Source organism: Molossus molossus, unplaced genomic scaffold (genome assembly GCF_014108415.1).
Source record: "Molossus molossus isolate mMolMol1 unplaced genomic scaffold, mMolMol1.p scaffold_m16_p_6, whole genome shotgun sequence".
Lineage (NCBI taxonomy): Eukaryota > Metazoa > Chordata > Mammalia > Chiroptera > Molossidae > Molossus > Molossus molossus.
In genome coordinates this window covers 41,675,271-41,794,440 of record NW_023425399.1, presented here as the reverse complement: position 1 = coordinate 41,794,440, position 119,170 = coordinate 41,675,271, and the positions used below count along the sequence as shown (strand labels likewise).

The 119,170-nt window shown below is 42.0% G+C and overlaps 2 protein-coding genes and 2 non-coding genes across 5 annotated transcripts; 2 read left to right on the top strand and 2 right to left on the bottom strand.

The window, feature by feature from the left end:
- Window positions 1-22,813: 22,813 nt before the first annotated feature.
- Window positions 22,814-42,631, bottom strand: MGME1 (mitochondrial genome maintenance exonuclease 1). Of its 2 annotated transcripts, none has more exons than XM_036246017.1 (5): window positions 42,539-42,631; window positions 41,313-41,891; window positions 36,567-36,783; window positions 24,279-24,411; window positions 22,814-23,914 (listed from the first exon to the last, which is right to left on the bottom strand). In XM_036246017.1, exons 2-5 carry the CDS (start codon window positions 41,839-41,841, stop codon window positions 23,762-23,764), a joined length of 1,032 nt encoding a protein of 343 aa, XP_036101910.1. In that variant the 5' UTR covers window positions 41,842-41,891; window positions 42,539-42,631; the 3' UTR covers window positions 22,814-23,761. The 2 variants fall into 2 exon arrangements, with proteins under 2 accessions (XP_036101910.1, XP_036101911.1); XM_036246018.1 differs by lacking the exon at window positions 42,539-42,631 and adding an exon at window positions 42,459-42,482.
- LOC118619486 lies at window positions 37,558-37,721 on the bottom strand. The gene has a single exon (XR_004957254.1). It is a non-coding gene; the product is annotated as a U1 spliceosomal RNA (small nuclear RNA).
- A 93-nt stretch (window positions 42,632-42,724) lies between the features above and the next one.
- On the top strand, window positions 42,725-68,913 carry SNX5 (sorting nexin 5). The gene is made up of 14 exons (XM_036244427.1): window positions 42,725-42,840; window positions 43,200-43,282; window positions 53,329-53,433; window positions 54,977-55,087; window positions 55,830-55,951; window positions 57,705-57,828; window positions 58,415-58,510; window positions 59,849-59,954; window positions 60,040-60,115; window positions 61,657-61,696; window positions 61,789-61,875; window positions 63,952-64,111; window positions 67,134-67,219; window positions 68,722-68,913. The coding sequence occupies exons 1-14, from the start codon at window positions 42,729-42,731 to the stop codon at window positions 68,770-68,772; spliced, it is 1,359 nt and encodes a 452-aa protein (XP_036100320.1). The 5' UTR covers window positions 42,725-42,728; the 3' UTR covers window positions 68,773-68,913.
- Window positions 48,331-48,567, top strand: LOC118619484. The gene has a single exon (XR_004957253.1). It is a non-coding gene; the product is annotated as a small nucleolar RNA SNORD17 (small nucleolar RNA).
- Window positions 68,914-119,170: the final 50,257 nt, after the last annotated feature.

Sequence of the window (119,170 nt, the reverse complement as noted above, 5' to 3'; positions counted from 1 at the left end):
CAAGGGAGAATGTGCTAGCTGAGTCAGGTGGAGGCTGTATCACCTATGAAGAGCGTGCCTCCTGACACATCACTTGTGCCACACTTTATCTGTTGGAAGCAGGTTCCTAAGGCTGGTCCATATTGAAGGAGAGGGGAATAAGACTCCTTTTAATGGGAAGAGTGGTTCTAGAAGAGCTGTGGCACTATGCAACTTGCTATGGCCATTTTTAGAAAATAAAATCTTTCACATATGACAAGGAGAGCTGGGATGAGGATGGATATGTGAGGTCAGTGGAAATTGTTAGTATTTACATAGGGAGCCAGGGATGTGCGGCCTAAAGGAAGTACTGGAATAAGCTCTGTGGTTATCTGGGGAAGTGTCCTAGGCAGAGGGAACAGCAAAGGCAAAGACCAGGAAGTAAAGGTACATTTGCCTTGTATGAAGAGCAGGAAGACCAGTGTAGCTTTAACAGAGTGAGAAGAGAAGAAGAGAGAGAGTGTACATGAGGTCAGAGGTTGTGGGAGCAGGTCACTAGTGCAGGCTATTATAAAGACTTCAGCTTTGCTCAGCCAGTGTGGCTCGGTGGATTGAGCATCATCCCATGGACTGAGAGGTCCCAGTTCAATTCATGGTCAGGGCACATGCCTGGGTTGCAGACTCCATCCCTTTGGGGGGCGTGCAGGAAGCAGCCAATCAATGTATTTCTCTCACATCGATGTTTCTATCTCTCTCTCCCTTCCTCTCTAAAAAATCAATAAAAACATATAAAAAAAAGAGTTTGGCTTTTCTTCTGAATGAATTGGGAAACCAATGAGAGTTTTGAGCAGAGGAGTAACATGATATCTCATTTTAATGGGCTTGTTGCAGCTCCTATGAGAACAGATGTGGAGGTGAGAGACACAGGTAGAGTGGGGAGACCAGTTAGGAAGCCATTGCAAAAATAAAAGCAGGACACAATGAACGCTTGGGTAATAGCACAAGAGGTGGTGAGAATGGCCAGATGCTGGATATATTTTTAAAAACAGCTCTGCTTTTTTGTTGATGAACTGGAAGTGGGTTAGTGGACAGGCCAGACATCCTTATTTGTCTGGGACAGTTTCAGTTTATTTAATGAATGAGATGGTCGCCCTGGTTATGAGAAAAAGATTGGCATCAAGACTGGCACTATATAGGGGCCAGAAATGGCGATGGGAAAAAAATAAAATAAAATACAATAGAGAAAAAACAATGGCTTCAAAACTTTTGGCCTGAGTAACTAGAAGAGTCAATATGCCCAAGGAGCTGGGTTGGCGTAGGGGTGGGATCAGCAGTTCCAGTTTAGATCTTTTCAAGTGGCGTAAGAGAATTCTAAGTGACTGATAAGCACAAGGACAATTGACTGGGAGTGGGAGTTCCAGGGCAGGGTGAGAGGTGGACATGGGAAGTCCAGTGGTTGCTGGACCACAGAAAGCATGAAGCCATGAGGCTGGAGGCAATCACTGCAGCCATGAGAAGGGCCCTGAAGAGGGAGACATATGAACTGGAAGGAGCTGCCATAGGAAAGGAGGTGGAAACTAGTGCCCTTTGAAAGTTGTTTTCTGTCACTGGGCGCTTGCTTTTTTTTTTATTTTTATTTTTCGCTTGCTTTTTTTTTTAGAGAGAGAGAGGAAGGGAGAGTGAGAGAGAGATAGAAACGTTGATGAGAGAAAACATCGATTGACTACCTCCTGCATGCCCCACACTGGGGATTTGGTCCACACTCTGGGCATGTCCCAGGGATTGAACTAGTGACCTCTTATTGCATGGGTTGATGCTCAACCACTGAGCTACACTGGCTGGGCTGACTTTTGTTCACCCAATATGTTTTTATTGATTTTCTAGAGAGAGAGGAACGAAGAGAGATAGAAACATCGATATAAGAGAGACATCGATTGGCTGTCTCCTGCGTGCCCCTCGACCCCTGGGGATTGAGCATGCAATGTGGCATGTGCCATGACCAGGAATCAAAACAGGACCTCTCAGTCCATGGGAGAATGTTCAATCCACTGAGCCACACCAGCTGGGCATGGGTACCTGCTTTTTGCTTTGAATGGAAATCTTTCTTAGATATGTGTACTTCTTTATCTTAAGCAGAGGACAGTGAACCCCATGTGCTGTTAAAACTGACTTAGTCATCATGCCTGGCCGGTGTGGCTCAGTGGATTGAGCATCCTTCCATGAACTGAGAAGTCCCGGTTCAATTCCTGGTAGGGGGTGTGCAGGATACAGCCAATCAATGTTGCTCTATCATTGATATTTCTATCTCTCTCTCTCTCTCCTTTCTTCTCTCTCTAAAATAAATCAATAAAATACATTTTTTAAAAAGTGACTTAGTCATCATCTTAAATATTGCTGGTGGATATACCCATTTGTAGGCTTCTCCCAGAACTGGGCCCACAGGCCTGCTTTGTCCCTGTGCCCTGCAGTCCAGTCTGTTATTTACCTTCAGTTTGCATTTTGAGTTTTCAGTTACTTTCCTTATTTTATCACAGCTCTTCCTCCTCTAATCCAGGGCTTTCCAAGCTACAGTTGTTTGATAGCCAGCTTACTGAGCACACTAGAATTATAGGTGAAGTGATGGGCTGTCCTGTGACCATTAGTCACTATTTGGGCTGCTTTGAAGGCTTGTTTTCTTCATTTTCTCTGGATAATTGCTTACCAGAAGATAACTTTTGGGTAAGATAAGTGGAACAATAAAAATTATTTTGTTGCCAAATTAATCAGTTGTTCAGTGTTCACTAGGCATACCCTTCCCATGTGTCTCAAGCACTGTGTTAGACTGAACGGGGGCTACAGAGAGTGACTGATTAGTTCATTCCTACAACAAACATAAGTTGTGGGCCTACAGACAAAACTCCCTGCCAGTTTTGAATTTATCTTCTGGAGGGAGAAGGTAGGCAATAGATAAGAAAAACTAGTAAAATATGAGAATCTAGGTGGTGCTGAACTGTGGGAAATCATCAAACAGAGAAGGTGCACGGAGAGTTGGAAGGAGAGGAAGCTGCAGTTTAAACAGGGTGATCCTGGGAGGCCTTAATGAGAACATGAGGGGGAGTCTCCACAGCAAGCTCAGAATCTAGCAGCATCCAGGTCAGGTGGCTATTGGAATCCTGGCACATCCAGGGCTTTCCTTCACACTAAGAATAACTCCCAAACCCTTTCCATGGCCAGCAGCACTGAGGAGATGTGGCCCTGGCTGCCTCCTGACCTCATCACTCGCTGCTCAGATCCAGCTGCAGTGGACTCTGCTTTCCTCTCACATCCCAAGGACATTCCTATCTCAGGGCCTTTGCACCTTCTCTTATTGCTGCATGTCTTACTCCTTCACTTTATTCTGTTCTCTGCTCAAATATCACACAATCAATGAGGCCTTTTGTGGAGCTGTCCCCCAGTGAACCCTGCCTTGTAGGGCTCACCTCCTGTGCTGAATCTGTGTTGGCCCTGTGACTCACTTTAACCAACAGACTGTGTGAGCAGTGATGCTGGGCCAACTCCAGGCCTAACCCTAAGTGGCCTGGCAGTTTCTGCTTCTGAAGATGGGGAGTGCTGAGCTGCCATGTAAGAGGTTTGACTACCCTGCCAGAAAGCCATGTGAGAGGCCACGTGAACAGGTCACCTGGAGCGGGAAAGGTCCTGAGACTGGAGAGAGGAGCCCAGTTGTCCTGACATCCCAGGGGGGCCCAGCCTTCTCTCCCTACCTTCTAAGACACCGGACATGTGAACGAGTCATCCTAGACATCCCGGCCTAGCCAAGCTGCAGAACCCTGCAGCCCCAACAAACATTTGTGAAGAACAGGAGAACCACATAGATAAGCCCAGTCAGTACACAGCATTTGAGAGATAGTAAAATAATTGTTTTGACCACCTGGTTTTGAGGTGTTTTTCCATACAGCAATAGATAATTGGAACACTTAAACTGACCACCTCAGCTCAGATTATACCCTCTATTTCCTTTCCTCTGCTTTGTTTTTCCTCACATTACTTAAACTTTCCTGACATTTAACACACATCCGCTTACTGTCCGACTCTCCCACTGGACTGTAATCTTAGTGAGGTGAAGAATTTTATTTGTTCTGCTCACTACTTTATTCCTGGACCTTAGGACAGTGCCTGAGTCCTAATAGACACTCAATAGGTACTTGTCCAGTGAACAAATATATAAATATCTGCTATTCTAAGATCAAAATAACCTTGGTTTTAGAATGACCCTTTCCCTCAGAAAAAACATAGAATCCCCAGCTCTCCGGGACATGCACTGTTCTTTCTGCAAGGAACATCCTGGAACTGACCTTAGGTATCAAAATCCACACATTTTTATTAACTCCTGCTACATGGAAGTCTGATTAAAGAGCTAACAGATAAACATTTAAAAATAACTAGTAATTTTAAACAAATTCAATTCTGTGTTTGGAGAATCGCCTGTTTTCCCAAAGAGGAGGCAAGAAGTAGCTGATGCAAAGCCTGCTGGAAGAAGGGGTGAAGAGCACCAAGTACCAGAGAGGAGATGGATGAAGGGTACAGACACAGCTTCTAATGACTCCCAGGGCTTGCCCTGCACCTCTCCTAACTAATAATTCATTTAGAGAGGCCTCCTGGGCTCCAGAAGTCCTGCTATCTATGTAAAGGGGCAGATTTGTGTGGCCACCATCATGGTCCACACAGTTGCTATTTAGGTTCTCTCCTGTTTTATCAGCCTGACATTTTCTCAACCAATTCCAAGCCCAGTGCACCATTTTAGCTGACGTGGGCGAGTGTTTCATGGAGACAGCAGATGGATGGGATGATGAATAGCAGGATGGTGAAGACAGCTAGGAAGTGCTTTTTCCTGTGTCAGAAGTGTTGGCTATGCACGTGCTCCAACATAATCTGGACTCACTGGGGAAGCAGCAGCATGTACTAGGGGACAGCAGACAAGCTGGCTTACATTGCTTTCTTTGCTGCTAAGCATCCTCATCCATACATCCAATCAACCTTCTCATCAACTGTTCCAGAAGTAGACCCCGAGACAGTGGTTTATTGTTATGGGGAAGTTAAACAGGGAAGAGAAGAAAGCCAATATAGGGTGTGTTAATAAACAAGTTACTGCTGGGCTTCCCTCAGCTGGGGAGCTTTCGGCAACTATACAGAACATGCCCCAGAGTTGCCCCAAGGGGTGAGGAAGCTGGGCTATTCAGCCACCAACTCCTGCGTTTCACTAGCCAAGGGTTGCCTCCAAGGGAATTAACTCCATGGAACTTTGGTCTGCCCTGCAGCTAGGCAAAACAATCAGGCAGTTCTCAGGTTTTTATACGAAGCCATCTGTCTTAGCTAGGGGTACTATAACAAAGTACCATTGACTGGGTAGCTTATAAACAGTAGAAATTTCTTTCTCACAGGTTAGAAGTCTGAGATCAGAGAGCCAGCATGGTTGGGTTCTAGCAAGGGCACTCTTCCAGGTTGCAGGCTGCCAGTGATTTCTTGTGTCCTCCCTCACATGGTGAAAAGAGAGTAAGGAAGCTCTCTGGCTTCTTCAGGGCACTAATCCCATTCCAAGTGCTTCAACCTCATGATTTAATCACCTCTCAAAGGCCCCTCATCCAAATACCATCACATTGGGATTGGGGTTTCAGCCTATGAATTTGGGGGGATGCAAACTTTATTGCACCATTATGAGGAACAGCAAGTGCTGAGGGGATATGGACAGGGCAAGACAGTTTTGCTACATGAACCAGCATGGCCTTTGTGTCTCACAAGTCAGGCCCTGTGCTAGCACTGGGTGCAGAGGAAATATAAAACTGGATCCTTGCTCATTGTCTAGTGGGGAAGATGGATGTACAAGTAGATGTGACCACTAACACAGAAGCCCGTGTCAAATGCTGTGGGAGCTAGATCACCACTGAAGAGACCAGAGAAGCTCACAGAACAGGGAACACAAGCTGAGTCTTGAGAGCCAGATACGAGTTGAAGGTCACATATGTCATTACAGTTTAGTCTCATCCTGGCCGGGTAGCTCAGTTGGTTAGATGGTCTCGATACACCAAGGTTGAGAGTTTGTTCCCTGGTCAGGGCACATACAAGAATCAACCAGTGAATGCATAAATACGTGGAACAACAAATTGCTCGCTCTCTCTCTCTCAAATAAATACATAAAAAATATACATTAAAAAAAACAACACAGTTCAGAGTCTCTGTGCTCATGTGGTAGATGCTGTCTGTGATGTTGGACAGCTAGAATTCCTAACCACAATAGTGATTCCCAGGCGTTCAGAAAGAAAGCTACACCTGAAGGCGGCAGAGGCCTCTTAGTCAATTCCATGTGACATCTGAAAACAATTCTTAGCACAGAGACTGTACAAAAGCAGGCAGCAGACCAAATTGACTCCATAGGCCATAGTTCATTGATTCATGAACAACACTATTGCAATCGCTGACCAGATGGTCTCTGCCTCAACTCTTACCCTTGTTTTCTGCTCTCCAAACAAGACTGACCTTTTCCGAAGGGGATGGGATGACTTTATTCCCCTGTTTAGCCTCCCTTTCCATCTTCCTTAGAATAAATGCAATGTCCTTTTACAGCCTAATGAGTTTGGCATAACTTGGCTCCCCACCTGCCCCTAGTTTGTAATTCCTTCTCTTCCCTCACTGCTTCCTGACCAGCCCTGTCTTCTTACTGATGTCCCTCCTCTAGACTATAAACTCTCTTACTTCCAGGCTTTGAGAATACTCTTCCTGTGGCTCTTTACATTGACTACTTTTTATCTTTCAGGTTTAATCTTAGGTCGCCCCTCAGAGGAGCCCTCTCTGACCACCCAATCCAAAATTTCAATCTTGCTGGCTCAGTGACTCTGGTTCTTCATGCTTCTCAATCTGTAATTTTCTTACTACTCTTTTCAACTGTTAATTGCCTGCCTCTCCTCTAGACTATAAAATCCACGTTCTTCTTGATCCTCAGTGCCTTGCACAAGCTGGCACACAACAGACACTCAATGTGTGGGATGAAGGGATGAAATAACCTCTATCTCACAACCCTGTGCTTTTTGTACCACCCTGTTCATCTCTGTACTGCTGCACATGTCCCATTTTACAACCCTTGTTACCTCTGGCTCCTCTAATTCTGCATCTACTTTCAAATCACTGAGCTCACTGAACCCACAACTCATAGCAAAGGACTGCCCAGAACTAACCACAATGTCTCTGGTGGGCCAGTCTGATCCCCAGCTCTTTTTTCTGTTGTTCTGGGGCAGGGCACTTTCCCTTTGTTGTTTGTCCCCGTACTTATCTCTCTTAAAACTGTTCTGTGTGTCTTTTGTCTACTTCTTTCACTTTCCTGATTTTGAATTCAAGATGCATCCAGTTCTCTCAGCTTATCACCACCTGTCCCCTGTATCATGTTCTGTAGTTATTACCCAAGCCTTGTTGTTGTGTTTTTTAAAACCCACTCCTTATGTGTAACTGCTAATTGTAGGGCAGTTTGTTTAACAAGTAGTATATATGTAGTGAATGCTTCACATTTGTCCAGTGTTGTTGATGTGTCCCAATGACTGGAGAGATGGTATACACATCTGAAAAGTGACAGAAAAAGGTAGAGTACAAACAAGAATCGATATGGGTAGTAAACATAATGGCCTCTCGGGAGTATAGTGCTGGGTGGCATCATCACATTCTGATTGGAATCAGTTTCAAAGAGGAAGAAACAAGTATTTTCCCAGTGCCTACTTAGACAACACTGGGTCTCAGTACTATGCCTAAATTACCTATGAGGAAGTAGGTATGGGGAAGGGAAGAGACTCACCTAACATTGCAGGGCTGGGATTTGAACCCTTGTCTGCCTGATTTCTGACGTTCTTATTTTCTGTACTTACACCATCTCCTTTTCTGCAGAGTTAGAAAGACTTGTGCTGGACATCAGGTAGGACTGGGGTTCAGGTCCAAGCACTTAGAAAATTAAGATTTGGCTGAACAAAGGGATGAAGGGAAATTATTTTAGGCAAATGCATCATCACAAAGGAGCTTAGAAATGAGCATGAGCCTGGTGCTGTGGGACAGTTAGATTTGAGTGGATGTTTCTAATCACAGCTGACCTTTGCTTATTGTCTGGACCCTGTTTCATTTTTTTTTAACTTTTAATATCCCATTAATTTAGTGATTGTACTTATTTAAAGACATGTTATATAGCAGTTCAGCAACACTTTTTTACACCCTTGTCTCTCATGGAACACTTTTGTATAGATCTTTTAAAAGGTATCTATGTCTTTGATGATTAATATCTAACATTTTCATGCACCCTGAAATATTTTTAGACTATAACTTTAGAAGTCTTTGCAGGAGCTCTGGTCAGTTTGTCGGTGGCAGACTGAAAGGTCGAGGGTTTGATTCTTGGCCCCCATTCAGGGTAGTGTGGGAGGCAACTAATTGATGTGTCCTCCTCACATATATATCTCTCTCTCCCCCCGCCCTCCTCCCTTCCACTCTATCTAAAAATCAATGGAGAGCCCTGGCTGGTTTGGCTCAGCGGTTGGAGTGTCGGCCTGTGGTACAGAGAGACCCGGGTTTGGTTCCCACTAAGGGCATGTACCTCGGTTGCAGTTTGTCCTTGGCCCTGGTTGGGTCGTGCAGGTGGCAACCACTCGATGTGTCCCTTTCACGTTGATGTTTCTCTCTCTGTCTCGTCCTCTCTCTCCCTCCCACTCTACATGAACAAAAAATGGGAAGAAATGTCCTCAAGTGAGGATTAAAAAAATAATAATAATAAATAAAAATCAATGGAGAAATATCCTTGGGTGAGGATTAACCAAAAATAAATAAATAAACAAGTAAACAAACAAACAAACAAACAAATAAATAAAAGTCTTTGCAGCAGACTGTCCAAGTCCCTGATTTGGAAAGAAGGTAACTGACACTCTCAGCCGTGCCCTCTATGGTGGTTTGAGGGAGCAGCCCTGATGCATGCACTTTGACCATCTCTCCACTAGTGAGTTAGGACAGCTCATGAAAAGCCTGCCCTGCTTGGAGCCACAGTCTTCTGCCAATTTGTAAATAGCCTTGTTCCTAATATATCTCACTTCTCTTTTCTGAGCCAGTGACCCAGATTAATTTAGCTGTGGGAAGCCTCAGGGCTGTGCAGATAGGTCTTCATGTCAGCATACTAGAAAAAGTGAGGAGAAAATAATCGAGCTGCCTAAAAAATGGGGAGAAGATGATAGAAAACCTGTCACGCAGTTACTTTAATTCAAACCAGACCTGTGTTAGGAACTAAAATGCCCCAGTTCCCCAAGGTACACGTAGGTCCACCCATATTTGGCTTCGGCTCGCTAACTGCAGTTTACTTCTCCCACCACTAGGTGGCAATCCCGTTTTCAAGCAGATTTTATTCAAGCAATACTGCTGTTTAAAACAAAAAGGGAAAATGAACCCCATTATGTTGGCAAAAAAAAGTCTTATCATTCTTGTTAATAAATATGTGAGAAAGAGGAAAATTTTAAATATCACTGGTGGAAACATAAGTTAATTTGGAAGATGAATTTGGCAGTAACATTTAAGCTGTACACATCCTGGGGCAGGCAAAGATGTGTCCAGGTGTGTTCATTTGATAATGATGATGGCTGACATTTATTTTGTTCCCATGATATGCCCGGCACTGTCCTAAGTGCTTACATCACTGTATTACTCTACCATAATAATAGTAGATACTATTATTTCCCCCCAATTTACAAATGAGGAAATCAGGCACAGAAAGGTAAGGTAACTTGCCATAAAGTCACAGAGCTAGTAAGTGCTAGAGCCACAATTGACATCCTGCTTCCACCACATTGCACCTGCCTCCTGTGTTCCAGGATATATGCACACATGAGGGTGCTGTTCACTGCAGCACTGTGTGTAGTAACAAAACATTGTTAGTTAGCCTATCAGCCCATTGGTGAGACAATGAATCATGAGAAAATACAGGTCTGGAAGTGGTCACCTGAAGAGAGTTCAAAACCAAGTGGAGACAAAACAAGTGAAAACCGAAAACACACAAAAGACATCTATATATTTTTCATGGAGATCAGCACAGGTGGTAAAACTATGAAAGGACACACTGGAAAGACACCCTCCAAATTTATGATGATGTTTATCGTAAAGGAGAGAAATGGGATTAGGAAAATAAAAGCAAGAACTTTTTTCTTTTTTCTTTTTTTCTTTATTGATTTTAGAGAGAGAGGAAGGGAAAGGGATAGAAAGATAGAAACATCGATGAGAGAGAACATCGATGGGCTGCCTCCTGCATGTCCCCCACTGGGGATCTGGCCCACAACCTGGGCATGTGCTCTGACTAGGAATGGAACCAGCAACCTCTTGGTGAATGGGCCAATGCTCAACCGCTGAGCCACACTGGCTGGGCCAAAGGCAAGAACTTTTAAGTTTATCTGTGATGATCTATTAAACAATTCCCCCAACTCTTGATCATAAAGGAACCCTAACCCAGAACATCATTTTATGATTGGATTTACACATACATTACTCAAACCTGACCACTGTTATTGTCAAGGAAACATAACTTTTTACTCAGTCAGGGACATCTCCCCAAAGATATTCTCTCAAGTTCCCTTCTATAGTATAAATAACTTTAAAGGTTTATAGGTTCTGCTTCCAGCAACAGCACACCTTTTTGCTTAACCTGTAGGCCTCAGTGAGGCAAGGAGAGTCGATTCTGCCTTTTACTTAGTAATTGATTGGTTGAAAACAGTGTTTCTCTTTAGGGCACCAGCTCCAAACAACTGAGGTATTTATAAAAATAAAAGTTCCAACTATTTACTTGCTTTAGTGTGTGTATATATGTATGTGTGTGAGACAAAAAGTAGGGTAGTTTATAATCAAATGTTTAATTGCTCGGGTGGAAAGAGGCAGTGATTAAAACCAATTATCCCTCTCTAACTCCTTTTAAAGCTGGTAGGCAAATTGGTTACCTGGAAACACATTGACTTATGACTAAACCTTCTTCCTGTGTTTACCAGAGTCAACAAATATGGAACCATAGGTCATATGTTCACACGTTTCCCTAGAACTATAATGGATTTACAGAGAGACGTTAATGTTCTCAGATAAACAGGTGCTAATGGCTCTGAGCAAGAGGCCAAGTCTGAGGGGGGGGGGGATTTTTTGGGGAAAAAATGGCTTTTAGGATCCCCCATTAGGCTATCAGCTGACTTCTCAACAGAAACACTATAGGCCAGAAGAAAATGGCATGACATAACCAAGGTCATAAGAAACAAGGATCTGAATCCAAGACTATTCTATCTACTTGAATATGACTCATGAATCCATAAAAATCCTAGAAGAAAATGTAGGCAACAAAATTTCAGACATCATACACAGCAGAATTTTCATTGATACATCACCTAAGGCAAGAGAAACAAAGGAAAAAATTAACACATGGACTACATCAAGCAAAAAAGCTTCTACACAGCAAAAGAAACAGGCATCAAAATGGAAAGGGAACCCATTGTATGGGAGAGCATAACTGCCAACCATACATCAGATAAGGAGTTAATTTCCAAACTACATAAAGTGCTCATACAACGCAACAAAAGGAAGACAAAAAACCCAGTTAAAAAATGGGCTGAGGACCTAAAGAGATACCTCTCCAAACAGGACATACAAATGGCCAAGAGACATATAAAAAAAATGGTCAAAGTCACTAATCATCAAAGAGATGCAAATTAAAACAACAATGAGGTATCACCTCACACCTGCTGCCATCAACAAATCATCAAACAAGTACTGGTGAGGGTGTGGAGAAAAGGGGATTGTAGTACACTGCTAGTAGGAATGCAGACTGGTGCAGCCACTATGGAAAACAGTATGGTGTTACCTCAAAAAATTAAAAATTGAATTGTCATTTGACCCAGTGATCTAGGAATATATCTTAAGAAGCCTGAAACACCAATCAGAAAGAATATATGTACTCCTATGTTCATAGCAGCACTATTTACAATTGCTAAGATCTGAAAACAGCCCAAGTGTCCATCAATAGATGAGTGGATAAAAAAGCGGTGGTACATATACACAATGGAACACTATGCAGCTGTAAGAAAGAAAGATCTCTTATCCTTTGAGACAACATGGAAGGACCTCGAGAGTATTATGCTAAGTGAAATAAGCCAATCAGAGAAAGACAAATACCACATGATCTCACTTATTTGTGGAATATAATGAACAAGGTTGACTAAATAATGAAATAGACCCAGAGACATAGAAAGAAGTATGATTCAAACTGACAAACCTGAGTAGGGGCATGGGGGAGAATGGATGAGATGAACCAAAGAACTTATATGCATGTATGCATAACTAATGGACATAGACAACAATGTTAGAGGGGTGGGGATGGAGGACGGGATGGGGAGGAGGTGGTCTGGGGGAAAAAAGGAGGAACAACTGTAACAAAAATAAATTAATAAAAATTGGAGAATAGAAAAATTGGCTTTTAGTGCCAGCACAAAGCTTTTAGTCAGCTGCATTAAATGCATTAATAAGAATGTGTAGGATTGTAGAAAGGAACACAGCTTTGAATCTAATGGATTATTTCAAAGCTCAAGACAATAAGGCTAGAAAAGATGGCGGTGGGCAGGACCGGAGCGAGAGTGAGTGTATGAGAGAGTGAGGGAGTGTGAGAGAGAGTGTGAGTAAATGTGACTGGACGACCAACCTTGAGAATTGCTGATACATGGGGCAGAAGGTTCCTATGCTGTGGATGAAAACCAGCTGGCTACCATGGTAAACAGCTGGTCAGTGAACTTCTTCTCCCTGTGTGGCTGGGAGGCCCCACCATTTTGGAAGATCCCTGGTCTTCTCTGGGAGGAGGAAGCAGGGAGCAGTCACCAAAGCGCCTTGCACCATTGGACCCATGGACCCCACTGTGTCAACATGGGCCAGTGCACAGTAGGGAGCTATCGAGGTGCCTGCTGCAGTAGCCACAATTGGCCAGGAGCTGAGCACCATCCCCCACAGCAGCAGTGACTGGGTGGGAGTAGAGCCCCACCCCCAACAGCGGCTGAGGCTCGGGAGTGGACATCCATCCCCGGGTAGCCACAGCACAGATTGGCAGCTGAGACCCACCCCCAGTGGCATCAGCAGAGGCTGATCAGAAGTGGTGCCTCAGCCCAAGTAGCAGCAAGCCTCGGGCAGCCGAGACCTACCCCTGACAACTGTAGCAATAGATTTGGAGTGGAGTCCCTCCTCCTGGCAGCAGCAAAGTCCCAGGAGCAGAGCATCCTCAGCCCCCAACAGCAGCAGAAGATTAGGAGCTGAGAGCACGGCCTGGCAACAGCAGCAGCAGTAGCAATGCAAACCAGGAGCTGACACTCACCTCCAGCAGCGACTGATCAGGAGCTGAGCCCCATCAAACAGAAGCACACCCCAGCAGAACACCAGCAGGATCCACGCACCCCAGCAGTGCACCAGCTGGACCCATACACCACAGGCAGCAGCAGCACAGGTTGGCAGCTGAGACCTACGTATCCCCAGCAGCATTAGCAGAGGCTGATCAGAAGCAGTGCCCCAACCCAAGCAGCAGCAAGACTCGAGGAGCTGAGACCTGCACAACAGACCAATACCAACCACCAGTTATCAATCCTCCAGGAAGCACAGCAGGCAAGAGATGCCATGCACCAAAACAGTCTGGGAGACACAGCAGCTTTATTTGATACATACTGACCTGCCTACACATTCCAACATCCCTCACTGGGCCTAGAACTACCAGATTGCTAAAATGGTGAGACAAAGAAACAACACCCAAATGAAAGAAAAAGAGAAATCACCAGAAAAGGAACTACAGAAAATGGAAGAAAGCAATTGGTCAGATAAAGAATTCAAAGCAATGATTTTAAGGGTGCTCAAACAATTTAGTAAGAGCTACAAGCAACTTGAAAATTATGAAGGGCTCAGTGGGAACTATATTAGCTTAAAAAACGAGGTAGAAGCTATGCATAAAAATCAAGAGGAAATAAAGAATGGGATAGCTGTTATGAAAAATAGCTTAGAAGGATTCAATAGTAGATTAGAAGCGGAACACTGAATCAGCAACTTAGAAGACTAGGTAGAAAAAAAAACACCCAAATAGAGATAGCAAATGGGAAAAAAAGAAAATGAAAAGCAGGAGGAGAGTTTAAGGGAGCTTTGGGACAATACAAAATATAACAATATTCGCATTATAGAGGTACCGGAAGGCGAAGAATCAGAGAAAGGAATAGAGAACTTGTTTGAAGAAATAATGACAGAAAACTTCCCTAAACTGGTGAAGAAAAAAGTCACACAAGTCCAGGAAACACAGAGAGTCCCAAGCAAGATGAACCCCAGAAGACCGACAGCTAGACACATCATAATACAAATGGCAAACATTAAAGACAAAGAAGGAATCTTAAAGGAAGCAAGAGAGAGACAGAAAGTTACCTACAAGGGAGCTCCCATTAGACTATCAGTTTATTTCTCAATAGAAACACTGCAGGCCAGAAGGGAGTGGCATGAAGTATACAAAGTAATGAAAGGCAAGGATCTGAATCCAAGACTACTCTATTCAACAAGGCTATCATTAAAAATTGAAGGAGAAATAAAGACCTTCACAAACAAAAGAAAGCTAAAGGAATTTACCACCACCAAACCAGCACTGCAGGAAATGCTGAAGGGACTGTTGTAAGAAGAAACAGAGAGGGAGAGGGGAACACAGGCATAAAATAAATATGGCAACTAATAAGTATCTATCAATAATAACCTTAAACACAAATGGCTTAAATGCTCCAATCAAAAGACACAGGGAGCTGGTTGGAAAAGAAAACCTGACATTATATATATATATACTGTCTACAAGAGACCCACCTCACAACAAAAGACTCACACAAGAAAAAAGTGAAGGGTTGGAAAAAATTTTTCCAAGCAATTGGAAATGAAGAAAAAGCTGGTGTAGCAATACTTATATCTGATAAGATAGAGTTAAAAAAGAGGGCCATAATAAGAGACAAAGAAGGTCACTACATAATATTAAAAGGTTCAATCCAACAAGAGGATATAAAAACTCTGGTAACATATACCCACCAAATACAGGAGCACCAAAATATATTTTAAAACTTCTGGAGGACTTCAAGAAATACAAAACCTTACAGTGGCAATACAATCATAGTGGGTGACATTAACACCCCCCTGACACCACTGTATAGATCTTCTAGACAAAAAATAAACAAGGACAGAGTCTTTAAATGACAAACTAGATCAGTTTGTACTTAATTGATATTTACAGAACATTTCACCCCAAAGCTGCAGAATATACATTCTTCTCAAGTTCACACTGGACGTTCTCAAAGATAGACCACGTGTTAGGACACAAAGTAAGTCTCTACAAATTCAAGAAAACTGAATTTATGTCAAGCATCTTCTCAGATCACAATGGTATAAAACTAGAAATCAATTACAACAAAAACACCCCAAAACATTCAAACACATGGAGGCTAAACAGAATGTTATTAAGCAACAAATGGATTACCAAGGAGATCAAGGAAGACATTAAAAACTGCCTGGAAACCAATGAAAATGAACACACAACACAAAATCTATAGGATGCAGCAAAAGCAGTCATAAGAGGGAAATTCATAGCCCTATAGGCCTACCTCAAGAAACAAAAAAAAATTTCTAATTGACTTTCTAGCCCTACAACTCAAAAAAACTAGAAAGTAAACAAAAAGAAAAATCCAAAGCAAGCAGAAGGAAAAAAATAGTAAAGGTCAGAGCAGAAATAAACAACACAGAAATTAAAAAAAAAAATTCAAAATATCAATGAAACAAAGCTGGTTCTTTGAAAAGATAAACAAGATTGATGGACCCTTAGCCTGACCCACCAAGAAGCAAAAAGAGAGGACCCAAATAAACAAAATCAGAAACAAAAGAGGAGCAGTAACAACTGACACCACAGAAATACAAAAAAATCATCAATACATACTATGAACAATTATATGCCAAAAAATTGAACAATCTAGGCTAAATGGACAAATTTCTAGTAACACACAGTCCCAAAACTGAAGCAGGAAGGGAAAGAAACCTTGAACAGGCCAATAATAACTAATTGAAGATGTAATGAAGAAACTCGCAGCGAACAAAAGTCCAGGCCTGAACAGCTTCACAGGGGAGTTTTTCTGAACATTCAAAGATCTAATACCCATTCTCCTCAAACTATTCCAAAAATTTGAAGAAGACAGAAGACTTCCACACTCATTTAATGAGGCCAGCATAATCCTAATTCCAAAACCAGACAAAGACACTACAAAGAAAGAAAACTACAGGTCCATATTCCTGATGAACACAGATGCCAAAATCCTTAACAAAATGTTAGCAAATCAGATCCAACAATACATCAAAAAAATTATTCATTATGATCAAGTGGGATTCATTTCAGGGATGCAAGGATGGTTAAATATTCATAAATCAATAAATGTGATACACCACATAAACAAAATGAAAGGTAAAAACCACATGATCATATCATTAGATGTTGAAAAAGCATTTGACAAAATCCAACATCCATTTCTGATAAAAACACTGAGCAATGTGGGAATAGAGGGATCATATCTTGACATAATAAAGGCCATATATGAAAAAACTACCGCCAACATCATATTCAATAGGCAAAAACTAAAAGCATTTTCATTAAAAACAGGAACAACACAGGGATGCCCACTTTCACCAGTCTTATTTAACATAGTACTGGAAGTCTTAGCCACAGCAATTAGACATGAAGAAAAAAACAAAAGAGATCCAAATTAGAAAGAAGAAAATGAAACTGTTATTATTTGCAGATGACATTATATTGTACATAAAAAACCCTAAAGACTCCATCAAAAATCTACTAGACTTAATAAATGAATTCAGCAAAGTAGCAGGATACAAAATTAACGTCAAGAAATAGACAGCATTCTTAAACACCAACGATGAACTCACAGAAAGAGAAAATAAAAAAGCAATCCCAGTTACCCTTGTGGCAAAAAAATTAAGATACCCAGGAATAAACTTAACCAAAGAAGTAAAGGACCTATTTGCAGAAAACTACAGGACGAAAAAAAAAAATAGAGGAAGATATAAAAAAAGTGGAAGCATATAGTTTTTGGTATATGCTTGGATTGGAAGAATTAACATCATTAAAACGTGGTTAAACATCATAAAACGTTTGGAGAGACACCTCTCCAAACAGGACATACAAATGGCCAAGGGGTACATGAAAAAATGCTCAGCGTCACTAATCATCAGAGAGATGTAAATTAAAACAACGATGAGGTATCACCTCCCACCTGCCAGAGTGGCTGCCATCAGGAAATGATCAAACAAGTGCTGGCGAGGATGTTACCTCAAAAAGTTAAAAATTGAACTGCCATTTGACCCAGTGGTCCCACTTTTAGGAATATACCCTAAGAAGCCTGAAGCACCAATTAGAAAAAAATATAGGTACCCTTATGTTCATAGAAGCACTATTTACAATAGCTAAGATCTGGAAACAGCCCAAGTGCCCATCAGTTGATGAGTGGATTAAAAAAAGCTGTGGTACATATACACGATGGAATACTACACAGCTGTGAGAAAGAAAGATCTCTTATCCTTTGAGACGACATGGGGGGGGACATGGAGAGTATCATCCTAAGTGAAACAAGCCAATCAGAGAAAGACAAATACCACATGATCTCACTTATTTGTGGAATATAATGAACAAAACAAACTGATGAACAAAATAGACCCAGAGACATAAAAGTAGGATACAGACTGAGGGTGGAGCGGGGGAGGGAAGAGATAAACCACAGAACTTATATGCATTTATGTGTAACCAATGGACATAGACAACAATGCAGGGGACCAGGCAGGGGGAAGGATCAGGAGGAAGGTGTGAATGGGGGAAAAAGGAGAAACATCTGTAACAAAAATAAATAAAAATAATTTTTGAAAAAAAAGACTGTAAGGCTACATTGTGTACTTCTGAGGTAGCTCACTCAGAAAAGCAATTTATACTTTCTTTTAAAAATATTTTAATGCCCTGGCCGGTGTGGCTCAGTTGATTGGGTATCATCCCATGTACCGAGGTGTTGCCAGTTCAATTCCTGATCAAGGCAAATGCCTGGGTTGCCAGCTTGATCCCTAGTCAGGGCATGTGGGAGGCAGCTGATCAATGTTTCACTCTCACATGGATGTTTCTCTCTCTCTTTCTCTCTGAAGATCAATTACATTTTTTTTTTAAAGTATTACAGATGTTCCCCCTTTTTTCCCCATTGAGCCCCCTCCTTCCTTCCCCAGCCTAATGTACGTGTTGATTAGTTGTTCATATATGCATATAAGTTCTTTGGTTTATGTCTTCCCACCCCTCCCATCCCCCATTCCTCTGAGATTTGTTAGTCTGTTGCCTACTTCCATGACTCTGAATCTCTTTTTGTCGAAAGCTTATTTTGTTCATTATGGTCCACAAATGAGATCATGTGGTACTTATCTTTCTCTGATTGGCTTATTTAGCATAATACTCTCCAGGTCCCTCCATGTCGTCTCAAAGGGTAAGAGATCTTTCTTGCAGTTGCATAGTATTCCATTGTGTGTATGAACCACAACTTTTGTATCCACTCATCCACTGATGAGCACATGGGCTGTTTCCAGATCTCAACTATTGTAAATAGTGTTGCTATGAACATAGAAGTGCATATATTCGTCCTGACTGGTGTTTCAGGCTTCTTAGGATATATTCCTAGAAGTGGGATCACTGGGTCAAACGGCAGTTCCATTTTTAATATTTTGAGGAAACACTATATTGTTTTCCATAGTGGCTGCACCAGTCTGCATTCCCACCAGCAGTGTATTAGAGTCCCCTTTTCTCCACATCCCCACCAGTATTTGTTTGAGGATTTGTTGATGGCCACCCTTCTGGCAGGTGTGAGGTGGTGTCTCATAGTCATTTTAATTTGCATTTCTTGCCCATCCAGTGTGGTTCAGCGGTTGAACGTCGACCCATGCACCAAGAGGCCGCCAGTTCGATTTCCAGACAGGGCACATGTCTAGGTTGTGTGCCCAATCCCCAATGGGGGGTGTGCAGGAAGCAGCCAATCAATGTTTCCTCTCCTCAATGTTTCTATCTCCCTCTCCATTCCTCTCCAAAATCAATAAAGAATAATAATAATAATTTGCATCTCTGATGATTAGAGATGTTGAGTATTTTTTCATGTTTCCTGACCATTTGTATGTCCTGTTTGGGGAAGTGTCTATTCGAGTCCTTTGAAGATCAGTAAAAACTTAAAAAAATTTTTTTGATTACTTCCATTGGAGAATCTCTCCTTACCACAAATCTGGTTTCATTTCACAGTTTCTTAGGGGAACAGGTAGTATTCAAAAACTAGTAACATACATGTTAATTCCTCTTTTTTTCTTAATACATTTGTATTGCTTTTAGAGAGGAAGGGAGGAGAGGAACATCTAAGGGAAAAACATCAATTGACTGCCTCCTGCACACCCCTGGCTGGGGACTGAGCCCACAACCCATGCATGTGCCCTGACCAGGAATGGAACCAGCAACCTATTGTTCCATGGGTCAAAACTCAACCATTGAGCCAGACTGGCTGAGTGCCCCATACATGTTAATTCTTAAAAAGTTATGACATTTAGAAACTCAGCTTTGGCTTTCTCCTTCTACACCTTGAGTAGTGAAAATAACTTGTTTTTTCATCAACATTTCCTTCTCAAAGGATTAAGATTTTTTAAAATTGGTGAGATCTGAAGATTATCAGGATTGTACTGCAAAACTGGGGTGCCCTTGTGTGGTTCAGGGAAACCTACCAAGGGACTACACTGTTCTACCAACCATGTTTTCTTCATCAGACTCTAAGGGTCTTTATGAAACTCTTTATACCACCACTAACTTGGAAGACTCTTGATCCATAGTGACAGGTCCAAGGTGCATTTATGTTACACCAACTGAACTGTATTAAGATGAAGTCTCATTGGGTCTGGTCTCCTATATCCCACGGTGAGGCTTTCTAGAGCAGTGTGGAAAAATCCAGTGGTACAATTTTTAATTTTCTCACTTGACTCCAGATTATGGATATTACATGTTACAGGAATATATGCTGCTTAAAAAATGAAAATGTATATAGTCAATAAAAGGTCACCCACAATCATCCTCTTTCCTACCTAAAACTTGTTTTCATTGCCAGGTGACCATGATTCAGGACACCTCCTTGTATTCCTTTACATAAAACACATACCAAAGCTACTAGACCAGGGGTATAATTATGAATTTAAAAACAGTCTAAACAATTTCCAAGTTTGTGTAATTAGTCTATAAACACAGAAATTAAAACAAAATAAGCCCAGCTGGTATAGCTCAGTGCATTGTTGTCCCATGGACTAAGAGGTCCCGGTTTCATTGGCGGTCAGAACACAGACCTGAGTTTCCTTTTTCATTATTAATTAATTTTGTTTGTGTTTTTATCCTCACCGGAGGACATTTTTCCATTTTTTGTTCAGACAGAGTGGGAGGGAGAGAGAGGGAGAGAGAGAGAGAGAAACATCAACATGAAAGACACACATCGAGTGGCTGCCACCTGCACGACCAACGAGGGCCAGGGACAAACTGCAACCGAGGTACATGCCCTTAGCGGAAACTGAACCCAGGTCTCTCTGGACCGTAGGCCAACGCTCCAACCGCTGAGCCAAATAGGCCAGGGCTGTTTGTTTTATTATTTATTTTTGTTACAGATGTTTCTCCTCCCCCCGCCAACTAATTCCCCCCTCCCCCTCCCTCCCTGTCCCCAGCTTTGTTGTCCACGTCCATTGTTCTTGCATACATGCATATAAATTCTGTGGTTTATCTGTCCCCCATCACCCGCTCTTCTGGGGATTGTCAATCTGTACCCCCCTTCCACATCTCTGGGACTACCCCATTCCTCAGACTGTTATGTTAATTATATTCCACAAATAAGTGAGATCATATGATACTTGTCTTTCTCTGTTTGGCTTGTTTAGCTTCAAATAATACTTTCCAGGTCCCTCTATGTTGCCTCAAAGGATAAGAGATCTTTCTTTCTTACAGCTGCATAGTACTCCATCGTGTATATGTACCACTGCTTTTTTTATCCATTCGTCTACTGATGGACACTTGGGCTGTTTCCAGATCTTAGCTATTGTAAATAGTACTGCTATGAACATGGGGGTACATATATTCTTTCTGATTGGTGTTTCAGGCTTCTTAGGGTATATTCCTAGAAGTGGGATCACTGGGTCAAATGGCAGTTCAATTTTTAATTTTTTGAGTTAACACCATATTGTTTTCCATAGAGGCTGCACCAGTCTGCCTTCCCACCAGCAGTGTATTAGAGTCCCCTTTTCTCCACACCCTCGCCAACACTTGTTGTTTGATGATTTGTTGATGGCAGTCATTCTGACAGGTGTGAGGTGATACTTCATTGTTTTAATTTGCATCTCTCTGATGATTAGTAAGGTTGAGCATTTCTTCATATGTCTCTTAGCCATTTTTTTTTTTTAATCCTCACCCGAGGACATTTTTCCATTTTTCACTCAGATAAAGCGTGAAGGAGAGAGAGGAAGAGAGAGAAACATCGATGTGAAAGGGACACATCGAGTGGCCGCCACCCACACGACCCAACCAGGGCCGGGGACAAACTGCAGCCAAGGTACATGCCCTTAGCGGGAACCGAACCCGGGTCTCTGTGGACCGCAGGCTGACGCTTTAACCGCTGAGCCAAACCGGCCAGGGCGTCTCTTAGCCATTTTTAAGTCCTATTTGCATTGGTGTCTAATTTAGTTCCTCAGCCCATTTTTTAATTGGGTTCTATGTCTTCCTTTTGTTGAGTTGTATGAGTACTCTCTATATATTGGAAATTAACCCCTTATCTGATGATGTTCTCCCATACAGTGGGTTGCCTTTTCATTTTGATGATTGTATCTTTTGCTGTGCAGAAGCTTTTGAGTTTGATGTAGTCCCATGTGTTCATTTTCTCCTGTTTCTTTTGCCTTAGGTGATGTATCAGTGAAAATTGTGCTGCGTATGTCTGAAATTTTGTGGCCTACAGTTTCTTCTAAGACTTTTATGGATTCGTGAGTCACATTTAAGTCTTTTATCCATTGAGTTTATCTTGTGTATGGTGTGAGTTGATGGTCTAGTTTCATTTTTTTGCATGTAGCTGTCCAATTTTCCCAACACCATTTATTAAAGAGGCTGTCTTTACTCCACTGTATGCTCTTGCCACCACTGTCAAATATTAATTGAGTGTACTGCCTTGTATCCATTTCTGGGTTCTCTGTTCTCTGGTCTACATGCCTGTTCTTGTGCCAGTACCAGGCTGTTTTGATTACAGTGGCTTTGTAGTATAACCTGAAATCTGGTAATGTGATCCCTCCAACTCTGTTTTTCTTTTTCAAGACTGCTGTGGCGATTTGAGGTATGCATGGGTTTCTGGCTTGATCCCCACTATGCGGCTTGCAGGAGACAGCCAATCGTTTCTCTCTCAGATCAATGTTTCTCTCTCTCTCCCCCTTCTTCTTTCTCTCTCTTTTTTTTATCCTCACCCGAGGACATTTTTCCATTCTTTGTTCAGATAGAGTGGGAGAGAAAGAGAGAGAGAGAAACATTGACGTGAAAGGGACACATCGAATGGCTGCCTCCCACAAGACCCAACCAGGGCCAGGGACAAACTGCAATGGGGAACCAAACCCAGGTTTCTCTAGACCGCAGGCCAACACTCTAACCGCTTAGCCAAACCGGCCAGGGCTCTTCTTGCTCTAAAAAATCAATAAAAACATTAAAAACAAAAATCTCAATGCTTTACTCACATCTTGTATTTTATTTCTTATAATTAATGGCTAACGAAAGAATTGTAGCACCCTATGATTTGAAGACAATAACTTAAATGCTCACCCACTCCATAAAATAGAGACCCTTCCCCAGGGCTATAGTGGGAATTTATTTAAGTTTCCCAAACCAAGTGACAACTAATAATTTTTATTACTTATCAAACACCCCAAAATATATTGAATTATTGTTCCCCATAGCTGAAAAATTCCACAAACAATACATTTTCTCTATGGACATGATTCATACCAGAATACAGCTACTAAAATACCTACAATTACTTCTGGGAATTATCTGGTGATATGCCAAGGGGTATTGCCAATGATATGGTGAATATGCTCCATACTTCAGAGAGCAATATTCGAGGCTAAGGAATCACATAGTTATTTTTCAAAAATGTTAAATGGAAATTTTATTTCCCAAAGAAACATATGGAGAACCCCAATATATAAAACAAGATCTAGGAAACTGTATTGGCAATAATAGTTGGCTAATGCAAGTTCTGCCACAACAAACCCTGGGGCTCTGGGGCTCCTTCCCTCCTGGTGTGACCCTAGGGAAATGCTTGGCACACCAAGCCTCACTGCCCTCCAATTTCAGTTCAAAGACTGGGCAGCCTGCCCAGGACACAGAAAGGTCCCAGGGGGTCCAAGAGCCACCAACGCCGTGCCAATCTTACTTGCCTTTTTTCAAGTAGATCACAGAGGTAGCATAGTTGGTCTTTTGTGTGCTCAAGTCCAGTTCTTTATATCTAAACTTTTTGACTTTTCGGTTTTTTTGGTTGCAATTAATTTTAACAAATTAATTTTTATGCTTGTGTTAATGCAGCTCTCAGATCCTGTGGAACTTCCATTTTAAGTCTCAGTAAACAACAATATATTTTCCCAAACTGTGAGAAAGTGCTGAAAGTTCCCATACAGCGTCCCACACCTAATCTGGTTTCTGGTCCTTTTCCTTCTTTGTATATTCTTCTAGTCGAAGAAGCCACTTTTCCCAGTACTGGGAACACAGCTCTGGGTCCATGAAATGTGGGTGGGCAGGAGATCCATCTTTGTAGGCCACCACAATTAAACCACAGTGAACCTAGGAAGAAACAAGTAGGACCAGAGTTTAAGTTAACTTCCTTCTTACTCTAGGGCAAATTCAGAACAAAACAATCTACAGTAACATCTAACTCAATTTCTAATACAGGTTAATGAAAGACTACACCAGGATACACAAGAGCACAAAGATGACAGATAAGACACTGAAGAATAGACTGTCATTATTAAAGAACTATTAACAACAACAAAAACAACTAAGTCTCAGAAGAGGGAAAGTGGTTTTTAAAGTGGTAGACAAGGAACAGAGTAAATAGTGGGATATAAAAAGAATAAGAACCATAAAGAGTTAAGTAGCTATAAACAAGCATTGAGCTAAGCTTTAAGCAGAGGCTTAGCATCCTGACCTGAAAGCTATAGTTGCCATCATGGTTTATGGCACCCACGTATGCCACAACCTGCAGTGGGTTGTCAAATGTATTTCGGATAAAAGGTTTTGGTTTTTCTGATGTCTTCCAATCAATCACACACAGGCTGCCTCTAAAGAGAAACCAAAGGGAAGTCTTTGTAGGTAATAGTTCAAACTAATAAACTCTATTAAGTTAACCCTCTTACATATAATTTACTACTTGTCACCCAATGACTGTTGCTTCTATTCTCCACTTGCCAAAAAACGCAGCTCCTCTGAACTTTACCTCTTAGAATTAGAAAGATCTGATGTTCTCTCTGCTTTGAGCCCTTTATTCAGTAAATGAGCCTTTCAGAGATTTGATGGAAAATGTTTCCTAAATTGCACTGATGAAACCTACAGGTGCAGGGCCACATGGGAGTGCTGGGAAACTTTTCCACAGTTCAGGTTTCTATTCTCTCTTGAATTTCCTTGGAACCTCCAAAGCCTCCTTTTCTTTAACAGGTGACAGGGGAATTGAAACTACACCTATTATCTTAGTTGATTCTACTTCAAAGGTCTATCAGAATGAACCACAATGGACCAGTAGCAAAGTCCTGATCATAAGAGACTAAACATGGTGCCTCAGAAATTCTCTTGTTCAAAAACCAAGGCTGGGGTTCAGATCCATTAACACTTAAAAAAAAAAAAAAATTCTGCCACATTTTTCTTTTTTCTTTAATCTTCACCTGAGGATATTTTCCCATTTTCTGTTCAGATGGGGGGGGGGGGGGAGAGAGAGAAACATCGACGTAAAAGGGACACATCAAATGGCTGCCACCCGCACAACCAACCAGGGCCGGGGACAAACTGCAACCGAGGTACGTGCCCTTAGCGGAACTAAACCCAGGTCTCTCTGGACCGCAGGCCAACGTTCTAACCACTGAGCCAAACCGGCCAGCGTCTGCCACATTTTTCTTTATTTTTAAAGTTAAATAACCATGCCCTGGCTGGTTTGGTTCAGTGGTTGGAGCATTGGCCCACGGACCAGAGAGGCCCAGGTTTGGTTCCCACTAAGGGAATGTACCTCAGTTGCGGTTGGTCCCTGGCCCCAGTTGGGGTCATGTGGGTGGCAACCAGCCGATGTATCTCTCTCATGTCAATGTTTCTCTCTCTCTCTCTTTTCCTCCCTCTCTCCCTCACACTCTATCTGAAGATAAATGCAGAAAAATGTCCCCGGGTGAGGATTAAAAAAAAAAATTAAAGTTAAATAACCAGTGCATTCCTCTCCACTCCCCCCATTCTGGTGAGATTTTATATTTGCCAACTACAGTCAAAAGGGTCATAGGGTGGATGAGAGGACTATTAACTGGTATCTCTCAAAGGACTCTATCTGTTCAACACCTTTCATGACTTCAATTTCAAAATCAGCATTTTAGAGGGAGATTTTGTACAAAATATGTATGTTACCTACCTGTCACTATAAAGCTACAACTAATGCAAGATATTTATAAAATCAGTCTAGAGCCCAGCTGTTGTGGCTCAGTGGATTGAGCATCGTCCCATAGACTGAGAGGTCCCAGTTTGATTTCTAGTCAGGGCACATGCCCAGGTTGTAGGCTCGATCCCCAGTAGGGGGTATGCAGGAGGCAACAGATTGATGTTCCTTTCTGACATCGATGTTTCTATCTCTCTCTCCCTTCTTCTCTCTCTGTAAAAAATCAATAAAAACATATTTAAAAAGACAAATCAGTCTAGAGTAGCACTGTCTAAAATTAAAAATAAAATACAAGGTACATATTAATTTTAAATGTTCTAGCCACATCAAAGAAAGAAAAAAGAAATTGATGAAATTTCATTATGTAATCCAACATATTAAGAGATATTACCATTTCAACATATAAGCAATATAAAAAGTTACTAGTGGGATATTTTACATTCTTTTTATATTAAGACATTGAAATCTAGCTGCCATTCCCAGTTCTCTTCCTTGAACAAGTCAAAATATCCTAAAAATAAAGATTTCTGCCATGGACCACTATTTCTAGCAGGTACTATAACTTAGTAATGTGAGAAAAAATATTAATAGTATACACCAAAATTAAAATTGCAATAAGTCTACAAATAGCTCTTAAACAAATGAAAAGACACAAACTAAAATTGCAATGAAACAGTCTACAAATAGCTCTTAAACAAATGAAAAGACACTCAACTTAATTTCTGTGAAATGCAGACTGAAATGACAAGATATAACGTTATCAAAATTATGAATATTGTGTTGTTAAAGGTGTGCACAAATAAGCACACTCATATCTGTGGAAACTTAAAATGCATATACACTTTCACTATACTATATTTGAAAAAACCGTGATAAAGTGATGCCGCGGAAGTTGAAGCGCGAAGTGGCGAGGAATGACTATGTAGTATTTAAAAAAACCACGACAGAGTGTGTAATAACCTGCTCCTATCATTTTGTCCTGATTAAATAAACAAAAGGCTAACTATGATACTGTCAGAGGCAACCTGAGGAAGTACCAGCTGGCCTGATAATCCTCTAAATGAATGTGTTCTCTAAGGGAATTTGTTAGTTTTTAAAACTTAGATAATAGAATGAATAGCAGGATAGATGTGTGCTGACCCAGTTCCCTTTTGCCTGGGCTCCCTCCCACCTCCGTTCCCTCCTGCTTATCGCTAACTGCCTCCACTTCTGTACACGCACCTTGCTTGCTCTGCTAAACTCTTGAATGACCCCTGTCCTATATAAGCAACCCACCCCCTGAGCTTGGGGCTGCAGTTCTCCTCTGTGTAGGTTGGCTGCAGTCCCTGTGCAGGTAATAAAGCTCCTAATATTCAAAATTACTTTGTGTCCGAGTGAGGTTGATTCTCCTGGGTTACAACAGAGTGAAGCTTCGAAGAGTGAAATTGTGAAAGTGGCGAGGGACGAATGTTAACTAATATAGTCTACTGGAGGCTTGGGTGGTAAACTGTGGTTAACTTTGGTCAATTTCAGATCTTAGCAGGATAGTAGCTACCCACCCCTCACTCAGAGGGAGGCAGCTGTACACATGTTCCTGGAGCAGCTTATACACAGTTTGTGTAGTCAGAGTGGTCAAACAGGACCATGTTCTCCAAATGTCAGTAATCTGTGCTTACATCACTGATTGTTTCTAATCACACAGGTGCAAACAAAGAGGAAGTGGCTATTGTTGATGCACCTCCCTCCATTGCTACAAGCCCCTCCCCATGCAGCTGAAGTGACTTCCAGAGCATTTAAAGGGCGAGTATCTCCCTACCCGCTTCATTTTTCTTTTTCTTTTCCTTCTGGGAGCCAGACACTAAAGACTACAACATCCACACACAATTGCATATAGGAAGTAATTAGAAAGTGACTGCACATATCAATAGAGAAAGGCTCAGAAAAGACCTGAGAAGATCTTAAGTTTATACCTCAGGCTGATGCTTGGCAGAGATGGCCTACAACAAAAAGGCCCCAAACCCAGCAAACCCTGGGGTAGATAGAGGTGTTATTGGTGCCATAACCTGGTTATTCTTATTTGCCAGGAAGTTTGCAATTAATACTCCAGGTCTATTCCCCCAGTGGGGGAAGGGCCTGGACAAAGGCAGTCTAGCTGCATGCCCAGTAGGGTCTCAGTGACTAGGGAGGTGTCTACTTGTCTGTCACAACTGGGAACAAGTCAGTGGCCAAAAAGGCGTGGCCACTGCAGGTGAAACCTGAATATTTCGTCTCCTAGACAAAGGCAAGCTGCCTTTCTTCCCTCTCCCTCTCCCTTGCTGCCCATGCCATACTGCTTGCAGGGCTCCCACGTCCTGCATTTCCCCATGTGGCCCACAGCCATGTGGAACCCATACAATGGACTAATGGACTGAAACTGTACTAATACTAATCTGAACACAGCTATACCATGGAACGGAAACTCTGGACTTTGGCTTTATTTCTGGCCTTATTAAATCCACAATTGCCCCTCTTCTATGACTGGACATGGGACTTTATGACCCCAGAAGTGTAATTCCACACCAATAAAAACCATCCATTCTCCCATGAGGGCTTCTGAATATGCTTATTCCGACTGCATCCCAAGAGCCTCCTGCCTATGAGTGTTGGAGGGATCTGGCCCCTTTATCTCTGCAGTGACAGAGGGAGACTCAGATTTGCAGAGTTACCGCAATATTAGATTCAGAAACCCAGTTTTCAACAACAAAAAACCACAAGACATATAAATAAATAGAAAAGTATCACCCATTCAAAGAAAAAAATAAACAGAAACAGTTATTGAAAAAGATGTGATGGCAAACCAACCAAAGACTATTTTAAGAGTCTTAAAGATGCTCAAAGAACATCTCAATAAAAGTAAATACATGGGCAGTTATAAAACCTAGTATTATTGTAATAGTTTGTTACTCCATTTTTTGTTTGCTACGTGATGTAAGAGAGTAATATATTTTTTAAAAATTGATAGTCTAGAAGCTAGTATTATTGTAACTTTGGTTCGAAACTCCACATTTTGTTTTTTACATAATTTAAGAGACTAATGCATCTAAAGAAGTATTAGTTTATGTTTTGGGGCACACAATGTATAAATTCTGTGACACAACAACTGAAAGAGATGGGGACAGAGCTGTTAAAGGAGTAGGGTTTTTATATATTACTGAAATTAAGACAGTATACATTCAGACTAAGGTATTATAACTAGGATGTTAAATGTAATCTTCTTAGCCCTGGCCAGTTTGGCTCAGCAGAGCATCGGCCCATGGACCAGAGAGTCCCAGGTTCAGTTCCCGCTAAGGGCACGTACCTTGGTTACAGTTTGTCCACAGCCCCAGTTGGGGTCGTGTGGGTGGCAACCACTCGATGAGTCCCTCTCACATGGGTGTTTTCCTCTCTCTCTTCCTCCCGCTCTATCTGAAGATACATGCAAAAATGTCCTCGGGTGAGGATAAATAAATAAATACCTTTTTTTTTTAATCCTCACCCGAGGACATTTTTCCATTTTTTGTTCAGATAGAGTGGGAAGGAGAGAGAGAGAGAGAAACATTGACGTGAAAGGGACACATCAAGTGGCTGCCTCCCACACTACCCAACCAGGGCCGGGGACAAACTGCAACCGAGGTATGTTCCCTTAGCGGGAACCAAACCTGGGTCTCTCTGTACCACAGGCCGACGCTCTAATCGCTGAGCCAAACCGGTCAGGGCTAAATGTAATCTTCTTAATCACAAGAAAAACAACTACAAAATATAAACAAAAGAAAATGAGGAATTAAAACATTTTACTATAAAAACTGAACAAAAGACAGTACAATGCAGGAAATGAGAGATAAAAAAGGCAAAATGACAGAAGTCTCTCCTTATTAGCAATCACTTTAGATGTAAATAGATCAGACACTCCAATCAAAAGACAGAGATTGGCAGAATGAATAAAAACACGTGATCCAACTATATGCTGTCTACAAGAGACTCTTTGTATATCAAAAGATGTAAATACGTTGAAAGTGAAGGAGAGAAAAAAATATTCCTTGCAAATAGTAAGCAAAAGACAGCAAAGGTGCTTCTAATAGCAGACAAAATAGATTTTAAGTAAAAAAAGAAAAAAGGTGATAAGACAAAGAAAGACATTATATATCAATAGGTTTAATACAGCAAGAAGACATAACAATTATAAACATATATGCACCTAATAACAAATCAGCAAAATATATGAAGCCAAACACGACAAAACTGAAGGGAGAAATATAGTTCTACAGTAATAGTTTCATATCTCAATACCCTATTCTCAATAATCCACAGAACCAAACAGAAGACAAGTAACGAAAGAGAAGACTTCAAATAACATAATAAACCAACCAGATCTAAAGGGCATATAGAACACTCTATCCACCAACAGAATACAAATCTTCTCAAGTACATGTGGGACATTTTCCAGGACAAGCCATAAGTTAGCTTCAATTTATTTAAAAAGGTAGACACCATACAAAGTATCTACTCAGATCACAATGGGATGAAGTTAGAAATCAATAACATAAGTAAAAGTGGGAGACCACCAAACTGTGGAAATTAACACAGTCTTAATCGAAAATATCATAAGGGAAATTAGGAAATACTTAAAGCCAAATGAAAATGAAAACACAACATACCAAAACTTATGCGATACAGTAAAAAAATGTGAAGAGGAAAATTATAGCTATAAATGCTTACATTAAAAACAAAAAAGAATCAGTTCAACAACCTAACCTTACAATTTAAGGGACTAGTTTGCAGAAGGAAGAAAAGATCTGAGCAGAGATAAATAAAATTAGGGTACAGAAAAAGGATAGAGAAAAATCAATGAAACCAAAAGTTGGTTCTCTGAGATCAACAAAACGGAAACACCTTTTAACTAGATGGTCTTTGAAAAAAGGGAAAAGACTCAAATTACAAAAATCGGCAATGCAATTGGGGACATTACTAATGATTCTACAGAAATAAAAAGGATAAGAGGCCCTGGTCAGTGTGGCTCAGTTGGTTGAACGCTGCCCTGTGCACATAGGGGTGGCCAGTTCAATTCTCCATCAGGGCATATGCCCGAGTTTTGGGCTTGATCTCCAGTAGAAGGCATGCAGGAGTCAGTCAATTGATGTTGCACTCTCATATTGATGTTCCTCTCTCTCTCTCTTTCTTTCTCTCACTTCCTCTATGAAAAGCAACTAAAAATCTTAAAAAAAAAAAAAAGAATGAGAGTACACCAAAAAATTAGATAATCTAGATGAAATAAATTCCTGGAAATACAAAACCTACCAAGATTAAGTCATGAATAAATAAAATATATGAACAGATCTATAATTAGTAATAAGATTGAATCAGGAATCAAAAATCTCCCAGCAAATAAAAGCCCTGGACCTGAGAGCTTTACTGGTAAATTCTACCAAAGATTAAAGAACTAATACCAATCCTTCTAAAACTTAAAAAAAATTTTAAAGTAATAAACTCTTTGTAACTCATTTTCTGAATCCAACATTACCCTGTTACCAAAGCCAGACAAAAAAACTGTAAGAAAATTACTGACCAAAATCCCTATGAATGCTGATGCAAAAAATCCTTAAAACACTAACAAACCAAATTCAGCAGCATATTAAAGGGATTATACACCATGACCAAATGGGATTTATTCCTGGAATGCAAGGATATTTCAACATACAAAAATCAATCAATGTAATATACCATATTAACAAAATAAATAAAACTACAAAATTATCTCAATGGATGCAGAAAAAGCATTTGAAAAATTAAATACCTTTTCATAATAAAAATACTCAACAAACTAGGAATAGAAAGAAACTACCTTACCATCAAAGCCACATATAAAAAATCTATAGCAAACATACATAATGGATTACAGAAGTTTTGAAAATTTCTGCATCAAACACTATCAGCAGAGTGAAAGGGCAATGGGAGAAAATATTTCAAATCATGTATCAGATAAATAATTAATATTCTTGCCCTAGCCAGTATGGCTCAGTTGGTTGAGTATTGTCTCATGCACCAAAAAAGTGTTGGTTCAATACCTGGTTAGGGTACATACCCAGGTTGCAGGTTTGATCCCCAGTCAGGGTACATATGGGAGCAACCAATCGGTGTTTCTCTCTCACATCGATGTTGATGTTTCTCTTTCTTCCTCTCTCTCTCTCCCTCCCTCCCTCTCCCTTCCTTTTTCTAAGATCCATAAAAATATATTTTAGCAAAAAAAAGAATATCCAGAATATTAAAAAAAAACAAAAACAAGAAAGAAATAAAAAAAAAAAACAATAGGCAAAAAACTCAGACATTTCTCTAAATATAAATTAATGGCCAATCAGCACATGAAATAATGCTAGACATCACTAATCCTTAGGGAAATGCAAATCAAATCTACAATAAGATTCTACCTCACACACATTAGGATGGCTACTATTAAAAAAAAAAAACACAGGGATTTCCCGTCAAAATGGGTGTAGGTAAATATGGTACTTGCCTCCTCCCTCACAACCACATCAAAATTACAACTATACTACAGAACAACCATCATTCAGAACCACCTGAAATTGAGCTGAATGGAAACCCTACAACTACTAAATTAAAGGAACCACACTGACACTAGTAGGAGGGGTGGAAGTGCAGACTGGCAGGTCCCACACCCACATGTGGCGGATAAAAATCAGGAGGGCTACCTCAGCTGGGAAGGTCCTCCGTGAGGAGTGAAGAGTCCCTGTCCCACAACAGGCCCCCAGCTCAGGGTGCCAGTGCCAGGAATAAAGTCCCCATAACTTCTAGCTATAAAAACCAGAGGGGCCTGCCAGGTGTGACTCAGTGGTTGAGCGTTGATCCATGCACCAAGAGGTCGCCAGTTCAATTCCTGGTCAGGGTATATGCCCAGGTTGTGGGCCTGATCCCCAGTGGGGGGGGGGGGCATGCAGGAGGCAGCCAATGGACGTTCCCTCTCATCGATGTTTCTATCTCTCTCTTCCTCTCCCTTCCTCTCTCTCTAAAAAAAAATAATAATAATAAAAATAAAGAAAAAATATTTAAAACAACAACAAAAAAACAGAGGGAATTGAGGCTGAGGAGTCCCAGGCAGTTCCTCTTAAAAGGGCCCACATACGGACTTACTTGGAATGGCTCCCTACAGGTTCCAGCGTGGAGGAGGCAGCTTGAAAGGCACCAGAGACATACAAGGAAGAACTGAATTGTTTGGCATTGGGGTGAGAGCTGGAGAGGCAGCTTTCTCCCAGACAGATGTGCTGGTGGAGGCCACTGTTCCTTTGGTGAGCCCTTCCCCAACCAGGCAGGCAGATGGGTACCATCATATCTGGGACTCCAGCAACCTAGCTCACACTGTTTGCCCCCCCACCCCCGCCCCACCCATCTTTCAGGCCAACCCAAGCTGTTTCCAGTGGCTTTACCACAGGATTGACCTGTCTTGGCTCCTGCTACAGATTTTCCTAAATTCTCTCAAACAGGCAGCATCTGGCCTCAGTGAGCCCCACACCTCTTGGTAAGCAGCACCAGCCCGGCACTAGAAACAGCCAGCCTTGGTTCACAGCTTGGCCTTGCCTGGGTACCTCCAAGACCAGCATAAGAAGCAGCCATCTGTAGATAGCTTTGTAGCTTATGCCTGGTGGTCCCAGGTAGAACACAGGCAGTGGCTGACCCTGCCCTAGAGCCGGCCCACCCAGTAGACAGCTTCAGACCATGTCAAAGCACCACCACCCAACCAGCTCAAATGACACACTCAAAGAGTGGACTCAGTGGGAACCAGAGCCCTGCTGAAGTCAGTCTTGCTCTGTGTGGTGGATCCTGCACAGCTGATCCTCCAAGGTCAACAGAGGTCAGTGGGAACAGCCAGTCCTTGCAGCTGATCAGCCTGAGTAAATCCCTCCCATTGACATGCCAACAGCAATCAAGACTCAATTACAACAGAAAGGTGGACAGCCCACATGATGAGTGCAACTAGAGGGCCCAGCTGGGGTGACCAGGGAGGCTGTGCCACTGGACCCTACAGGACACCTACCACAACAGACCACCCTAGGAAGCCTAGGAGACATAGCAACTCTACCTAATACATAGAAACAAACACAAGGAGGCAGCCAAAATGAGGAGACAAAGAAACATGTACCAAATGAAAGAACAGAACAAACTCCAGGAAAAGAACTAAATGAAACAAAGATAAGCAATCTAACAGATGCAGAGTTCAAAACACTGGTAATAAGGATGCTCAAGGAACTTAGTGAGTACTTCAAAGAACTGAGCGAGGGCCTCAAGAGCATAAAAAAAAGACCAGTCAGAAATGAAGGATGCACTAACTGAAATAAAGAATAATTTACAGGGAATCAATAGTAGAGTAGGAGAAGCCAAGAAGCAAACCATCGGTTTGGAATACACCCAAACAGAGCAAAGAATAAAAAAAAAATGTTGATAGTGTAAGGAGCCTCTGGGACAGCTTCAAATGTACCAACATTTGCATCATGAGGGTGCCAGAAGGAGAAAAAAAGAGAGCAAGAAATTGAAAACCTATTTGAAAAAATAATGGCAGAAAACTTCCCTAACTTGGTGAATGGAACAGACATACATGCCCAGGAAGCACACAGAGTCTCAAACAAGATGAACCCAAAGAGGTCCACACCAAGACACATCATCGTCAATATGCCAAAGGTTAAAAACAAAGAGAGAACCTTAAAAGTAGCGAAAGAAACGCAGTTATCTACAAAGGAGTTCCCAATTAGTTGTTAGCCAATTTCTCAAAAGAAACCTTGCAGGGCAAAAGGAGTGGCAAGAAATATTCAAAGTGATGAAAAGCAATGACCTTTAACCAAGATTACTCTATCCTACAAAGCTATCATTTAAAATCGATGGACATATCAAGAGTTTCCCAGACAAGAAAAGGCTAAAGGAGTTCATCACCACCAAACCAGTATATGAAATGTTGAAGTGTCTTCTTGAAAGAGAACAAAAATATGAACAATAAAATGGCAATAAATACACATCTATCAACAATCAAATCTACAAACAAAATGAGCAAGCAGAACAGAAACAGATTCATAGATAAAGAGAATTTTTTGTTGCTTGCCAGACAGGCAAGGGGTTTGGGAATGGGCAAAAAAGGTGAAGGGATTAAAAAGTACAAATTGGTTGTTAGGCTAAGGAATCTCAGAGGAAAGGGGGGTGGGAGGGACAGAAAAAGATAAACCAAAGAACTGATATGCATATATGCATAACCAATGGACCAGACAATAGTGAGGGGAAGGTAGGAGAAAAGTGGGAGCGGGGAGGAGGGGGTCAATGGGGGAAAAAAAGGGGGACATATGTAATACTTTCAACAACAAAAAAAAGAACAGAAAATAAGTGTTAGAGAATATGGAAAATGTTGGTTGCCAGCATCTGGAAGTAGCAGGAAATGGGGAAGTTACTATTTAATGCATATAGAATTTCAGTTTTAACAGATGAAAACTGTACCAGAGATGTATGGTGGTGATGGTTGCACATTATAAATGTACTTAATGCCACTGAGCTATACATTTAAATATAAATGGTCAATTTTATGTATATTTTACATTAAAATATTTCTTTTTGAAAAGAGTAGGGTGGAAGACTTTAAAAAAAAAAATTAGTTTCAGGGACACATACTGCCCATCAAAAATTCTTTTTAAATTTCTAAAACCTTAGTTTAAAAAGTATTCAATGTTCATATTCTTAATGCTAATCTTCTTTATGTCAAGAGTCAAAAAAAACAAACATCTGTACTGTGGACATGTTTTGTAATCCCTAAGAAAAGTGTCTGGTGTCAGGAATTTCTTGTAGGCCTTGGGTAGAATTGATTGTATGGATCCACTGGTTAATCCTAAGGGCAGCCAAAAATAGCCTATTAAATTTCTAGGCACACATGGCTCTTCTCAGATATTAGGCAGCTATGGCACAAAACTGTATGGTGGCCTAAACACAGTTTCCAGAGTAATAAATATTGTTAATTTTTAACTAGAGTTCTAGGGGTTATACTCATAGATTTTTCTTCTCCCATTCTGTTGTACTGCTCACACATTTCTTTTGGAATAGGGGTATCCACAGGTCATACCTACCCTTGAAATCTGGAAGAAGTGGGAAACACATAAGAGGAACCACTTAAAAACCAAAGGAAACTGCCCGGCCAGTGTGGCTCAGTGGTTGAGAGTCGACCCATGCACCGAGAGGTCACTGGTTCAATTCCTGGTCAGGGCACATGCCCAGGTTGTGGGCCGATCCTCAGAAGGGGGCATGTTTCCATCTCTCTCTTCCTCTCCCTCTAAAATCAATAAAGAAAAAATTTAAAAAAAAAAAAACACAACAAAAACAAAGGAAGCTGTAGTAACCTCAGAGTTCCTGTCCATGTCAAAACTACCTGGAATCCAGGAAAAGAGTTGATTTTCAAGGCTAACAGATTATGATGCCATTTTTAGGGGAATAGGAAAGAAAATGCAGGAATTAAATTGGATCTTATGGCTGGTACCTGGCTTGAGAAGAGAGGAAGATGAACATGCTAGAACATAGGGCATTCTAGGGTTATTAAAAAGTTATGCCTTTTCTCCACCAAACATTTTAATTTTGGAATGCAGATTTACAAGGATTATGTAGCTCTTCCCCCATATCCATTCTTATCCAATTGGTTTATCTATCATATAGGTTTTATCTTTACAGAGGATGCACCTTGAAGCAGGGGTTAAGAGGACAAAGTAGTGTTTGACAGGTACCATCTGTCCCATCCTACAATAATTCACCACCACACTTTGATAACAATGTAATACTTACTGATACTCAGCCACACAGTCTAGCAGACCTATATACTTTAAGGTCTCATGCTGAACAGCGCTTTCAAGAGCTCGAACTCCACTGATATCTTTCAGAATATGCTGGATGCTTTCGATGTAGCCAGATTCAAGGAGATTTTCATCTCTCTTTAAGTTCCCCTGGGGTGAAAGTATGCTTTCCAAGGCTTCATGGAACTGTTTCCCTTGTAAAAATATGTCTGGGGAAAAAAAAAAAAAAATCAAGGGAAAAGGAAAAACAAAACAAAAAAAGACCAAAGTAGTACTAAAAAACTCTGAGTAATACAATTAAAAATTACAGAAGATTTACCTTTAAGTGACAACCCCTTAGACACCACATTTCAGCCCTCATGAACGCACTTTGACAACCAAAGGGACTGGAATAGTTTAGCCAATAAAATGGATTAAAATGAAGTACTTCTAATTAAATTAGGCCAAAACTAAAATTCAAGATCTGGGGGCTAAAGAAACACACCTGATTTATGGTACCGTGAATTTAAATATCCATTTTAGTAAGTTAATTTGTTGTGGTAAATTATTAGAAATTTAGGAACTACACTTTCGTTTACACTTCTTTTTACAACCAAAACTTAACTATGGACATAAAAACAACGGGGAAGTCTCACTAACAGGCTTAGTGACTGGCCAAGAAATGAAAAACAAGACACATATAAATTAAAAACAAGGAATTGTTGTGGGGATTTTATGGGACTTGGAAGGAGGGGAGGAAAATTTGTGACATTCTTCTCCTGCACTTTTTTTAGGGTTAGAACAGCCTAGGATAGTTCTTCTGTCCTGAATATTTTTCCTCAAACACTTTTAAAAGGAGCCTGAGAACATACATATTCAGCAAATGAGAAAAATATCACATATCAATTTACCTGACTCTCCATAAGGGAAAAAAGGGGTGGTGGTTTGCTAAACAGTGACCTTGGTGCTTTCAAGATACCGTTACTTATTCCTTTTATTTTAAACAGGAGAGAGCACAGAGGCAGTCCCCCACTACCACTTATCATGCAGTCAAGTATCCCACATTTGGAGAAATCACAGGGGTCAGCATATCTGAAGTGTAATGATTAAGCCTGGCCCTAAGAAAACCACCTTCATGATCATGGTAACTCCACTGACAGGTAAATATCAAAACAGTGTATTAAGTCTGGCCAGTGTGGCTCAGTTGATTGAGCATCATCCCATGCACCAAGAGGTCATAGGTTCAATCCGAGGTCAGGGTACATGCCCAGGTTTTAGGCTCAATCCCTCTCCTTTCTTCTCTTTCTAAAAAAAAAAAAATCAACAAAAACATATTTTTAAAACTACTGTATTAACTTTCAAATACAACAACCAGCAAGAAAAGGATCATTACTTGGCCAGAGCTGTTAATTTACCCAAAAGCCAAAAGCTGGACCTGGACCCAGTGGCCAGACACCAGAGTCTATATGTTCATTCTCTCTACCACACAGCAGAGCAAGGAAGGAAATTCAGGGATTATTAACTCGCTACCTCTTGCATGACCCCCACTAGGGATTTGGTACACAACCAGGGCATATGCCCAGACCAGGAATAGAACCAATGACCTCTTAGAGCATGGGTCGATGCTCAACCACTGAACCACACTGGCTGGGCCAGGGATCATCATTCAGATACACACAGAAATAGTGGGAAATATACATGCTTAGACAGAGACCCACAGAAAATGAGGAAAACTATCTCATCTAACAAGGTAATATCAAACTGTACACATGTCAGGTATTTTTTATAAAGATTTTGAGAGGTCAGTTCTGTCACTGGCAAAATGTGGAATCACTTCTGGGAAATTACTTAAAGGGTTAAATGAAATTCAACTGAGCAACAAAGTTATTCTACTCCAATTTTACTTAGCTCAGTTGGACTTAATGTCAGCACATGAAAGGCCTAGAAGAAATTTAAGACTGATGGAAAGAAAAACCTAGGAAAAAGAAGTGTAGTATTCATCTACAGGCTAGCTTAATGAAATGGAACACAAGCATATTGAAAATAGGAAAAAAAATGGCATCAACTGCCAAGCAAACAGACAACTCATTCCCCACTGCAGACCATCTCTAGCTAGGTTCTTCACATCTAAAAGGCAAGAATCTAGATTATAGGGTTCCTTAGATTATAAGGCTCAGAACATTAAAAACAATTCGTCAAAATAAATTAAAAAATTTAAAATATATTGATTTTTGAGAGAGGAAGGGAGACAGAGAAAAAAGTATACATTTCTGCTGTTCTACTTATTTATGCATTCTTTGGTTGACTATTATAGCTGCCTTGACTGGGAATCAAACCCACAACTTTGGCGTATCGGGATGATGCTCTAACCAACTGAACTACCCAGCCAGGGCAAAATAAATTTTAAAAGATTTCAGATTTATTGCAGATAGCATCAAGTCAGACTATTCACTCAGTAAGTTAGAGGAATGATAGTGAAATGTTTTCAAGTCCCAGTACATAAAGGGCATTAAAAAAAAATTCATGAGTCTCCAATATTCCGATTGATAGAACTGACAGGATGGATAATAATTTAGGATTAAAAAAATCAGTAGCAAAAAACTGAAAAAAATAAACTCCAGCTATTTCCACTATGATAGACACTTGTAAATTAATAGTAATGTCAGACTCTCTTATCTTCAGCAAACTTCAAAAGGTAAACTGAGCCCTGGCCGGTTTGGCTCAGCGGTTAGAGCGTCAGCCTGTGGTCCTGAGAGACCAGGGTTCGGTTCCCGCTAAGGGCATGTACCTCGGTTGCAGTTTGTCCCCGGCCCTGGTGGGTCGTGCGGGTGGCAGCCACCCGGTGTGTTCCTTTCACATCGATGTTTCTCTCTCTCTCTCTCTTCCTCTCTCTCCCTCCCACTCTACCTGAACGAAAAATGGAAAAATGTCCTCTCCTCGGGTGAGGATAAAAAAAAAAAAAAAGGTAAACTGATACTTGGGAAACCAACAAATAAAAAACTTAAGGCCCTGGCCGGTTTGGCTCAGCGGTTGGAGCGTCGGCCTACGGACCAGAGAGTCACTGGTTCGGTTCCCGCTAGGGGCACGTACCAAATAAAAAACTTAAGATGCCATTAAATTTTTTTTTTAATGTTCCTTCTTTAGAAAGCAGAGGCATACCTTGGAGATACTGAGGATCCAGTATTACACCACTATAATAAAGCAAGTATCTAAAGTGAGTTGTAACCTTTTTCCTTCAATTTGTAAAACAAAAAGTCAGCACCTGTGAAGCATAATCACAATAAAAAGAGATATGCCTGTAGTTTGGTGGTTGTAACTAATTAAATATCTTCAGAAGGCAATTAGCCCCTGCATAGATTCCTTGTCCCAAACAGCTGAGGAAATGTTATAAGGTGTTATGGCCCTGACCATTTTTGCCATATCCAGGTACCACCTATTATTTAATAATTTTCCTTAAAACACACATGACCACTTGTTTAACATGTATGCACACACATTTTTTTCCAACATGCTTCAAAACAAGTGCATTACTCTTAAAAATAAAAGTGCTTGTGTACCAGTAGGGGTACACATACTGCTCTCTGGGAAGCATAGGCTATGGAATGATCAATGTGAAACTTTAAGACAAGACAACTGGCCCTGACCAGTTTGGCTCAGCAGTTAGTGTCAGCCTGAGGACTGAAGAGTTGCAGGTTCAATTCCCAGTCAAGAGCACCTACCTGGGTTGCAGGTTCAATCCCTGGCCTGCGTTGGGGTTGGGATTTTGCAATCGATGTCTCCCTCTCTCTTTCCCTTCCACTTCATCTAAAAAAAAATCAATGGAAAAATATCCTTGGCCTGGTGTGGCTCAGTGGATTGAGCATCGTCCCATGGGGCTGAGAGGTCCTGGTTCAATTCCAGGTCAGGGCACATGCCCAGGTTTTCGGCTCCATCCCCAGTAGGGGTCGTGGAGGAGGCAGCCGGCAGCCGATTGATGTTTCTCTCTCTCTCCCTTCTTTTCTCTAAATAATTCCCTTCTTCTCTCTAAACAAGCAATAAAAAACATTAAAAAACAAAAAGAAAAATATCTTTGGATGAGGATTAAAAAACAAAAAAAAGACAACTGCACAGTTCTGATGAGGATCAGTTAATTCACCTGTGCAATGGTCTTTCTTTTTATCTTGCTTTTGAATGGAATCTGTTTCAAGGAAGCTATTCTCTTCACTTATCTAATAAGTTAGTAAATTAGGAGTTGAAGGCTAAAGTTCATTTATTCTCAGTTCCTAATCAAGAGCATCTGATTATCTCAATTTATCAAGGTCTAGATACACATTATGTGTTCTAACTTATTGTTTTAATTCCAATAGTCTGGTTTGTCAGTCTCTGTTGATAAGTAGAACAAGGGGGTATATACTAGATTCTGAACAGAATGCTTAGCAAACAACTAGAATCCCATTATTAGGTGATTGACTCTTTTCCATAATCAAAGAAAACAGGCAATTCTAATATTTAAGTTTGTAGCTAATAAAATAAATGTTTTATACATCATTTAGTCAAAATACTTGATCTCTGTGATTCAGTTTCATTTGTAAAATAGGAACAGCAGGATTGGTCATGAGGATTAAGGGAGTTAATAGACAAAGTGCTATCAAAACTAATTATTATCATTTGAAAGTAATTCTTCACTAGTTAAGGTTTAAAAAAACCTCAATAGAATGACACTAGTGCTCTATATTCAGGAAACATAGTAACAATATAGAATCAGGATTAAGAAAATTACTTGAAGTGTATTCTGCAAAGCCATCCTCTCCCAGTTCCAGAATCATCCGCTTTTTCCACCTCTCCAAATAGAAAATCTGTTCTGATGTCATGGTCTTCTGAAGGACCCGGGTCACACTTGGTCCCTTATTCCTTTGCAAAGGGATTTTCAAAGGAATTGGAGCATCACTTGTTGCATTAGGTTTTAAGCTTCTCTCTGCATTGAAGAGAGGAAACCAATTTCCTGGAATTCTTGCTTCCTCATCTTGTTTTGGGGGTTTACACTTACTCACAGGTCCATAGAGTAAAGTGTCTTCCTTGAACAATGATTCTGGAGTTTGAGCATGGCCTCTGAATGACAAGACAGACTGCACTAAATCAGAGTACTTTTCTTGGTTCACCTCTTCATAAGGGTTCATTTTTTTCTTCCGGCCACACAAATAAGAGGAAGTGGAGAAACCCACTCGTGGGGATGGTTCTACAGAAAACCCCTTTGAACTTCTAAGCTGCCTGCAGATAGTCTGAAATACCTTCATTTTTAGATTTTTCATTTCCCTCTAGTCTCCTTGCAATGCCGAGTGCTTTTTTGGGTTTTGCATTCCTATTAAAGAGAAAAGTGGTGTTAGGTACCAATTGTGTTAAATATTTTAACTATCAATGTGAAAGATGCATCAGTATGATATTGCACATTTAAAAACGTCTTCAATAAGCTTTTGCGACATGTTTGGACAAAGCTATTTCCAAAGAAAGGCTCTCATCAATACCAGAAGGATCCGTATTTAAAATGCGAAACGGCAGACGGCTTGGACAAGACCCCAATATCCGATTTGAACAAATGGGACTCCCAGGAAGGGAGGTGTGTGAGACAGAGAAAAACAACTCTATAGCCCATCCTATAACGGCTATAAGTCACAGTTAACAATTAAACACGGATCCCTAAATATAAGGTTCTTGGAAAGCTCTCATTTAACCTTCACACCCTCTAAGGTGGGTACTATTGCGACTCGTTTTACGGACGTGGCACTGGAGCTCCAGAAAGGCCACGTGAGGTCCGAGCCGGTAAGCGGCAGTCAGCAGGGCGCACCACCATGATCCCCGTAAGTCAGCCCCCAGCTCCGACGCCGTAAGTGTGGAACAATGGTGGCGACAGGAAAGCAGTGGCCCTTACGTTGGGAGTCCGGATTAGAGAAGAGATGGTTTAAATAGAAGCCTAGCCCAAGGCAGGATTAGGAACCACAGAAGCCATACCCTTCGCTTTAACTCGCAGTGGGCTAACAACCTCTCCGGATGCGTCTTTTACAACAGCCCAGCGATTCGATATCCAGCTTGGCCTCGCCCAAGGCACGGCGATCCCAGCAAGCACTGCGGCGCTCACGCCCCGCCCCTAGGTCCTGGTTCACCTCCATTGACGCTCATGAGAGTGTCACTCACGAGATCCATGGGCAGTCCCTCCCCTCTGGCAGAAGCGCGGGCGCCTCCAAATCGCGCCTTTTCCCTCTCACGAGATCTTGTTTGCGTCACAGATCGTCGCCATCTTGGACCCTGGCTGAGTAAATAAATTTCCCCGTACTAGAACGCTGTCTTTCTTGAGACGGGCCTTGCTGGGAGTGCTTGTGGCTCCGTTTTCCTGTCGCGGCCCAGTGGTCTGTGGCTTCCGCGTGGCCCGGAGCGAGGGTAGGCCCCGCGTAGGTTCTTTTCCAGGCTCCAAGATGGACGGCAGCGGGTACGGGGGAGGCAGCTCTGGGAGAGCACGTGGCGCGCCCCTAGCATTTCTTGGGGCTTCTGGGATGGTGGCGGAGTCCCGAGGCCGCCTGCCGCCGTGGGGCAGGGAGACTATCGGAGGCGGGGCCGCGGCCGCCCCTCAAGGCGCCCCGGCGGCGGCGGCCCAGCCTCTTCTTTCCTCGCACAGCCAGGCAGCCCGCGCTCGAGGCCCGCGTCGCCATGGCCGCGGTTCCCGAGTTGCTGCAGCAGCAGGAGGAGGACCGCAGCAAGGTGAGGCCTTATGCACTTTCAGGCTCCAGGCGGGAGGCCACGCTGGCCTCTCGGAATCTCACTTTTCTTTCCTCGTTCCAAGAGGACTTTGGAGATGCTTATGCATCCGTGTCTCGTAGCGAAGGTTTCCCCAGCGCGGGAAGCACCTGCCAGACCCCGAGCGCCCTTTGTTCTCCCCGAAGGCTGAGAATCAAAGACGCGGTACCGTTCGTAGGGGTACGCGGCCCGCTGTCAGTACCGAGCGGGCCCGCGGCGAGTTTCTCGAGACCCGAGAATGTGTTTTTCCGTAAAAAATGTTTAAAGCTTACTTTGGTTTCGTGAATGCTGTACGGGGAATGTGAAGTCCACTTAATGTGCAGAAAACGAGAGTTTGGTTTAGTTGCTTCCGAACTGTCTCCCCGGCCTTTGAGAAAACTCTTTTTAGCCCAAATACTGGGGAAATTTTATCAAGTCAGGAATTTGAAGCATATATCTTACAACTTGATCAGTGCAAAATGCATCACTGCGGGAATTCTGTCATTTTTCATAGGTGTTCAAATACTTATTGAACTCGGTTTTTACTTTTAAAATTTGGGCATTTATGTAAATTATACCCATGCCGCTTAAATCTTGAGGTCTAGAAGGTAACTAAAATTATTTTACCGTGACCAAATAAAGATTGAGGCAAACTTCCGCTCTTTTATTTTTCCTTTATATTTTAATTGTTTTTGCAATTCAAGTAACTTGGTATGAACCACTACGTTATGTGTAGAATCGTTAACAAAAGTTTTTCTTACAGGAAAATGAACACAAAAAAAGTAATCTAAAAACAAGGCGCTTTCAGACTTAACCTGGAAGACATCTTAAAATGTTACATCTCTTTTAGAAGTCTTTGGAGAGACTGTTTCTCATCTAGTAAATGCCAAATTGTTACAACAAGGATGTCATTGCTATATTATTGAAATGCAACTTGGATAAGGGTAGTAGGGTCTTGGATGGAGTATTTTTATTTGAAAGTTGTAACAAGAAGTACTTGTTCTTTTTACTAAAACTGAAAGTGAGAACTTGAGACTACGCTTCTTTCTAGAACGTTCCAAAATTTTCTCTCTAGAAGTTTAGATTCTGAATAGGAATTTGGGTAACGATTTGATTCACACACACACACACACACACACCTTTCTTGACCCAGAATGTTTTAGACAGCTGTTTAAAAGGACTTGACTGCTTCAATAGGTCTTCCTATTTGTTAGTACAGTATGTGGTAGAATTTAAAACAACTTGCCCATCATTCTAATCCTCCAGCAAAATTGGATTATGAAGGCTATTTCCCGCCCCGACCCCCGATTTTAGTGGCTACAGGAAAAGAATTATATATATATATATTTTCTGATTTTTTTAACTAAGAAATACGGAAATAATAAAGCTTTTTACAATATTACCCCAACACGTGGCTTCATTTTGCTTCCTGATTAATTCTCATCTTCTACTGATGGAAAGATTGTGTTTTGATCTTTAAATTTAGAAAAGTAGCATTTTACCAAGTGTTGCCCCTGCAAAAGTTAACTAAAGCATTAACGACCAGTGGGTTCCATCTAGTACTGTGCCACCACCCCTCCCCAATGGGCGTTCTCAGGTGTCTGGAGTTTTTAGTGGGTGGGGAAAAATAATTGAAGATCATGCAGAACCTTGCTCTCATAAAAAATAAATTACCCTGATCTCTGGTCATTTTGCACCTTTTAGATTCTCGGGCCTTCTGTTTGCCAAAACGCCATTTAAATAGCTGGGTGTCATGTTTAGGTTCCACTCACAGATTCAATGCGATCTTTTTGTGGTGATGACTCTCCTTCCCAATGTCTAGCAAGCCCACAGCAAATTGAGCCTGGATCCTGATTGCCTCCCAGGACTATTTTTTTACTTTATTTTTTTATTGATTGATTTTTAGAGAGGGAGAGAGATAGAAACATTGATGAGAGAGAACACTGATTAGCTGCCACCTGCACACACACACCCCTCTCCCCCCCCCCCCTCCATGGGGATTGGGCCTACAACCTGGGCCTGTGCCCTGACCAGGAATGAACCAGCAACCTCTTGGTGCATGGGTCCACGCACAACCACCGAGCCACACCAGCTGGGCTATTTATTTATTTATTTTTTGATGATTCTTAAATTGCTGATAGACTGAAGTTGAAAACGTGGGAAAAGCTTTGCAAGGACTAGATGGTAGTCCTTCCCAGCCTAGTGCTATTACAACTTGGTTCACTAGCTGGTTACATGGGCTTTGAGTGGATATTGTCTTCTCAGAGCCACGCATTAATTTTTATGCTGGTGCTCTGGTTTGCATTGTGTGTGTGTTTTCCTACAGTGAGCATGTATTACTCTTTTTCTCCTCATCTGAGGATATTTTTCCATTTTCAGATAGAGTGGGAGTGGGAGAGACACATCAATGTGAGACACATCAACTGGTTGCCTCCCACACGATCCTGTTGAACTGCATCTGAGGTCAGCTTAGGTGGAAGAATGTCCTAAAATTTATGTTAGTATAGAAACAGTCCTGAACTTTGACCAATACTGCAGCAATTCCAAATTTACTAATTTTTGTGGACAGGTGTTTTTTACATTTAGGGCTTGACTTCTTTTTTCCCCCCTAACTCTGGAAGTGTAGGATTTAATCAAAGCTACCCAAGCCTTAGTTTTGGATCAGTGACTTGTACACAGTCTTAAGATCTCCATGACCTGCTCACATGGTTTTGGCTGTGGAAGAAATGGCCAAAGGAGACTTACAGAATTTTCTAGATCCTGAGATCTAAATTCTCACTTGTATGATACCTGATAAGTGACTAACATCTAATGTAGACCCTTAGTTTAAACCAGGGTTTTTCAGCCTGGGCACTATTGACATTTTGGGCTTGATAATTTTTGTTGTGGGGAATTGTCCTGTGCATGGTAGAGTATTTAGTAGTATACCTGGCCTCTACTGGGTGACAGCATCTCCTTTCCCTCCAGTAATGACAGTCAAAAATACATGTAGACATTGGTAAATGTTCCTTGGTTGGGAATGACTGGTTTAAAACTTTCCTTTCTAAAATGGTATGATATGAGGGGGTTCAGGTTGTGTTACAAAGGCTGATCTTTAGTGTGCCGGTTTTTAAGTTTGTTTGTTTGTTTGTTTGTTTTTCTCAGATCTATGATTGATCAATTCTAAGAAAATACAACCATTGTTGACTGTCTTTGGGAGAATTAGCTCTCCTTATCCCAATATTGAGGAACCTTATCAAAAGATGGAAAAAGGTTTTCTTCAGTGGGTTCTGAGGCAATTTAGGATTACAGAGAGACAGCTGTGTGTTTACTATGTAGAAATTTAGTGTCCACTATGTTTTTTGTTTTATTTTAGAGCCCACTCTGGATAGTGGAAACCTGAGGCTGATGCTGCAGCACTCAAAACATTGTAAACTAGAATTGAAGTTCTCTGACAGATGTGCTACAGGGTAGAACTTTGTTTAAAACCGTGCTTTTTAAAACATTTTGCTCTCACCCTGGCCAGTGTGGTTCAGTTGGCTGGGTGGCATCCAGGGCACATTCCTGGATTTCAGGCTTGATCCCTGGTAGGGGGTGTGCAGGAGGCAGCCAATCTATATTTCTCTCTCACATCGATGTTTCTCTAAAAAAAATAATTCATAAAATATTCTTTTTTTAAAAAAGGACATTTTGCTCTCTTTATTCTCAGGGCCTGGTTGCTTGAGGAAATTAGGCAAGAATAGTTCTTGCCTAAAAGGTTAATACCTTTTAAATAAACATTGGTGAAAGGTTCATGCAGTGAAGTTAGTTGGTATTTAGGAAGACAACCTTTCCGTGAATCCAATTATTTTGAGGAAAGTTGCAGAGCCTTGTAAGTTCTGCAGTGAAGGAAGATGGCTGCAGGAAGACATCTTCTCTCATGAATGTGGCAAACTTTTTACAAGTATGAATGGAAAGTTTCTCTACATGATCTAGCTTTCTAAAAACTTCTTCACCTCCAGCACCTGTTTGATTTGATTGGACATTGAGTTACTCTTAAGATATAGCCCTCCTAAAAGAGGGACATGAATTGAAGTTCGTAAACTGTGTATAACCCAAAGGCAAACCCTAAATACAGAAGGAGGAATATGTAAGTTGCAGTAAGAAGTTCAGAGGAAGGACTGAACTTCTGTTCAGATATTGGGTCCTTAGCTTGATTCCCTTCCCTTTCACAAATTTGGTGTAACTTTTTCAGGCCCTGCTATGTGGTCTGGAGAGAAAAAGTAATTTTCTCAGAATAGCTGCTTACATTAACCTGTGGTATGCATTTTCTGCTTGAAGAATTTATACTTTACTATTTTTGAGGGTCTGCCCTTTTAGTCACTGTTGTGAGTACAAATGCAGAGGTCAGCTTTTGGGGCTTTCACTTTATCTTTTTAAAAGAGCAGTACAAAGCTGCTGGTGAGTGATGAAATGAGGTATTAGAATATTTACATGTAAATGATCTGGGAAATGTGTGTCCAAGCAGAAGAAATCTCACCAGGAAGCAGGCAGCCTTCTCTTCTCCATGCTGCTATTTCTGTCTCAAACTTATATGATGTAAGCTTAAGCTCAGATAGCACTCTCTGTTGCTGAATAATGTTTGTTGGTGATGAAGGTAAATTTTTCTATTAAACCGATTTCTACTCATCTTGGTTTGATCATAAAGGTCAGGCCGTGAATGTGTTTAAATACCCTCTTCAACATATGTAATATGTCAGGTTTATAGCAGAGGGTTGTTGACTTGATATACCAAAGAACTTCTGGGGAGGGAGTGAACCTTGATAGGATTGGGCAGTAGGTGAAGGAAGAGCTTTAGCTTTGAAAGGAAGAAGTTTTTCAAGAAGTATTTCGTTTGTTCAGCTGCTTCCTCTGTGGCAGTGCTGTGTTGATTCCCAGTAGAATTTCTGTGCTAGGAGATCCTTGGAGATAATATAGTTTGACCCTTTCATTTTGTGAATGCATTTGAAAATAATTCAACTTAATCTTTCTGGTTCCATGTTGGGATTTAACTAGTTCATGGGCTTTGCAGCTTTGTGAAATGATGATTGAGTTTATCCATTCGCTGAGTGTGCTGCACTGACCGTCTTCCAAGCCTTGGTTCCTGTTCTAGGAACTCAGGGCTAAGTAGCCTCCAAATGCCCTGCAGTCTGTGGTGTTCTACCATGGACAGCTTGTGTGTTGGTGGGCTACCCGTAAGAATGGTTGGTGTCAGCAGGGATGGGTCCCTCTTGGTCCCATCTCACCAAGATGAGTGGTGGAAATCTGATCACTTGCTGTGGCCCTTGTATCTGGTTTTTTAAGCTTATGACTAAATTCCATAATTTTTATCTATGTTAGTAGACTGAGATATTCTAGAAGACTTTGGTTCTGTTGTCCTTGAAGACTGATTGATAGTGGCAAACCTGAATTATAGGAAGGGAAGAACTAATTGGGGAGGGGTCAGGGGCATGAGATGAAAAACAAATAGGAGTAAAAGCAGAGCTCATTGCTCATAGTTAATTCAGTTGTTTTCATGCACCAGTGCCATAAGGAAAAGCTAGGATAGAATAGATAAACAGGTTTTGGTTATCTTCAGGGTGAAAGAAAACAGTAACAAATAATTTGCGTACCATTATTTCAACCATAATTAGGGGTTTGTATAAGGACATGTTATTAGAATTTCATATAGAACACTTCTTTCTTGCGAGCTGAAACAGTAACAAAGTAATATTTGTTTCATAAGTATGTATTACATGAGTCTTGTTTTCACAAATTAATGCAAATCTAGTGTGTATACCAAGCAGAACATTTTTGGGTTTATTTTCTCACTAGTGAGTATTGGACTAGGCAAGGCATGCATGTGCCTTTCTAGCTGCAATATGGTATTTCCTGCTTCCTTTGATCAAAGTGCAAATGAGATCCAGGAGGCAGGCTTCTTGCCTCTGTTTTGGCTTCATGCTGCTAACACACCATACATGGATGACTTGTTATATTGGCTTAATGCCTTATGCAGTGGGATGAAGGATAACAAAGCAAAATCTTTAGGAGAAACAGTTTGAAGGGAGGACACACTGATGTAACATGTAAGTTGCTTCTGCTTTGGAAACGGAAACAAGAAAAACACTTAACTATATACACGTGGTTTTTTTTCTACTTGTAGTTTCCTTGCAACATTCGAGTTAAGATGGAGATCAAGAGGCTGGCATATACAACTTCCTACAGTATATATAAAACTGGTTAAATTTTAAATGGCTATTCAACTAGCTCACATTCTAGCAGATCATAGTTACTGGGGTGATGGCTTCTTTCCATTGTATCTTGTTATTTTTGGCTGTATAGCATTAGTATAAACTGGAGTCTGGAGTCGTCATAACAACAATTATATCATCTATCTGTATCTTCTCTGTTCTGTGTGGGTTCTGAATTTCAGAATCTAGCCTTCCATGTTGTCTAGTCACATTGGTGCCTTTTGCCATTTGTGAGCCACTAACCTTTTGAAGAGGGACCTTTGCAGATGATGTTAAGTCTTGTACCAAAGTGAGTTGTAAATGAGATTTGGACCAAAAGTAGTCCTTAGCTCAGAAATCTGCAGAGTTGTGCTGCAGCCAGCATCGTGTCTCCCAGCTGAATGGGTGAGGGAATGCACAGGGATTATATATCATTTTTTTCTCTCTGTCAGGCTCTTACCAAGCATTTAGAGTTCTTAAAACAGTTTTAAATTTGCTTTATAAATGAAGCAATGCTTATGTACCCCCACCCCCTTTTTTCTTGGCACTAGATCATTGTAATCCTTACTGGAAGGATTAGTGTGGTAGGAAAGTACATTAGGGGATGAAATTCCTCTTAAATTTTTGAGGGTGTGATGGCAATGGTTTTTGTGGAAATCTATAAAAGAAAGTCAATTTTAAGACTTACATTCCATTGTTTAAGAATAGTTGTTTTAAATTTTATTCTGACAATGACCTAAGGGAACTGGGAAATTGAAAAATTAACCTTAGTTCTGAAGCCTTCCTTTCCTCACTGATATAACAGCCATTCTTGGCATTTTGACATACAGCTCAAGTCAGAGACTTGGTGTTGGCCATCAGTGCTAAGCAGTACTCTGGATGCTTATTTAGGGTAGGGGATAGAGATGGGTGAATCGGGGAAAATATATCGAGGGTTGCAATCCAATTCTTATACCCTACGTTCTGCTGATTTATTTAACAAGTACTGTGGCATGAATCTTTGGGGTATTGGTTTTGTTGACTAAGCAGGAGAAAGAATGCTGAGCTTTTAATCTCACTTTATGCTTCCGGAGTAAGGATTCTGTGCTGACTTAAAAGTTTTTTAAACATTTCACAACTTTTTAACTTTTGTTGGTTTATCTGTTTCATTTTCTGGAGGGTTGTATGCCACATTATAGGTTATATGTGTCATCATATTCATACCAAAAAACCACACCCATATTTCTATGGTGACAAGAAAGGAATATGGTTATGTAGTAAATAGTTCAAGCTATTACCTCTATATGGTTAGGGATTCAGTAAAAGAGGTGAAACCAGAAGATAAATGTTCAGTGGGACAAAAAGCAGCTGGTAAAGTTCATTTAACTTTGACTAGGATACTTAAATAAATCCTATTTACTAGATTACATTCTCCTTGAGTCCTTCAATCCATGATTCCAAAGCTAGTCCATGTGGAGTTCACAGGTTCATTAAGTTTGTTTGGCTTATAGTGAGCTAAAATGGGATTGTCAGCATGTTCAGAAATTGAAACCAGGATTTGTGACTTTAGGAAGTGGAATCTCAGGAAGCATGGCAGTTCCTTGTAGTTTGGGCAGTTGTTGCTAAACTCAGGGAAATGCACCTTAAACCTGCTCCATCTTTCTTCCAGTATCTGTTGCCCCTTTTATACCTGCCCACTTTGTTCCTATTCTGACTCTGAGATACAAACATAAGATAGGTGGGGTGTTCAGTATTCTCTGCAGTCAAATTTTAGTGTATATTTTGAGGTCTTTTGAACTTTGTATTTACCCAGTGGTAAGTTATCAGAAGGAAGGAAGCATTTATCAGAAATGTGTCAGCTAGAGTCAGTTATGACACAATGAAGTGTGTCTAACCTTGAGTCTTATCTTTGTAGAGATCTCATAAATGGACATAGGAAAATTAAGTCAAGTAAGCAGATATTTTATAGGAGTCATCAGGAATTCATTTGGGAGAAGTAATTTAGGTTGAGGTGTTAGGGACTTAAGTATATTGTGATCTTACTAATACCTGATGCTAAAATCAAATTCTGCTAACAGATCTTGAAGCATGTTTCTTAGAAGTCCATTGTTACAGGACTCACTCTGGTTTTTGCAATTTAAATTTTTTTCTTAGTGCTAAGGGGAAAGGAGGGATACTGAACAGTTTCTGAGATTCAGAGAAGTAATTATGCATTTTTAGTGACTATATTTACTCTTTCTGTACGTGATTGAACCAATTTTCTAATTTCAAGAGTTAAGTTTATCTGTTCTTGGTCTTGAACTTTTTATTTTGAAGAAAAGAATTCAAAATGAAATTTAGGGGGAAATACCTCTGTATTCCCTGTTCTTTCATCCTCTTGACTTCAGTCTTCATATTCTCCCTGTGTGCAATAATCTAAAGTGTTATGACAATTTTACTTTAGCACTAGTTCACAGTTGGAGGGGGGCATGAGATACTTCATGCCTCGTTTGTGTCAGGCCTTCAAATTGACTATCAGCTCGTTTGTTTTAAGGATTATGGAATTTTATCATACTATAAATTCAGAACAAAAGCCATTTTAACCACTTTTGTTAACAGTCTAGTTCTTCCAAAAATTCTTTTTAAACTGAAAAATGTGGAGTTGGGTGTTACTTTCCTCTGGATTTCCAACTCACAAGATCTGTTGCTTTTCCTTCCAGGGCAGTGCTTAACTTGTCTTTTACTTGGAACCACAGTGGGATTCTGCTAATTAGCACCTTTGTTAGTTTTATGATTCATTTCTTGTGTCTAGATTTCTACTCTTTGAAACATTCCCTGAATATAATAAATATGAGTAGGTCCACTCTTGAGCCGGATTTTTCTTATCTTTTGACCTAGGATCCCATACCACATGACTGCTCACTGTTTTCCTAGTCTCTTCTTTCAGATATATGAATGGTCTGGTTAATGCCTCTTGGGTGTTTGTAGTTTGGGCAGTATGTAAGAAGTTTAAGATTTCATCCTATGTAGTTCAAGCCTTCTTAATAAGTTTTTCCGTGTATTTGGTTAAAGTTTTTTGTGTTCTTTTCACACAGACATAAAATAAGTAATGCACATGATACTAAAATCATAGTGGCTTTGTTCAGATCACAGGAATGCTTTGTACCCATCCATATATTTAAGAGATTTCCCTACAGTTTCAAATAAACTTAGATTTATTTCAACTGACTTTTTTTTTTCTTTCTTTCTTTTTTTTTTTATCCTCATCCGAGGATATTTTTCCATTTTTTGTACAGATAGAGTGGGAGAGAGAGAGAGAAACATCAACGTGAAGGGACACATCGAGTGGCTGCCACCCGCACGACCAACCAGGGCCGGGGACAAACTGCAACCGAAGTACGTGCCCTTAGCGGGAACCGAACCCGGGTCTCTCCGGACCGCAGGCTGACGCTCTAACCGCTGAGCAAAACCGGCCAGGGCTCAACTGACTTTGTTTTAAACGATCTTGTGTAGACTGCTTTTTATTTTTTTATTTTTTTATCCTCACCCGAGGACATTTTTCCATTTTTTGTACAGATAGAGTGGGAGGGAGAGAGAGGAAGAGAGAGGGAAACATTGATGTGAAAGAGACACATCGAGTGGCTGCCACCCGCACGACCAACCAGGGCCGGGGACAAACTGCAACCGAGGTACGTGCCCTTAGCGGGAACCGAACCCGGGTCTCTCTGGACCGCAGGCGGACGCTCCAACCGCTGAGCCAAATTGGCCAGGGCTAGACTGCTTTTTAATTGCTAGCTCCCATTTTTTGGAAGGATACTTTTTAGGACTAAATGAATTTGAGACTAATAATAAAAAAATGTATTTCAGCTGAGATCTGTATCTGTGGACTTGAACATTGATCCCTCGCTTCAGATTGACATACCTGATGCACTCAGTGAGAGAGATAAGGTCAAGTTTACAGTACACACAAAGGTAAGTGACAGAATGCCTTCAATAATAAAAACAATGCTAGGTGTTACAGCCTTGTTATTTACCGTGGCTGTGAGAAGATACTTCCTGAACTGGAATGGTTGTCATTTGTTTGCAGGGTACCACTCCTGCTAAGTGAGCACCTCCGTTGTCTTGTAGTGAGCCTCTAAATAAGTGCTCTTGCTGCAGTGTTTTCTACTATAGTGGAACCCTGGGATTGCTGATGTTGCAAATCAGGCAAAGTGATGTAGGTGGAGCCATCTACCTATACTGCTGAAATCTTCCACCTTTGTTTTTAATTTGCATGCTAGGGGAATGTGTGCTTTCCCCAGGTTTACTAATTTTTTGGCCTTTGCCTCACTATTTCTTGTGATTCAGAAGATTTTTTCCTGCCTTCAGACTTTTAGTTTTCATTTTTTTTAATTGATTTGAGAGAGAGAGAGAGAGAGAGAGAGAGAGAAAGAATCATCAATTTGTTCCATTTATTTATGCATTCATTGGTTGCTGTTTATGTGTGTCCTGACCAGGGGTCAAACACACAACCTTGGCATATCGGGACAACACTCTAACCAACTGAGCTACCAGCTACCAGACTAGGGCCTATCCAATTTTTTTTTTAATCCTCACCCGAGATATGTTTTTTATTGATTTTGGTGGGGGAAGAGGGGCATTAACGTGTGAGAAAAACGTCCGTCGATTGCCTCGTGTACTCATCCTGAACAGGAATTGAACCCACCATCTTTTTGGTGTAAGGAGCAGCATTTCAACCAAGTCACCCTGCCAGGGCTGTCTCCAAAATTTTAATTTGACAAAAGCAATATGCCAATCTGGAAAATTGTAAAAAGATAGTTTAGGCCCAGCCAGTGTGCTCAGTGGATTGAGAGGTCTCAGTTTGATTCCCACCCAGTCAGGGTACATGACTGTGTTGCTGGCTCAGCCCCCAGTAGGGAGCGGGCAGGAGGCAGCCAATCGATGTTTCTATCTCCCTTCTTCTCTCTAAAAAAAAAAAAAAAAACAATAAAAAATATATGTTTTAAAAAGCTTAGTTTCTCAGAATCAGTTCTTTCAGGAATACTTTTTAACCTCCTTTCTCCTTTCATACTATGTAGTTGAAATGTATTGAATGCTTGTCTTATAACAACCTTATAGTGGTGCTTTATTTTCCTGCTTTACAGGGGAGAAAACAGGCACCCATTTAAGTAAAATGAATACATATCTTTAAGGTCCTTTCCCACATTTTTTTCTCTTAATACCATGGTGGCTTGATCAGTTACTCAAAAGGCAGTGTGAAGGTGAAGACAACATATTATATTTAACTGAATTGACCTTAAAGGTGGAAATTTGTGAAAATAATTTCTTAAAGAACATGTTGAATCTTGGCTATGAATTTCATAGTGGCAGGAGATTGTGTGTTGCTGCTTTTCATTCTTTACTAGATCTCAGTGTGGTGTATTATTATGCAGAATTTTCTCATAGTACAGCTCAAGAAACTCAAACCACTTTATCTAAAATGGTAGTAACCAGTTAACTTCTCTTTTATTTACAGACCACACTGCCCATGTTTCAGAGCCCAGAGTTTTCTGTTACAAGGCAACATGAAGACTTTGTTTGGCTACATGACACTCTTTCTGAAACTGCAGACTATGCTGGGCTTATTGTAAGTGCATTTTGCAAAATGAAGTAATTACTGAAGCAGGTTTCTTCTGTTTATTTTGTTTAAAGAGACTTTACCCGTTTTTTATAATGGATTATGAAAAATCTGATTTCATCTGCCAACTAGAATATGTGCTAATCATTGCTGATAAAGTCTAAAGTATATGAGAATAGTGTTATAGCTATGAATTAATTGAAACATAATGTCTTATATTCTCAAAAGTATTGTAGTCTGCTAAAGGAGTAAAGGAGGCAGTTGTGTTCAGCTCTTGAGAGTTAATGCATGGCTGAGGAAGAAACTTACTGGTTTTAAAGGAGAATTAAGGGTGGTTTGTCCTGTTAGGCAGACTGAAGAATTTGGGCAAATTAAGAAAATTAGTACATGTTTAAGAATGTACTCTTCACTCAGTATTAGTATCTTTTGATTATCCTTTGGAATTAAAAATTCCTTTTGAAGTCTACATCTTGATGATTCTTCATCAGCTTTATTTTAGTACTGATTATAATATATAAATTTTAAACTGACAGTGAAGCAGGATAAACACTATAGTACCCTAACAACTGTCCATAATAAACTGAACAAGTGACTGCCCGTTTGTGGGGTGGACACTGTTAAATGGCCAAAAGGAATAAGGTTAAGAGAAAAACAGGTTGGCCACAGGGCTGGGGGCTTCTTGTGCACAGGCCCCAACTAGAATATCACTGCTGTGATGAGAATGCTCATGAGTTACCTGCCTCTACTGCAGATTCCACCTGCTCCTACAAAGCCTGACTTTGATGGCCCTCGAGAGAAGATGCAGAAACTTGGGGAGGGTGAAGGATCTATGACCAAAGAAGAATTTGCTAAGATGAAGCAAGAGCTGGAAGCGTAAGTGGATCTTCTTGATGGGACCCTTATAGCAGTTAGTTACTAGTGCTGTCTTCTAAAATGACATTTTGCAGAGTGTGAGGCATAGTCTTAAGTTTTAGACCTTGACTTTCTGGGGCCACTAGCACTGGACAGATGAGTAGTTTTCCCCTTTGTATATACCATACTTGTGGAATGCTAGCTAGTCTGGCATGTTGAAGTAAATCTTTGTAACTTCATATATAAATGATTCTTCAAGCTGCTGATAGCATACAGTGCTTTCTTTCCTAAAGTTTGATTACTGGAAACATAGTTGAAACTCGATTGCAGTGAATGCTCTTACAAAGAAGCATTCTGAATAATAACCACATTTCGGGTTTGGAAGAAGTCCAGGTTCACTGGAAGTTTATTTTACTTTGATAGTAATTTAATTCAAACAATGGTTTTTTTATTCTCTATCATAACTGGAGGTTTGCATTAAAGTTTCTTGTGAAGCCGTCCTTGTACTTTATCTTGGCTTCCTTCCCTCTTCTACCATCAGTGTATTGAAATTTGGGTGCTCATTTCAACAGTTCTCTTTAATGCTCTGCCCAAGGTCCATATTATCTAGGACCAGTGCTCCTACACACCTCCAGGTCCTGATTGATTCGCACACTTCAGGAACTATCATGACCATTGCTGAGGATAAAGTACTAAACACAAGACTCAAGTTTCTACCATCAGGAAGTTCAGTGTGATCTTCAATGTCTAGATTGAGGCAAAGCTGCTCTATAACTTTAGTGTGTGTGTGGTTTTTGAGAGTACATTTATTAAAGCTAGGGACAGTGTCCTGACCAGTGTGGCTCAGTCAGTAGTAATGTCATCCCATACACTGAAAGGTCACCAGTTCCATTCCTGGTCAGGGCACATATCAGGGGGGTTGCAGGTACGATCTCCGGCTCTAGTCAGGCTACTTGTGGAAGGCAACCAGTCAATGTGTCTGTCTCTCTCTCTCTCTAAAAATTAATGACGATGTCCTCAGGTGAGGATTTAAAAAAAAAAGCTGGAGGCAGTGAAACAAGGAAGGACTTAGGATAAAGGCAACAGAAGAGAGCCAGAGCCTAAGCTGGGGTGCTATTGACTCACTGAAAAGTCAGAGAAAACCAAGCCTTGGACACAGGTTCATAGGGTCAGTCCGGAACAAGCTGCCACTGCCTGGTTGCAAGTCTCATAGAGACTTTTGAGTTTCAGGAGATGCATACCTGAGAGGAAAGATGGGGGTGGGTATATTTCTGGGAGGGAGAGCGCTGTATCCTTTATTGAGGACTTTTAAAGGCTGGGAATTTAGGGGAGGATCTTGAGTATATTCACCAGCTTTATGCTGATGTTCCAAAATGAGATTTATTCCCTTAAGTTCATCTGTCCTTGAGTGTGGTATAACTTCTGATGATGAATCAGTGCTGTCTATATACCTGCAGAATTAAAGGGTTTTCATTGCCAAAGCAACTAATGTTATTATGTTGGCTGCTAAAATACCAACCGTGATTTGCATGTAGGTTTCAGGCTTTGCATACCTGCTCCATCAACCCCAGTTATAATTTCACTTTCCCTCTTTGGCTCATTCCACAGATTTCAAAATGGCAACTACCTTATTATCTAATTAGATAATAAATTTATACCAAAAATGTTCTTCAGATATTTTGCTTAGTGACATGAACTAAATGATGATAACTGGGTGCAGTAGTGTTTGCTAGTTGAGCAGTGCCAACTAAATGTACTGTATCTTCTCTTTTAGTGAATATCTCGCTGTCTTTAAGAAAACTGTATCCTCCCATGAAGTCTTTCTTCAGCGGCTCTCTTCTCACCCCGTTCTCAATAAAGATCGCAACTTTCATGTTTTCCTGGAATATGATCAGGATGTAAGGCATTTTTTAAATTCCATTCCCATGATCCAGTAAAGCATACTGCACTTTAAAAATATACAGTTACGTGAGACAATTTTATAAAAGGCCGCTTAAAGATTTTGACCTTCTATATTTTTTTTAATATTATGTTTCTGTTAATATTGTATGAGTTAAGCCCTGGCTTAGAAATTTCCTCAGTGTCTTTTGCCTGGCCAGTGTTGCTCAATTGGTTGGAGTGTTGTCCCATACACCTAAGAGTTGAGGTTTGATTCCAGGTCAGGGCACCTATGGGAAGTAGCTAATTGGCATTTCGCTCTCTCTTTCTAAAATCAATTAAAAAAGAAAGAAAGAAAAACTTGGTGCCTAGTTTTCAAAATGTCTCTTTTATGCCATACTTTTAGAATTGTGATCTGCATTTAGGTTTGGCTGTTTATTCAATATTTTAGATCTGGTGGGTTAAGATGGAATTTGTCTTACGTCTTTATCTTATGTGTGTGCCTATACTAGTAAACAATGTTACTGGAATTTACTCAGATTTCTTTAAAAGAACCTAGAAAATGTATGTACCATAAACTATTCTTTTGGAATTCTCTTTCTTCAGCTAAGTGTTAGGCGGAAAAATACCAAAGAGATGTTTGGTGGCTTTTTCAAAAGTGTGGTTAAAAGTGCTGATGAAGTCCTTTTTTCTGGGGTTAAGGTAAGTGGCTTTTAGCTGTTTAAGGGAAGTCTTGACTTCATGTGGATAGGTGACCCTATTTTCTCCCTTTTTTGTAAGGAGAGCCGTTAAATTATTTTTTTAAAGAAAATTAGCCACAAAAGTAGTCTTTCATGCCATTCTCCAGAACTGTACTGTCCATTTTGGTAGCCTCAGACACTTGGACATGTAATTAGCTGGTACAGTTAAGGAACCAAATTTTTAAATTTATTTATGTGGTAAAGAAAATATAATATATCTTGCTGGTACCTTCTGGTTTAGATAATACTTAGTTAAGTAAATATTTAAAGTAATTTCACCTGTTTTTTAATAATGTGGCTACTAGAAAAATTTTAATGGCTCACATGGCTCAAACATTTCTGCTATTCAGTACTATTCTAGAAAATCAAATTTATATACAAGTCTTGCCCTGGCCAGTTTGGCTTGATGGTTAGAGCATCAGCCTGCGGACCAGAGTCTTGGGTTCAATTCAGTTCAAGGGCATGTACCTCGGTTGCAGTTCGGTCCCCGGCCCTGGTCAGGGTCATGCGGGAGGCAGCCAATTGATATGTCTCTCTCACTTTGATGTTTCTTTCTCTCTCCCTCCCACTCTATCTGAAGATAAATGGAAAATTTTCCTTGGGTGAGGATTTTTAAAAAAAATTAATATATAAGTCTCTCATTAACCTCATAGGTGTGATTTATTTCTTTGTTCCTCAGCCCCCACATTCTCCTTTTTAACTGTGTTACCTTAATAGCTATTATTTGGTATCTAAACTTTGTCACTTGAGGGCTTGAGTAAGGAGCCCAGAATGTGTGTGCCGAGTACAGGGGGGCAATGTGAGAAATTTGGAAGCTCTTTGATGATCTCATTGGTGTACTTTAAAGTATGTGGGACTGACCTGCACCCATGTATTGCATGGTGTTTAGTGTCCTTGGCTAGTGCCCACCAGATTCCAGTATTGCCTCTTAGTCCGAAAGCAGCCAAATTCATCCCTCTTCTATACAGAAGTGCACACTCACAGATGTGCTATCTCAAGGCTAGGTAGCAACCCACTAAGCAGAACTGTTGCTTCAGCAGAATTGCTTGATCTTAGGGATACCACTGGGCATTGTTAAATGGCTCTTTAAAATGGTTGTCTGTTTACATTTCCTGCCCACATTTGGTTTTTGCTAATCTTGGGTATGAAATAGTATCTTGTCAGTTTGGATTTCCCTGGTCTGTAAAGGTTAAACTTAATGCGCACCAGCTTATTTACTTAATGTTTTCTTCTAATTCAAAATACATACTCATATTCTGAAAAGTTTTGCTGCTTGAATTTTTTCTCTCTCTCCTTTTAGGAGGTGGATGACTTCTTTGAGCAAGAGAAGAATTTCCTCATTACCTATTATAATAGGATCAAGGATTCGTGTGCAAAATCTGATAAAATGACCAGATCTCATAAAAGTAAATAGCATTCACACACTAGTCACCCAGCTTTGCTGATTTACCAGCTCTGTTCATATAAAAAGGGCTGTCCTTGTTTCTACAGATGTTGCAGATGATTATATTCACACTGCAGCCTGCCTGCATAGCCTGGCTTTAGAAGAGCCCACAGTCATCAAAAAGTAAGTTTTTGTTGGAAAATCATTTCCCCTAATTCTAATCAAAAACTGCTGGGTGGTGTAAATAAATAAAGTATATTGAGTCCTGGGTTGTGTTGTTCAGTGGTTAGAGTGTTGGCCCACTCACTGAAGGGTTTCGGGTTTGATCCCCCGTCAAGGGCATGTACCTGGGTTGCAGGTTCGATCTCTGGCCTGGTTGGAATAGGTTTGGGAGGCAACTGATGTGTCTCTCACATTGATGTTTTTTTCCTCCATCTCTCTCCCCCCACCCACTCTCTCTAAAAATAAATGGAAAAATATCCCTGAGTGAGGATTAACAACAAAAAGTATAATGCATGACTATGTAGTTCCAGTTCTGCTCTTGAGTACAGGATCATCCAGGGTACATAGTCTCTAGCAGCTCAAATCTTACGCCCCCTCTGAACCACAGACACTTTGTAGAGGACTCAGAGGGCACTTCTGTACCAAACATGTGACTGTTTTGTCAAAGCCTTTATTGCTGTCAAACCCTTATTACATGTCTCCATTTCTTTTTGATTAAGGTGGTCATAAGGATAATATATGACCTCAGTCTGATCCTGAGTTTTTTTATAATTTGAATTTTTCCCAGCTTCTCTATCGTGACCATTTTTGGTATGGGACAGTATTCTATTTCATACCTAGGCTTAGTATAATAGGTGAGTATTTCTGATTTGAAAGAAGTCAGTTAATGGTAGAATCAAGATAAAATAGTATATATTTATGGTTTGGGGGCACACATGATGATGGTTCATTAGAACCTGACCTTGATTAACACGGTTTGCATGGGATAAGTATTGGGTACATGCCCTGACCAGTGTGGCTCTGTTGGTTGGCGTGTCATCCTGTACACCAAAAGGAGACAGGTTCAGTTCCCGGTTGGGGCACAGGTGGGAGGCAACGCATCTATGTCTCTCTCTTTCTCCTCCCTCCCCCTCTCCTTTTTCTAAATAACCAATTAAAAAAAAAGAATTGGGAACACATGTTTTGCATGGCAAGATGGCCGAAGGGATAAGGTACCAAAGAGAGATTTTTTTTTTAATCCTCACCCAAGGACATTTTTTCGTTTTTTGTTCAGATAGAGTGGGAGGGGGAGGGGGAGAGAGAGAGAGAGAAACATCGATGTGAAAGGGACTCATCGAGTGGTTGCCACCCACATGACCCAACCAGGGCCGGGGACAAACTGCAACCAAGGTACATGCCCTTAGTGGGAACCGAACCCGGGTCTGTGTGGACCACAGGCCAGTGCTCTAACCGCTGAGCCAAACCGGCCAGGGCCCAAAGAGAGATTGATACTCATGACTGTGACACTATAAATGTGCTCAGTTTCATATAATCATCTTTACTGGCTTGGGTCAACTATGATGAAAGCACTGCTTTGATACTTTGGTTCTTTTTTCTTGATATGCTGACTCTGGAACACCAAAGGCTAGGACTCCTGAATTTATCCATTCATGTCCTAGTTGATAAGAAAATACATCATGCATAATTCAAGACCTTAAACTAAAATCATGTATATATTTCAGGTACTTGTTGAAGGTTGCTGAGCTATTTGAAAAACTTAGGGTAAGGATTTTTATGTTGGTCTTCATTATATATTTTATAATCTTTGGATTTCTGCTTTGGTAATGTTGACCTTTATTTATTTATTTTAATAGAAAATAGAGAGTCGAGTCTCCTCAGATGAAGATTTAAAGCTGACAGAGCTCCTTAGATACTACATGCTCAACATAGAAGCTGCTAAAGTAAGTTCTTTAAGTCTGCCTTGCCATGACCCTTAAGTGGTCTAATGTTAGAAATGTATTCTCTTTGTTAAAAAGGAAGGAAGGCCCTGGCCAGTTTGGCTCAGCAGTTAGAGCGCTGGCCCACAGACCAGAGTCTCGGGTTTGATTCCAGTCAAGGATGTGTACCGCAGTTGCAGTTCCTTTCCCAGTCGTGCAGTAGGCAAGCAATTGATGGCTCTCTCCCATCAGTGTTTCTCTCTCTCCCTCCCACTCTATCTTAAGATAAACGGAAAAATATCCTCGGGTGAGGATTTTTAAAATATCAAGAAAAAATTAAGGAAGATAGGAATTTGTCAGAATTGTTTGTGTAACTGATGTGGACCTAAATAGAAATGTAAACTGAGGCAAGCTTGAGTTACCAGAAATGCAGTAAGTTCATTGGCTTGAGAGTGCTGGTCCCAAGCAGTAAGTTCATGGGTGGATGTTCAGTAGTGAGGAAATTCTTCTGTAAATCAGGCATTTATAGAAAATTAGCCTCTTTGTTCTTTTTTTCTTTTTTCTTTATTGATGTTAGAGACAGAGGAAGGGAGAGAGAGAAACATCGATGAGAGAGAACATCAACTGGCCGCCTACTGCATGCCCTCCCACTTGGGATCTGGCCCACAACTTGTACATGTGCCCTGACAAGGAATCAAACCGGCGACCTCTTGGTGTATGGGTCGATGCGCAGCCACTGAGCCACACCGGCCCGGCCAGCTTCTATTCTTTTTTTTTTTTATCCTCACCCGAGGACATTTTTCCATTTTTTGTTCAGGTAGAGTGGAAGGGAGAGAGAGGAAGAGAGAGAGAGAGAAACATCGATGTGAAAGGGACACATCGAGTGGTCGCCACCCACACAGCCAACCAGGGCCTGGGATAAACTGTAACCGAGGTACGTGCCCTTAGCGGGAACTGAACCTGGTCTCTCCGGACCGCAGGCCAATGCTCTAACCACTGAGCCAAACCGGTCAGGGCCAGCCTCTATTCTTAAGTTCCATTGTTTTGTGGGAACATACATGAGATTCTTCATTTTCTTTCAGTTTCATTTTTCGATTGAAATCTTTCCACAGGGATGTGCCTTTTTGTGGCATTGTATCCTTAATTTATGTTACATTGCTTGGGGGCAGTAGAGGTTGTGCTGAGTAGACAGAATAGTTTTGGGGGTGTTATGAGTTATTGGATATGGGACATAACTGAAGATTTTCCAAAGGGTCTCTTTCTGAGGCAGAAAAGGTTTTGGGATTTGGTTTTTATTGAATTCTGTCACTACAGCCTTTAAGTCATAAAGCATTACTTATCAAAAGCAAGACAAAGTGGCAAGAAGAATGTGTAATACACAGAATCGGCCAACATAAAATTAGATAGGAAAAATATGTAACAGAAAAATGCCGCCAGGATATAGAAATTATTTTCCCCTTCATTTTATTTTAATTGTCTTTTGGCATGGTTTTTTAGTGTTATATTTGGATTTTTTAACCCACTCTTGATTATCTTTATAATGGATTTAAGTGCTGATGATAAACAAGTTTTTTGCACATACACAAAAATGGATGTAATTGAGCCTCATGCATCTGTCATACAGGCATCAAACTTTCCATTTTAATACTAAGGTAACTTACTTTGCTGTAAAACTGCAAAGAATATTTCAGGTGAGATCCTTGAGGTAGACCCCTAGAGGCAGAGTTAATGAGAATGTTCTAACTACCTCATTGCTCACTTGGATTCTGTCTGCATCAGGTGACTCACCCTGCAGTAACTTCGCCTGTTTTAATACACAGTGGTTAATTTTTTGAAATTACTTTCCTAGAAAAATCCTTTCGTTTTCACGGTTGGGTTTCTTTTTTTTTTTATTCTCTTGACCCACGTTAAGAATTCTGAAAAAGCTCTCAATGCCATACAAGTTTTTCCCAGCCTAATCTCGAGATTAAAAAAATAGTAATAGGGAGGGGGTTGTAGAGCTAAATTAGATTCTTGCCGTTTAACATTCCAGGCAGTGCCTTGGCATCATAGTACTTGGGATAGTTTAACTACCATTTTTTCATCTGTTAATTTTCTTAGGATCTCTTATACAGACGTACCAAAGCCCTCATTGACTATGAGAACTCAAACAAAGCATTGGACAAGGCCCGGTTAAAAAGCAAAGATGTCAAGTTGGCTGAGGCACACCAGCAGGAATGCTGCCAGAAATTTGAACAGCTTTCTGAATCTGCAAAAGAAGGTTAAGCAGGGCCACTCTTTACCTTTTACTTAGCTTTTATTTGTACATTATTTCAACCTTACAAGTTGCACAAATACTGTGAAGAACACCATACATACCTTTACCTGGGGTCACCTACCTGTTCACAGTTTGTCCTTTCTGCTTTGTCAACTTGCCGCATGTGCTCCCCGTGTGTGTGTTTTTATAAACACTTTTTTTTTTTTTTTTAAGTTTTCTATATTTTGGTCTTTTTTTTCCTAAAAAGCTTTTTGTGCATTTCTTTTCACTTCCCTACAGAACACTTCTCAACTTGGGTAAACTGTAATGCAATTTAACACAACCTATATTCTAATTTTGTCTCAATGTCCTCCAGTCTAGGATTATATTTAGTTATCATAACTCTTAAATCTTTAATTTGGAAGGAACCTTTGTCAGCCTCTTTTTTTTAAGACATTTGCCTTTTTGAAGACCATAATTTCTTCTTACAAATAAAATGTTTTTCATTTTTGGTTGATTTATTTCCTCATGGTTAGGTTCCAGTTGTTCATTTCCAACAGAACACTATATAAATAATGTGTGCTTCTTAGGGTATGGTATCTGAGGGCATGTTGTGTCCCTCTTCCCCTAAGCAATTTTAAAGTTTTATGGTATTAATTTTGATTACCCTGTCAGATATTGTTGGATTTCTCCACTGTGCAGCTAATATTTTTTCTCCATGCCACTATTAGCAATTCATGTGGAGACGATTTAAGACTGCATATGTCCTGTTCATCAAACTTTTCCCCAAAATGTAGCCTTGTGTTGATGATTCTTGCCTGAACCAACCTTGACTCTGACTTCTGCAGGAAGGAGATTGTCCCCTTCCCCCAATTCTAGCATTCCCTTTCGAAACTAGCACTTGACATTATCCTTTAAGCAGAAGCCTTCTCTTTTTTCCTATTTCTTTATTAGAATCATGGATTTTTATTTTTTTTAAATAGTTTTAAGATTTATTATTGTACTACCTATTTTTGAGCTCAAATTGTTGAGACTTAGCCAGTGAGGAGGGCCTTTAAGCTGATACATTCTTTTGAACAATTAGATGTTCTATGTTATTCTCACACCTTTTCTGCTGTAGCCCGGGAAACTGCCATTTCTTTCAGGAGTTCAGATTCTTGTTGCTTAAGAAATAGTATCAAGCCTGGGAGCTAAATATGCTCATTGCTCCTGAAGAGTCTCTGCTTCTGGGCCCTTCTGCTGGCAGCGAGGAAATATAGGGGTGTATGCACACGCACTTTGCTTCTCTCCCCTCAGTAATCATGAATCATGATGATTATTCAGTTTCAGTCCATATATATCCACAGGGTTTTTCTTGCCTTTCCTCATTCCCTTTTAATAAAGCTTAACTTGGGGAATCTCACTACCCTGTAGTTCTTAAGGGCCGTGAAACATGCCAAATGAAAAAGTAAAGAATGTGTCTTTCAGAACAAACGTTATTATTGTGAGTCTGTATTTGATTCACCCTCAAAACACCTTCCTTGCCACCTTAAAGCTCGGGTTCCCTTGAGAAATCCCAATCCCATTTTAAGACTGTTCTCCCAAAATATTTTTCTTTATGTAGTTTCAAAATCTAGATATATTTGGAAACATCCTGATAATAGCTAACAATACAGTTCTACTCCTTTGTCTTGGCTCATACCTATTCAGAACTGAAATGCCTTAACTAAAAGGAGCAGAGCTTCTCCATACAAAAACTTTGCAGATGGCATGCAGACACGTTTATGTGGCTGTCTTTTGGATTCTTTCAAAGGAACCTCCTCCTTTCTGCCCTATTCTTAAATTCTTGCCCCTCCCCCCTTTTAGCAGCTAATATAAATCTGTAAGGAACACACTTTTAAACTGAGTTGAAATGTTAGCTTATTATATATTCCAGAATTTAGTAGCTCTGAGAGTTAGAGAGAATAAAAGAAAAACCAAAGTTTTAAAATGGTGGCAACTTAGGCCTGTCCTTATTGCTTAAGGTTTGTTTCTGGGTTGTTAGATTTTTATCCTCTTTATTCAAATAGTAAGCCTGGGTGTATGATATTTAAAAGTGAAGTATTCCAACCCAGCTGGTGTGGCTCACTGGATGAGCATCGACCCACGCACCAAGAGGTCGCTGGTTCGATTTCTGGTCAGGGCACATGCCCAAGTTGTGGGCCCAGTCTTCATTGTGGGGCATGCAGGAAGTGGCCAATTAATGTTCTCTCTCATTGATGTTTCTATTTCCCTTTCCCTTCCTCTCAAATCAATAAAGAAAAAATATTTTTTTAAAAAAGTGCAGTATTCCAGACAATTCAGGCATTAATGGGTTTTAACCTCTTTGCCTTTGGTTCCGGTTCTTCATAAGATTTGTGGCTGAACCAATCTGACTCAGTTGAATGAGCAAAGTAGAACAATGGTGTGGGCAGGCAGATGGTTTAATGTAGGGTACTGGTCTTGTGTTCAGGCCTTAGAGGAACAATGCGAGCTTATCTTGACATCTGGGAAGACCCATTTAGCCTTGTATAATCAAAATATGGCCATTAACACATCACTAAAACATTTGAGTTTCTACTTTTTAATGTGATTGCTTGCATTGTATATCTCTTGGACAGTGCTGTACAGATAGACATGGCACAGGGTTAAGTTTGCTCCTAAGTACCCTACAGCACCAGCTTGAGCTAGGGAGGGTTTTCAAAGTTAAAAACAATAATTTAAAAAGCTATTGGTTCAAATATGTGCAGGTCACCATCTCCCTAACCCTCTACCTACAAACATTGGTTAAGGGCAAGGCTGCTCATCTCAGAAATTATTTAAATCAATAGCCCTTCTCTGAATTTCCATGCTCAGTGATTGGGTGGTGGTGCTTATTTAAAGGCAGTGGCAAACCGTCCATAAAATTGGATGTGTACAAATTGCAGAGATAATAAGAATGTGAGAAAATGTGGTGCTTCAAATCTTTGTAGATAATTTGTAAAAATGATATCTGGAAGTTAAAGATGAAAATTGTTCAACTTTTTTTGGTAAACTTTCTCTTTTGTAGAACTAAGCAATTTCAAACGAAAGAGAGTGGCAGCATTTAGAAAGAATTTAATTGAAATGTCTGAACTGGAAATAAAGCATGCTAGGGTAAGTATTCAGATTAAGCCAACAACTTTTTAGGGTTTTTGTGTTTTGTTTGTTTTGTTTTTTAGTTATTTTCCAGTTTATTATCCCCGTCATATAGGTGGAAGCCACTTGTTAAAGTGTGTTTATTCTGCTACAAAACAAAAATTTGTAACATCTTGGTGAAATACTGCTTTTGAGAAGAGTATTCTTCATGGTGGCTACCTTGCCTCCCTCTCAAAGTTCCATGGACCACACCTATTCTAACAATTTTTGAACACATCTGTCATACCTTTATATCTCTTAATTATCTGGAGTTTTTGTGGAAAATAATTTTTAAGATAATTTGCTAAATGTCTTCGATATTCCTTTTTGGTTTCAAAAGGAAGAAAAACTTCCAAATAGATACATATTGATGTCTAGTTTAATTTTGCACAGAAAGGTTGGAGAGAACAATGGTTCTCAATGGTGAGTGCACATTAGAATCTACTAGGGAGTTTTTAAGACTTTTTGCTGCCCAGACCCATTCACTTAGAACTGGGTATGGTTTTTTGAGGTGTTTCCTGGGTGCAGCTGAGATTGGTCCCCCAAGAGTGCTGTTTGGTCCAAGGCAACTGAGTCAGACCTTGGGTCAGCAGGGAGCCATTGGAGGAGGGAACTGTCACTGGCCATCAGCATTGGTTAAAGGAAGAAGACTAGAACATTTGTGTTTTGAGTTCCTTTATTATGACTACAACAGAGATATGTTTATTCAGTTGTTAAGTCCAGGTCCCTTTATTGGAGTTTTGAAGTATCATTTATACATAAATTATGCCCATAATGTGCTGGGTATTGTAGGTTTTCTGAATTCCTTTAAAGTGAGAACTGTGTAAAGCAATTGGTGCAAAATCCTGTATAAATATTATCATTTGTTATCTCGTTTAAAAATCTCACCCATAACTAGTTTTTAGCAACTTTTTGTCCAGTGTTGTCAAAGCCTTCACCTTCAAAGAACAACTTATTTATGTAGTAGTTAGGCTAATTCACAGTAAGCAGAATTGACATGACTGCAATGAGAACAAGCCTGGGGCTGGGGAGGGTGGAGGTGCTAGAGCTGCAACTACTAGCCTTTAGCTGTGAGTTGTCCCAGACCCTCTGAGGGACATTCACCAATGTGAAATTGGGGTGGAGGGTTGTAGGTTGTGATTCAATTGTAATGATTGATTGATTTTAGAGAGAGGAAGGCACAGAGAGAGGAAAAAACATCAATGTGAAAGAGATGTCTGTCAGTTGCCTTCCACACACACCCTGACCAGGAATTGAACCCACTGCCTTTTGGTGCATGGGCCCACGCTCCAACGAACTGAGCCACACCAGGCAGGGCTGATTAATTGTGATTTAATGAAGAAAAGTACCAACCCAGTTTGGCTGGCTTCATATCTCTTGTGAAAAGTTTGGTCAGTGGTTTGAGTTTTATTCTTACAGATATATAGGAAGTCTTGGACTCTAGTGATTCATTGGTCTGCCTTGAATTGTTTTTCTTCCAGAACAATGTCTCCCTCTTGCAAAGCTGCATTGACTTGTTCAAGAACAACTGATCTGCTTTTTCTCTGAATGAAGAATATGAATGTGAAAGCCAGCATCACTTGCACTTAAATCATTACCACAGAAGATTTATTACCTTTGACTTTAGTTTAAAATTATGTTAATAAATATTTTTATTTCTAAAAATCTTAACACTTAACCATGTTGGTTTAAAAATATTTCTGTTACATGCTACTTGAACATAACTAATCTTTTCTTTGTTCATTTAAAATAGGTCAAAGTGGGCAGAATCTAAAACTGGATTCTCTGTAATTTGTCTTTAGTTATTAAGAAAGGGTATAAGAAATATGTGCCTTCTGGAAATAAGTATAAGCAATTGTATGGCACATGTAGTCTAACTGTTTCATGTCCCTACAAACCAGTTATTTTAGGGTAGGTGCCAATTACAACAAATAATTCAACAACTTGTTACAGGTAACAAACATTCCATTCCTTAATTAGGTAACTTTCCCCTTTACTGAGTTCTTTAGTCATCAACAAGAGCAAGAACATCTCATTTTTCTTTCTGTACCCTTTGCAGCACCATTTTTGTAGTTGGAATGTAAATATTTGAGGAGCTAGAAGTATCTTAAGGGTATAAAAACCAATTTGGTTTACTTTAGAAAATGGCCAGATACATTAAGATGTGAACATCCTCCCTAATGGGGGGAGGGGGGAGTGGATGTTTGTGTTTGGACTTTTTATAAAGTATATAATAAAATAATAAACTGATACCATATGAAGTGTTTTTTGTGGAAAACAGGCCCAAGACTGCAGTTCAAGCAGAGACTTCAGTATCTGCCCAGTCCTCCTGGTCTTTGTTCTAATTTTCATGTTAACTTTTTTTTTTGCATTTATCTTCAGATAGAGCGGGAGGGAGAGGGAGGAAGAGAGAGAGAGGGAGAAACTTCAATGTGAGAGACACATCGAGTGGTTGCCACCCATGCAACCCCAACCAGTGCCAGGGACAGACCTCACCCAAGGTATGTGCCCTTAGTGGGAACCGAACCCGTGACTCTGGTCTGCAGGCCGACGCTCTAACCACTGAGCAACACCGGCCAGGGCAATGTTAACATATTTGAAGACACAGGCCAGTGTTTTAGAAGGTCCCCAGATCTGGGTTTACTTGCTTTTGACAGGCTTGAATGAGTGATACTATGTTCTCAGAAAGGATATGTCTGTCTCATCATTGGTGATGACTGAAAATTTAAGGTAGTGGCTTCCAGGTTTTCTCTGTGAAGTTTTACATCCTATCTTTGTAATTAACTTTTGGGAAGATACTTTGAGACTTAAGTAACTGGGTCTGAAGGTCATTCATGAAGCTTCATGTGGGTGAGAGATATTTGTGGTCCTTTTCCTACCAATGTCAGTTAACAGCAATCTGTATAGCCCTGTACTCAGTGTTTATAAGGAACCAGCAGAGTTGCAGAAGGCAGGGTATTGTGGGACTAGAAGCTGTGTTATCTGTTCTGTCTGCCACTGAGCCTGTGGGAATTGGGGGTAAGATTAAAGGGAAGGCAGTTTCCCTGTGGGCTTCAGCAGGAGGAAAGCCAAGCTGCCGAGGAACTTTGCAAGAGAAGAGTGCAGGTGAGCTTGGGTAGAACATTTTGAAATGTTTTTTCTTAAAGCCAGTAGGTGAATAGAGGCCACTTAAGAACAGTACGTTGGGAGGCTTTCATCTGGTGTCTGTTTTAAACCTCAGTGAGAATGTGCTCTTAAGTTTATTGTCTTGAAAGACTTGACAGCTAATGATCTTAGGACTAAGTTGCGTTGTAGCGCACACAGCCACAGTTCTTAGGTAATGCAGGTTACCTACAAGAAGCTAAAGGTGTGCGGATCAGCCAGGGAAAACCACCCCTGGTCTGTAAAGCTTTGGTAGAGAGTAAAGATTAGTAGTGGCAGCCCAAGCAGTGGGCCAGCTACCTCCTCACATGTTCACTTGTCCCACCTCCATCTTTTTGGGTCTGTTTCCTCAGCATTTGCCTTGCCTACCTTTTTGAGGTTGCGTGGTTCAATTGTGGTAATGCCTAGACCCAGCTCTGTGAGTTGTGATTTCCATTTGGGAGCTCTTTCCAGCAGACAAGTGCTTTGCACCATCTATCTTCTGCCTATAGGCAGCAGAGGCACCCAGGACAGCTAGATGTACTTCCCTTGTGGGGTCTCATCAGAAGCAACTGAGGGGGTAAGCCTGGCATTCCTGCAGAGTTGCTCAAACAATCATCTTGTAACAGAGAGAGGTCATGGGATCTAAGATTTAAAGTTACTTTGGGTGGTGTCTTCTCATACCAGCAGTCCTCTCCAAAATTCACGTGGGCCTCTGATACCTGGTGATCCAAGATAACCTGTATTGCTAAGGCTGCTCCTTCTGTTCTGGGAACTTAGCCTTTTGGGGGTTCAGAGCTGGGCCATGTAACATGCTGGAAGGGTGGTGGGGAGGACCTTCCCCTTGCCTGGGTGGGCAGAGCAAAGATTCCTTATTGGATGTTTGGTTTGTCGCCATTCAAGGACATTTACTTTTTTAAATCTTTATTTCTGACTATAAAAGCAATACATTTAAGGAATTGAAGCAGAACAAATTAAATTATAAAAAACTAGCAAGTAAAAGTACTCTATTTTACCACATTCCATAAAAATCTGTTATCAAATATTTTCTTTTTTCTATCCATGTGTGTAGTGTATTTTACAGAAAATGATTCAGGATGCCAGAGCTGGGGATGGCATCAGTTTCTGGAAGTTCCTAGCTCTTGAGTAGCTATTTCTGGAATGGTCTATAAGGTCCAGAGGCCTGAACACCTCTTTTGCATTTTAAAGTCTTTCCAATGCCCGTCCCACTGGAAAGAGGACAGGAGACTGGAGGAGGCCAGAGGATATCTTGGCTCTCCCAGGATCAGCCTTCCCTTCATCAAACGTGGCCGGCAAAGGCTTCATTAGTTAGAATCACTCCCAGAGCCCTTTTAGGAGAATTTCAGTTTTGTTTTGATTTTTAGAGGGGGGGGTGGGGAAGAATCATTGATGAGAGAGAACATCGATTGGCCACCTCCTGCCTGCCCCCCACTGGGGATCAGGCCCACATCCTGGGTATGTGCCCTGACCAGGAATTGAACTGGTGACCTCTTGGTGCATGTGTCAATCAATGCTCAACCACTGAGCCACACCGGCCAGGCAGAAGAATTAGAATTTTAATTTTAATTGGGTTTTATTTTCATCTTTACTTACATGCTTTACAAAGCTCCTTTAAAGCTTGTTAAACTACTCATCTGGTATATTCAGCTAACCAGATTTGGGGGTTCGGGGTGTAGGATTTCCACTGAACCTTGCTGCAAAGATAATTGCCACATCGTAGATCCTTTCCTGTCATTTGGTGTAGTTTGGAGATAGAATGGAGATCATGTGTCTGTTTGTTTGTTTTTTTAGTTTTTTATTTATTTTTATTACAGACGTTTCTCCTTTGCCCCCCACTGATTCCCCCCTCCCTATCCCTCCCCGCCCTGTCCCCAGCTTTGTTGTCCATGTCCATTGTTCATGCATACATGCATATAAGTTCTGTGGTTTATCTCTCCTCCACCACCCCTCTTCTGGGGATTGTCAGCCTGTACCCCACTTCTACGTCCCAGAGACTACCCCATTCCTCAGACTTATGTTCATTATATTCCACAAATAAGTGAGATCATATGACACTTGTCTTTCTCTGGCTTGTTTCACTTCGGATAATACTTTCCAGGTCCCTCCATGTTGTCTCAAAGGATAAGAGATCTCTTTCTTACAGCTGCACAATACTCCATTCTTATAGCTACGTAGTACTCTATTGTGCATATGTACCACAGCTTTTTTATCCATTCATCTACTGATGGACATTTGGGCTGTTTCCAGATCTTAGCTATTGTAAATAGTGCTGCTACAAACTGTATTGCCTCCACACTGCAAAACACAGGAGACTTCATGCCCCAAAGATCAACCTAAAACAAGGCAAGATTCAGGAACAGCAAATAAAAACAGTGCTGCTAGGGTGTTAGGCTAGTACTAATTACTCTTGAATTGGGCCTGGTAATTATTTTGATGGGCCAGGCAGCACTTTTGTCTTTCTGGTTTCCTGACACCTTTCTGGGGCTTTACCTAAGAACAAGGATCTAGGTGCCCTCATTTAGAGTCTCCAAACCCATCTGGGGTTTTGGCCATCATTTCATACTCACTGGGGATGAATGTAGAGCCCCCACCATGTCTACATCTTCACAACTTTTAGTCATTCTTGTTTTCCCAAGACAGTCATTTTTCCCCAGTGGAAGCCCCAAACATTGAATAACCGAGACAGCCATTCTCACTAACCTGTCCAAATTCTTGACCCACAGAATCCCTAAGCATAATAAGATACTGGTTATTGCATGCACCAAATTTAGGGTGGTTCATTATTCAGTGATGGTACCTGGAACTCTCCTGACCTCTCTGACCATCTCTCCTTGGATCCCTCCCTCAGTCCAGTCCACTTCTGCCTCAGGCCCTTTGCTCCAGCTACTTCCTGTGCTGGAATGTTCTGTATTCCCTTGACTCATTTTCTCACCTGCATCCAATCTGCTCAGATCTCACCTTTCGATGAGGACTTCCCTGACCACCCTATTTAATTCCTGACCCACTTTATTAAAAAAGCTTCTTCACAAACCTCTCCATCTATATTCTTTATATGTATAGCTCATTTTCCATCTCTCTTCAACTGTACACTCAAGGAGGGTAGGCAGGGCTTTTTACCTTTCATGCCTAGAATGTTGCCCTTCACACAGTGGGTACTGAGTAAAATACTTGTAGAATGAGTATTAAGTAAATGGGATGGTGCTGTCTGTCCATATGTTTCTCAAGTATGGCTGCTGCTCACTGCCCCTAGATTCCCTATAAGTTTAAGATTCTGTCAAGAGCATCCATTCTACAAACATTATGCCAGGTGTTATCCCAGCCCCATGACAGATGAGGGCCCTGTTCTGAAGCAGCCTCTATTCTAGGGAGTGAGGATCTGGAGGGCAATCCCCAAGTCAGCCATTTAACTGGGTGTTGGTGTTGAGCACCAGAGGGTTGTAGCCGGTGTCACAGGCGTGATCTAGTTCCAACTGGCTGCCACTGGAAAATTCTTAAAATAATGTCTGGGCCCACCAGTGTTACAGGATATAGCCCAAATGTTGGTAGTTTACAAAATTCACCTGCTAGTTGTGATATACAGGCAGGGTTAGAATCACTTGTTTAGGTAAATCCTGGTCATTACCTCTGAGCCAAAGATTCATCAGCCCCATTTTACAGATGAGGAAACAGGCCTCAGGCTTCACTGGGTGCCCAGAATCATGACAGATGGTGCATCCAAAATTCCCTTGGGTCCTCCTCCTACAGCAAAGGTCTGAAAGGAAGGCAGAGGCCTGGGGATGGGCCCCCTGGGCTTTGAAAGGGGCTCTCAGTCCCACAGGAGTTAACTCCCCTAGGGCCTCTTACCACAACTCAGGCTAATGAGAGGTTTACTGGTTCCACTCACCCCACCTCTGTAATTTGCTCACTGCTTTTCCCTCTAATTTCATTGCCTCAGCAGTTCCCCAGGACCTGGGGGCTTATTTCCAGTGTGAGGCCCCTCCCTGGCTTAATGAAGGGCTGCTTTCCTGCAGCTGGCCAACTCCCGGTTGCGGGGGTGGGGGGGGGTGGGGGGGGCTTATTTGTAGAGCCCTACAAGGGGTGGGAAGGTCTGTTGGCAAATGTTTTAAAGTAGGAGGCAACAACCCTTCCATTCGCCAGGTGCCACTAAGTACTTTTTCAGACAGTTTTGGAATATTCACAGTAAAGAGGTGGGGAGAGCAGACCACAAGAGGAGTGGACAGGGACCTGGGTGCCCAACATCAAGTTCTAGGTGGTATCCCCTCCTGTGTCACTGCCTTGTGTGGTATTTTAACTTCTTTGCTCAAGTTCCTCCGGTCTTGTTTCCCCACTGGACTGGCTGTTGTGGGATAGGACTTGGCCATGTTTTGGAATCATCCAGGCCCTGCATGGGCTGGTTTCTGCCTCACTCCATAGACAGACTCCTGAAGTTCACTTATTTCCACATTTGTAAAGTTGGGGGTGGGGTTACCCCGAACACAAAAGGAGAGTCCAGTTGGTGAATTTTTTGCTCTGAGTGTGGAGGGGCTGGTGACCAAGGTCTAATAGCCCCTTTTTGTTTCCTTTACCTTTGGTTGCTTCACATTAATCAATGTTAAAGTCAATTTAATGAAGTGCTGAGTTGTCAGAGGCATCTTATGTGGGGATGGTTTTCCATCTGGAAGGAAAGGAAAAGGCTCAAAGCAAGGTCTCCTTGTGGGGGGCATGGTTCAGTAGGGCCCTGCACAGTAGTGTTAGGTACCTCTGTCCTGTGGTCTGAAGGAGCTCTGGGCAAGATGTGCCTCAAAATACTTCAATTCCCGCCCAACTGGTGTGGTTCAGTGGGGTGTCAATCTCATGGGCTGAGAGATCCCGGTTCGATTCACAGACAGGGCACATGCCCAGGTTGCGGTCTCGATCCCCAGTAGGGGGCGTGCAGGAGGTAGCCAATCAATGTTTCTATCTTCCTTTCTCTCTAAAAAAAAATAATAAAATAGCCCTGGCCGGTTTGGCTCAGCAGTTAGCTTGTTGGCCGCGGACCAGAGATTCCCAGGTTTGGTTCCCACTAAGGGCACGTACCTGGGTTGCGGTTTGTTCCTGGCCCCTGTTGAGGTCGTGTGGGTGGGCAACCAGTCGATGTGTCTCTCTCTCCTGCTCTATCTGAAGATAAATGCAAAAATGTCCTCGGATGAGGGTAAAAAAATTAATAAAATATATATTTTTTAAAAATATCTGGATTCCATGTGCAAGTCACTCAGCCTCCGGCTTCTCATCTGAAAAATAGTGCTGGGAGCATCCCCACTGGTGGATCTGGGGAAAAGGGGATCAAATAGATAAGTTTGGGAGTCCCTTTTACACACTAAAGGGAGTAGTTCAAATGTAAGGACCACCAGGATTCAGGGGAGTGAGGGCCCAGGGCAAGGCAGGCAGTTGGTAAAATGCCTGGCATGAATCCACCAAGTGGTGGTCCATGACCAGCTGGCTAGAAATCACTAGGGCGTGAGATGAACTTATTTAATTACTTACTTATTTACTTATTTTTGTGAATTCTCATCTGAGGATATTTTTTCATTGATTTTTAGATAGAGTCGAAGGGAGAGAGGTAGGGGCGGGGAATATGGATGAGAGAGAGACATTGATCGGCAGCTTCTGGTACAACCTCACCTGAGGCCGGGGATCAAATCTGAGACCCAGGTACGTGCCCTTGACCAGAAATTGAACCTAAGACCCTTCAGTCCGCAGGTCGACGCTCTAACCACTGAGCCAAACTGGCCAAGGCTCAGCTATTTTTTTTAATGGCTGGGTCCCGCTGAGCAGTTCTGGTAGCTGGGTTCATTCAGTTGTCTGAGGCCAGCTGCCAGGTTGTCTGGGGCTGGTTGCTGAGAATGGCCTCAACTGTGATTGTTTTTTTGTTTTTTTTTATCCTCACCCGAGGACATTTTTCCATTTTTTTGTACAGATAGAGTGAGAGGGAGAGAGAGGAAAGGAGAGAGAGAGAGAAACATCAACGTGAAGGGACACATCGAGTGGCTGCCACCCGCACGACCAACCAGGGCCGGGGACAAACTGCAACCGAAGTACGTGCCCTTAGCGGGAACTGAACCTGGGTCTCTCCGGACCGCAGGCCGACGCTCTAACCGCTGAGCCAAACTGGCCAGGGCTCAACTGTGATTGTTATTACATCTGATTCCAGCAGGTTAAACCAAGATTATGCTCATGGTATCTGGACAAGCATCCAATGGAGCAAGGGAATCTGCAGGCCCAGGCTGGGCGCTGGCACACCATCACATCTGCCACATTCTCTTAGCCAAAACACCCTACAAGGTCAATCTAGGTTGAAGGGAACGGAAAACTGACTCCATTTTTTCATGGGAGGAGCTGCAAAGAATGTGGCTACTTCTGCAATTTTCTATAATCTATGTTACCGGCGAGAAACCAGAGCTCAGAGAAATGAAAAGGATCAGGCCACACAACCGCTGAGATTCAAACCCATGCCTGTTTAACTTTAGGGTTGGTGATTTTTTAATATAAACTGCCTCTTGTCCATCAGGTTTCTTAAATTGATTTATTAGTTTCCCCTAAATGACATAAGGTAGAAAACAAAAATGACAGGACCCAGAGGTGATATGCTGCAGTATCCTTCCAACTTTTTTCCTACACATTAACTGTGGCCCCCCACCTACCTCAAATTTCTCTCTATATATTTCTCAAATACTTTTTCAGGTGGTGTCTTTTTTTTTTTTAAAGACTATTTTTTTAAGAGTAGTGTTAGGTTCACAGCAAATGTAAGGGAAAGGTACAGTTGCTGGTATCTTCTTTATCCCACAAGGAAATAATATAGAAGAATGAAGTGTCCATTGTGGGTCCAGTCTCTAGGAGGGTCAGAGAATTCAGAGATATTTACTTTATTATAGATAATCAGAACAGGCTTATAGAATAATAACTAACTGCCAGTAATATTTGGAGGGCCAGATTTAGATTGACCAGAATGAGGATTCTGAAGGCAGGTAAGGGGAGGCTGTTGAGGATTTGAACAGAGGAGAGGTCCATATGTGATAAACAACAGATGTCCATGGCTGAGCAGGTAGCGAGCATGGGAGAAGTTGCTGGGAAAATTTCCTGAGGGGTACTGCAACTGATCTCCAAAGGGCCCAGCGACTGAAGAAATAGGCTGACAACTCTAGAATTAGAAAAAGTTTATTCCATCTAAGGGGGAACTTTTGGACAGAAGCAGAATCTTGGGCTGCAGCAAGACAGTGAATCCCTAATATATATATATATATATATATATAAAATCTCCTCCAGGAACACAAGCAGCTTGTAGCCATTGTAGTTGTGCTTGTTAAGAACTGTATGTTGCAAGCAGCAAACAACTTAATGGGTTCTCTATGTAAGGACATTCCTTTCAGGTGATGTGGACCCATCCCTCCCAGGGTGAGCAGGTGGTCATTGAGAGCAACTTGCTTCTTTTTTTTTTAAATTAATTTACTTTTTTGTTAATTAATTTTATTACAGACATCCCTCCTTTTTCTCCCCACTGACCCTCCTCCCCACTCTCTGCCTCCAACTTGCTTCTTAAGATGCCGTTGGTCCCATCAACTATAGTAAAACCTCGACATAACGTACTAATTCAGACAAGAGGATACCCGTTAAAGCTGAAAGCCCATTATATAATCAAGTAGGTTTTCCTAATGTGTATGTTAAAAAATTGATAAATTAGTTTACCTGTTTTTACTTATGTAGACACATTTGTGTAATTAAGTATGTATGAAAATTTTAATTTCACAGAAAAGTTTTCTATATATTACAGTAATTTTAAATGTATACTGAATAGGTCTGGTAAATGTGCGCATTCACCAGTCACCACAAGTAAACAAATGCACATGGCTGGGGTGTGGCTTAGCACACAGGGACATGGAACATTAGCCGGCAGATGTTAAAACTTCTGCAGAGTCACGCCAGGAGACAGCAGAACCAATTACCATGAGCCTTGTGGTGTGATCACATGCTAATCATTTGCTGAACATTGTTTACAGCAGTGACTCTTGGATTTAAATATGTAGACTATGGTTGTAGATATGTAATATTTATTCATGTCGACAAAATTACTACGCTGTTTTTTTCCAACGTATGACCTATTTGCTAAAATTTCTTAAAAATAACAGTGAATTAATAACAAAAAATAACCTGTTAACTTAATTATAAGCAACTCTTGGTTAAAAGCATTTTAAAATTAACAAGGTGTTAATTTTCACATATGACATACAGACTGAAAATTTTGGCCATTAAATCGAGGTCTGCAAAAGTGAGTGTTTACTGTACAAGAAACCATTTTGCCTAACAGGAGTCTGGAATTCTGGGCAAAGGAGTGGGAGTACTGGGCCATGTGGAGTTTGGGTGGTTAGTGGAGGGTATGAATGCTTTAAACAAACCCTTTAAGTGCCATCAGGTAAACAAAGGTTGTTCTGGGTGGACTGAGAAGGCAGAACCAGATATGGTGAGTAGGACAGACAGAAAGAGTTGTTGGACCTGATTCTGAAGAGTTTTGATCATCAAGGCAGCACTCATGATGGGTGAGCCCTCTTGTGAGGTGGAGGTGGGCTGGTTGGACATGTGCTAGGTTTTGCTGATTCAGCTACCCTCCCTCTTTTTGGTAGAATCTTTGATATTTCTGTGGGTGCTGCTCCTCCATTCCCAGCCCTGCCCTTCTGGGGCTGCTGACCCCACCCTCTGCTTTCAGGTGTATGTGGCCAGAACTCCGAGGTCTGGCCCAGGAAAGCCTTCTTCTGCTCAGGCCTTAGGCCTGCAACCAGGAATATGGCCCCATTAGGCCACTGAGGGGCAGCCCTGGGACTTTTGCTGGGTCATTGGTTTGAGAACATGCCCCCAGTCTATTAGAACTGCCAGGTGGGTAAGGGCAATGGTGCTGCAAAGATCCCTGATGACATTGGGTATTGCTCTTATGTCCACATGCCTGCCAGTCACCACGCTGCTGTGGGGCACCCATGGGTCGGTGGTTAGTCACAATCCATTGTGGCCATTGCCAGGAGGGAGAGAGGCCTAGGGGCTGGACTGGAGGTGGGGGTCAGGGAAGCCTTCCTGCAGGAAGGAATTGAGACTCCATGCATGGCCCAGAGGGGTTATCTGGACAATTGAGGTGGGAGGAAGAGATGAGTGTTTCCAGCCAAAGCGACAGAAGCAGGTCTGACTGCTCCACTCTGCGAGACTGTGGAGAGGAGTGGACACCAGGACAGTGGATTTTTCCTCATTTCCTATGTAGCCAAAGAAAGATGCACCCCTCCCAGGCCTCAGCTTATCCTCTTTTGTCTAATGAGCCTCACACCTGAACAGGTGTCAGAATCACCCAGAAGGTGCTAAAAATGTACATTTTGTGGCTTCATTCCTGATTGTCTCAAGTGGGATGTAGGATGGGTGGGGCTCAGGAATGTGCATTTTTACCCAGAATCCCAGGGTGCCTCTGATGAGAGCTCTGTACCCACATTGTGAAAGCTCTCCCTGAGAATGTCAGCAGGTCATTTGGACCAGGAGATCCACCAAGTACCTGCTGGAGCAGGAGTTAACCAAAGACCTCCCAACCTGGCACTGGTTATAGATTTAGGGTGCCCCCTGGGGCCACACCTTTTCCAAACACCAGCTGCTGAGCTCCTGGTGTGGCTCACTATCCTGGTGGTTTGACTCAAAGCACCCCAGGGTTCTGCAGCATCGAGGCTATCTGTAAGGGAGGCCTCTCCAAGGCCCTTGGAGATTCCTTGGGACCCTTTCTAGGCCATGTTCCCTCTGCAACCTCGGCCACTGGTCTTGTGCTATTCCTCACCTTTGTCAATAGTTATTGCTTCCCTGGCTTCAAACAGTCTTGTATTTGCCTAAAAGGGCGGGAACAGATGTGGCAGACCTTGCCTCCTTATTTTACACTCGGCTTCCTGAAGTTTCTGAGCAGGCTGCCTTGTTTTCTGCACGTGGGCTCACCCTGGCAGCCCTGCCTCTGCCCTAGGCTCCAGCACAGGGCCCCAGGCCTGAGTGCTGTCTCCTGTCACTCTTGATTCCACTTCCCCTCAGAGGCACCTTGCACCTATGCCCCGGCTCCACATACAGCATATCTGGCCTACAGGCCTAGAACTGAGGTACTCAGAACGTTCTAAGTGTCCAAAAATACCCCTGGCTGCAGCACTGGTCCTGGTCCAATTTTGAACAAGATACCAAGAGGTTGTGGTGAAAGGTCATGTTTTTTGAAACAGATGTGCTCATTTTATTTTTATTTTATTTCTTCTATCTCTATTTATCCCCTCTATGCCCATCATTTTCTATGAAATTAGATCCTGGCATTGACTGATGCCACAGCATGGGCCTGGGAGACCCAAACTGGGAACAGGGAGCTGTTAATGCTATTGATAAATTATGATCAGTCTTAGATCACTGAACATTTTTTCTTCCAAATCTGTTCAGATGGAATCTTGTCATTTTTGCCTCCTTCAAACCTCAGGGGCATGTTTCAGAGAGAGAATGCCTCGGCTCTAACCTCCCCACCACCATATTTCAAAGTATTGAGATCTGTTGTCTCAGTTTTGAGCATTGCTCATGTCAGCACAAGTGTGGTGATTGTTCCTTTTCTAATAAAGACACTGCTAACAAGTGGACATTTGCTGCTGTTATTTTTTGTTGTTGTTTGTTTGTTTTTTAATTTTATTTTTTTACCTTTTTACTCTGAACTACATTCAGAAAAGTAGTGGTAAAAGGCAGTACGCACAGTAGGAAAGTTGCAAGAAGAGTGCAGTTTCCCTACATCCCCCCTCCCCCAACTTCACAAAAGCATAGTAAGTACTATGATGAAAACCATGGCATTAACCTTGATACAACACCCATAATCCAACTAAAGACCCTGTGAGGACTTCACATGTTTTTCTAGGAATGTCCTTTTGCTTCAGGAAAGCAGTCAAGATACCACTTTTGCATTTACTTGTTGTTGTTTTTTTCTCTCTGGTGTCCTGTTGTCTGTAATAGTTCCTGGGTCATCCTTGCCTTTCAGGACCTGGATACCCATGAAGAGTGTTGATCAGTTACTTAGCTGAACATCCCTCAGTTCAGGCCTGTCTGGGTCTCCTCATGATTGGGTGGAGGTCATCCATCCCAGGCAAGGCCATCACAAATGTGTCTATCTATCCTCCACACAAATATCTTGGGAGAGATAACTTGAGGCTATGCAAATCCCTGTCCTCAAACCTTCCATGGATTCTAGCATCTGTTTAGCAGATCTTGTCTGCAACAGTCACCTCTATGCTGTTTGCCTAATGCTGATTTCCCCTTCCCTCCTTCCTTCCACACTTATTGATTGGATTCCCATCGCAAGAAAGAGCTGTCACTTATGTTCCATTAATTTATTTAATCAACTCGCTATTTATATCAATATGGACTCATGTATATTTTATTCTATGGGTTATAACTCAATATTATTATTATTTATTTTATTGTTCAAATTATTTTAACCCTGGCCATTTGGGGCTCTTTAGGGCTCTTGTGTCCTTTCAATTAGTCCCCATCTTTTTCTGGTTTCACACAAAATTCCAGGATTTGCTGCTGGCCTCACTCAGCTAATTATTAAACATCTTCTTTGAGTTCTGCACAGATTGTGAGCTACTGAGGCCACAGATCACATCTTCTGTTTGATGTTAATTATGCCAGATTGTGCCCAAAACATATTTCTTAGTTAATTGGTGTGTTGGCGGAGCTGGTTCTTTGGAAGAAATTCCTACCATTTGGAAGTTGGAAGTTGTGATAGTTGTATTGGGAGGTGGTAAAACCAGGCAGAACCCAAGTAGGCTTCAACTCTACTGTCTTTTACAGCTTATGTTCCTTCTCCCTGAAAGTCTCCACAGTGAACACCTAGAGTTCAAAAGCTTCAGGATACCCAACTCATATTGACTTGTAACTCCCTTTGCCTGGCATACAGATGGATGCCAATATTTCATGATGATAACCTTGATCTTATCTGAGCTTTACCTGATTTTATCAACACCTGAGAAAGTTGGGAAGTTTCTTAGTTTGGGTTCCCCCAGAAGCTGACCTTATTGTAAGTCTTCAAGTGCAAGTACTTTCTATGGGAGGTGATCTCCATGGGGAACAAAGAAGTGAGGCAGGGAATGGAGGGCAGCCATTATCGCGTTCTTATATTGTCAAGCACATCATTACTATGCACAATTGGAGGTGAGTCCTGCTGGAGAACCCCGGGAGACAGTGAAGAACATGAACCTGAGTTCTGCTCCTCAGGAGCTGGGGTGTTTATCTACCAAATGCTATTAGTTTTTGGTTGAGAGCTGCTCCTGCACATGTTAATTCTCTAGCTCTTCTAAGCACACAGGCAGAGTGGGCTCTTGCCACTAGAAAAAGTCCTTGGGCTCAGAAATAAGAAGGATCTACAAGATGTAGGTGGGGCACCAATAGCACTCACTATAGGCATGTCCTCATTTTACAGATGAAGAAACTGAGGTACAGAGAAGCTGAGTGACTCACCTGAGGTCTAGAAATAGTACTGAGGGCTGGTACTTGGGGCTAAGAATCTGAATAAGGACTATGTTAGATGGTTTTCTGAAATCTTCTGCCTTTGCTTCTACTTCTTACGGCAGGTTCTCCCTCCATTGCCTGCTTGCTGGCCTGGAAATGACCTCCTAAGTTTGGCAGGGAGCATATTTGTACAAGGGCACACCCCAGCAAAATGAGCGATGTTTTGGCCTAATGTCTTGGTAGTTGCAAATTTGAATTGGATGGGGACAAGCCCCTGTATTATTTCAGGAGGCTTAAGTTATGTCAACCTCCCTTAATAAGCAGTTAAAGAAATTAGGAAAATAGGTGGAAGAAACTCCTGACTTCTTGTTTGCTTAGACGGTTGGGCTGTAAGAAAATTTGTTCACCTTCGACACCATGCTCCTATGACACTTCCAGAAGATAGAACTCCCTGCACTGAGCTGCACTTGGTGTATCCCAGTTTCTCACTATTTCCGTCCCCTCCTGAACTTTCAAATCTAGTTCTTGGTTCTTTTTCTGACTACCCCTCCTCATTGCCCCACATAGATTCCCAGCCTGTTCCGCTGGTTAACTTTTGGACCTGGGCTATCCTTATGAGTCTGGAGAGGAACTTTGGGCTAGGAGACCTGGGCTCTGCCAACAAATAAATGGGTGTGTGGGACTGGGGTGCTTACCCAGCCTCAATTTCCCACAGAAGAAATGAAATGTTTAAAGAGGAAATTACCTTTGCCTGGCTCACCTCTCCAGACTGCCCAGAACTTCAAAGCAGATGAAGTTACCAAAGGATTGTCACATCCCAGGGCCTGGCTGACTTCCTGGCTCCAAGAAACATCAAAACAGTTCACAAGCATATAAAAAAGTTCCACCTCACTGGTATTCAGGAACATGTGAATTAAAACAAGATACCAGTGGGGATGAGGGTGGGATGGTGTCTAGTCCCTTTGGGGCAAGTTGACACTATCTATTACAATAAAAAAAGCCTATGTCTTATAATTCAGAGAATCAGGTCTTTAAATCTCTAGTAGAGTGTCCCTTGCACAGATGCATGAGGATGCAGGGATGCATGAGGCTGTTCACAAAAGCAGTGATTCTCAACAGTCCACAGGCAAGGTCAGATTTTATTTTTAATCTGTTGCAAACTTGTACATTTTTACTAAAATGAATTACTGGAGAAATAAAAATTTAAAAGCCGAAGAACTTCAAAACACAAGCCCCTGATTTTTATCGTGAAATTTGACAAAACATTACTCTGGCCAGCTGCTATGATGGTTCCTCAGTGCTTACCCCAGCATCTATTCTCATCTCCTTATGGACTGCTAACAACTCACAGGCCACACCGGGCCTCAGCCACAGACTTTGAGTAGCACTACTGTGCTTGCAATAAAACAAAACAAAAAACTGGAAAGAACCTAAATATTTATCAGTAGAAGAATGTTTACATAAACATACTATGTCCATACTATAAAACCTGTATACTAGTAAAGAATCAAATGGAAGACTTATAAGTCCTGACATGGAAAGTATTAGGGTTGTGTTTAGGCTGGTGACGCAGGCTTGTGAAAGAATTCACAACTGAGAGAAGATAGAAAAGGGAGGAAACTTATTTGTCTTCCCCCATAGACAGGGAAAGGCCTGAGTACCAGGTGGCACTGGGCAAAGCAGAAAGAGTAAATTGCTCTTTTATTGGAGGCTTTTGGGAGTAAAGGGCAGATTTGCCAGGGGAGTTTCTTATCATATGTTCTTTAGCCTGTAAAATACACTTGGGAAAAAGGAGGGAAGGAATGTGGAACAGGGGCTGGTTGCTAGTCACCAGTCCAGTGTTCTGATAATCAGATTGCTAATCTTTCCATGAAGTCAGGTAGTCCCCCTTGTCCTCTGATTAGGAGAATGGACAGCATTCCCGAGGTAAACTCCAGAGGAGCACACCTCCCAGCCAAGTCTGAGTGGGCTTGTCCTCAATCAGAACAAAGCAATCATGACCAACATTGTAAAAGATTAACATTTTTCTAACTATGGCTGGTGCCCTGCTATGATTACTTTTCTTACTCTTCTAATATTTTCTATTAATTCAATGTTGTTTCCTACCCCTTTCAGTTTGGTAGAAAGGCAGTTTGAAGTTGCAGACGCCAGCAATCTCTGTGTTTAATTACCAGGTGCAGCTCATAAATTTTGGAAAAATAATAAAAAAAGAAAAGTCCTGTCTTCTGTCCTTACAGAAGGGTGGCTGAAAGACATATCAAGTGGGAGAAAAACAACAACAACAAATAAACTACTAAAGAATACAGTTTTCTTGTGAATTAAAGGTGAAAAAGCCCTGGCTGGTTTGGTTCAGTGGTTAGAGCGTCAGCCTGTGGACCAGAGAGTCCCGGGCTTGGTTCCCGGTAGGGGCACATACCTCGATTGCAGTTTGTCCCGGGCCAGTTGGGGTGGTGTGGGTGGCAACCACTCCATGTGTCTCTCTCACATTGATGTTTCTCTCCCTCTGTCCCTTCCGCTCTATCTGAAGATAAATGCAAAAGTGTCCTCCGGTGAGGATTGAAAATATAATAATAAATTTTAAAAAAAGGTGAAAAAAAATCCACAATAAAACAACACTGTATCTTTCCTATGTGTGTATAAATATGTATAAACATATATAGGAAAGGTACTGGAAATGCTATTGAGAATGGCAATGATTTCATTTTTAGAAAAAGAAGGCATTCAAATATTACTTGTATAATTTTTTAAAAGTAACATCTAAGCAAGATTGATCTAAGGCAGGCAAAGCCTCTCCCTAATTTTCAAGTTACAATGGAAACTAAATTTTCCAAACCTTTTTTTATCCTCACCTGAAGATATTTTTGCATTTATCTTTAGATAGAGTGGGAGGGAGAGAGGGAAGAAGAGAGAGAGAGAGAAACATCGATGTGAGAGAGACACATCGAGAAGCTGCCACCCACACGGCTGGGGACAACCAGGGCTGGGGACAAACTGCAACCAAGGTACGTGCTCTTAGTGGGAACCGAACCCCGGCCTCTCTGTTCCGCGGGCCAACACTCTAACCGCTGAGCCAAACCAGCCAGGGCGAATTTTCCAAACTTTTTGCAACTTCCCAACTGAGGGACACACCACTGAATGCTATGCAGGTGAGATGTGGATTAAACGAACAATCAGTGTCCAGGGCACTCACATGAAAAAGAAGACACCCTGGCCCCAGCTGCAGCCTGAGAGGTTGGGAGGGGACCTGGCTGGTTGGTTGGTAGCATATGAGCCCCTCATAAGGTGGCCAGAGGCAAAATAAAGAATTTGGATTTTATATTCAACCATAGAGTAAAATTCTAGCACCTGAGTTTTGAATTGAAGGTAGATTGAACACAGGTATTTAGTCTTGGCTTCCTCCTGAATCCAGGCTCAAATGATGGTAAATGGAGACAGAACCCTGCGGAGATGAAGAGAATGGGGCTGGAAGGCAGGTGAAGGAATGTTAATGAAGTTAGCAGGAGGGGAGCCATGGAATCCTCAGTGGGCAGTGGGGGAGTGGGAGCTGCATGACTTTCACCACAGAACCCCAGTAGGCCCTTTTACTTTCTCCACTCTGGGTTCTTTGATCCGAGAGGTCTGACATTCATGCTGATAACACCTTTCTATGAATCTTCCTATATGGAAAATTATTTCCTTTCATTCTAGTAGTTTTATTCTATAACTTCCTTGATAGTCTCCTCCCCCACTGTTTTCTCTGTTCTTTTTCTGGAACTCTTCCTAGCTGGATGTCAGACCACCTGTATTTTTCTTGTTTTCTTTCCTAGTTTTCATGTTATAATTTTTTTTGTTATTGGTCTACTTTTGAGAAATGTCATTATTTTTGTCTTCTGAATTATTCTATTGGATTCTTTAAAATTAAACTTTTTATTTTGTAGATACACACATAGTTGTAAGAAATAATACAGAGAGAACTTGTGTACCCGTTACCCTCATCCCAATTGTAACATCGTGCAAAACTATAGGACAATAACACAATCAGGATATCGACATTGATGCAATTAAGATACAGAACACTTCTGTCACCACAAGAATCTTTCACATTGCCCTATCACAGCCACATCCAGGCTGTTCACTCTTATTTTATAATTTTGTCATTTCATCAATGGACTCATAAATGGAATCACTCAGTATGTGACTTTTTGTGATTGGCTTTTTTTCACTCAGCAGAGTTCTCCGAGATTCATCCAGGTTATTGCTGGTATTAATAGTTTGTTCCTGTTTATTGCTGAGTCGTATTCTATGTTATTGATGTACTACTATTTCCTTTTTAAAAAAATATATGCTTATTAATTTTTTTAGAGAGAGAGGAAGGAAGAGGGAGTGAGAGATAGAAACATCCATGTGAGAGAGAAACATCGACTGGCCACCTCCTGCATGCTCTCTACTATGGATGGAGCCCCAGGCATGTGCCCTGACCGGGAATCAAACTGGGACCTCTCAGTCCATGGGTAGATGCTCAATCCGCTGACCCACACTGGCTATGCTTTTTTTGTTGTTGTTAATCCTCACCTGAGGATATTTTTCCATTGACTTTTTTTTTTCAGGGAGGGAAGGAGAGAGAGAGAAACATCAATGTGAGAAAGACACATTAATTGGTTGCCTTCCACAAAACCCCAATGAGTCGGGGATTGAACTTCCAAACCAGGTACATGCCCTTGATGGAAAATCAAACCCGAAACCCTTTGGTCTGCTTCCTGATCCTCTAACTGCTAAGCCAAACTAGCCAGGTCACTATTTTGTGTTTTAGACCTTCTAATAAATATTTCATAATGGTCTTAATTTATATTTCCCTGATGACAAAAAATGTTGAACATCTTTTCATATGCTTATGTGCTATGATCTTCAGAAATGTCTCTTCATGTCTTTTGCTCATTTTCTAATTGGATTGTTTTTTCTCTTACTGTTGAGTTTTGAGAGTTCATTATATAGTCTAGCTACTAGTTCTTTGTTGGGTATGTGGTTTGCAAATATTTTCTCCTATACTATAGCTTGTTTTTTCAACCTCTTAACAGGGTCTTCCAAAGAGCAAAAGTTTTTAATTTTGATGAAGTACAATTTACTGATATTCCTTTTATGAATAGTGCTTTTGGTATCAAGCATAAACCCTAGACACCAGAGATTTTTCTCCTTTGCTTATGTGGGAGCTAAAAAAATTAATACTTTTCTTCTGACCTTTTAAGTTTTTCTAGCTGGGCCAATAATCAAATTAACAGAGACATTAACAGGAGAAAATCAAAGTTTTAGTTCATGCTCATGGGAGACTCACAGAAACATAAGATTTCAAAGACAGCAAAGCAACTTTGGCTATATATGTCATTTTTGGACAAAGGAGATGTGGGGAGAATGGGGTCTTAGATTTCAGAAGTGAGAATGGGAGATTTACAGGTAGTTGAGGAAGAACAGAACATACAAGGCAGGAAAATTCTTGCTAGGTGACTCAGAAACAATGAGACACACAGGGTATCTAGCTAACCTCTGACTGAACCCCTCTTATTTACCATACTTAATTCAAATTAGGTGAAGAACATCCTAAAATTTCTTTCTTTTTATTTTATTTATTTATTTTTTATCCTCACTGGAAAACATTTTTTTCATTTTTTTGTTTAGATAGAGTGGGAGGGAAAGAGAGGGAGAGAGAGAGAGAGAGAAACATCAATGTGAAAGGGACACATCAAGTGGCTGCCTCCCTCATGACCCCAACCAGGGCCAGGGATGAATGGCAACCAAGGTACGTGCCCTTGACCAGAATTGAACTCGCAACTCATTGCAGGCCAACACTCTAACTGCTGAGCCAAACCAGCCAGGGCTAAAATTTTCTTTCTGAAGCAGGTTTTTCTATCTGAATCTCTTGGGCAGGAAAGGAGGGGAGGGTCAAAGGTTCTTTTGACTCTTGTTTCTTACTAAATAGCTTAAAATCAATATCCCTAAGAGGTTGCTTCAAGATGGCAAAACTTTGGTTTTCTTCATTTATTTTTTAAAGTTTTGTAATTTTACATATTACATTTTTATATTAAGTGTGAGATTTAGGTTGATGTCCATTTTTAGCCTGTGGATGTCCAGTTACTCCAGGACCACTTGTTGAAAATGCTCTCTTTCCTTTATTGAATCGTTTTGGCACCTTTGTAAAAAATCAGTCTGGCCATCTATTTTTGAGTTCTCTATTCTGATCCATTGACCAATAAGCTATCCCTCTGATACCATTATAATAACTCAGTTATTAAACAACAGGAAAGGAGCAAAGGGGAAACTAGATAATATAGGCATGCCATTTGTGCCAGAAAGCTGCAGTTAACATTCTTCAGGTCTGTTCCCTGCAGATCACTGGGGGAAGGGCCCAGTAAGATCTGGATAAGTTGGGAAAGTGCTTGCTTATCAGTCATGTCTGGAGAAAGGTAATTGGCCAGAATAGGCATGGCTAATGCAAGGGTGTGAAATCTGAGATATTTACCTCTTTCTTGGTTCTTTTGGCTCTCTTGCTCTCTTGCCTGACTCCTGGCTTGAGGGGATCTCACACTCTGCACTTGCCCACATGGCCCACAGCCATGTGGATCCCCCCACCCCACCCCCACCCCCACACACACAGTGGACTAATTGACTGTGATTAGCCTGATGCTATGCTGGACCCAGATCCACCATGGAATGGAAACTCTGGACACTGGCTTTGCTTCTAGCTCTGCTACCCCTCTTGCAGGATTGGACTAAGGGATATGAGACTTTGCAAATTGAGGGATAGAACTGCATGCAAATAAAGCCTTTTACCACATTTTATCCTTTCATGGGGGCCTCCGGAAATACTTATCCCAGTGGTGCCCCAAGAACCCTACTTTCACTAACAACAGAGAAATTTCACCCATGCAGTTCTCCAATAACACCTCCAATACTATCCAGCCCTGACTGCTGTAGTTTTAAATCTTGACATCTGATCTGATAAACTGATTTCTCCCTCTTTCTCTTTATCAAAACTATTTTAAATATTCTAACTCCTTTGTCTTTCAATATAAATTTTAATCTTGTATAGACAAGACAGATTTTAAAATATCTTGCTGGGCACAGCTGGTGTGGCTCAGTGGATGGACTGTCATCCCATGGACTGAGAGGTCCCAGTTTGATTTCCTGGTCAGGGCAAATGCCTGGGTTATGGGCTTGATCCCCAGTAGGAGTTGTGCAGTGGCAACCAATTGATGTTTCTCTCTCACATTGATGTTTCTATCTCTCTCCCTTCCTCTCTGTCTCTAAAATCAATAAAACATATTAAAAAATATCTTGCTGAGTTTTTGATAGAAATTGTTTTAAACGTGTTTATCAATTTGTGGAGAATTGACATCTATGTGGGGTCTTCTAATCTATGAACATACTATGTCTCTACATTTGTTTAGATCTGCTTTGATTTCTTTCATCAGCATTTTGTAGTTTCAACATACAGGTCTTGTACAGTTTTATTAGATGAACACATGCCTATTTTATTTTTTGTGTGCAGTTGTAAACATTGGTTTTTAATTTTGGTGTCCACTGTTCATTACTAATTATAGAAATACAATTGATTTTTAGAGAGAGAGAAAGGGAGAGGGAGAAAAAGATAGAAAGCATTGATGGGAGAAAACATCAATTGGCCACCTCCTACATGCCCCCACTGGGGATTGGGCTCACAACCTGGGCGTGTGCCCTGACCGGGAATTGAACTGGCAACTCTTGGTGCATGGGTCGACGCTCAGCCACTGAGCCACACTGGTCAGGCTACAATTGATTGTTATATGTTTAACCTATATCCTGAGATCTTGTTGAACTCACTTATTAGTTCTTGGATTTTTTTTTTTTTCCAGATTCCTTGGAATTTTCTACATAGACAGTTATGTCATCTGCAAATAGGGATAGTTGTATTTCTTCCTTTCCAGTCATATGCTTTTATCCCTTCCTATTCTTTTTGTTTATTTTGTTTTGTTTTTGCCTTATTTCACTGCTTATAACTTAATGCATTAAGAGCCATGAGAGCCTTGACTTATCTTTTTCCTGATTGTGTTATCATTGTAATTAGCTAGTTATTAATAATAGAAAAGAAATAAAAAGCCCGGCCAGTATGGCTCAGAGGTTGAGTATTGACCAATGCACCAAGAGGTTGCCAGTTTGATTCCCGGTCAGGGCACATATCCAGGTTGTGGGCCAAATCTCCAATGGGGAGCATTGCAGGAGGCAGCCAATTGATGTTCTCTCTCATTAATGTGTCTATCTCTCTCTCTCCCTCTCCCTTCCTCTCTCTCTAAAAACCAATAAAGAAAAAAAAAAAAAAAGCCAGACATTATAAGCATGGTCATTTGGGCAGCTTCACCAGGAAGCTGTAACTTTACACTCCCCAGGGCACCACCAGCCCATTCCCTACAGATCACTGAGGGAAGGAGTTCAGCAAAGGGGAGATGTACGCATAATGAAGTTTAGGTGACGTAAAAAAGGTGCCTGTCAGTCTAACCTGAAATAAAGATAGTTGGCTAAAGAATGCAGAGCCAGCCCTGGCCAGTTTGGCTCAGAGGTTGGAGCATCAGCCTGCGGACCAGAGAGTCTGGGGTTTGGTTCCCACTAGGAGCACGTACCAAAAAAAAAAAAAGAATGCAGAGCCATAGCAAGCTTGCAAAAATTTGGAAATACATAATCCCCCAGACGAAGGAATTTGCTCTTGGCACTTTTGTCTCTCTTATTCCTCTGGTTTTATTTCTGCTTTCTTGTATTTGCCTGTGTTCCCTCTATAGCCATGTGTTCCTAGAAGCTGCAGGGCCAATGGATTGATAGACTGTAGCTGGTAACACAAACTAAGTTAGCCTGATGCTGGACTGAAGTGTGCAAATATGGAGTAGAAACCGGCTTTAATCCTAGCTCTGCAAAATGGTTTTTGTTTCTTGTTGTTTTTTTTTTTTCTTGGCATGATGGAGAAAAATAGGACCTTGGAAACTAAGGAATTTTTATTTATTTATTTTTATTATTATTATTTTTTTTATTGATTTTTAAAGAGAGAGGAAGAGAGAGATAGAAACATCTATGAGAGAGAAACATCGATTGGCTGCCTCCTGCACGCCCCCCCCCCCCCCCCCCCCCCCCCCCGGAGATTGAATGAGAAACCTAGGCATGTGCCCTGACCAAGAATTGAACTGGGACCTCTCAGTCCATCGGACAATTCTCAACCTACTGAGCCACACCCATCAGGTGAAACTAAGTAATTTGAACCCACAGAAATAAAGCTTTCTATAATATCTCATCTTCCCGTGCGAGTGAAAAAAGAAATTCTTTTCTCATGACATGGAAAAAATCCCATTCCACCAGCAACAGGTGGAGACATGAAGCGCTCTCCACCCATAACAATTTTATGGGAAAAACATTCAGGCTTTTGCCATTGAGTGTAACATAACTGGTAGATGTTTTTGTGGATACAATTTATCAAGCTGAGAAAGTTTTCCTCCATTTCTATTTTTCTAAGGGTTTATTTTTAAAATCACAAATGGATGTTGAATTTTGTCAAATGCTTTTCCTACCTTGATTGATTTACTCATGTGATTTTCTTTTTAAGACTGTTACTATGGTAGATTATATTGATAGATTTTTAAAACTATTGTACTAGCCTTGCATTCAGATATTTTTATTTAAAATAAGCCCTATTTGGTCATTGCTGAATTTTCTTGCTAATATTTTGATAAGGGTTGTTGCATCTGTATTAATGAGGGATATTGGTCTATAGTTTTTTATTTTGTTTTGTTTATTATTTGTTATTTTCATTTTCACGCAATTCAATATATTTAAAATTTCCCTTGGGAATTCCTTTTTGATTCATGGATTATCTGGAAGTGTGTTATTTATTTTCCAAGTAATTGGAGGTTTTCCTTTTATCTTTCTGTTATTGATTTACAATTTGATTTCATTGTAGTCAGAAAACACACTTTGCGTTTCAATTTCTTGAATTTTTTAATTGTTTTATGGCTCAGGATATGGTGGTCTATCTTGGCATAATAGAAAGTTACAGTGTTGACCAAAAGAACTCACAGGTTTCTCATTAAACTTTGTTTTAATGGTCTCAATATTCTGTGACAGATTTTTGGTCAAGTTATTTTGATTAAAAAGTATTGATTTTAAAAACTAACTTAAAAACTACCACACAGAAAAACCCCAGATGGTCCACAAAACATCCTCCTTTCGTTCTGAAGGTTTTATGATGCATTGTAATCATTAACCAGTCTTTTATTATTAAACTTAAACATCCAATTGAGACAAATAGTTCTGAGACCTTTCTTCTACCACTGATTAAGACTGAGGTGGCAGGTATTGGAGATGATACTCATTTAGTATCTGCGCTGTCTGGATAGACTTGGTGACTGCCAGCTCCAGCTGCCTGCTTGTCCACTGCTTAGATGACACCTGCAGTGTCTGTCTCATGTCATGAACAGCAAAATAGCACAGAGGAGGATTTTCAGAGAAGCTCTCAACACATGCGGGCTTGCCAGAAACTGTATCAATGATGGCAGCATCACCAGATTTTAAAAACTTGGGCCATCTTTCAGCTTCTCCCAAGAATGATGAGCAATCTTCTTTGGCTCAGCAACTTTGCAAGCAATGTGAGCCATGTGACATTTCAGGTGCGTATCTGGCACTGATTTGGCCTGGATGGTTCAGGATAATCACCTGAGCTGTGAAGCTGGCAGTTTCCATTGGGTTATTTTTGCTGTTATCAACCACATTGCCATGACGAACATCTTTTTTTCTTTCTTAAATTTTTTTCTCTTTATTACTTTTAGAGAGAGAGAAAATGAGAGGGAAAGAGATAGAAACATCGATGAGAGAGAACATTGATTGGCTGCCTCCTGCATGCCCCCCAATGGGGATCAGGCCCACAATCTGGGCATGCGTCCTGACCGGGAATCAAACTGGAGACCTTTTGGTCCATGGGTCGATACTCATCCACTGAGCCACATCAGCCAGAAACAACGAACATCTTTGACAGACACGTTCTTGACATTGAAGCCCGCATTGTCCCCAGGAAGAGCTTCATTCAGAGCTTCATGGTGCATTTCACCAGACTTTGCTTCAGTTGTAACATGACTGGAGCAAAGGTGATTACCTTGCTGGGTTTGAGAACACCAGTTTCCACGGGGCCCACAGGACAGTCTACCAATACCTCCAATTTTGTAGACATTCTGGAGGGGCAGACGCAGGGGCTTGTCATTTGGACAAGTTGGTGGCAGGATGCAAACCAGAGCTTTAGCAGTGTGGTTTCACTGGTTTTGCCATCTTAAGGGTGACTTTCTGCCCCTTGACCCAAAGCATGTTAGCACTTGGCTACAGCATGTTGTCACCATTCCAACCAGAAACTGGCACAAATGCCAACTTTCTTGATGTAGGTGATGACGTCTTTAACGATATCCTCGAATCTCTTCTGGCTGTAGGGTGGCTCAGTGGAATCCATTCTGTTAACATCAACAGTCATTGTTCCAGACCCAGTGTATGAGCAGAATAGCATGCTCAAGGGTCTGCCCATTCCTGGAAGCACCTGCTTCAAACTCACCAACACCAGCATACAATCAGGACAGCACAGTCAACCTGATATGTGCCTGCAGTCATGTTTTGATAAGGTCTCTGTGTCCTGCGGCATCCATGATGGTCACATAATACTTGCTGGTCTTGAATTTCCACAGGGAGATATCAATGGTGATGCCATGCTCATATTCAGCTTTCAGATTATCCAAGACTGAGGCGTATTTGAAGAAGCCCTTTCCCATCTCAGCACTCTCCTTCTTAATTTTTGAGTGGTTCTTTTGTGGATCTCACCACATTTGTGGATCAGATGGCCAATAGTGGTAGACTTGCTGGAATCTACATGTCCAATGATGATGATGTTGATGTAAGTCTTTTCTATTTTGGCTCAGATTTAGTGGTGTTTTTCATCACACCTGTGTTCTGGTGCCAAACTCGTTGTGAAAAAGCTGTGCTGGTTTGCTCTGTCACACCTAGGCTTTAGGCTTCAGTGTCTCTTGTTCTAAGAATAGTTGAAGGAGCAATGGAGCAATGGATGTCCAGGGAATGCTCTTTCCATGGCACATAGTAGGAGCATAAGAACGGAGTGGAGCCCTGGCTGGTTTGGCTCAGCGGTTAGAGCGTCAGCCTGCTGTCCAGAGAGATCCGGGTTCAGTTCCCAATAAGGGCACATACCTCAGTTGCAGTTTGTCCCTGGCCCTGGGTGGGTCCTGTAAGAGGCAGCCACTCGATGTGTCCCTTTCATGTTGATGTTTCTCTCTCTCTCTCTCCTTCCCACTCTGAACAAAAAATGGGAAAATGTCCTCAGGTGAGGATAAAAAAAAAAAGAAGAAGGGAATGGAAACATGTGATATGTCATAAGGCCTAGGCTTGGAACTGGCACACTGTTACTTCTGCTTGCTTATTGGTCAGAGCATGTCACATGGTCAAGCCCAAAGTCAATGAGGCAGGGAACTCTTCTTCATTCCCTGGTATGAAAAGATTTGCTTGACAAAAATAAATCTACCACATTCCCTTCAATCAACTCCTTGGCCCCTCTTGCTTTGTAGAATCATTCCTAGATGAGCACAAGTATTTGCCTTCTTTCTGTATATACCTGAACAGCAGAACATTGATTGGAGGAAAATTGTGCAACAGAAATGACTGATTTCTCTACAAATGAATGATCTCAAGTCTCATTGGACACTAAGCCTGCCATGCCTAACCTTTTCCCTATTTATTTATTTAATATTTTATTGTTGTAAAAATGCAGAATGTAAAATTTATCATCTTAACCATCTCTAAGTGTACAGTTCAGTAGTGTTACGTATATTCCCATTGTGTGCAACCAATCTCCAAAACTTTTTCATCTTGTAAAAGTGAAACTCTGTACAACTCCCCATTCCCCACTTCCCCCAACCCCCAGCAACTACCATTTTACCTTCTGTTTCTATGACTCTGACTACTCACATAAGTGAAATTATATAGTATTTGTCTTTTTGTCACTGGCTTATTTCACTTAGCATAATGTCCTCAAGGTTCATTTATGGCGGAGCATGTGTCAGAATTTCCTTCCTTTTTAAGACTGAATAACATTTCACTGTATGTATATACCATATTTTGTTTATCCATTCATCCATCAGTGGACACTTGGGCTGCTTATACCTTTTGGCTGTTGTGAATAATATTGTTATGAATATGGATGTATAAATAACTTTGAGATCATGCTTTCATTTTTTTTTTTTGGTATATACCCAGAAGTGGAATTTCTGTATCATATGGTAATTCTCTGAGGAAACTTTGTGCTGTTTTTCACAGTATTTTCACAATTTTACTCTCTCCCCAACAGGGCAGCCAAACTTCTTATATTTCTCTGGTAAGCCTACTTTGCCGCTTCCACCAGTGACCATGTCATACTGTATCTTTCTTCCTCAAAACTCCCTGCTCCCCTCCCTCACTTTTAGGTACAGATGCTGACATAGCTTCATTTCACTGAGAAAGTAGATCCAAACATACTCATTCTCCTTGCGTCAGACAACGTTCCTTCATTTTCGCCATCTTCCCATTATGCTCCCTGTTACAACCAAGAAGACATACCCGCTGCCCATCACAGCTAATTTCTTCATTTGATTCCACTCTCCCAACCCCAGTTCAAGGATTCATTGCCTCATTCATTTTTCTAGTTTCTTCCCCACTGCCTGTACCCGGCTGAGTATTTTCTATCTTTAAAAAAACTGTCCCGCCCTGGCCGGTTTGGGTCAGTGGTTAGAGCGTCGACCTGTGGTCCTGAGAGACCCGGGTTCGGTTCCTGCTAAGGGCACGTACCTCGGTTGCAGTTTGTCCGCGGCCCTGGTCGGTTGTGCGGGTGGCAGCCACTCGATGTGTTCCTTTCGCATCAATGTTTCTCTCTCTCTCTCTGTTCCTCTCTCTCCCTCCCACTCTACCTGAACTTAGAAAATGGAAAAATGTCCTCCGGTGAGGATAAAAAAAAAAACAAAAAAAAAACTGTCCCTCGAGCCCTGGCCAGGTAGCTCAGATGGTTAGAGCATCATTTGCAGGTTTGATCCCCAGTCAGGGCACATAAAAAAATCAACCAGTGAAACCTGGCCAGTGTGGCTCAGTGGTTGAGCATCGACCCATGTACCAGGAGGTTGCCAGTTCAATTCCCGGTCAGGGTACATGCCCAGGTTGTGGGCCAGATCTCCAGTGGGGGCATGTAGGAGGTGGCTAGTCGATGTTCTTGCTCATCAATGCTTCTATCTTTCTCTCCCTCTCCCTTTTTCTCTCTCTAAAAATCAATAAAGAAAAAAACATTTTTTAAATCAACCCGTGAATGCATAATAAGTGGATCAATGAGTCTCTCTCACTCTCTCTTCTCTTCTCTTCTCTTCTCTTCTCTTCTCTTCTCTTCTCTTCTCTTCTCTCTCTCTCTCTCTCTCTCAAATCAATTACATATATTAGTAACAAACAAACAACAACAAAAAAACTCTCCCTTGAGAAGTTCATATCATCTATATGGTATTCTTGCCAAAAATGTTTAACCTGAATCCAACCATGAGGAAACAATCAGACAAATCCAGGATGTGGGACATGCTACATGACAACTGGCCCAAACTCTTCCAGGCTGTCAGTGCCGTGAAAGACAAAAACCAAATACATATAAAAATACAGAGGACTGTTTTAGATTAAGGAGAATACAGAGACATGACAACCAAATGGAATGTTTGAACCTCGATTAGATCTAGCAACAGGAACAAAGAAAGCAGCTAGAGAGGATGTTTCTGGACCGCTGGAGAAATGTGAATAGGGACTGTTAATGAGGTAATGTTATTGCTTCAACATTAAATTTCTCCAGGTTGGATATGGCATTGAGGTTATGTAGGGGAATGGCCCTGTTCTTAGGAAAAACATGATGAGTATTTAGGAATATCTACAACTTATTTTTCAATGATTCTCCCCAAACAAATATATATAGGTATGAATATGGGAAGTAAATGTGTCAGTGTTAACAAATGATAAATTAAGGTAAAGGGTGAAGAGGTGTACATCATACTCCTCTTTCAACTTTCTGCAGGTTTGAAACTTTTCAAAAGAAAACATTGATCAGAAAAGAAAAAGAATCTTCCCTCAATCCATATCTGCCTTTACCTATATCCCGTTTATGGGCCATTCTCAGCTGAACTTCTGGATAGAGTCATTGACACACAATGCTTCTACACCCTCACTTCCCATTCATCACTCGGTCCATTCCCACAGGCTTCTGCCCCACCACCAAACAGAAACTGCCCTTGTCAAGGTCCTGATGGCCTCCATGCTGACAATGCGAAGGGCAATGTTCCACACAGGTGGCCACTTGTGTTCTCAAGGTACTCCTACCTCTCAGCCTCAGAGACACCTTCTTCTGGGTTTCCTTCTACCTTGATGGTGTCTTTATTTTAAAAAATCTTTGCTTGCACACTTTTCTCTATCCAATTCTAAATTTTGGGTTCCTTGGTGCCCAGACTTCTTTAAATCTTTCCTCAGGTGAGGTTATCTATTCCTCTGGATTTAAAAACTGAATTTGTTCTAATGAAGACCAAATGTACACCTCCAGCCCAGATATTTCCCACATTTAATGACTTCACATCTCTCCTTAGATATTTCACAGACATCTCAAGTTTAACTTTTAGTCATTTGTTTATTAATTGAGCAAATATTGAGTGTTCACTCTGTACTGGGCAACTGTCCTGAACACTGGGGACCTGGAGAATAAGCCATTTATGGCTGTGCCATTCCAGTTTCAAAATATAGCAAATATGAAAGAAGTTGATGAGTGTTAAGAGCTATGAAGAGAATACATTTTTAAAGAGGGGATATATTAGAGACTGCTTGGGTAGATCTATACCTATTCTTTGAGTGATCAGAGGGTACATTGAAACTCAGGATGAAAAGTGGGGGCCAGCAAGAGAATATTTAGAGATGAGGAGTCAAGGTGGAGGGGGTGGCTAGTTTGAAATATGTTTTTTATTTATTTATTTAGTTAGTTAGTTAGTTATTTAATTAGTTAGTTAGTTAGTTATTAAGTTAGTTAGAGAGAAAGTGAGAGGGAGTAAGAGATAGAAACATACATCAATTGCCTGCCTCCTCACAGGAGCTCGAGCGCACAACCTGGACATGTGCTCTGACCAGGAATCAAACTGTTGACTGAAAGGGTTAATAATGTTTTAACAAAATTAAACTCCATTCTGACCAGTTATTCCTGCACGTAAACACCCGAGCAGTTTTCTAAAAAACCTGGGACTGACACCCAGAGGAACCATAAAGATAAGGGGTTAATGAAGGCCTTGGGAAACTTGAAGGGACCATAAAAAAGAAGGAAATTAATGATGGCCCAGACCTCTACTGGAGCAGACTCCTTACCTCTGAGACAACTTGTATCAGCTCCGACACCAATTATGCGGTGCCAAGAGAATGTGGGGTGTTTTTTTTTAATCCTCCCCAAGGACATTTTTTCTATTTTTTGTTCAGATAGAGTAGGAGGGAGAGAGAGGAAGAGAGAGAGGGGGGGGGAGAGAGAGAGAGAGAAAGAGAGAGAGAGAGAAAGAGAGAGAAATATCAATGTGAAAGGGACACATCAAGTGGCTGCCTCCTGCATGACCCAACCAGGGCTGGGGACAAACTGCAACAGAGGTACATGCCCCTAGTGGGAACCGAACCCGGGTCTCTCTGGACTGCAGGCTGATGCTCTAACCACTGAGCGAAACCTGCCAGGGCAGAATGTGGGTGTTTTTGAATGTAGTTGTTTTTTAGTCTCTGCAGTTTGTAACTGTAAAACCCAGAGAACAAAGGGACTTTGAGGCTGGGCTCTTTTTTAAGGAGCCAGCCTGCCTGCACCCAGGCGTATGCAATAAAGCCATTTAGCTCTACACTGGCCTTGTGGATGTGATCTCCTGCCAGCTCAGACCTTTTATTGACCTCTTTGTGCATGGGACGATGCTCAACCACTGAGCCACACCGGCCAGGCTGGGGCAGCTAGTTTATTTTATTTTATTTTATTTTATTAATTAATTAATTAATTAATTAATTAATTTTATCCTCACCCAAAGACCTTTTTCCATTCTTTTGTTCAGATGGAGTGGGAGGGAGAGGGAGGAAGAGAGAGAGAGAAACATCGATGTGAAAGGGACACATCGAGTGGCTGCCACCCGCACGACCAACCAGGGCCAGGGACAAACTGCAACCGAAGTACGTGCCCTTAGCGGGAACATGCCCTTAGCAGGAACCGAACCCAGGTCTCTCTGGACCACAGGCCGACTCTCTAACCGCTGAGCCAAACCGGCCAGGGCTGGGGCAGCCAGTTTAGATGCCCTCAGGTGGAAATGTGCTTGGCATGTTCCGGACCTGAGGTGTATCCCTAGAACTCAGAACCTTGATCCCTTCTCTCTCTGGTTTATATTTTTGAATTCCAGGGCATTTAAGATCTGCTGATTAACTTTATCTGTAAAACTTGCACTTGACCTTGAATTCCTATTTTGGAATCTTATTCAGACTAGGAACTGCTCCCTGTTGGGGTGGAAAGCACTTTGACTCATGTATTAGCAAAGGGTCAGGATGTTAGGACAAGAGGCAGGCACTTGTCAGAGTCTCACCAGTCCTTTTACCCTCCACCATGTGCAAAGCCCAAATAGCAATCCTGAAATCTTCTTGAAGGGGGAGAATTTCCACCCTGCACTGGGGCTTGGCTTCCTCCCAGCCCCCTCCCTGCCCTCTCAGCTGCCATTGTATTATGGAGACTGGAGGGAGCCCTGAGAGAGGGTCTTGGAACTAACAGCTGACACATTGCTCTAAGTGTCCCTCCCAGCAAAGTGGAAAAGGTGACCTGACTCTGTTTTATAACCTTTCCTTGGTAGAAGTTGCAGCCAATGATAATAAAATCCCACCTCCCTCAGGGCTAGATCCCATTAGGCCTTTGCTAATGAGGCAAAAATCCATCTTTTCCTAAATAGAGGGTGGGGTGAAACCACTTTTACGTAAATTAGAAACATACTTAGAACTTTTTTTTTAAGTTGGCAATGCATTCATATCTTTCTAAAATGTAAAAAATTTAAAAAGTGTATTAAAAAATGTTTTCCCCTCACCCCTATCCCTAACCTCCCATTTTCCACCCTCCTCCAACCCCTGCCCTACTATAATAGACAACCACTATTACCCATTTCTTGCATATCATGTGTGAGGACTCACTTGGAAACCCAGAATTGGAATAAAGATTATTTTATGCCTTGGCTGGTTTGGCTCCGCGGTTGGAGTGTCGACCTGCGGACCAGAGAGTCCCGTGTTCGGTTCCCACTAGGGGCACTTACCAAAAAAAAAAAAGATTATTTTAAGCGGAAGACATTTGCGATCCAACAGATACAGAAAGAAGCCTTCTTGGAGTTTTCTTTATCCAACTTAAAGCAGAAACTTCTACGAAATGAGGACTGCTATGAATCCCCTCTTCAGGGCCACTTCTGCTACTAGGAGAGAGACTAAGAGTAAATCTACCATAAATCTCATGTAGACCAACGAGACAGACCAGATTCAGACTCCGAACTGGGTTCAAATTAAGAGAACTTTATTAGCTGCACAGCAACTGTCCCATCCTACTCAGAGGAAGAGAGCAGCCCCGAGCTCAGGGGGAGGGTTGCTTATATATAGTTGTCTTAGCCCCTGTTAAGGAATTTGGGTTAAGGGTTTGCCAGCAAGCAAGCACATACAGAAGCAGATATTTGCAGTTAGCTGTTATGCCTGAGGAAACAATCAGTTTCTGTGTACAAAGCAATGGTTATCTATACAATGCAGTGGTTATCTATTAGCAGACAGTTGTTGCCATTCCCTTAAAATCCAGGGGGCAAGGTCATGTGTTTGTCCTTTACAATACCTGCATGAACAAACATTATCACAAACTCTCTCATCTCTGGTTTGCGCTCCTAAAACCCCATTTGTCTTTTCTAAAGAAACCTTTTTGTTCTTCCAGTACAAGTTTTTTCCTCCCATTCCCTTTCCCCTACTAAGTATATAAGTAGAAAAGGCCCAAATTCCCAAGACCACTTTAAGTTCCTCATCACTGAGCACTCCCACATGTATACATCGATAAATTCTGATTGTTCTCTCAGTAATCTGTCTTTTATCAATTTAGTCTGCAAGCCTCCATGTTCTGAACCTAAGAGGGTAGAGGAAGTTTTTCCTCCCTTACACTTGCAAAGACTTTTTTTTTTGGTATATATGCAAATATATTCCTCTGCACCCTATTCATACATACACCATTTATTTATTTAAACACAAATAATTTTTCTCTATAAAACTGCCATGTATCTTGTTGTTGTTGTTTTTTCCACTTGAAAATATATCTTGGAAACCTTTCAATATCTACATAGAGAGCAACCTTATTATTATTATTTTTTTTCCACCTGAATAGTGTTTATTGTTTGTACGTGCCATATTTAAAAAAATAAATAATAATGCAGACTGGTGCAGCCACTATGGAAAACAATATGGTGTTACCTCAAAAAATTAAAAATTGAACTTCCATTTGACCCAGTGATCCCGCTTCTAGGAATATACCCTAAGAAGCCTGAAACACCAATCAAAGTATATATGTACCCGCATGTTCAGCGCAGCACTATTTACAATAGCTAAGATCTGGAAACAGCCCAAGTGTCCATCAGTAGACGAATTGTTGTAAACCAACAAGACAGACTAGACTCAGACTCCGAACTGGGTTCAAATTAAGAGAGCTTTATTAGCCGTGTAGCGACTATCCTATCCTACCCAGAGGAGAGAGCAGCCCAGAGCTCAGAGGGTGGGTTGCTTATATAGTTGTTTTAGCCCCTGTTAAGGAATTTGGGTTAAGGGTCTGTGAGCAAGCAAGCACATACAGAAGCAGATATTTGCAGTTAGCTGTTATGCCTGAGGGAACAATCAGTTTTTGTGTACACAAAGCAACGGTTATCTATACAATGCAGTGGTTATCTATCAGTAGATAGTTCTTGCCATTCCCTTAAAATCCAGAGGGCAAGGTCATGTGTTTGTCCTTTACAGAATGGATAAAAAAGCTGTGGTACATATACACAATGGATTACTATGCAGCTGTAAGAAAGAAAGATCTCTTATCCTTTGAGGTGACATGGAGGGACCTGGAAAGTATTATCCTAAGTGAAACAAGCCAAGCAGAAAAAGACAAATACCTCATGATCTCACTTATATATGAAATATAATGAACATTACAGTCTGAGGAACACGGTAGACCCAGAGACGTGGAAGTAGGGTACAGACTGACAACCCTCAGAAGAGGGGGTCGTGGGGGTTATAAGGTAGCCAGGCACCGCCGGTGGAAGGTGGGAAGAAACCGAAGAGCCAAACAGCCGAATAAGCAGAAATCAGGCTTTATTGGGTACACTCCGGGCGGGTTCACAGACTCCGGGGGTTGAGTCCGAGAAGCCGCACCCGATGCTGGGGTTTGTGATTTTTATATCTGCGCCTGTGGCAGCGGGAACTTGTTGTTAGGGTTAGGTCCTGAGGGACTACGCATGGGGGCCCCTGGAATGTGAATCTATTGTCCCGGAGCAAATAGTTCCTGGACTAGGACAGGAGAATGGGACAGGAGTTGATCTATGAGTTTGGGGCAAACAGTTCCTGAAACAAGGTGGGAGTCTGGGTTGGGTAAGCGAGGTAATGGCTGAACAGTTTGCCTGGCGCCAGTTCCCAGGCTATCGGACATTCCCGACTCTGTGATATAGGAATAGGGGCCAGGTCGTCTTTCTGACTACTTCCTGCTGGACGGGGGCGGCGTCAGAGGTGGCGGGGGCGAGTCGGTGTGGTCCGAGTCCGGGGGACTGGTCAAAGGCTGGTAATGTTGTAGCATCATTTGGTGGACCTCTATTGTCTGTGTGAGCTGTGCGAATCGGTCCTGGATGAAGCGGAGAAAACAGGGGGCAATTAGCAGTATAATTATTATGATGATGGTTGGGTCGAGGAGGGGGAGGAGTAAGGAGTACATGGAGGAATTCCACCAGGAGGAGGCGTCTACTGAGAACTTTTGTTTTTTTAGTTCTGAACTTAGCTGGTGGAGGGTTTCAATGCGGGTTTCTACCAAACCCGATTCGTTGATATAATAGCAACATTCTTCCCCAAGAAAGAGACAGGTTCCTCCGTGTTCTGCTGTGAGGAGGTCCAGGGCCCTTCGATTCTGCATCGACAGCTGGGCCAGGGAGGTGATCTGCCTCTGGAGAGAAGCTAGGGACTCAGCTGAGCAGACGACTGAGGGTGGTAGGCCGCATGCAGTTTCTACTGTATGTCGAGGGAGGTGGAGACAGCTTCTGTGACCTTGGAGATGAAAGCGGGCCCATTGTCTGACTGGATGGAGGTAGGCAGGCCAAAGCAAGGGATGATGTCCCGGACCAGGTGGTCAGCTGCAGTCCCCACAGTTTCTGAGGTGATGGGAAAGGCCTCAATCCATCCTGAAAAGGTATCAACCATAGTTAAAAGATATTTAAGATTTTTGTGTCTGGGCATGTGGGTAAAATTGACCTGCCAGTCCTGTCCAGGGAGATGGCCCCACATCTGGTGAAGTGGGCGATGGATGTGGCAGGCCCCCTGGCTGTTTGTCCTGGAACAGGTAGAGCAGGAGGAATGGACAACTTGAATGGTTTGTTGGAGGCGGTTAGGGTGGAAGAGGGGAGAGAGGAAATGGTAAAGAGCCTATAGGTCCAATATGTAGGGACTTGTGGATGTCAGAGATTATCTGGTATCTCTGAGAATCTGGGAGGATGAGGAGGTTGTCCTTGAATGCCCATCCATCCTTGAGCTGGATCTCCGGGGAAGATTGAAAAAGGTCTTGTTCTGTGGAGGAATATTGTGGTCTGTATGTTTTTGAGAGAAAGCATATAGCAGAGGTGGGGTGTGTACGCGCTATGGAGCAAGCTGTCTCATTGGCGAAGGCGTTTCCCTTAGCAACAGGGGAATTGGAGGTCTGGTGGCCCTTGCAATGCATAATGGCCACCCGCAAAGGGAGTTGGATGGCCTGAATGAGCCTAGAAATGAATGTGCCATTGAGAACAGGTGTTCCCTTGGTCGTGAGGAAGCCTCGTTCCTTCCAAATCGTACAGTGGGAGTGTGCGATGAGAAAGGCATATTTGGAGTCTGTGTATATGTTGACTGTCTTATTTTTGGCCCAGATGAGGGCCCGGGTCAGGGCAACTAGTTCGGCCTGTTGTGAGGTGGTCCCTAAGGGGAGGCTGTTAGCTTCTATGACCTGGGTGTCAGAGACGATGGCATAGGCGGCCTGCTGGGGCCCTGGCGGTTCGGAGATTGAGCTGCCATCTATGTAAAGGGTATGTTAGGCTTCTGGCAGGGGATGGGCCATTAGGTCGGGTCAGGGAGATTTAGATTTCTCTAAGATTTCGAGGCAGGAGTGTGTAGAGACGGGCAGGTCAGAGACAGGAAGGAGGGTAGCTGGGTTAAGAGGGCTACAGTTGGAGAGGGTGATAGAGGGGTTTTCTATAAAGAGGAGGTGGTACAGCTGGAGTTGGGAGGGCCCAAAATGGGCCAGAGCCTAGTGTGAGAGAAGGTCCATAAGGCGATGGGGGGAGAAGACCTGTAATGGTTGTTGGAGGTTGATTTTCAGAGCCTCGGTGGTGAGATCGGCTGCAGCTGCAAGAGCTCGGAGACAGGGCTGCCATCCGCAAACCGTGGGGTCCAGCTGTCTGGAGAGATAGGCTACCGGGACCAGAGTTGGACCCGTCGGTTGGGCTAAGACTCCGAGAGCTAAGTGGTGTCTCTCCTCAGTATATAGGACAAAGGGTCGTGAGGGATTAGGTAAGGCCAGGGCCGAGGCTGAGCAGAGGGCCTTCAGGAGGGCCGAGAAGGCCTGGCGAACACCTTCGGGGGACGTCAAGGGCCCCTCGGGCGTTTCTTTGGCCGCCAGATAGAGGAGTTTGGCTAGAAGGGCAAAGCCTGGAACCCAGTGGCAAAAGAAGCCTACCAGTCCCAGAAATGACTGGATTTCAGCCGCTGAGTTAGGGGGCTGCAGGCCCCGAAGAGCCTGTAGCCTGTCGGTGGTAATGACTAGGAGGCCAAGGTAAGTGACAGACGAGGTGGCTATTTGTGCCTTCTTGGCGGACACCCGATATCCCTTGCTGCAAAGGAAATTCAGTAGGAGGGTGGTGGCCGTGAGGCAATCGGCCTTGGTTGGTGAGTAGATCAGAAGATCATCTACATATTGTAAAAGGGTGGAGGGAGTTAAATTGCAAGCAAGTAGGTCTGCAGCTAATGCTTGCCCAAATAGGTGAGGACTGCCCCTTGGGGGAGGACCGTCCAGGTCAGTTATTGAGTGGTATTGGAAACAGGGTCTTCCCAGGAAAAGGCAAATAGGAAGTGGGAATCCAGGTGGAGGGGTATAGTGAAGAAGGCATCCTTGAGGTCAAGGACTGAAAAATGGGTGGTGGTAGGGGGAATGTGAGAGAGAAGGGTGTAGGGATTAGGGACTACTGGGGAAATGGGGACGACCGCCGCGTTGATGATGTGGAGGTCCTGAACAAGGCAGTACTGTCCTGAGGCCTTTTTAACGGGGAGAATGGGAGTATTACAAAGTGAATTGGTGGGGATCAGGAGGCCTTGTGTCCTAAGTATGGTGATGATGGGCAGGAGTCCCATCCTATGAGCGTGTGAGATGGGGAATTGCGGGCGGTTAGGAAAAGAAGATAGGTCTTTGAGTTTGATTAGAACAGGAGTGTGGTGGGAAGCAATGGTGGGGGTATCCGTGTCCCAGACCTCGGGGTGGACTCCAGGTAGGAGCTGGACTTTGGGGTCTGGGTTAGGCTCAAGGTCGGGACCTGGAACCAGTGCCAGCAAGATGATCTGTTTTCGGGGAGAATGAGATGCTTGCCTGGAGTTTGGACAGAATGTCTCTCCCTAGGAAGGGGACTGGACATGAGGGCATGATTAGGAAGGAGTGGGAGAATGGGTGACCCTCAAATAGGCAGTTAAGGAGGGTCGTCCGCTGTGGGGTCGAGGGTGATCCGTCAGTTCCCATGACCGAGACCTGGGAAGGAACTGTAAGGCCCGAATGAGAGGGAAGGACAGAATAGGTAGCCCCCGTGTCTACCAAAAAGGAGACAGACTTACCCGCTACCTGGAGCGTGACCCTGGGCTCGGCGAGGGTAACTGGAGTCGAAGAGCCAGGGCCCCCTCAGTCATCCATTAGCCCCAGCAGTTCTAGGGCGGGGAACGTCTGGTTCTCAGTCCCCCTGCATTGAGGTGCCGAGGGCTGAGCCAGGGTCGGGCAGTCTGATTTCCAGTGGCCCATTTGTTTGCATTGAGGGCAAGGCTTGGTGGGGGGCCTAGGCTGCGGACAGGCCTTCGCCCTGTGGCCTTCCTTTCCGCATTAGAAACAGGCACCTGGGGGCGTGTGCTGTCCTCCTTTGGAGGTCAGTCTTTTTGTCGGTTCCCCTGCCGGCCGGAGGGCCGCCACCAAGGCTTGGGTCTGGAGGCTAACTTTCTGTTGCAGCCGCGCCTGCCAGGCTGCTTCAGCCATCTCCTCCCGGGCATTAAAAACTTTAAAAGCCATTTTTACCAGGTCTTGGATGGGAGTCTCAGGGCCCTTGTCAGCCTTTTTTAGTTTTTTCCTGATATCTGGGGCGGACTGAGAGATAAAGTGAGATGCTAGGATTGTGGCCCCGTTGTGGGACCCCGGGTCTAGGCGGGTGTAGCGAACCAGGGCCTCCTGCAGGCGGTTGAGAAAAAGGGCCGGGTTCTCTTTGGGGAGCTGGGTAATTTCTCTCAATTTGTCATAGTTAACTACTTTATTGGAGACTGCGTCCATACCCCAAAGGAGGTATCGGAGCATGAGGTTCCGGCGCGGAATATTAGATCCAGGGCCGGCCTGATAGTTCCATGCAGGATCGTCCTGGGGAACTGCTTCATTGCCGAGGGGGACAGTATTGTCTACCAGGTGGTCTCTATCTGCCTGCTGCCTGGGGGCAGAGAGGATACGCTCATGTTCCTCAGGGGTGAGAGTGGATGTGCAAATTACTTTGATGTCATGCCATGTCAGGTCATAAGTCTGGGACAGGTATCGGAACTCTCTGATGTAGGTTGAGGGGTCAGCTGAGAAGGGTCCTAACCGCTTTTCAATCTGAGAGAGGTCCTGGAGGGAGAAGGGGACATGTACCCGCACCAGTCTTTCTGCCCCAGCCACCTCGCAGAGAGGGGCCAGGACAGCAGGCGGGGATTGGGGAGTGTGAGATCGGGTATGGGCTGCTATGGGAGAGCCCAGGGGGTCAGCGGGAAGTGGGGCAGCCAGAGCTGGGTCAGGACCAGGGGGGTCTTCTCTGAGGAGGTTGGGGGAGGCGATAGGTGATCAGGGAGGTCATCGGGCAGAGAGTAAGGAGGGGGGTCTATAGGAGGTGCCTTTGGAGAAGGGGAAGTCTGGGCTAGTAGAATCTGGAGAGTGGAACAGTGTGAGCAAAGGTCAGGGCGGGAGCGAAGGTCCCAAAAAGCCTGAATGTATGGGATTTCAGAGTCCTTTCCGGTACGCCGGCAAAAATTGGCCAGGTTCTGGAGGACGTTGAAGTCAAAAGTAACCGTAGGCGGCCAGTGAGACTGGTTGTCTAGGGTGTATTGAGGCCAAGCGACCTGGGACAAGAAGATGAGTTTCTTCTTGTGGAGGGTCTGAGAGTATCCCAATTTGGAGAAATTGATAAGAAATTTATAAGAAGACATCCCAAAGGAGTCTTAGGGTCTATTTTGGACTCGGAGTTCCCCATAATTTAGTGGCCTTCCGGACCCCTAGGTGTCGAAGGAGAAAGGGTATGAGGGAGGTGTCCCTTCCAGATACCCGTCTCCGGACAGAGATAGAGGGGTGAGTGAAAGGCGTCCCTTTCAATCAGTCCCCCTATATAGACTCCAGGAGTCGTGAGAGGAGGGCTCTCGGCTCGGCTGAGTCTAGGATGAGAGACCCCGGCGGGACACGGGTCTGGCAGGAAGGGAAAGGGATCGAATTACTTACGGTTGCAAGCAGGGAGCTCCGAATTCAAAGTGGTGGAGGGCGGCACGAGGTGGGGGGGTGGGGGGGGTGGGGGGGTGGGGGGGGTGGGGGGGTGGGGGGGTGGGGGGGGTGGGGGGAGACACACACACACTCTTGCCTCTGCCTGCAGGGACCGAGGCGGGTCGCAAAACCCCTCTCCTGGGTTTTGGCACCAGATGTAAGGTAGCCAGGCACCGCCGGTGGAAGGTGGGAAGAAACCGAAGAGCCAAACAGCCGAATAAGCAGAAATCAGGCTTTATTGGGTACACTCCGGGAGGGTTCACAGACTCCAGGGGTCGAGTCCGAGAAGCCGCACCCGATGCTGGGGTTTGTGATTTTTATATCTGCGCCTGTGGCAGCGGGAACTTGTTGTTAGGGTTAGGTCCTGAGGGGCTATGCATGGGGGCCCCTGGAATGTGAATCTATTGTCCCGGAGCAAATAGTTCCTGGACTAGGACAGGAGAATGGGACAGGAGTTGATCTATGAGTTTGGGGCAAACAGTTCCTGAAACAGGGTGGGAGTCTGGGTTGGGTAAGCGAGGTAATGGCTGAACAGTTTGCCTGGCGCCAGTTCCCAGGCTATCGGACAGGGGTGGGAAGAGATAAACCACAGAACTTATATGCATGTATGCATAACCAATGGACATGGACAACAAAGCCGGGAATGGGGCAGGGGGGATGGGGAGGAGGGTGCCAATAGGGTAAAAAAGGAGAAACATCTGTAACAAAAATAGAATTAAAAAATAAATTTAAAAAATTAAAAAATAAATAAATAATAAATATAAGCATAATAAATATTCGATACAGATAATAAATATTAATGTTTACTCAATGTCATTACTGAGGAACATTTGGGTTGTTTTTGATCAAACAGTGTGACAAACAGTGATGCAATGAAAAACCAGGTTCACCAGTGTGCAAGTTCATTTGTAAAATAAATACCTGAAGGTGAAAGTGCAGGGTACATGCATTTGTAATTTTCTTTTTTATCCTCACCTGAGGATATTTTTTTATTGACTTTCATACAGAGTCGAAGGAAGGGATGGGGAGAGAGAGAGAGAAACATCGATGTGAGAGAGATATGTGGATTGGCTGCCTCCTGCATGATGTTGACTGGGCCAGGAGTCTAACCTGCAACCCAGGTACATGCCCTTGACTGGACTCGAACTTGCAACCCTTCCGTACAAGGGCTGATGCTCTAACTGCTGAGCCAAACAAGCCAGGGCTGCATTTGTAATTTTGATAGACTTTGTACAACTGCTTTCCATAGAGGTTCTACTAATATATATATTCCCACCAGCCACACATACAAGTGGGAAAATTGAACAGGTTGGGGCAAGCCAGCTGCCTCCCTGGGAACCTGAGATACAAAATAGGAGACAATTTACCTATTTTGCTTAATCTTCCTCAGGGCAAACACAGAAGATGAAGGGCACAGATACCTTTGGTATACCTTGTCCAAGACCAGAAGTTAAAATAACAATATCTATCCTACTTAGAAGTAAAGAACTGATACCTGACAATGTCAGAAAATGCAGGCCACCAGGTAGGTTTTCCTGGGGATTCTCAGAACAACCTCCTAGTAGAAGCCCATTTTCTACTTACCAAGCTTCCTGACGAAGCTGCTTAGCTCAGACACTCTCTCCATTCCCTGAGCCCCACCATCACTTTCCATCCCACTGCTGGCTCTGGCCTCTCAAGAATGACTTCTCAATGGCCTCCATTTGCAATCATCCCCAGACCCCAGTCTTCCAGGACCCCTCAGCTCTCTGTGGTCTTGGCTGTCTTTTTTTCTCCTCTCAGTGTGCTGGTACGTTTATAACCCATAATTGATGATTGGTAAATTATTGTGCTTCTCCATAATTGCTGATTGGGAAAGTCACTGTGTGCCCTCTAGCTGAACCTGTTTAGTCAAAATAACCTGAGTAAATTAGAATATTCCCTGAACCAAGAAATTGTTGGGAGCCGGCTTCGTGTCTGACAGAGTCCATGGAGCCTGGAGGTCTTGAGTCAGAGACTTGAGCTTCCCCACAATCTCAAGCAATCAGGCTTGCATTGTGTTTGTGCAGCTCGGGACTAGGTGTGACCCAATGTACCTTGAAATACCTGGGTGTTCCTGGGTGCACCTGGGTGTCCCTGTTATCTATAAGGCAAACTAATTCTATACAGCGTTGCTGTGGCCCTGGGCATTATATCAGGAAGATCCTATTTTCTGTAAGGTCTAAAAGGCATGTAATAAAGCATATTGGGTCTGATTCCGAAGACTCTGTCACAAGGGTGTTCGGAATCAGACACGGGCCGGCTAATAAACGGCTCTTATTTGGACTTCAATTCCCTAGTGGTCTTTCTTTGACTCTGTCGCCACAACATTTGGAGGCCCCAGTGCTGGTCTCAGAAAACTCGGATCAGTGGCCGGCGGCTTTGCTCTCTATTTGGCTTTCATTTGGCTCTGGTGGTCTCTCGGTTCTCTCGTGCCACAACACTCAGCTGCTTACTTCTTGACACCCAGAGACTTCATTCTGACCACCTGTGTACTTCTCCCTTTTCTTTTTTTCCCCGCTTCTCAAGTTGGACAGTTCTTCAGCCTCCACCTTGGTCCATTTCTCTTCCCATTCCATGTGCTCACTTTGTTTCACTATTTTATTACTTATTTCATCACTAAGTCTGTTAAAAAAACTGAGATATAATAAACATATAATATTGTACTAATAGTAGCACAACACATATTTTTTTCTTTTTTCTTTCTATTTATTTATTTATTTATTTATTTATTTATTTATTTATTTATTTTTGTTACAGACATTTTACCTTTTTACCCCATTGGCACCCCCCACCCTACCCCCCCTCCACCCTGTCCCCGGCTTAGTTGTCCATGTCCATTGGTCATGCATACATGCATATAAGTTCTGTGGTTTATCTCTTCCCACCCCCCCACCCCCCATCCCCTCTTCTGAGGGATGTCAGTCTGTGCCCTACTTCCATGTGTCTGGGTCTACTGTATTCCTCAGACTGTTATGTTCATTATATTCCATATATAAGTGAGATCATGTGGTATTTGTCTTTTTCTGCTTGGCTTATTTCACTTAGGATAATACTTTCCAGGTCCCTCCATGTCGTCTCAAAGGATAAGAGATCTTTCTTACCGCTGCATAGTACTCCATTGTGTATATGTACCACAGCTTTTTTATCCATTCGTCTACTGATGGACACTTGGGCTGTTTCCAGATCTTAGCTATTGTAAATAGTGCTGCTATGAACATGGGGGTACATATATTCTTCCTGATTGGTGTTTCAGGCTTCTTAGGGTATATTCCCAGCAGTGGGATCACTGGGTCAAATGGAAGTTCAATTTTTAATTTTTTGAGGTAGCACCATATTGTTTTCCATAGCGACTGCACCAGTCTGCATTCCCACCAGCAGTGTATTAGAGTCCCCTTTTCTCCACACCCTCGCCAACACTTGTTGTTTGATGATTTGTTGATGGCGGCCATTCTGACAGGTGTGAGGTGATACCTCATTGCTGTTTTAATTTGCATCTCTCTGATGATTAGTGATGTTGAGCATTTCTTCATATGTCTCTTGGCCATTTGTATGTCCTGTTTGGAGAGGTGTCTGTTCAGCTCCTCTGCCCATTTTTAATTGGGTTCTTTGTCTTCCTTTTGTGGAGTTGTATGAGCACTCTATATATATTGGAAATTAACCCCTTATCTGATACATCATTGGCAATGATGTTCTCCCATACAGTGGGTTGCCTTTCCATTTTGATGATTGTTTCTTTTGCTGTGCAGAAGCTTTTTAGTTTGATGTAGTCCCATGTGTTCATTTTCTCCTTTATTTCTGTTGCCTTAGGTGATGTATCAGTGAAAATTCTGCTCCGTATGATGTCCGAAATTTTGTTGCCTACATTTTCTTCTAGAATTTTTATGGATTCACGGGTCACATTTAAGTCTTTGATCCATTTTGAGTTTATTTTTGTGTATGGTGTAAGTTGATGGTCTAGTTTCCTTTTTTTGCATGTAGCTGTCCAATTTTCCCAACACCATTTATTAAAGAGGCTGTCTTTACTCCACTGTATGCTCTTGCCGCCTTTGTCAAATATTAATTGAGGGTATTGCCTTGGGTCCATTTCTGGGTTTTCAGTTCTGTTCCACTGGTCTATATGCCTGTTCTTGTGCCAGTACCAGGCTGTTTTGGTTACAGTCGCTTTGTAGTATAACCTGATATCTGGTATTGTGATCCCACCTACTTTGTTCTTCTTTTTCAAGATTGCTGTGGCTATTCGGGGTCTTTTTTGGTTCCATATGAACTTTTGAAGTATTTGTTCTAGTTCTATGAAATATGCCGTTGGTATTTTGATGGGGATTGCATTGAATCTATAGATTGCTTTGGGTAGTATGGACATTTTAATGATGTTAATTCTTCCAATCCATGAACAGGATATGTGTTTCCAGTTTTTTATATCTTCCTCTATTTCTTTTTTTCAATGACCTGTAGTTTTCTGCAAATAGGTCCTTTACTTCTTTGGTTAAGTTTATTCCTAGGTATCGTAATTTTTTTGGCGCGATGGTAAATGCGATTGTTTTTTCAGTTTCTCTTTCTGTGAGTTCATCATTGATGTACAAGAATGCCGTCGATTTCTTGACGTTAATTTTGTATCCTGCTACTTTGCCAAATTCATTTATTAAGTCTAATAGATTTTTGATGGAGTCTTTAGGGTTTTCTATGTACAATATCATGTCATCTGCAAATAATGACAGTTTCACTTCCTCCTTTCCAATTTGGATCCCTTTTATTTTTTCTTCATGTCTGATTGCTGTGGCTAAGACTTCCAGTACAATGTTAAATAAGAGTGGTGAAAGTGGACATCCCTGTCTTGTTCCTGTTCTTAATGGAAATGTTTTTAGTTTCTGTCCATTGAGTATGATGTTGGCTGTAGGTCTTTCATATATGGCCTTTATTATGTCGAGATATGATCCCTCTATTCCTACATTGCTGAGCGTTTTTATCAGAAATGGATGCTGGATTTTGTCGAATGCTTTTTCAGCATCTATTGATATGATCATGTGGTTTTTATTCTTCATTTTGTTGATGTGGTGTATCACGTTTATTGATTTGGGAATATTGTACCAGCCTTGCATCCCTGGAATGAATCCCACTTGGTCATGGTGAATAATTTTTTTGATGTATTTCTGGATCCGATTTGCTAATATTTTGTTCAGGATTTTGGCGTCTATGTTCATCAGGGATATTGGCCTGTAGTTTTCTTTCTTCGTAGTGTCTTTTTCTGGTTTTGGAATTAGAATTATGCTGGCCTCATAGAACGTGTTTGGAAGTCTTCCTTCTTCTTGAATTTTTTGAAATAGTTTGAGGAGAATGGGTGTTAGTTCTTTTTTGAATGTTCGGTAAAACTCCCCCGTGAAACCATCTGGGCCTGGGCTCTTGTTTGCTGGGAGAGTCTTGATTACCTCTTCAATTTCCTTAGTTGTTATTGGTCTGTTCAAGTTTTCTATCTCTTCCGGGAATAGTTTTGGGAGACTGTGTGTTTCTAGAAATTTGTCCATTTCGCTTAGGTTGTCGAATTTGTTGCCATATAGTTGTTCATAGTAGTTGTTAATGATCTTTTGTATTTCCGTGATGTTGGTTGTTACTTCTCCTCTTTCATTTCTGATTTTGTGTATTTGGGTTCTCTCTCTTTGTTTCTTGGTGAGTCTAGCTAAGGGTCCATCAATCTTGTTTATCTTTTCGAAAAACCAGCTCTTGGTTTCATTGATCCTTTGAATTGTTTTTTTGGTCTCTATGTCATTTATTTCTGCTCTGATCTTTACTATTTCCTTCCTTCTACTTGCTCTGGGGTTTTCTTTTTGTTTGCTTTCTAATTCTTTAAGTTGTGAGGTTAGACAGTCAATTAGAAATTTTTCTTGTTTTTTGAGGTAGGCCTGTAGTGCTATGAACTTCCCTCTCAGAACTGCTTTCGCTGCATCCCATAGATTTTGTGTTGTTGTGTCTTCATTTTCATTGGTTTCCAGGAAGTTTTTAATTTCTTCCTTGATCTCGTCGGTGACCCATTCATTGTTTAATAACATGTTATTTAGCCTCTATGTGTTGAAATGTCTTTGCATGTTCTTGTTGCAATTGATTTCTAGTTTCATGCCATTGTGATCTGAGAAGATGCTTGATATGATTTCAGTCTTCTTGAACTTGTAGAGATTTAGCTTGTGTCCTATCATGTGGTCTATCTTTGAGAATGTCCCATGTGCACTTGAGAAGAATGTGTATTCTGTCGTTTTGGGGTGTAATTCTCTGTAGATATCTATTAAATCCATTTGGTCTAGTGCTTCATTTAGAGTCTCTGTTTCCTTGCTAATTTTTTGCCTAGAGGATCTATCCAGTGCTGTCAACGGGGTGTTGAAGTCCCCTGCTATGATTGTATTGTTGTCGATTTCTCCTTGGAAGTCCTCCAGAAGATTTTTAATATATTTTGGTGCTCCTATATTGGGTGCATATATGTTTATCAAGGTTATATCTTCCTGTTGGATAGATCCTTTCAATATTATGTAGTGGCCGTCTTTGTCTCTAGTTATGGTCTTCATTTTGAAATCTATTTTATCAGATACGAGAATTGCTACCCCAGCTTTTTTTTGCTTTCCATTTGCTTGGAAAATTTTTTTCCCATCCCTTCACTTTCAACCTATGTGAGTCTTTTGTTGAGAGGTGGGTCTCTTGTAAACAACATATAGATGGGTCATGCTTTCTTATCCAATCAGCTACTCTGTGTCTCTTTATGGGAGCATTCAATCCATTAACGTTTAAGGTGATTATTGATATATACTTATTTATTGCCATTTTTGTTTAGTGTGGTTCTATTTTTCTTCCCATTTCTACTGCTAATTACAGCAGTCCTTTTAACATTTCTTGCAGTGCTGGTTTGGTGCTAATGTATTCCCTTAGCCTTTTTTTGTCTGGGAAGCTCTTTATTTGATCTTCTATTTTGAATGATAGCCTTGCTGGGTAGAGTAGTCTTGGATTCAGATTCTTGTTTTTCATGACTTTGATTACTTCATGCCATTCTCTTCTGGCCTGTAGTGTTTCTTGTGAGAAGTCAGCTGAGAGCCTTATGGGGTTCCCCTTGTAGGTAACCTGTTGCTTATCTCTTGCTGCTTTTAGGATTCTCTCTTTGTCTTTAATTTGTGGCATTTTATTTACTATGTGTCTTGGTGTGGGCCTGTTTGGGTTCTTCTTACTCGGGACTCTCTGTGCTTCTTGAACTTGAATGCCTTCTTCCTTCACCAAATTAGGGAAGTTTCTCTCACTATTTTTTTGAATATATTCTCTATCCCTTGCTCCTTTTCTTCTTCTTCGGGGACTCCTATGATGCGAATATTATTACGTTTCCAGTTGTCCCATAGTTCTCTTAAGCTGTCTTCCTGTTTTTTAATAGTTTTTTCCTTTTGTTTTTCCGATTGGTTGATTTTTTCTACCCTGTCTTCTAATTCACTGATCCGGTCCTCAGCTTCCCCTACTCTGCTTTTTAAACCTTCCAATGTGTTTTTCATTTCTGATATGTCGTTTTTTATCTCTTCTTGTTGGTTTTTAATTTCCAATTGGCTTATTTTCAGTGTCTCTATGTCCTTACTCATGCTGTTCAGCTTCCTCAAGATCATGGCTCTGAATTCTAGCTCTGTTAACATGCCTAATTGCTCCGCATTGATCTCATCTTCGGTGGAGGTGTCTTGCTGTTTCATTTGGCTTCTGTTTCTGTGTTTCACCATTTTGGCTATCACTGTGGGCTTTGGAGCCTGTCAAGTTCTCCCTGTGGGTGTTGGTGTTCTGCTGTTTGTGGCTCCCTCTCCTGTGTTTAGATGAGCGAGGGAGGACCCACGTTGAACACCACTGTCAAGTGTTACTTTCCTGGTTAAAGTTGCCAGCCCAGGAAACGTACTGTTATCCTCTAGCTTTTTGCCTGGAGGCTAGCAGTCTAGGTTAATTGATGAGTTTTGGGTTGTCAGTTGATTGAAAAACTCCCTCTGGTGCTCAGCCAAGGGGCTTTCACGAGGGTGGGGCAGATGCTGGTTGTTAGTGAGCCTCAATTAACACTTCAATGGTCCACAGGGTGGGGTAGGATCTCCGAGGGAGGGGCTGCTGCCTCTCCTCAGAGCCCTGGGAAGGAGCAATAGGGCCACCGTCCTGAGTGGCTGCACTCAGCCAAAGCTCTGAGCACCCTCCAAACCCCGAGTGTCCCAACTCAGTTCCAGTCCAGTCCGCCCTCCCTCTGCCGGAGCCCAAGGTGAGTGGCTGTGGCTGTTTCAGCCTCTGTTCCGGCTGCGCTGTGGAGCCGCCTGGGAGTGTGACCCGAGGGCGCTGCTCCCAGCTAAGGCCGCTGCCGAGCTGCCAACCGTGAGCTCCCAGCCCCCGACTCGCGCCTTCGGAAGCCTACCGGGATGGAGTCAGTGTCCCTCGTTGTATGGTCCTCGAAAGCTGCTTTTCTGTTGGTTTTTCCCAACGATTTGTCTGTGTTATAGTTGTAATTCCAGTTTGGTTCTGGGAGATGGTCTGTGTAGCTCCGCTCACTCCGCCACCATTTTTCGGTCTCCATATTTTTTTCTTTATATTTAAGATAATTCTTACTCTTTTTTTGCTGTTTGTTATTTTTTTTAATTAAAATATTTTTTGCTATTTTATTTTATTTTTTATATGGTTTTATTGATTTCTTTAGAGAGAGAGGGAGGGAGAGAGAGATAGAAACATCAATGTGAAAGAGAAATAATAATTGGCTGCCTCCTGCACACCCCACTCTGAGGATCGAGCCCAGAACTTGGGCATGTGCCCTGACCAGGAATCAAACTGGGACCTCTCAGTCCATGGGACAATGCTCAATTTACTGAGCCACACTAGCTGGGTTATTTTTTTGCTTTTTGTTGTTGTTGATAATTTATTAATTTATTCTTGTTACAGATATTTCTCCTTTTCCCTCCTTTTTCCCCCCTTGATACCCTTCTCCCAATCCCCCCCATCCCAGCATTGTTGTCTATGTCCATTAGTTACCCATACATGCATATAAGTTCTGTGGTTTATCTCTTCCCTCCCCTCCCCATGTCCCCTTCTCCTGAGGCTGGTCAGTCTGCATCCTACTTCTATGTCTCTAGGCCTATTTTGTTCATCAGCTTGTTTTGTTCATTATATTCCAAAAATAAGTGAGATCATGTGATATTTGTCTTCTCTGACTGGCTTATTTCACTTAGCATAATACTCTCCAGGTCCCTCCAGGTCCTCTCAAAGGATACGAGATCTATCTTTCTTATAACTGCATAGTACTCCATTGTATATATGTACCACAGCTTTTTTGTCCACTTATCTATTGATGGACACTCGGGCTGTTTCCAGATCTTAGCTATTGTAAGTAGCAAATGTGCTGCTATGAACATAGGGGTACATATATTCTTTCTGATTGGTGTTTCAGGCTTCTTAGGGTATATTCCTAGAAGTGGAATCACTGGGTCAAATGACAGTTCAATTTTTTTTTTTTTTTTTTTATCCTCACCCGAGGACATTTTTCCAATTTTTGTACAGATAGAGTGGGAGGGAGAGAGAGGGAGAGAGAGAGAAAGAAACATCGACGTGAAAGGAACACATCGAGTGGCTGCCACCCACACGACCAACCAGGGCCGGGGACAAACTGCAACCGAAGTACGTGCCCTTAGCGGGAACCAAACCCGGGTCTCTTTGGACCGCAGGCCGACGCTCTAACCGCTGAGCCAAACCGGCCAGGGCTCAATTTTTTTTTTTATCCTCACCCGAGGACATATTTTTTTTCCAATTTTTGGACAGATAGAGTGGGAGGGAGAGAGAGGGAGAGAGAGAGAGAGAAACATCGACGTGAAAGGGACACATCGAGTGGCTGCCACCCGCAAGACCAACCACGGCCGGGGACAAACTGCAACCGAAGTACGTGCCCTTAGCGGAAACCGAACCTGGGTCTCTTCGGACCGCAGGCCGACGCTCTAACTGCTGAGCCAAACCGGCCAGGGCGACAGTTCAATTTTTAATGTTTTGAGATAAGAACATACTGTTTTCCATAGTGGCTCCACCAATCTGCATTTCTACCAACAGTGTACTAGAATCTCCTTTTCTCCACACCCTCGCCAGCACTTGTTTGATGATTTGTTGATGGCAGCTATTCTGTCAAGTGTGAGGTGATACCTCATAGTTATTTTAATTTGCATCTCTCTGATGAT

Excerpts from the sequence above, each read along its gene's own strand:
- MGME1 (XM_036246017.1), bottom strand. The coding sequence starts at position 41,841 with ATGAAAAATCTAAAAATGAAGGTATTTCAGACTATCTGCAGGCAGCTT. Across the intron at positions 36,784-41,312 it reads CTTTGCAGAATACACTTCAA|ACATATTTTTACAAGGGAAA; the intron begins GTAATTTTCTTA and ends TTTTTTCCCCAG. Across the intron at positions 23,915-24,278 it reads ATGGCAACTATAGCTTTCAG|GTTCACTGTGGTTTAATTGT; the intron begins GTCAGGATGCTA and ends GTTTCTTCCTAG.
- SNX5 (XM_036244427.1), top strand. The coding sequence starts at position 42,729 with ATGGGCAGTCCCTCCCCTCTGGCAGAAGCGCGGGCGCCTCCAAATCGC. Across the intron at positions 42,841-43,199 it reads CCATCTTGGACCCTGGCTGA|CCAGGCAGCCCGCGCTCGAG; the intron begins GTAAATAAATTT and ends TTCCTCGCACAG. Across the intron at positions 57,829-58,414 it reads TCCTGGAATATGATCAGGAT|CTAAGTGTTAGGCGGAAAAA; the intron begins GTAAGGCATTTT and ends CTCTTTCTTCAG.